This window comes from Urtica dioica, chromosome 5 (assembly GCF_054948205.1).
Source record: "Urtica dioica subsp. dioica isolate 48M chromosome 5, U.dioica_male_clone48M_v1_H2, whole genome shotgun sequence".
Taxonomy (NCBI): domain Eukaryota; kingdom Viridiplantae; phylum Streptophyta; class Magnoliopsida; order Rosales; family Urticaceae; genus Urtica; species Urtica dioica.
Window position 1 is genome coordinate 40949925 of NC_142760.1, and position 125325 is coordinate 41075249.

At 34.4% G+C, this 125325-nt stretch overlaps 10 protein-coding genes, 1 long non-coding RNA gene, 1 other non-coding gene and 3 pseudogenes across 16 annotated transcripts; 9 read left to right on the forward strand and 6 right to left on the reverse strand.

Annotated features, from left to right (window-relative positions):
- Positions 1 to 6586: 6586 nt before the first annotated feature.
- LOC149398549 (putative WRKY transcription factor 31) lies at positions 6587 to 10649 on the forward strand. The gene is made up of 6 exons (XM_089615205.1): positions 6587 to 7078; positions 7190 to 7291; positions 7407 to 7583; positions 7687 to 8085; positions 8433 to 8546; positions 9465 to 10649. Exons 1-6 carry the CDS (start codon positions 6842 to 6844, stop codon positions 10089 to 10091), a joined length of 1656 nt encoding a protein of 551 aa, XP_089471331.1. The 5' UTR covers positions 6587 to 6841; the 3' UTR covers positions 10092 to 10649.
- Positions 10650 to 15884: 5235 nt separating this feature from the next.
- LOC149398550 (uncharacterized) lies at positions 15885 to 17217 on the forward strand (annotated as a pseudogene).
- A 2402-nt stretch (positions 17218 to 19619) lies between these two features.
- LOC149398551 (aspartic proteinase A1-like) lies at positions 19620 to 24164 on the forward strand. Its single transcript, XM_089614696.1, has 14 exons — positions 19620 to 19764; positions 20610 to 20991; positions 21324 to 21384; positions 21479 to 21573; positions 21651 to 21763; positions 21884 to 22052; positions 22153 to 22192; positions 22277 to 22341; positions 22461 to 22574; positions 22666 to 22730; positions 23044 to 23200; positions 23365 to 23484; positions 23579 to 23667; positions 23851 to 24164. Exons 2-14 carry the CDS (start codon positions 20617 to 20619, stop codon positions 23933 to 23935), a joined length of 1548 nt encoding a protein of 515 aa, XP_089470822.1. The 5' UTR covers positions 19620 to 19764; positions 20610 to 20616; the 3' UTR covers positions 23936 to 24164.
- An 8567-nt stretch (positions 24165 to 32731) lies between these two features.
- Positions 32732 to 34559, forward strand: LOC149398552 (mitogen-activated protein kinase kinase kinase 18 pseudogene; annotated as a pseudogene).
- A 1708-nt stretch (positions 34560 to 36267) lies between these two features.
- On the forward strand, positions 36268 to 37553 carry LOC149398553 (mitogen-activated protein kinase kinase kinase 18 pseudogene; annotated as a pseudogene).
- A 2031-nt stretch (positions 37554 to 39584) lies between these two features.
- On the reverse strand, positions 39585 to 41406 carry LOC149398554 (B-cell receptor-associated protein 31-like protein). The gene is made up of 2 exons (XM_089615570.1): positions 41080 to 41406; positions 39585 to 39976 (listed from the first exon to the last, which is right to left on the reverse strand). Exons 1-2 carry the CDS (start codon positions 41363 to 41365, stop codon positions 39867 to 39869), a joined length of 396 nt encoding a protein of 131 aa, XP_089471696.1. The 5' UTR covers positions 41366 to 41406; the 3' UTR covers positions 39585 to 39866.
- A 3443-nt stretch (positions 41407 to 44849) lies between these two features.
- On the forward strand, positions 44850 to 49603 carry AT-HF (HIS HF). Its single transcript, XM_089615662.1, has 19 exons — positions 44850 to 45073; positions 45157 to 45239; positions 45481 to 45575; positions 45683 to 45786; positions 46074 to 46243; positions 46338 to 46452; positions 46658 to 46713; positions 46814 to 46852; positions 46978 to 47076; positions 47194 to 47256; positions 47355 to 47417; positions 47496 to 47578; positions 47691 to 47799; positions 47885 to 47938; positions 48119 to 48206; positions 48416 to 48453; positions 48822 to 48927; positions 49014 to 49180; positions 49303 to 49603. The coding sequence occupies exons 1-19, from the start codon at positions 44917 to 44919 to the stop codon at positions 49360 to 49362; spliced, it is 1749 nt and encodes a 582-aa protein (XP_089471788.1). The 5' UTR covers positions 44850 to 44916; the 3' UTR covers positions 49363 to 49603.
- A 2452-nt stretch (positions 49604 to 52055) lies between these two features.
- LOC149398556 (uncharacterized) lies at positions 52056 to 71045 on the reverse strand. The gene is made up of 5 exons (XM_089614619.1): positions 70652 to 71045; positions 61260 to 61505; positions 55298 to 55586; positions 54298 to 54303; positions 52056 to 52523 (listed from the first exon to the last, which is right to left on the reverse strand). The coding sequence occupies exons 1-5, from the start codon at positions 71043 to 71045 to the stop codon at positions 52169 to 52171; spliced, it is 1290 nt and encodes a 429-aa protein (XP_089470745.1). The 3' UTR covers positions 52056 to 52168.
- Positions 71046 to 76456: 5411 nt separating this feature from the next.
- Positions 76457 to 77290, forward strand: LOC149398557 (uncharacterized). Its single transcript, XR_016297096.1, has 2 exons — positions 76457 to 76878; positions 76968 to 77290. It is a non-coding gene; the product is annotated as an uncharacterized LOC149398557 (long non-coding RNA).
- LOC149398558 (Rab3 GTPase-activating protein catalytic subunit) lies at positions 77210 to 82679 on the reverse strand. 3 transcript variants are annotated; one of them, XM_089615303.1, is made up of 14 exons: positions 82439 to 82679; positions 82182 to 82258; positions 81554 to 81706; positions 81177 to 81274; positions 80686 to 80876; positions 80394 to 80581; positions 79904 to 80248; positions 79736 to 79800; positions 79435 to 79483; positions 78866 to 79025; positions 78671 to 78755; positions 78424 to 78493; positions 78167 to 78307; positions 77210 to 77745 (listed from the first exon to the last, which is right to left on the reverse strand). In XM_089615303.1, exons 1-14 carry the CDS (start codon positions 82542 to 82544, stop codon positions 77410 to 77412), a joined length of 2064 nt encoding a protein of 687 aa, XP_089471429.1. In that variant the 5' UTR covers positions 82545 to 82679; the 3' UTR covers positions 77210 to 77409. The 3 variants fall into 3 exon arrangements, with proteins under 3 accessions (XP_089471429.1, XP_089471430.1, XP_089471431.1); XM_089615304.1 differs by having other exon boundaries at positions 77212 to 77745; positions 80394 to 80572; XM_089615305.1 differs by lacking the exons at positions 81177 to 81274; positions 82439 to 82679 and having other exon boundaries at positions 77213 to 77745.
- Positions 82680 to 92839: 10160 nt separating this feature from the next.
- Positions 92840 to 101380, forward strand: MSH5 (MUTS-homolog 5). The gene is made up of 34 exons (XM_089615235.1): positions 92840 to 92875; positions 93584 to 93615; positions 93975 to 94069; positions 94175 to 94255; positions 94325 to 94397; positions 94756 to 94819; positions 95350 to 95504; positions 95646 to 95747; positions 95827 to 95854; positions 95930 to 95961; positions 96038 to 96095; positions 96242 to 96328; positions 96448 to 96504; positions 96610 to 96711; positions 96814 to 96858; positions 97038 to 97115; positions 97311 to 97361; positions 97433 to 97514; positions 97741 to 97814; positions 97889 to 97988; positions 98217 to 98313; positions 98399 to 98488; positions 98558 to 98622; positions 98698 to 98756; positions 98876 to 98952; positions 99049 to 99135; positions 99331 to 99392; positions 99489 to 99550; positions 99921 to 99974; positions 100096 to 100181; positions 100357 to 100388; positions 100494 to 100517; positions 100941 to 101056; positions 101151 to 101380. The coding sequence occupies exons 1-34, from the start codon at positions 92840 to 92842 to the stop codon at positions 101229 to 101231; spliced, it is 2424 nt and encodes an 807-aa protein (XP_089471361.1). The 3' UTR covers positions 101232 to 101380.
- A 416-nt stretch (positions 101381 to 101796) lies between these two features.
- LOC149398560 (GDSL esterase/lipase At5g55050-like) lies at positions 101797 to 106352 on the reverse strand. Its single transcript, XM_089615927.1, has 5 exons — positions 105946 to 106352; positions 105069 to 105205; positions 103836 to 104069; positions 102581 to 102830; positions 101797 to 102084 (listed from the first exon to the last, which is right to left on the reverse strand). Exons 1-5 carry the CDS (start codon positions 106217 to 106219, stop codon positions 101861 to 101863), a joined length of 1119 nt encoding a protein of 372 aa, XP_089472053.1. The 5' UTR covers positions 106220 to 106352; the 3' UTR covers positions 101797 to 101860.
- Positions 104147 to 104219, forward strand: TRNAF-GAA (transfer RNA phenylalanine (anticodon GAA)). Its single transcript has one exon. It is a non-coding gene; the product is annotated as a tRNA-Phe (tRNA).
- A 6760-nt stretch (positions 106353 to 113112) lies between the features above and the next one.
- LOC149398562 (GDSL esterase/lipase At5g55050-like) lies at positions 113113 to 116231 on the reverse strand. 2 transcript variants are annotated; one of them, XM_089615894.1, is made up of 5 exons: positions 115887 to 116231; positions 114883 to 115022; positions 114569 to 114796; positions 113821 to 114070; positions 113113 to 113403 (listed from the first exon to the last, which is right to left on the reverse strand). In XM_089615894.1, exons 1-5 carry the CDS (start codon positions 116122 to 116124, stop codon positions 113183 to 113185), a joined length of 1077 nt encoding a protein of 358 aa, XP_089472020.1. In that variant the 5' UTR covers positions 116125 to 116231; the 3' UTR covers positions 113113 to 113182. The 2 variants fall into 2 exon arrangements, with proteins under 2 accessions (XP_089472020.1, XP_089472019.1); XM_089615893.1 differs by having other exon boundaries at positions 115848 to 116231.
- Positions 116232 to 117059: 828 nt separating this feature from the next.
- LPXK (tetraacyldisaccharide 4'-kinase family protein) lies at positions 117060 to 119991 on the reverse strand. Of its 2 annotated transcripts, none has more exons than XM_089615891.1 (8): positions 119795 to 119991; positions 119121 to 119244; positions 118785 to 119036; positions 118564 to 118713; positions 118251 to 118460; positions 117681 to 117740; positions 117509 to 117589; positions 117060 to 117395 (listed from the first exon to the last, which is right to left on the reverse strand). In XM_089615891.1, exons 1-8 carry the CDS (start codon positions 119965 to 119967, stop codon positions 117237 to 117239), a joined length of 1209 nt encoding a protein of 402 aa, XP_089472017.1. In that variant the 5' UTR covers positions 119968 to 119991; the 3' UTR covers positions 117060 to 117236. The 2 variants fall into 2 exon arrangements, with proteins under 2 accessions (XP_089472017.1, XP_089472018.1); XM_089615892.1 differs by having other exon boundaries at positions 117064 to 117395; positions 118785 to 119015.
- Between the last annotated feature and the right edge of the window lie 5334 nt (positions 119992 to 125325).

Genomic DNA, 125325 nt, shown 5'->3' on the forward strand with positions numbered 1-125325 from the left:
CGCCTCATCCGGCCACCGGACCTCGCCAGTCACCACTGCCTCTCTCTCTCACTCGGTATTTCTCTCTCTCACTCCCTCTCTGCCTCGCTCCCTCTCTGCCTCGCTCTCTCACAGCTCGGTTTAAACTCACAGCCGTACGTCGTCTCGTGCCTCCGGACCTCGCCGTGCGCTCAGCCCCGGCCCCGCTGCCTCCGAGTCACCACCGACTCTCTCTCTCACTCGGTATTTCTCTCTCTCACTCCCTCTCTGCCTCGCTCCCTCTCTGCCTCGCTCTCTCTAACTCGGTTTACACTCACAGCCGTCGTCTCGTGCCTCCGGACACCGTGCGCTCAGCCCCGACCCCGCTGCCTCCGAGTCCCAGCCACACCGAGCCTCTGTCCCCGAGTCCCAGCCTCCGAGCCGCTGTCCCCGAGTCCCCGGCCGGCCGTCCTAGGTTAGTGTATATATATATTAGTGTATATATTAGTTAGTTAGGTTAGTGTATATATATAATATGTTAGGTTAGTGTATATATATAATATGTTAGGTTAGTTAATTAATTTGAATTATGTAAGTTAATAATAATGTGTAACTTAATTAGTATTAATTTGATAATTAATTTAACATGTTTAGTAATTTGATAATTTATTGTAAATTAGTTAGTATTAATATGATATATGGTTAAAATAAGTTTGATTTTGATAATTAAGTTTAATAATGTGATTAGTTTATATTAGGTTAAAATTAAGTTTTAGTTGTTTTTTGACATGTTTTGAAATATAGTTTGTGACATTTTTAAATTTTTTGCTTTTAATTAATTTAGATTAATTGTAAGTAAATTATTACCTAGAAATTGTAATTAGTTTAATAATTACATTTATGTTGCTTAGTTTATAATTAGTTAATTAATTTGTGATAAGTTTACGTAGTTGATTTAACATGTAATTAAATTGTAATTTAAATAAGAAAAATAGTTTTGTGACATGCTTTGATAGTTTGTGACATGTTTGATAGTTTGTGACTTTTGTCGCACCTGATGCTATCAATTGTACTAGTGGGTTACCGTAGCAATAAAATAAAAAATGAAAATGCGTAGAAGAAGAAAAGGTTGTCGATGATGTTTGAAAAAAAATATATATTAAAAAAAATATTTCGAACAGATTGTCAATTTTTAATCCAAAAATTATTCTTTCATAAACTTTTAGTGTATTGTTTGAATCAATTTAAACTAACTGAATATACTCAACACAATATAAAATAAAAATGACTTTATTTCAAACATTAAAGATTATTTAAACTTATTTTAGTTTCATTTATTATTTAATGAGTGAGAAATCAATTTGCAAACGGTTCTTGGTTACATTGCATCATGTATATAAAAGGCTTGGATTGTGGTTCATATTATAATGTACCTACTTTGCGTTGCGTCAACTCTAATTATTTTCAACTATATATATATATATATATATAAGATTAAATTGATCAATGGAAAAGACTAAGAAAATTGATTATACAAGACAATCATTTTCACATACACAAATTAATATAGAAGAATTTGTTGCAATTAGTAATTTCTTAGCTTTTTGTAAGATTTTAATTTTTCATTTTATTAAAAAAATAGCTTATTAAGTCAAAATAAATTAAATTAACTAAAATAATTAATTTAATTTATTTCGGCTCGATAAATTATTTTTCTAATAAAATAAAACTCTGACTATTTTTTAAAATGAAATTGCAGGACCAGCCTAATTATCCTATTAATATATATCATAACACGTATATACCTCACAAAGTGAAGTCCAACTTTGCTTGCTATATACATATATTTGATTTATATTAATCAGTTCGGACTTCGGAGTTTGCAAAAAAAAAAACCATAACATAACTTCCAATATACTTAGAATTAAGTATACCAGCCCTTAAGAAAAGAAAAAGAAAAAAAAAACTAAAGGCTGAAGTATTTAAGATTTATTTACATGCTTGGATTTTTTTTAAATAAATACAAGAAGAAGAAAATAAAACCAAAAAGATTGGTGCCTTATTAGACAGAAAATCATGCATGTAACCTGAATTATATACTACTGAAAATCCATAATATGAAAATGATAATCACCAATCATATGGTAAGAAAAAAAAAAGACCATGTTATACTGCTTCTAGAATATAAATTATATTAAACTGAAAATCCATAATATGAACATGAATCTATAATATAAATTAATCCAAGCACTGTACAAATTAAACATTACAAAAAAAATTCAGTTGAAATAAAAATGGAATTATGTCCTGTGCCGAAGTTTGTTTTTGTCTTAGATCTAGAGTTCATAGACGAATTAAAATTTTGCTCTCAATTCTAACGTTTAGGAGAAACGCGTCATTATTTTCTCAATCTTGTAAATTGTTACAGTAATTAGCAAGCTCGTTGAGGATCAATATATATATATATATATATATATATATATATATATATATATATATATATAACTTAAAAAGATGCTCTAGCTAACTGATTTTTTTTTTAATTTTAAATTGTGAAATGGCCAACGTTTTAATAATATTTTATATTTAACCAATTCCTAATGTCATAAGATAAAATGGCCATTATTTTTTTTCCCGACATTCCTTACTAAATATAAATTAAATAAATATATATATATATATACATATCTTTTTGTCACATTTTTAGTCATGACGGAAGTTAAAAATAACAACATCGCAATTAATAGTCGGTAATAACTGCTAATAAGTTTCTAGAACCATAAACCTATTAACAGTTATTGCCGACTATAGATTGAAACATAAACATATAGTAACAATTATTATCGATGATTAATTACGGTTTTAATGTTTTTGACTTATGTTTATGGCTAAAAGTGTGACGGAAAAGGAGAGAGAGAGAGAGAGAGAGAAGAGAGAGAGAGAGAGTAATTAATGTGAAAAAGATAAAGATAACTGAGATCTTAAAAGTTGGAGATTTTGAATAATAAATTCAATTTTTTTTATTTTCAAATAAATTAGAATTAACTAATTAATATAAATAATAATAGTATAAATCATGTGGCACGTTAACTTGTTGATTATTAGTTTAATATTTTTTTAATTTTAGCTATAATAAAATTCTCACCTTTTAAATGATATAAAACTCAACTTAAAAACCTCTTATTGACTGCTATGGCCTGTATATATCGATATTATATTAATATCAATATATTAAAAGTTCTGTACCAAGTGACATGATGCATATATTTATGACCGAAATAGGGGTTTAACGAATATGAAACTTACATCTCAGGTTATGCTAATAAGTGGACATTTATTCAGACGGTGGAGTTAGGAAAAATAATCAATTATAAATAGGTGAATATATATAATATATGTATGTATGTATGCATTGCGACTATGTTAGTAGTTTCGTCTATTTTTGTAGGTATTGACCTTGATTGAAATGATGTCACGTTCTTATAATTACGAGAGAGAGAGAGAGAGAGAGAGAGAGAGAGAGAGAGAGAGAGAGAGAGAGAGAGACGGTGATTATTGAATGAATTCAGGCTATGCTATTGAAAATTTTAAAATGACATACTATCAAATAAATATACTTTTTTTTAACATCTATCAAATAAATATACATATTGCATATATGGATACAGTTACAAACAATACATATAGTCATAACATGTAACAAACAAATATTTTCATGTATTTTTACTATGACTCACCCTACACGTGCAATAAAGAGGTATTATTCATGCTTGTCAATTTGATACTATCCTTTAAGAATTTACTATCACTTCTTTTAATTGATCATTGTCTACGTGTTTCTCGATGCCATTTTAGACGAGATAAATATATCGATCGTGTCTAAAAATTTATTTGTCACAATGAAATTTAACCGATAATTTAAATCTAATGATTTCACCAATAGTTAAAACGCATCGATTCAACCCACAAGTCAAAATAAAATTATATATTTAATTGATAGTCGAATGATAATTAAAACGAATCGATTTAATTAGTCAATAATCGGAACACAATGATTTAACTTAAATCGTTAATCAAAGTGTTTGACTAATGGGTAACTGATTTGATTGGTAATCGATGTATCCAATTAATTGTTGATTAACCTTAGAATTAATGGAAACACATTATATGTAAAAAAATTCATACCGTGGACCTGCTAAGTTAAAAAAAAAATATACAGAACGGACCTTATATTTACAAAATATACAAAAATGGACTTTTGATTTAATTAAACACAACTAAAAATGCCCTCATACCATTTAAATTAAATTATTACTTGTTTCTCTCTCTCTCTCTCTCTCTCTCTCTCTCTCTCTCTCCCTATATATATATATATATATATATATATATATATATATATATATATAGATGAATTAAAAAAACTACGACAAATTCCAACGAGCAACAACAATCTTCGATGATCTCCGAAAAACACGTGTGAAATTAATTTTTTAAAATTAATTTTTCTCCATTTTAAATTCTATCATTCAAGAAAATATTGAATTTCATAGGAATTTATCGTAATTAATCGGAATAATAAAAAATTAAGAAAATAACGACTTTTTTTTGCAACAGAGACTACAAAAATGTCGTCGTTGCTATTAATTCAAAATAATTTCGAATTAAGATGACTTACAATGGCCTTTGAATATCATCAGAATTAGTCGAAATTAATTTGAATTAAGAGGAATCTTTTTGTAATTGTCGTCGTAAAAAAGAGTCGTTTCCTTGATTTTCCTTTATTCAGATAAATTACGATAAATTCTGATAAAATTCAATATTATCTTCAATGATAGACTTTAAAATAAAAAAAAAAAAAAAAATCAATTTTACTCGTATTTTTCGGAGATCGTTGGAATTCGACGTAGTTCTTCCGAACTCGTTAACATCGAGTGAGAGAGAGAGAGAGAGAGAGAGAAAGAGGAAATTAGAAAAAAAAAATCATAATTTTAATTTAAATAATATGTGGGTATTTTTGTCCATTTTTAAAACAAAATCTATTCTTGATATTTTGCAAATAAGAAATTCGTTCCTCATATTTCCACTCTCAAATTTCTCTGTATATATGGTTAGAGCTTAGGCTTGGTGATATGAGATCTAATTAGAATTTAGAACAAGACGTGGACAGTCAAAGAGAAACGATAAAAAAATGGGACCCACATTGAGTGGGCGGTCATAAGGAAAAAATAAAGGCTCACACGTCAACATCATTGACTCTCTCTCTCTCCCCTTCACATGTTATACGCCGGGCCAATTGGGGCAATATAGGCATTCCTTTATGAGATAGAGAACTAGTAAAACCCTATTCTTTGACTCTCTCTCTCTCTCTCTCAATTTTCTTAATATTACCATTACGTATGGATTATTCTTGATCTAGGCACTATACAGTTTACAAGTTACACATGTTCATATTATCAGTGACCACATTTTTCTTTACCACTATTTGGTTCTTCATAGATCATATAGTTTGTGGGAAGTTTTTCGTATATACCATGTTATGTATGTAATTAAATAAATTATTTGATTAATTCTCGAAATGCGAAAATGAAGTTGTATCAGCCATTTGTGATTTATATAAATTAGTCAAAACAAAATTTGCGCAATGAAATTTCATACATCTATATGCGTACGTCAACAAAATAAAATAAAATAAAAATCTTAAGTTTTTTTTTTTCTTCACTATCCAGACGGAGAATGTTTTCCACGCATTAAATTTGTTTTAAATAAAAAATTTGTGGAGAAAAGATCAACCACATTGTTCATGATATAATCTTATAATTTTTGTAACTATCCGGAATTTTTTTAATTGGCTATAAAAACACTCAAATTACGCGTAGTCGTATAAATATATAAATATTTGTTTCTGTCATTATATACATATTATATCATATAAAATATGTATCTATGTATGGATGTCTGTCTGTATATGTTCAATTATATCATTTATGTTTTCTCTTGTTGCTTTCCACCGAAAGTATTAATAATTATATTAATAATTATAGAAATATCAGACTAAATTAATGGTAATAGAAATAAGATAAGTATACTTATGGTCAGAGTCAGACTAGCGATTTCTATGGCCCGAGAGTATATATTATATTCTCTTTTCCCATTACATATAAATTCACACTATTTACGTCAGATCTACTACAAACTTGGAAGCCACAAATTACCCAAATCCGGTTTTCAATACTTTATTTTCTCATATCTTATGGCCAAAAATCAATCACATTAGCAAAAAATAATTCACAATATTTATCAATGAAAAAATTAATTAGAAAATTAAGCTAATAAGTAACAGAAACAGTCGACCGATGACTTTCCCTGATCATGATCTATAGTCTCTCTCTCTCTCTCTCTCAAGCCACGTGGCGACTTGACGCACTATCTTACCTCAGTGCTTCAATATCTGCCATATTTATTCTTTGAGATAAGTGGTTTAACATAATATATATATAATAATATTATTTTAATCTTTTTATTTTCTTGGTCGTAGTCTAAACCCTTTTTGTTGCCGAGTCCATTGCACATCTTGATCAAAACTTCTTCACTACTCTCATTTTCGGTCATATATATTCATTATACCATTTTACTTCTATATATTATTACTTGGCTTTGATCTTTATATAATAAGCTCTCTTCAACTTCGTTTCGTTATTTCTTTTTTGTCTCTTTAAATCTCTCCTTTACGACTAAAAGAGAACACATCAAATTCTTTGTAAGTCCTACTACATAAACCTAGCTAGCAGTTAAGAAAATACTAAAAAAAAATCTACCAAATAATTAAGATCCCTCTCTCTCTCTCTATACCCCTCTCTTTCTAGATTGTTGAAATAGTGTGTCTATGATCATGGACCACCCCACTAGAGATGATCAAGAACAGCACGGCTCTCCGGCGATCAGAGGCGGAGATATTATCGGAAGGAAAAGAGTGATCGGAGAAGTAGATTTCTTCAAGGATCATCGCCACCATCGACATCACGTGATCAAGTCATCGAGCCATGATCATCATCATGACAAGGTTGATGAAGCAGATGATCATGATCAAGAGACCGGGCCGCGAGATAGCGAGCTTGTGAACGTAAGCGCGATTAAATTTGGCTAATGATGATTATCATAATATTTATGGGAATTTTTTTTTTTATATAAGTAATTTTTTGATTAGTTTTATTCCTTTGATTATGTTTTGTAGACCGGTTTGTGTCTTCTTACAACAAACACTAGCAGTGACAAATCAACGGTGGACGATGGATCTTCTGACAATAATATGGAAGATAACAAGAAGCCACACGAGGTAACATATTATATATTATGTAATAAACTAATAACGTTAGTATTATAGGTAGTTCTCTTGTGATCATATTTTAAATTAGGATTTTTCTTTTTTCTTTTTGTGTGTTGGTGTGTAGCTTGCGGTTTTGCAAGCCGAATTGGATCGAATGAACTCTGAAAATCAACGATTAAAGGGATTGCTTAGTCAAGTTAACACTAGTTATAATGCCCTAACCCTCCAACTCGGCGCATTTATGCAAAGGCAAAACAATCAAAAACCCGAAACCGCCGACGAAGAACGCAATAATATTATGGTAATACCAATTTAATCTAATTCATTGAACGCAATTATGATAATATTATGATTTGTGGTCGTATCGGTAATTAATTAATCATCATACATGTAATTATAATTAGGCGATTAGCGGGTTATTAGAAGATCATCAAAGAAGATTTGCGGGAGCCGGGGCTAGGCAGTTCATGGACAGCGCAACCCTAGAAAGCCTCGAAAATTCGCGGAATTCCTTGGAAGGAATTATAACAAGATCGCAAATTTGTTCGAGGTCTTCGCCCCAAAACGAGATAATCGAGTCGATGGATTGTAAGAGAGGAAGGAATGTTGTTAATAACAAGGAATTATTAGACCATCAAGGTGGTCAAGATGATCAACAAATGATTGTCGGTGGGTCTAGGTGGGTACCGAACAAAGTCGCTAGGGTTAACAATTCTCGGGAGGAAGAGCAAGCCGCCTCGGACACCATGTCGATGATCCGAAAAGCACGAGTCTCGGTTCGTGCAAGATCCGAAGCTGCCATGGTAAGTATATATATATATATATATATATATATATATATATATATATATATATATATATATATGGTGATGAATAATCCATACATGGCTCCGTAGATTTTGTGAATTAGTTATGAAATTGAAAAGGATGCTCATATATTGTCAAATTATGGATAATTATAAAACCTATTTTGTCAATACCTAGAATTAAATTACGTTGCTTTTGATTCATTGACTTGAGAGAATCATGCCAAAACCTTGATTGATACGCTGAACCATCTCGTCAAGCTTGATTTTCCAAAGAATTCTATTAGTGATGATAAAGATTGTGTGGCTAACTTTGACTTTCTTGTGTTACTTAACTTTTATAGATATCTGATGGGTGTCAATGGAGAAAATATGGGCAGAAAATGGCAAAGGGAAATCCATGCCCTAGAGCTTACTATCGCTGCACTATGGCCACTGGTTGTCCAGTTCGCAAACAAGTAATATTTTTAATTTTTTTTATTTCGTTTGAAAATAAACTATGGAAAATATATCTAAGCAAATAATTCTTTGTATTATTGCGGTTCTTATTTCTGTTGATCTCATTTTTGGCATGACTAAGATTGATTGCCGGGTCTTATCTCTCAACCTCTTCTCATAATGGCGTAATGAATATCTCGTGACCTATTTCATATATACCCCTACTAATCAACTTACATTCATAAATAAACATATATATAATTTGTGTATATATATATATATATCGTCACTGACACGTTCGAGAATATACACATTCACATGTAAAGTCAACATAATATCAAACAAGTTTGACGTAAGTAGGTTTAGTTCAGCACATATAGTATCACTTTTGTTTTTTGTTTTTTTGGTGACTCAAATTTCACGCCTCTAATTGACACTGATCACATAACAATGACTTCGGATATCAATCATTACACGTTCAAAGACTATACACATTCACATGTAAAGTCCACATTATATTATAATATTAATATCGCACAAGTGTATCAGTTGAAAGTGTAGCTTATGTTACTAAATCTAATTTTCTTTCTTTCTTTCAAATAGGTAACATTTTTGCAAGAGTACTTATTTACACTAAACTAAGCATTATAACACCTTAATTTCGTCACTGATCTAGAGGACACTCATCTCATCATATCATTAGAATATCCCAAGTTAATTATATTCACTACATGTTAAAAAAAAACATTACATATATGTGATCGATCAACATTATGATTTACTAAAGTATATTATGAAAAACATAATTAAGCCTTTTCTTCTTTCTTTCAAATAAGTAGTACATACACTAAACCAATTGCATACATATCATTGCATTAACTTCTTAATTAGGGTAATTAACTAACAACAAATATTTATGATCTTGATATGATCTATAGGTACAAAGATGCGCCGATGACCAGACGATCCTAACGACGACATACGAGGGAAGTCACAACCATCCTCTTCCTCCGGCGGCCATGGCAATGGCTCAAACAACCTCATCGGCGGCCTCGATGCTCTTATCGGGCTCAATGCCGAGCTCAGATCTCCTCCACCACCACCACCACCACCTGAACCCTAACAGCTTCTTGGGCCGGGCCGGGCCCACCACAAGCTTCGCGACCCTCTCTGCCTCGGCCCCGTTCCCCACCGTAACCCTAGACCTGACCACCACGAACAACAACAACAACAACAACAACAACAATAGCGCGAACAGCGCTTCTCCGACGGCTGACCAAATCATCGCGCAATTGCGACAGCTGTCGCAAGGCGAGGCGGCGATGAACAATAATGGATCGTCGACGACGCAAGGTTTGTTGTTAGGGCACGGGCAAAACGTTGCGAAGATCGTGGAGAATCCTAGCGAGTTTTTGTCGTCGGCCATGGCGAACCCTAATTTCACGGGGGTTCTCGTGGCAGCGCTCACTTCTATGATGGGAAATAATAACAACGTTATTGGCAACATCAACAACAGCAATAATAATAATAATAATAATAACAGTGGTAGCAGCGAAAAGAACTAATTAATTTGTAAGTGAATAATAACTTGACGTCAGTGAGTTTTAAGTTTGATTAGGGTTTTATAGGAGTAGCTAGTTCTATGCACTCATGGTTTCTTTTTTTTTTTCTTTTTCTTTTTTTCCTTTTCCTTTTCTACTTCTTCATAATGTTGGATATTTTTGCATAATTTTTTTTTCTCTCTAAATAATGACTAGATTATTGACTTATTAATCTTTCATTTCATTTTGTTTTTGCATTTAAAGAAGAGAGCTGAAACCGTAGCTATATGATTTTGAACACCTCTATGTCTCCTTTTGTTTTACAGGAGTAGCTAGTTCTATGCACTCATGGTTTCTTTTTCTTTTTTCTTTTTTTTTTCTTTTCCTTTTCTACTCATAATGTTGGATATTTTTGCATGTTTTTTTTTCTCTCTAAATAATGACTAGATTATTAACTTACTAATCTTTCATTTCATTTTGTTTTGCATTTAAAGAAGAGAGCTGAAACTGTACCTATATGATTTTGTACACCTCTGTGTCTCTTTTTGTTACTAGTTCAGTTGGATTCTTTAGCACCTGTGGATAAAATTACTGGGACGTTCTTATAAAGAAGTTTTGATCATATTATATGATAGACACAGTACTATATACATAATATATATATATATATATATATATATATATATATATATTATGTCTTATAGCACTAAACTTTTGTTAGTAAGAAACACTTATCATGTTCATTATGAATTATTAACAGTATATCATTTTATTGATATATGACCAGATAAATTATTTAAAAAATTAAGGATGACAGTTTTATTACCGTCGTACTCTACTTGTCATGAGCTTAAACAGTTTATGACATGTATATATGAATCCCGTTAGGGATGGCAACGGGTACGGGTAAGACCGGGTACACCTATTCCGTTACCCGTACCCGCTATAATTTTTTACCCGTTACCCGGACCCGTTTACCCGGATTTTGAGACGGGCCGGGTAACGGGGATACCCGCCGGGTAAACGGGTTAAAAATGTTGGACCCGTTACCCGTTTACCCGGTTTAAAAAAAGGGTAGCGGGTCGGGTAGACCCGCTTACCCGTTTATAAAATAAAAATCTATCAACAATATAAAGTTTAAAAATAATATATCATCTTTAGGTAAACATATGATTTATTATATTTTTAAAAACAATGTTTAAAATATATCATCTAATTATGTAAACATATGATTTATTATATTTTTAAATATTTAAAAGTTAACGGGTCGGGTCCCGGGTAACCGGGTACGGGATGACTATTCCGTTACCCGTACTCGGACCCGTTAAAACCTTAACGGGTATTACCCATTTACTAAAAAAGAACGGGTATTACCCGACCCGAATAAATCGGGTAACGGGCCGGAACACGGGTAACGGGTCAAATTGTCATCCCTAAATCCCGTTAAAAAGTATATAAAGGTATTATTAGTAAATTTTTCACATACACTGCCTATTTACCTTATATATACCTTACCCATTAAAAATAATAACGGGTACGCTACTCATACCAAGACATTGAAAATATATGAGTATTAATAAGGTATGATATATATATATATATATATATATATATATATATAGGGTAGGATTTGGCTGTAATGAAAAATATTAATATAATTTAAACATCATAATAAACTTGATAACATTGATTCTTTCTTATATCTAATGATAAATATAGACTCTCTTGATTCTCTTCCCTATCAAGGTTAGAGGACTGCCTAATATGTGCGCACCAAAACTAAGATTAAATACTTATACATCTCCAAAATCTGAAAATTTATTCTAAGTACCAAAACCTAGCTACTAGCTATTTATACATATATATATATATATAGATATATATATATGTGTGTGTGTGTGTGTGTGTAATATAACGGATTTGGAAATTGTCTCATTATCAGAACCACGATAAATGGTAAATAAAAATCAGTGACATAAAGAAACAGATTATACTGGTGTCTTCAAAAAGTAAGCAAGTTTCCTCGAGATCCATATTGGTATATAAAATAATACTAAAGTGGTCCAGGTATTTTATGTCAAGCTACATATTTATATATCAGTTTGACTTCGATCCATTTTATGGACCATAAACACTAACTTTGGTACTTTTTTTTCCAATTTTTTTCTTACATATAACATCTTGAGCTTCTTTATGTGATCTACTTTTGAAATTGCTTGCGAGAGAAAAACTTACTGGATTCACAGATCATAGTGGACTGAGTGTGAAACCAATAAAGAAAGAAACTTTTCAAGCATATTGTTGAGATATTAATCAACACTTCGACCAAGACGGTGTTGAAAAAGAAGCTTATTGGAAGACTTGGTTTTGAACCGTGACTTGGACTTTATAAGTGTTTCTTTTTGTAACATTATATTTCTATCGTCCATAATTGCGGCCGGCAAAGAAATAAAGTTGTAGTCCACACACTTAACAATAATAATATTATAATAATAAATATTATTATTATTATTGATCCTTCTGTTCAATTATTTAGTTCAATCATTTTTTCTTGAGCAAATTGAACTAAAAATATAATATTTCAATTTTTTGATAATTAGAAATATCATTGGATTTAATTTTCCAATCTGCTGATTTGCTAAAGATTCCTTTATTGATTATAACAAAAACTAGCCTTAGATTTTGTTTCTTAATAAACTAAGTTTTAGTGGCGCACGCTCGACTTATTTAATTTAGGCATTTTCTTCACTTTTTTTTTTTATCTAAAATTTTGAAAAAGGGAGTTTTTCTTCACTTTTATTTCTCTTAATTTTATCTTACTCCAATTAATATACATTAATTAGACCTATACATAATAATAAATCTTGACGGCACAAAACAATCGCAAACAAAAAGTAGACACAAAACTAATTTCTAATTTATATTATGAGGCACACATATAGTAAAGATCAAGGAAAAAAATGCCGATTTCGTTGCCGTTTCGAGCCTCCTGATTTACGGAAATTCGTCATGCCGATGGAATTTCCAACGGAAAAATTGTGGAAATGGGCAAGTAAAATGCCGTTTTCAAATGCCGATTTCCATGGAAATTCGACGTGCCGACGGAATACCGAACGGAAATAATGTGGCGAAACAAACACATAAATATATATATTTTTAAATGTAGTTCAAATTTAAAACACTTCAAATCATACATATCAAACTACTTTCATTTCAATATGTCAACAAATTTCTTTCACCATGTCAACAAATTTCTTTAAACATGTCAACAAATTTATTTCAACATATCAACAAATTATATTCAAACTCATTTCAATTCAATTCAAAACGTAACAATTTCAATTCATAATCTAATTTAAACATGTCAACAAATTTATTTCAAGATATCAATAAATTCTATTCAAAGTTCAAACTAATTTAATTTCAATTCAAAACGTAACAATTTCAATTCATAATCTAATTTAAACATGCAACAAATATATTTCAACATGTCAAAAATTTCTATTCAAATTCAAACTAATTTCATTTCAATTCAAAACGTAACAATTTCAATATATCAATAAATTCATACACTTAAGTCTTAAATAATTTCATTTCTAGCATATACAAGATAAAAAGTAAACACAAAACCTTACTTAAAAACAGAAATAAAACTTGAATTTCGGTTTTTTCAGTCGCCGGAAAAACTCAAGGTTCGCCGGAAAAAATGGTGTTTCGCCGGAAAATTTCAAGGTTCGCCGGAATTTAACCAAAAAATCTGGAAAAAATATATATGATAGATCGTCACATTACAAACAACTTTCATGAAGAGGATTACATGAAAAAAAATCATATTACTCAAGAAATTGAAGGTGCAAGTTTCAGAATCTAGGGTTTTGGAAATTCCTTGGAAATTCTTGGAAATTCGTCGACATATTGTTGATTTATACCTTCGCCGTGACGGAAATGATGGAAATTCGCCGATGGACGTGGAATTTCTCCGACAGCCGAGTTGTCTCCTTCACAGCCCCGTCTCGTTTTTTTTTTCTTTTCCTTCGAGTTTCTTCGAAATTCTGGGAAATGGGGATGGTTTTATACACACTTTTGAACGACATTGACCGGCATAAAACGACGGAAACGAAATATCGTTTCGTGGAAATTCCAACGACATATAACGTGGAAACGACATTTTCTTCTTCCGGTGGCCGCTGACCCGTGGAAATGGAATTTCCAGGCGAATTTCCGGGAATTTCTCCGGCATTTTGTTCCTTGGTAAAGATAGAAAAACAAGACAAGAAAGATCATAAAACTTGAAAATTATAAATGAAGATGAGAAAATAAACAAATATTTTTTTTCTTTTAAAAACTGCCCCTGTACCTAATGCCTTGAACTTGAACACTTAGGGCTTCTCCTATCACACGGCATCCCACTATATATGTCGTGTGATATGCCTCAATCACACTGCATTTGTATCACCAAATATAGTGTGTGATACAGTGTCACGCTATATTTGCAGTGGCACTGTATCACACGGCAAAGCTTCTTTTTTTTAAAAAAAAAATCATTTTAATAACACATTAAACATTAATTATATATATATATATATATATGTATATATTAACTCTATAATTATTTATAAAACACCAAAACTCATAAATTGACTATAAAAAATACATTAAAATAAACTTCAAGTAAAACATTAAAAATTTAAACATAGATTACAAAGTTTAAATTAAATACACAAAATAAAATAAAAACTAAAAACAATAACATAATTTTAAAAGACATAATAAAAACTTAAAACACAATTTAATGACGGAAAAAATTATTTCCAGTTCCGTCAAGATAATTATAATACTAAGTGTAATCTTGATTTTGATCTCCTTGAGTTTGATCTCCCTGAGTTTGATCTCCCTGAGCTTGATCTCCCTGGGCTTGATCTCTCTGGGCTTGATCTCCCTGGGCTTGATCTCCCTGGGCTTGATCTTCCTGAGCTTGATTTTGTTGATAATTAGATGCTCGATACTGAGATCCATAATATTCAGTTGCTTCTCCTTGTTCTTCATATTGGTTCGTCTGTGCTCTTTTTTTGCATAATTTTTTCTTTTTCTTTTACTAGAAATTCACGCATATTTGGGTCGGATATAGTATCCAAATTCATGAATAAAATTTTATTCTCTTCTTTCATTTGAGCTAGCTCAATCTTTTTCATTCGAAGTTCATTTTTTTGTCTCTGAACTTCAATTCTATCAATATTAGAATCTTTAATAGTTCGGACAAGACTCTCATTTTTGTCCATCATTTTTTTAAATTCTTCAGCATCTTTTTGTTGTTTCTTTGCTTTTTTTACACCCATTGGTCTTCCAGATAAATTGCAAGTGCCTTCTTGATCGTTTATGTTAAGATCAAATGAATTCATACCGGGGGTTACAGGTGACTCGGTAGAAAATGATGACGATGACGGATGGTTAAGACCAGGGGACTCGGTATTTGAGTTGTTACCAACAAATTTCTCAATTCCCTTAAGAATAGGCCACACATGGTCCGGATCTAAAATTCAATGGTCCGGATCTATTTGTTTGTTTATGATAATGCTCAGAGACAAGATGTGACATAAATTGAACGGCTAGATTTTAGATCTAAAATTCAATGGTCCGGATCTATTTGTTTGTTTCTGATAATGCTCAGAGACAAGATGTGACAGAAATTGAACGGCTAGATTTTAGATCTAAAATTCAATGGTCCGGATTTATTTATTTCTTTCTATAAATGATGAGTTTCATACTTGGAAAAATATCACCTCTTTCTTTACCGTATACTTCTTCTCATAAAAAACGATGAATTTTCAATATGGTAGTTCATCTTACCTACCATCTTCTTCCTCTTCTTCTTCTTCTTCAGATAATGAATATTATGAAGATCTAGAAAACAAAGTCATACCTCAAATTACTGAAAATAACAATTTCATGCTAAATCGTATGCTAAATATCGAAGGCACTCAGCGTGGATCTATTCCTGGTCATATCATTATCAACCGTGATCGGGAACAAGCCGCTCGCAATCTCTTCAACGACTATTTTGCAGAGAATCCTCGATTCCCAGAGACAATGTTCTGACGAAGATTTCGAATGAGCCGAGCATTATTTCTTCAAATTCATGATGTTGTGCAAAGGCATGACAATTACTTTGTCTAACGAAGAGATGGACTCGGTAAACTCGGGTTATCTAGTTTGCAAAAATTAACAGCCGCTTTTCGAATGTTGACATATGGATCACCGGCAGACTCCACCGATGAGTATATCAAAATAGGCGAGTCCACAACTTTGGAATGCTTGAAGAGATTTTGCCGTGCTATTGTCGAGGTGTTTGGAGGCCATTATCTTCGAGCACCTAATGCTAATGACGTTGCAAGACTTCTCCACATTAATGAGCGTCAAGGATTTCCAGGTATATATGTTGGGTAGTTTAGATTGTATGCATTGGAAATGGAAAAACTGCCCAACAACTTGGGGAGGTCAATATGCTGGACGTAGTGGATCTCCTACGATTATTTTAGAAGCTGTAGCTGATTATGATATTTGGATATGGCATGCATACTTCGGTCTACCAGGATCTAATAATGATATTAATGTGCTAGATGCATCTCATCTTTTTGCTAATCTTGCTGAGGGTACTGCTCCACCGGCCAATTATGTCATTAATGGAAAAGAATATAACATGACTTATTATTTAGCCGATGGCATATACCCAAAATGGTCGACCCTTGTTCAAACTATTCGTTATCCACGTGGTCCAAAAAAAAAGTTATTTGCAATGAAGCAAGAAGCACGTAGAAAGGATGTGGAGTGTGCATTTGGAGTGTTGAAGTCAAGATTTGCAATTGTGGCCGGACCATCCCGCTTTTGGAGTAAGAAAGTGTTACATGATATCATGACATCTTGTATTATTTTACATAATATGATAATAGAAGATGAACGCGATGCTAATCCAACCATTGAAGAACGAGCCGAAGTTTCAAATGCTGAAGTTGAGATGGCAGACGATGAAGATGCTCGATTTCAACAATTCTTAGGTCGACACCGACAAATCAAGAACAAAGACGCTCATATTGAACTTCAAAATGCATTAATTGAGCACTTGTGGAATGAATATACTAATTCTGATAATTAGTACGATGTAATCTATCTTTTCAAATGTATGTTTTTATGTTGAATTATTTAAATGTAATATTTTTAGTAATGTTATTTTTATTTATCTTTTTTTATTTATCTTAATTTTTGTTAAATATTGGTAAATACTAAATTATTTTAATCACTTAATTAAGATATATCACCATTAATAAAGAGATTGTTTTATTTTAATAATATAATAATGGTGAATAGTATTGTTAGTGTGAAATTTGATATTGTGGTTGGAGTTGGAAAAAAATTTGGTGCTAAATTAACACAAAAGTTGTGTTGAATTAACACCAAATATAGAAAATGGGTTGGAGTTGCCCTTAAGGAAATGAAAAGTCAAATAGCGATTGTATTTTGTAAAAATTATTTAAAAAAGGGAATTGAAAAAACATTCAGAATAAAGAGGGGTAAGAATGCGTATGGGTTTGGTTTGTGTATTAGCTTCTAGCTTAAATGAGGGATGTATTCATGCAGCTTTCTAATATTATATATACTTTAATTATACAATAAATGTTTCCTCAAAAAAAAAAAAAAATATACAATAAATGTTTTTAAATATGGGCCTTCTTTAACATGAGGCCTAAAAGAAAAGACATTATCTTCTTTAGCACATCTATTGTCCTATATATATTCTTTTTTACTCACTGATTAAATTATCAAACCAGATACAGATTGATGGCGCATTGTTATTGTTATTGATCTTGGGGGTTTTTTGATTTGTTGGATTTGGGTCGCAGTGAATATACACATTATTATATGCATTGTATCTGTAAAACACTTGCTAGGAATCATAGAGCAGCCACCAAATCGACATATGTATCTTTTCGTCGTGCAGTCCGTTTCAGAATTTTGACTTCATCGCGGTGAAAAAAAAGATATTTGAGGAATTTTTTTACCGTAAAAAAATTCGCTATTTTTGTAAGGGATTTGAAATAGCTGCTATTATGGAAATTTTGCACCCTAAAACCGTTACTTATTCCCTTTCTTTTTTGCTTACCTAGCGGACTGGCTTGACTCAGTCATATACTCCTTCTAATAAGGTCCATTATACGGTTCTGCTAAAAAAAAATGGGCCTCTAATGAGCCCACGTAATCTACCACACACAATAAATTCCAACCATTAAAAAAAGAAAAATAATAATATATTCTTCTCTATCCAATGTCAAACACTTCTTTTTATTTTAATATTTTTTGAATTGGGCACCTCTTTTATTATTCGGATTACTTGACCAGGCGTTTGTAATTTTGGACACGTGGCGACTCGGATTGAATTTCGGTACTCTCTGTCCTAATGCAGCGGAGATCTCAATATAAGACAAAACAACTTGCACAACAGCCCTTCAATTATATCATTATTATCAATTGGCTGTTCTAAAAAATAATCGTACGTCTTTATCCATGACCTCTTTGGGTAACCACCATATATTTGTACACGTGTACGATCAGATCGGATCTCAGTACTCTCTGTCCTGTAGCGGCGGGGTTTTCAATACAAGACAAAACGTTTTTCAATTTGACCCCTTGATTTTATACTTCATTATCATTTTGGCTGAATTAGTATACTTGCTATTTTCAACTTCTATTTAAACATTTTAATGAATTAGGCAGATCTAAATTCATAATAAAACAGCGTAAGTAAAGCTTAAGCATATTTTTGTTATTTCAATATGATACTTTATGGGTATTTATTTTATCATCTGAATGACATTATTATTAAATTAGTTCAATGAAATGAACCTATTATTAGTTTAGGAAATATAGTCTAAGTCTAGCAAACAAATTGATCATTTAAGTGTCCAACCTCTTAAATTTTGTCATAATTAAAGGATTGACTATATAAACAGATAAGTGTATAATAATAGATTTAAGAAGTTATCGAAACACTTAAAAAATTATCCAATCACTATCTACAAGAAGTCTCCTTAAAAAATAGTCTGATTGCTTATAGAGAATATTTACTTACTCCTCACAAGTTAAATTCATCAGGCTTTATATTATAGTCCAACATTCCAGTAAACGACTAAAAAGATATAGTAAGGTCTAAATTGGTACAAGTTATAAATTCAGGGACCAAGAATACAATTTAATTAATTTATTCCGTATTATAAGTTATAACACGTTTTTTTACCTAAGAATATTAGATCATAATCTACAAGAACATTCACGCCGATTGATTTATTGAAAAAATACAAAATATTTACTTCTTCTTTTTCTTCACAAAATATAGATCGGTACAAGTTTAAAACATTTACTTTATATAAAATAAAACACGTTTTTCACTTAACAGTACAACATTCCATTAAACTACTACTACAAAGCAAAACAAAACAAAAACTTAGCAGGGTCTAAATTGGTAAAACGTATAAAGTTCGCAGTCCAAAACAAAAAATATGTGTAAAGTCATAAGCTGGTACAAGATATTTAATTAAATTTATATAATGCCACGTCCAGTATTATATAGATACTTATCTTAGCCCCTACGGATTTGCTTCATAGAAATCCTCTCTCTCTCGCTCTCATCTTTCTCGTTAACTGCTATGTAAGTGTGATTTTTTTTTTTTTTTTTTTTTTTTTTGTATCAGTTTTCGATTATCATGATTTCTTGTTCATTTCAAGCTCCGATCGGTTAATTTTTGGTACTTGTGTGGTGTTATTTTGGAGCTTTGACTGATAGCTTACTTATTTGGGGGTTTTTAGGTTTTCGATTGGTTTCCGAGAAAAATATGGATTATATAGTTTTCTCAGACACGGCTTTTTTTTTTTTTTTTTTTTTTTTTTTTTTTCTCTCTCGTTTTCCTTGATTAATTCTTGAAACGAAGCTCGTCAAGTTTTTTTTTTATTATTTATTTTTGTAAATTACAATGTTCTGAAGCTGACCGGTCATCGAAGAAATGAATATATTTGCATGCTTGAGTTTCGCGGTCTTGACATGATTTAATCGATCATAGAAGGGTTTTTTTTTTTTTTTTTCATCTCTGTGAGTTCTATTAAGCATCGAGTTTTAGATTTGAATTTGAATTTTGAATTGTGATTTTTTTCCCCTAGCTATCTGAACTGAGTAGTATCTGATTATTCATAAAAATGCGTTGACTTTTGTTAAGACTAGGTAAGGCTTGTTTGAGAATCAATTTTTCGTATGTGTGATTAGATTACAAAATTAGTGAATGGTCTCTCTCTCTCTCTCTGATCATAGGTGACTAGTCCAAAAATTACGATTTTTTGTATTGAATTGTATCTGGTTCTGTATGACTGAAAAAGAAGCAATAGGGATTTAATTTTGCTTATTACTCTGTTGCATGACATTAATTTTGCACTGTTCTCTTACTAATTTGACTGTAAACAGAAAAATTTTGGTCTGACTTTTTACCGTCTGTCCATTTGCAGTGAAAACATGGGTACCGGATCGAAGTTTTTTGTGGCAACTCTTTTCCTGGGTCTCGTCCTGAGCCCGGTGGTTTTTTCTGCATCGAACGATGGGTTGGTTAGGATCGGACTCAAGAAGAAGCAGCTCGACCAGACCAACCGAATCGCTGCCCAGATCGAGACCAAGGAAGGACAATCGTTCAGATCTTCTGTTCGGAAGTACCATCTTCGCAGGAATGTGAACGGTGATTCCGAGGATGTTGATATCGTTGAGTTGAAGAACTACATGGACGCTCAGTACTTCGGGGAGATTGGAATCGGTTCTCCGCCCCAGAAGTTCACCGTTATCTTCGACACAGGTAGCTCCAACTTGTGGGTCCCGTCTTCAAAGTGCTATTTCTCGGTGAGTCGATTCTTTCCTGAGATTTTTTCAATTCAGTGCTTGGGTTGAATGATTGAACGTGGATTTGTTAGGACTAATTGAATATTAAATAGATAAGTAATGGGGTAGTATATACTACATAGAATACTTAGATGTTTCAGTTATGTAAATAAGACGGAGTAGTAGGGAAGATGATCATGAAAATTGTATGGGAGATTACTGAGAGGAAGAGATTATCTCTCGGAAAGTCAGATATCCATAATTGGAATTCCTTTTTATAATTTTCACTAATACAAATATATACCAATTCATATCGTTATTCATAGAGCAAGTAATGTTGCATTGTGATACAGGTGGCCTGCTTTTTCCACTCGAAGTACAAGTCATCCAAATCGAGTACCTACAAAAAGAATGGTTAGTTAGCTTCTTGACATCGAAATCAGTTTATCATTTATCTGTGAGTTGACATTTTATCGGAAATTTTACGGTTATGTATTTCCTCTTTCAGGTAAGTCTGCAGCCATAAAATATGGTACCGGGGCCATTTCTGGATACTTCAGTGAAGACCATGTTACCGTTGGTGATCTTGTCGTCAAGCATCAGGTAATAATCTAATGGTCACTGGCAATAATGCGAAAATGTCATTTGTTTTCCTTACTGATAAATATTTTTTGTTCTAGGAATTTATTGAGGCTACGAAAGAACCTAGCATCACTTTCGTGATCGCCAAGTTCGATGGAATCTTGGGACTTGGGTTTAAAGAGATTTCGGTTGGGAAGTCCACGCCTGTGTGGTAATATTACATCTCCCTTTTATTACATCTCGTGCTATTGTAATCATTATTCATCGTTACGGCTATGTTCAATAAAGAAAAAGAGTATCGATTTCTCTTACTTAATGAGCCACGGTGTAGGTACAACATGGTTGAACAAGGTCTCGTGAAGGAACCCGTTTTCTCGTTTTGGTTTAACCGCAACGCTGACGAAGAAGAAGGCGGTGAAATCGTTTTTGGCGGAGTTGATCCGAATCATTTCAAGGGCGAACACACTTACGTTCCGGTTACACAGAAAGGATACTGGCAGGTTCGTTAATCCTCGTTTTTCAGCCATACTGATTTGGTGTATAATTTAATGATTTTTCTTAATTCAATGATCTTCATGCTTTTTACTAATTTTTCGACAGTTTGATATGGGCGATGTTTTGATCGGCGGTCAATCAACTGGTGAGCTAATTAGAAATTATAGTTTTAAAGGAACCCGTGTAGTTGGTCATACATGTTGCTATAACTCAAGCATACCCATTTCAGGTTTCTGTGCCAGTGGTTGCTCGGCGATTGCTGATTCTGGAACCTCACTATTGGCTGGGCCAACGGTATGTATATAGTAGTGTTTTTATATCATATATTTAATTGTGTGAAGCCTTTGTTTGTGATAGTATTAACGATGTTTCACTTTAAGGTTAATTATATGTGTGTTTCTAACTCATTGCAGGCAATAGTGACTGAGCTGAATCACGCTATTGGTGCCGCGGGTGTGGTGAGTCAAGAGTGCAAAGCCATAGTTGAACAATACGGAGAAACCATAATCAATAGCATTCTATCTAAGGTATCTATATGAAACTCCATAACCAATCTGCACAGCTAAACAAATCAATCCCTACCTCAACCTCTTATACTTTCATCGTTCTCTCTCTCAGGACCAGCCCCTGAAGATCTGCTCTCAAGTTGGTCTATGCGCTCTCGATGGCACTCGTAGCGTAAGGTTAGACTCGTTTTTTTGCTTCCGTGTCTTTATGTCTATCGTTTATGTCGCTCACAATATAGTAGGAAGAGATGAATTACTAATCTTATTTATCGGAGAAGTTACTTAGAAATTTTTCTATATAATCTCATTTATATTTTTTTCAAATACATAATATCTATAAATATAATATTAAAGTTAACGAGGTACTCAAAATTGTATGCCGATTCGGTGTAATCACCAAATGTTTATCCATAGAAGTCTTATGTCATTTGTTCTACTTTTTATTTAAATTTCTTAAACTTTTTTTAAATTGGATGAAATTTTTGGTCAGTATGGGAATCGAGAGCGTTGTTGATGAGAACGCGGGCAAGGCATCGGGTGCCCTCGGCAACGCGATGTGCTCTGCGTGTGAGCTTGCTGTTGTATGGATGCAAAACCAGGTCAAGCAGAACAAAACCCAGGAGCAGATCTTCGACTACGTCAACCAGGTGAAACAAATTTAAAAAATATAATTCATAGGTTAAACAGATGAATAAGTTTGGGAGAGTCATGGGTCACTTTTGAGTACTCGTTTATCAATGGAATTTGAATGGTTCTTTCTTTTATCATATTTTCTATTCTCATGCCTTGGGACATTTTGACATTTTCTCAGCTGTGCGAACGAATTCCGAGCCCAATGGGAGAGTCAGCGGTCGACTGTGACTCCTTTTCTTCCATGCCTAACGTTGCATTGACCATCGGTGGAACCCAATTCGAGCTCACCCCCGAACAAGTATGATATTTATAACCAACCCTTTTTTTCGTTTTCCCGCGTCTTTCAAAATTAAATACGTATTTAATTTTTTTTTTTTTGGTTCGTCACACAGTACATACTCAAAGTCGGAGAGGGCAGTCAAGCTCAGTGCATTAGCGGTTTCATGGCTATGGATGTGCCACCGCCACGTGGACCCCTCTGGTACCAGTTTTATGCCATATTTTTTTTTTTAATATTTTTTTTCTAATCGTTTTGCTAGGACTAGAGAGGAGACTGTTGACCATATATTATTTTATTATTATTTTTAATGAGGCTAAATTAACCAGGAAAATTGGTTAATATATAAAAAATTTAACAAAAAAAAATGTGTTATTTATTGAACAGGATCCTCGGAGACGTGTTCATGGGTCAATTCCACACAGTGTTCGACTATGGAAACATGAGAGTTGGGTTCGCCGAAGCAGCTTAAACATATTCCCTCTCTAACTAACTAAAAAACTACAAACTTGGTTTGTTGGTTTATGTGGTTCAGTTTGTTTCTGTGTTGCTTTGACTTTCGGATGATGATCGTTTCAAGGGGAGTTTGAACTTTATTTAAGTTATCCATGAAATAAAATTTGTGTAAATAGTAAGTGAGATGTTACGGGATTTTATCGAACGTATCAGAACTCTCTCAAAGCTCTATTTGCCTTTTCTTACTATGTGTGTTCAATTTAATGTGAATGGTTTGACTGTACCGAAATTTAGGTTCGAAATTGAAATTTCCAAGAACTCGCAATGCCCATTTCGGGAATTTTGTGTTGACTGAATTTAAAAATTAAAAAGAATAATAAGGAAAATTTACTAATGGTCGGAAAACACGGATCATCACTGGTAATTTGTTTTAGATTTTGGGAAAAGTTCATATGCATAGATGACTCGTCCTCTAGGCTTCCTTTGGAGTGGAATTTCGTTAGAAACACCGATCAAGCTCTTGGGACGGGCCACGGTGGGATGGTCGAGCTTGCCAGGAAGTACCACCGAGCGCCCGAAACTAAGGGGCTGTTTGGTAACGTTTTTATTTTTTGTTTTTTGTTTTTAAAAATAAAAGTGACCGTTAGGCAAAAAAACGTGTTTGATAAAGTCATTTTTGTTTTTTGTTTTAAAAAATAGGAGAGAGAATAAAACAAAAATTGGAGAATAAAAAAAAAACTTGTTTTCAAAATTTTTAAAAACAAAAACTCTCGATCGTCTCTTTATTTTCTTAAACGAAAACAAAAACAGACCTTCGTCGCCGATCCGCAGAACTTCACCGTCACGTGGACCGGTCCTTCAGTCTGTTCCTACACCGGAGTCTTCTGCGCTCCGTCGCCGGTCTCCGTGCTCGTCCTGACGAACAACGATCTCGGCGGCTGTCTTCTCCGGAGCATCGGGAAAATGATTACCAAACATGTTTTTATTTTTTAAAAATTAAAAAACAAAACAAAACAAAACATAATTTGTATTTTTAAAAACAAAAACAAAATGTTACCAAACAGGCCCTAAATCATTTTGGGTATGAGTTATAATACGGATGGCTTATACAGGCAAATGATAAGAGCCAAGATCTTTTTACCTTTTTCTTTTGGTGTTATTGATAAGATTATAGGGGGTGGGTAACTTCCATAATTAGTATTAATTAGGGGTTCGCTAATACAATGGGTTTGGAAAATTTAGAAAAAGTGTCGAGGGGAAGGGAGAAATTCGTTTTATATGAGTTCCGGCGTATAAGGGTTTGCAAGGTATACGTGATCTTGAATTTTTTTTTTTTGTTATTTTTTTTTTGTATTTGTATTTGGGTTTGGAAAATTTTGAACCATAGAAACAATGTCGCAATAGGGAAATTGATGTGATACTACCAATTTTGGTTCGTTGCGGTCAATATGAACGCGGCTATTGTTTCGGGAGCGGTCGATTTTAGTGTTGGGTGCGTGTCATCTGTGACTATAAAGCCATGGTGATTTCTTCGGGCATTTTGAAGAAAAAAAAAAATCAAGGGTTCTCTCCTATTGTGAAGGCCTCGGCGATTCTTCATGGAGTCACGAATCACGATGGCTCGTGAACTATTTGGATGGAACCAGGTTGTTATTCATTCGGATTGTCTTGAGGTAGTCGTGGCAGCAAAGAGCAGCAACGTTCCTACTTTGGAGCTCGGAACTATTTTAAAATATATCAAGGCGATGACCTCTATTTTTTAATGCGGGGACTCATAAATTAGCTCATTATGCCCTTGGGTTTATGTCAATTTTCTTTATGTAATAGCAAGTAGTCATCAATGACCAATATTTAATTATATGTACCCATTAAATAATTTAAAATGTCTACTAAACCTTCATCGTTCTTTTCCGCTACGCAGATATATATTTTACAAGTATAATCTGTTTTTAGTTTATCAAATAACATATGGGAAATTTAATAACAATATCCGTAGAAATAATTTATAAAAATGTTCAAACCGTCTCTTGAAAATCTGGTACTAGTTTGGATTTGCTTTCTTCAGTATTAATTTTTTTGAGTTTTTCCCGAAAAAAAAAACAAAAAACTATTGTAAAATATTTTCAAGATCCGGTACTTCATTGACTTCAGATCTTAAACTTAAGATCGTCACTTAAACTAACGTACAACTCATCCTTGACAACGATACCGGTACTTAATGAAAATACCATTGCCGCGTCACCATTTGCGCATCACGGAAGTGCTGCTTCCGTGAGCCTCGGAAATGGGCAGGGGGTCAGGCGGAATTGAAATGGCAATAACAGTGGCAGGTGAACGTTGGCTTGGATTCGTTTCTTGGTTTTTTTTTTTTTTTTTTTTCTAAATCTGGACCCTTGAATTACAAACGGTAACTTAATCAAAGGCCCGAAAAAATGGCTGTTTTAGGAACGATTTATGAACGTTGGGGACTAAACTGTAGCAATTTTTTTTTATTAAAATTTATGTTTTAATCCCTCTCACACAATTCTACTATAAATACATCCACATTCTCTTGAATTTTCTTCACAACTCTCATATCTCCCTCTCAATCTCTCTCAAGTTATATAATCTCTCGATAATTCTCATATAGTTATATCTCTCAATTTATATAGTTTAACTTCTGTAAAATTTATATTATAGTTAAGTTTATATAATTTATATTATATAGTCAAGTTTATATAATTTATATTTATATAGGTTTTACGAACATTTTTTTACACAATATTTTCAATATTATTTATTTTCTTTTATATAGTTTTAAGTCATAAAAATATATATTATATTATTAATTATAATTTATATTATATACTTAAATTAATATTACAAAATATATTTTATGAATACATATCATGTCTGGCGAGTCATCATCTCACCGAAGTTCTCGTCAAAGTTCTAATCGCACTCTCACACCGTCACAATCACAACAATAAGAGGAGCAACACGAAGAATTTCTACAACCCTCTTCACCACGACAATTTCCAAAAAATTGGTTAAACCTTTCTCAATTTTCTAATTACAAAAACACTGAATATCAACCCGTCCCATATCCAAATTTTTCATAACGACCTCCAAGTATCCCTCTATAATTATCCCAATTCACCCCGGTATCCCTTTTTCGACCACAATATTTTTCACAACAACATCTACCACTTCCTCCTCCACATCAACAACAATATTTTACACAACAATCTCTAACACCTTCTCACGACCAACCTTCTAGCTCCCAACAATATCCACACGAAGACCCTAACCAGGTATATTAAGAAAAACTTCGTAGATTTCAACATCAGTCATTTTCTCCACCACCTCAACGCAAGTCATCTCCTCCAACATGTCCACCACCTCCACATCAAGATCCACCAAATCCCGAAGATCAAGAAAACCCACAAGCTCAACAACAACAAAAAAATCACGTTCCGAAATGTGAAAATACTTCCTGGAGATCCACGATGACAAAGGAAAAAAGGGTCAATGTTACAAATGTAGGAAGCTCATCAAAGTTAACAATACACAATAATGGATTTGCTCGTTGCGCCACCACTACAAGATATGCGTCAAGGCCAAATCTTTTTCATCTCAAGTACGTACCCATGATCCTGACGACTATATCAAAGAACTTGTTAAATACATAGTTTCTATCAATCAATCATTTTCACCTGTAGAAAGAGTAGGTTTTTGTAGATTTATACATTATTTAGTTCTTGGCATTTAACTGATTTCAAGAAAAACTCTCCGTACAGAAATATTGAAAAAATTTCATGAAGAAAAAGATACACTTAGAGCCTGCTTTATGCATGCTAGATTTAATGTATCCCTGACGTCTGATATTTGGTCGGAAAAATACCAAAATGGACTGCAAGAGTGTTGTAGTTTATAACATAGAGGAGGCTTGAAACTTAAACAAACGGACCATAGCCTTTATAGATGGTAGTCACATCGCATATGCCATATTAGGAATCATTCTAGATGTTATATAAGAGTAGAACCTACATGAGAGCATCATTTCCATAACTCTTGACTTTGGAACAAACAATGACTCCATAGTTAGAGCTTTACGACTTAAGATACCCAATCAAGACTCTCTTTTACACCAAATATGTGCACCCATATCATAATAACAATTAAGGTGAAGCAGGGTCAGGAACAACGAATCTCTTTATGATAAAGAGATTCCTTTTGCAAGTCCGTTATTACGGGTAGTTCCTACAAAGCAAAGGATCAGACTAATGATCATAAACCTTATAGTGAAAGCCATAGCTTGGATAAATAGTTCAACCTAAAGAGTAAACAAACTCAAGAGACGTTCTTTATTTAACGGTCTTGACGAGAGGAACTTTCACACCGATTATAAGATTAGATAGAACTCAACATTTTTAATGTTGAATTCCTTCTTGGCCGACAGATATGTAGAGGTTACCCGTGAATATGTGAACAGATACGGAGACCATGACATAACCGAAGCAAACATTGCAATGGCTAAGTGTTTTACTCATTTTCTTCACGTTTTCGCCGTTTACACAACCACATCTTATTTAGAACTATATACTGTTATAAGAATAAATCTTCACGATTCCAACCACTTTGAAATATTTCAACCGTGTATCGAATCTATGAGAGATTTTTTTAAAAATATTGAAGAACTTCAAAGATTCCTTACTTATATGGTTTTGCATACATTCTAGACCCCTGAATAAAATTGGGGGTTATCTTACATTTTACAATATTTAAAACGTCATACTGGACAAGATTACGTGATATATGATCATACTAGAGTCGTAGAAGAGTTATACTCCTTTTTTCAGGTTTTACTAATGATAAATTCCAACTCGTCCCCAGCCGAGTCCACCCCGACATGACTCAACATGTAAATGAATGTTTCGAGATATAGCTCGTTTTGCCCGAGGCAGAACTTCATCTCCAAAATCATCACCACATCCCCCAACCGCTGAAGAGACATCTGAACATGATGAGATCACGCTATACAACTCTCAACAATTTTCTTCCATGAACCAAGATGACCTCAACTTGCTGGCGTGGTGGAGGCAACACAATTTTTTTTTTTTCAATATTATCCAAGATGACCCGAGATGTACATTCGATCCTGGTTTCAATGGTTTCGTTCGAATCCGCATTTAGTAGCTCGGGTCACATCATTGACGATCGAATGCAGAGTTTGAAATCCGAAATGGTAGAAGCACTGACCATTTACAAAGATTGGTGTCGACACGGAGAACGCTATCAAGAAACATTTGTGAACATTGATGTTGTTGATGATTTTGATGTAAACTTCAAAAACATGACTATTCATGAAGTATATTCTTATTTTACTCATAATCTTGTTGTTATGCTGTTAGTTTTATTTTTATTTTATAAAGTTATTAATAAAGATACAATTCAGTTTATATATTAGTACCTTTTTAAAAAAAACTTTTAACATTTTAGTCCATTTGATTTACCATTTAATTTTTTTTACAAAAAATTGGCTACATAAGCCACCTAAACTATATGAATTGTAAATTAGTCAACCTTTGGTAAATACTTTGTAAATAGCCAACTTGCATATGTGTCCGCCTATTAACTTCCTATAATATATGTTTGACTGTGTTAAATAAGTCTTTTATTAATCTGTTAATAAGTTTACTTGACTATTTACAAGAAATTAACTAAAAGTGAACTATATCTCAATCCACTATATCCGTGTGGCTATATAACTTAATAACCCTTTTTTTTATTATTAAAAACCAAAAATTAGCGAAAATACTAATTTTCATTAAACCTAACGGAAGTACCACTTTCGTGAACTTTCGGAAGTCAAAGAACTGTCTAACGGAATTGCTACTTCCGTTAAGCAATGGAAGACACTTTATCGGTATTTACACCTTCTTCAGATGCCCAAGATGACGTACAAACAAAAAAAAGACATGAGTTTTGAATCTGACTGAACAAAGTCAACCGTACTCTTTCCCAATAGAAAAAAGCTCACATGTTTGACTTTGCTAATATCACAGGAAGACCTTTTTTAGTAGTCCTTCAACCGTATGTATGCAGTATATATGCCCACAGACAGTAATTAACAGCCTCTGGTTTCTCCTCTGACAAATCCCTTTATCATTTCCACTACTTAAATGGGTTGATTCAGAGCCAAGTTAGGTTTAAAAAGTGTGATATAAATATTATGATAAGACAGGTAAAAATGAGATGAGATGAGATGGGGTTTCTTGTGTATGAATTAAGAATAGAATTGATGCTTTGCAAAAGATTCACAGTTCACAGCTGAGCTTGCATTCAAAAATTTGGCAGGCTTGGAAGAAATATTGTCCCCAACTTTTCATATTTGTTTTTGTGGGATTAATTTTTTGGTCCCCTTTTTGGTTAAAAAAATAAAAAAAACAAATAGACATCTATGATAAAGGTGAATAGAAAGAATGTGATGAGTGTGTCCATAGCTGTAAAAAGAATGGGCTGTGATTAAAATTTAATGCTTTGGTCTATCTGGTGAAACATACACAGTCATAATTTTTTTTTTTTTTTTTTTAAAAGAGTGAGAGAGCGCATATGAGCACCGACATAATGAATGATAGAAATTTGAAATTGAAACATAAAACATTTGTTTTTTGGGTTGTTGTTTTGTTTTTGAATCCATTGGTTTCTCATGAGTCATGACACAATAATAAATAGACTTTTTTTTTTTGGCTGGCCGAAATAATCTTTGATTTGTTATGCATATGCCATTTTGATTTATAAGCTAATTTTACTAGCAAAATAGTCTACGGTCTATTGATTTTGTAGCAAGCTAGTATTTTTATTTTGTAAAAGACTATCAAATCTTTCTTAACGAGATCCTATGCGTGAACAACTTGAAACATTTTAAATTGATCAATTTGTTTTTTATAGTTTAAAAAATTCATCAAAGCAAGATTTTAATCCAACGATAGAAAAGTATTTGTTTTTACGATTACAATTAGTTATTATATATTTATATAAAACTAACAAATTATTTAAGTTGAATATTTCATTATTTTTTTTAAATAACTAATAAAATTGATAGTTTTTTAATATTATTTTACTTCAAATTACTTTAATAACAAGAATGTCACTCACATGGTAATATAAGACTCTTTACAGTCAAACACCTAATAAATAAAAGAGATTATGCTAAAATTATGAACATTTAAAACTTTTATGACCAAAATTCATTAATTTCTTCTAATTTCAAAACTATAACTATTGACAAGTTTGTCAATAAATATATGTATTTATTGACAAATTTAACCGTAATTTTAGAATTAGAAGTAATTAATAAATTTGTGCATCATTTTGGAATGATCAATGGTCATAGTTTTGAAATTATCCCTAAATAGAATTCCGCATTGTAATTTATGATTATTTGTGCCAAAACACCTAATAAATAAGCATAAACTATTATCTCAATTTTGATGGAATTTGATACTTGTGAGCTAGCAAGCAAAGTCATGACTCATGAGCCATGGCTTTTCCTATCATGGCCAAGAAAAAGAAAAAAAAAAGTGAAAAAGCGAAAAAGAAACTACTTATCAAGATAAGTAGTTATGAATAGAAAGTGAATGGTTATTGACTAAATTTGATTCCGCGTTACTAGTATTCAAATTATGGTATGGTATAGAGTTAAGCATTACTTTGATCATAATCATTGCAAACGGCCATATTCACATTATGTGACACTCTCTCTTTGGTGTTACTTTAATTGCCCGCACAATACAATAATACATCTTAAAAAGTACTTCATGAATTGGAGGAGATACTAAAAAGAGGATAAAATACGCTTATATTGTGATCATTAGCATTATTGGTGAAAATTAAAAAGGGTTGCCTCAAGCAAAAATATTGAAAAGGGTTGGTAGTACAACAACAGATAACAAATGAGAATCTGAATTGGATTTTCCTTTGTAGACTATGAATCTCAACAACAATACCGCCGTCCATTATGATAAATCATAAAATATACTTTTATTTTTATTTTTATTTTATTTTATTTTATTTTATTTTTTAAATCTTGATTGGAAATACAGTTGGATTTAACCATCCACACTTCTCTCTAGATTCCTTCCATATATAAAAATAAAACATTAAAAAAAAAATGTTCTTTCTATTATAATCATGAAACCCTTTCCACAAGAGTTTGTCACGCTAACGCGTGGTATATGAACATATATAAATATAATCACAAATACACCCACAATAAGAAATAATAAATAAATAAATTTTGACATTTAGGAAAAGAAAAATAATATAAATAAGAAACCACAAGCAAAAAAATTAATTTTCATCAAGAATACAATCAAATGCATTTATTATAACTTATTACAAAGATTTGACTATGCCATGTGTTATTTAAGTTAACATTTGAAATTGTTGCGTGTGAACTTATGGAACACCGTGTTGAAAAATAAAAAAATAAAATCTATAAACTTCTATCCGAGAATTCCCTAATAATAGTAAAATTTTCTTTTTCTCTTTTGTAATTAAAAAGAAAAAACCCATAATAAATTAGCTATTAATTTAATTAAAATGTTCACACCGCAAAATTGGCACGAGTCTTCACGTGTCGCCATGTGGGATCGCTTTATTCCCATGCGAAGTTTAATTTTGCGGCTCCTTTCGGACGTCCAAAACCTCTCAACCTCTCTCCTATCGCCACGTGTCTCAACAGTATTCAACGACCGTCCCATATATTTTTTTAGAAAGCCACTCTTCATGCTTAAATACCCCATAAACCAACAAAATCATTGGCTTTCAAACTCCACTAAATTCTTTATTTATTCATTTCTCTTTTCTCTTTGCTTATCCTAACTCCAAGAAAGATTTATAAAGCTCGTCACAACCCACCAAAAGAAAACAAACATTACACGAAAAAAAAAAAAAAAAAAAAACACTCTGTTTTCTTTCTCTGTTTCTGCTCTGTTTTTATATTTCTTCTTCTCATTCAAAAACTCTGTTTTTTTTTAATCAATGGAATGGATAAGAGGACCGGCCATAGGAAGCGGAGCAACGGCGACGGTCCACATCGCCGCCGAAAAATTCTCCGGCGAGCTCTTCGCCGTGAAGTCCGCCGAGCTCTCGCGCTCGGCTCCGTTGCGAAACGAGCAATATCTCCTCTCGAAACTATCCAATTCCTACTCCCCGAGGATCGTCAAGTACTTGGGATTCTCCGTCGACGATTCGACGTACAATCTCTCCATGGAGTACGTCCCCAACGGAACTCTCTCCCAGGCGATCCGGGCCAAGGGAAAGCTCGGCGAGGCCTCGATAAAGGTCTACGCCAGGCAAATCCTCGAGGGACTCGAACACTTGCACGAGAATTCGATAGCGCATTGCGATATCAAAGCTCAAAACATCCTCATCGGCGAGGATTGGGGAGCCAAGATAGCTGATCTCGGTTGCGCGAGATTGGTGCCCGATGAGAACAGGCCTATCGGGCCTGATGGCCCGATAGGCCTGTTCTCGGGCACCCCAGCTTTCATGGCTCCCGAGGTGGCTCGGGGGGAGAGACAAGAATTCGAGGCCGACGTGTGGGCCATCGGGTGCGTCGTCGTCGAGATGGCCACGGGAAACGGGCCGTGGCCCGATCGCTCCGGGCCCATTTCGGTCATGTACCGGGTCGGGTTCTCGGGATCCGTGCCCGAGTGCCCGGGAGGATTTTCGGCCGAGGGGAAGGATTTTTTGAGCAAGTGCTTCGAGAGGGATTGGAGGGCGAGGTGGACGGCGAAAGAGCTTCTCGGTCACCCATTTCTCCGCGGGTCGGAGGCGGGTTTCGGGCCCGAATCGGTGTCTCCGAGCAGCGTTTTGGACAAGGGCTTGTGGGATTCGGTCGAGAGTCAAAGTCAACGGGGGGGTTTGTTGGGGTTTGAGGAGTGCTCTGTTTCGGGCTCTGTTTTGGGCTCTGTTTTTGGGAGGATTGAGGTTTTGAGTGGGATTCGGTGTTCTTTTGATGATGATGATGGTGAAGATTGGTTGACTGTTAGAGAGGATGAAAGTCAACGGGATGTCAATGAAGATTCTATGGTCTCTGTTGTTGTTGTTGATGATCATGAAGAGAATGTTATTGATAATGATGAATATGTATTTGGTCAAGAATTATCATCTGTAACTGTAATCTCTGATCCTGAGATATTTCCCGGATCTTCTATATGTAACAATGTTGATCTCCAAAATGAAATGAGTAATAAAAGCTTTTGTTTTGATTCAATTTCGTTTCTCTCTCCAATTTTTTTTTTTTTTTAACTTACTTGCATGGAAAAATGCGATCAAAGTGTGAAAGGCACAAACTTTAATTTTTAGTGTTTCTTCGGTTTTCACCCACTTATTCCCATTTCTTTCCTTCTTCTTCTTTTTTATGGGTTTAGTTGAGAACCTACTCATTTGAGAGACTACGTTAACTTTCTTGTGTTTGTCTTCATATGAATTTTCAATTTTCTTTTCCACTAATTTTTTTTTTACCTTTTCACATCCCAACTAGATATTTCTGTGAAACACAAGTCCAAATGATTCCAAGTTGACACAACAAAAAAACATATCTTGATGGTCTTATGTGGTTCAAAATTTTGTGTAGTAGTTGGGAATGAGTCTCATATCATTTCGTGTAATTCTAACCTCTCTTATGAGTAGTGGAGATCTACTTTAGTTTCAACTATCAAACAAAGGATGGTTAGTGAAGAAAAAAAAAAAAAAAAAAAAACAATTATAGTTCATTTTATTTTGAAATTGTTTAGGGGGGTTCGGTTTTAAATTCAATTTAAAAGTCACAGCCTGTCCTTTTTTAACTCTTGTCCTTTGGCTTTATGTTGTATCTTGTATGTATGTGAAGCGTTTTGTTTATGTTTTATGTTCTCTTGAGTTGGGCCACTTTAAATTATTCATTATAGTTGATAATTAATTGGATTTCTCTAATTTGGCGATTCATTGGCTCTGTGTAATGATTCCTTGATACATCTAGGTCTGAGTGCCATGATAGCTTAAATGAACAGTTTGAAGTTTAGTTTTTTTTAATTAGTGATACTTTAAGCTAATCATTTTTTGTATTAAAAATTATATTGGATGTTTGAGAAAATAAAAATATATATAATTATGCAGTAAAAGCTACGTTGTTGTTTGAGATTTTGACACATATTTTCTTAAACTCATTTCATTAGATCGAAAATTAAATTTAAAATCAAGGAAGAGTATTATTTTCTTACAAAATATTCTTTTGGGACTGTTTTCTTATTTTGTGACCAAACTATCACGAACTTACGAATGGTGTTACAATTTTTGTAAAACTTATTTAATTAGTAATAGATCTGTCAAATTTTAAGTTTTGATTTATTTTGATAACATATCATAAGTTTAGTAATATTTGTGTCGAAATTCTTTGTTGTTTGATAATTTGAGCTATTTAAAATATTTAGCTTATAACGACTTTATAATTATTTTTTCGTTTAGGATTAAATATAGTTAATTTAGTTTAAGAAATAACAGATTATATATAATATACAAGTAATTCCTTTTTAATATAGTTATTTTTAAATATATAAGTCATAAATTTTAAGCATAAATAGGTCAAAATCTTTCAAACTACACTTTAATTCGTTTAAGATTTGAATTTGATCCATTTTACCCAATTGTACTATTGATGCAATTCCAAACAAAACCCATTAAATATGACCTTAGTGGTGACGTTGCGTTGAGTAGAAGTAATTAGCTTATTCTTTGTGTGGATGGCATTTAGGATAAATGTGTACCTTAAATCTTAATTTACAATACTTTATCAAAAAGCCGTTTACTTGATGTTTAATTTATGTTAAGCATCTGGTTTTGGACTTCTTTTCATGCACTGCGTATGTTTTGCTTGTAATGATGACGTACATGTGAAGTAATAATATACAACACGCCTTTTTGTGATAAATAACTAATTAAACTCTAAGAATATCCCAAAGGACATTTTTTTCTCCAAACTCTATATATAATCTAGAAAACGTTGAACCTATCCCACTTTTTTTTTTTTTTTTGCCAACTGCTTCAATTAAATAGAAAAAGCATATCCCAGTTGACCTCCACCAAAAGTCATGTCGAACTTTAGTGTGAACGCATGAGACCTTAGTTTTTTTTATTATTTTAATAGCGTGTGGTAGAGATGGTCAACGAACTTGCTTTTTCCCATTTTACCTTCCCAAGGTTGACCTTTGATAAGACTCACCCACTAGACAACAAATTGCACACATATAAATACATGATCACATTATGCCATTTCTATTCAAAACGTCGACTCAAAAAAAAAAAAAAAACACTAAAAAACCCTCAAAATGAAGTGGAAAAAAACCTCAACAATTATCGGCCGCGGCTCCACGGCCACCGTGTACCTCGCCGGAGATTCATCCTCCGGCGAACTCGCCGCCGCGAAGTCAACCAAAATCGCTCTCTCCGGTCCACTCCAAAGAGAAAAGTCAATCCTCTCAAAACTTGACTCTCCGTACATAGTCAAATACAAAGGCTTTGAGATCACCGAAGAACACTACACGCTCTTCACCGAATTCCACCCTCTCGGCACACTACGCGACGAAATCCAATGGAGCGGAGGAGGAAAGATACGGTACGACGAGCCCACGGTGAGGTCGTACACGTGGCAGATCCTCAAAGGAGTCGAGTACCTCCACTCGATCGGGATCGTCCATTGCGACATCAAACCCAGCAACGTCCTGATCGACGGCCAAAAACGCCTCAAGATATCCGATTTCGGATGCTCCAAGTTTCTCCTCGCCGACGGCGACGAGCCCTTGACTTTCTCCGGATCGCCGGCGTTCATGGCGCCGGAGGTGGTCAACGGTCAACGGCAAGGGTTCGAGTCTGACTTGTGGTCTCTCGGATGTACGGTCGTGGAAATGGCCACCGGAAAAAGTCCTTGGCTCGGAGTGGTCGGAGACGACGATCCGATCTCGGCTCTTTACCGGATCGGAATCTCCGGCGACTCGCCGGAAATTCCCGATTGGATGTCTCCGGAGGGAAAGGAGTTTTTGAGCGCGTGCTTCAAGAGAGAGCCCGCAGAGAGGCTCTCGGCGAAAGAGCTTCTAGAACATTCGTTCTTCCATGGCTTGTCGAAAATGACGTCATCGTCGGAGTTCGAGAAATCACTCTCTCCGAGTCCGAGGAGTGTGTTCGATCAAAGCGTTTGGGATTCAGGCTATGATCAGAGTCAAAGTCAAGGTTCTTTCATGGATTATTATTATTCTGATCGTGTGGCTGAGAGGATTCAGAGGTTGACGATCGTTGGATCGAGTACTAGCGATGAACATCAAAACGACGTGTCGTTTGACGATGACGATGAAGATTGGGTCACAGTTAGAAGTAATGTTAATAGTAATGTAATTAGTAGTTGTAACATTAGAGAGAGACGTGTTGCACTTTATTTTGACGAGTGTGTAGAAGAAACTGATATTGTATTTAATAAAAGCTTGAAAAAAGAGAATTTTAGATATCTTCAATATCTCCCTTATTTATTTCCCTTTATTTATTATTTCACAAATTTTTTTCCACTTGTGTATATCTCCTTGGACAATGAAAATGGAAAGCTGTCTTCTAGCTGATAATTTTTTTGGGGCCAAAGCATGGAACTATGAGTTGTAAATAATACATACAAACATACATGAATATGTTTTTTTTATATAATTATAATAAAACAGGAGACCATAACTTAATCAAAGTCAAATTATGGGTCAGAAATGGTAAGGTTGGTGTTAGTTGTATCATCGAACCTCATATACGACTTCCCACTTGTTTGGGTGTAATTTTATATTCTATTTGTCAAAATGTTAATTTGTCTAATTCAAAGAACGAGTAAGAGCATATCTTTTTTTTTTTTTTTTTGCAACTTGCCATTGCTGTCTAGAAGATTTAGAGGCCTATAAGAATCGTAGGAAAAATCCAAGTGGCCTTCTTAGTACTTTTGATAACACCTAAGCTTTTTTGTGATCGTGAAGTTGAGTGAGATTCACAAAAAAAAAATAATAATAATAATATATCACCATCTATGGTCTCAATATCACCGATATTATTTCACAACTAGTAACGGACTCAATTCAATATTCCAAAGCCCCAACATGACTAGCTACCTAGTGGTGGCTAATTAAACCCAAATGTTGCAAAAGAAATCGGTATTTCAATTCTCAAAGTCATTGTCTTTAAGCTTTATGGATCATGACACATCGATCATTTTTGTACGTCAAAAAAGTTTTATGAACTCATTTTATGTAAAATACATTCAGATGGAATCTTAAATGTGTGACTTGTGTGATCTCATTTCTATAAGATAACAAAATCGACTATATTACTAACAAAATTTGTGGGTCTCACACTTGATATTTCGTCAAAAAAATTAATCGATATATAATTTTTTTGCGTACAAACCGAATATTATTTTACTTCAAAAATAAGATTAGAGAGGTTGATATGTGAGATTCCATTAAGGAATTAATTAGATTGAGAAAAATACCATAACCAATGATAGAATGAAATGGTTATGGAGAAGCCTCATTAGTGTTGATTCTGTGATGGAGTCCGAGCTTCTTAGCATTTATCTCGCTTTGTTATTTGCAAAATTCCAAATTCGCATGTGTTTTGTATTATAATTTCTCTTCAAATGTTTTGGAAACTTGTTGAACACGCAAACTCATTTGATGTATCAATGATCCTCGTCTTCTCAAATTTTCAGTTTTTGTAATTTTGAGATCTCATGCCCTTTCACCGGGTAGTTTTTGTTTTGGCTCGAGTTTTGTTACGAAGATCTGAGTTTTAAATTAAATATCAGAACATATGCCTACAAAAAAAAAAAAAAAAAAATTACCACAAGTCATAAAGAGCAAGTGTTGACTCATGTGAAGAAGTAAACGTAACCTAACTCATTAGATGTCCATTTTTCTTTTGCTTATAATTTTGAAAAAGAAGCACCGATTTCAAAACGATTTATTATTTTATATTTTTACAATTTGTTACATTACACCTTCTTGGACCACCAAACAAACACCCATTGGTATACCTAACTAACTATGATTAGTTAACAATTAGTCCCTACGAGACTCCATTAGGCAGCTTAATATTCTCAATGGATAACGTATTTGATGAGGAATTGATGACCTAAGCCATTGAGAGAGTTATCATTGGAGATATTTTTTTAACACATTAAAAATAATTCTCAAGTTGTTTTTTGGAATCACATAATCCACTTGTTAACATGATTTTTTTTTTCTTTCCCTTGTCATTTCCTATTGGTAAGTGGCGACTCGTAGAATCCCAAAAGGAAACTTGACTTATCAACAAAAAGGCCAAGGCAAAGTTAATTAACCGACCAACTAATCTTCTAACACATTTATAATTATTTATAAGGTCAACCAAATACTAGAGAGTTGCCCATCTATAGATAATTTATTTTTATCTCTTAAAAAAAAGATAATTTATTTGTGACAGAACCGTCTCATAAATATAAACAAGACTTTAATAAAACCGCTCATAATAATCTGAAACATATTTATAATTCTTTTAATGTGAATCATTTTTTTAATCGACACTTCAATGCAAATTATTACACAACTAATGGCAATATAACATGCTATTCTACAGCCATGGGGTCAAGTTGGCCTTGTCCCATAAATTCACTGGAATAATTATATAATATTGTTCCTTTGAAATTTGTAATATTAACATTATATAATCTATATAAAATACATAACAGAAACAGAATCAAGTGCACAGTGGATAACTCTTCGAGATACCTACTTGACAATCATTAGGGTCTCATGATAGGAATCAGATTCCTGATCCCTTTGTTAAATATACCTATATATAATTACATATTATTATTTATAAATATATGTATAAATTAGGATTTTTTTTTAGAAGTGCTATTAATCCTTGTTTGATTTCTTCGCTGCTTCCAAGGTGCTTCTGAGGAGTCTCAGTTCTCTGATGTAGTAATGTTGTCTGTCTATCATTAGTGCAAGGAACAACGACACTCCTATAAACATGAAAATGGAAAATATTAATTAGTCAAATTAATTAAGATCAGATTTCTAGTGTATATTCTATATATATAGCCAAGTGACACCATCAGGACAGCCATTTTTTTAATGAACATAAAGATGAAATAATGTAGGCACAATTACATGAATAATTTTTCTAAGGTGTAGCATTTTTAAAACAGAGTGGATGTTTACATCTTTTTGAAATTATTTTTCTTTAATTGAGACTGTAAAAATCAAGAAATGATTTTTTATGATAAAAATATTATTTTCGTAATAAAAACGTTAGACACGTTATTTTTGTGATTAATTAAAAAAAAAAGCAAAATCAATCATTTGCACAATGTGTAATGAATTTTAGTTGGGGCCGACCATAGTTATATTGAGGCCCAACCCAATTAAAGTCTCATTTATACACGATATATATTCAACAATAATTATTAAAAGCAGAGAAAAAAATTACGGTATTTATTGAATTTTGACCCCTTTGAAATTTTAATTTACGCTTAAGAATATAGGCAAGACCTACCTTTACTAGTTAGGTTGAGCTTATATAAATTTGTTTGATTCGGTTTTACTTTTTAAAAACCAAAACCAACTTTATGAGTTTTAAAAATTTGAACCAATAATCAATTCAGTTATGTTAAAATAAATTTTTTATTATCGAATCGAATCGATTCGGTTTGCTATTTAAATCGATTATCATAAAATACAAAAATTCAATATTTATACAAAAATCAATTTTATTTGAGTTTGGCTATAAATTTGATTTTTCCCGAATTCGATCATCTGTTCTATATTGGTTAAAAAATAAAAAATTAAATTGAAATTTTATATGATTACAATGAACCAAATTTCACATTTATGATAAAAATGATAATTAAATTGGTCTACTTAACTTAATCGGATTTACCACAAAATCAATTAAGTTATTAGCTTAATTAATTTTTTTATGCCCCTAATTCTTAGTTATCGTATAACTTTATGATTTCTTGACGTGTAAAAATGCGAATTATTTTTGTCCATTAAAAAACATATAGAAAATTTGTGGATTTTTCTAATGAATAGAAAATATGGATCTTAATTTAATCTTACTTACCAATTAGAGAGGCCTCCAAAAGACGTTGCGTCATGAGAACCTCGTCGGTCGGATTGAGGCTGGCGCCAGAATCAGAGGAACGCTTTCGAATGTTTGCGAGGGAATATGAAGTTGAGACAAACACAACAACCATTGTTCCACCAACACTCTTCACCACCAACGGTCCTCTTCCTTGCTTCAACTTGTCCAAAACCAAAATCACCAATTTCCTTAGAGGCGTTTTGAACATTAGGGCTAATATCAATGCCATTTGGGCCAACACAACTCCGAATAGTAATTGAAACATCTCTACTTAGTGCCCTTTGATTATGTTGCAAAAAATGTGAAGATAATATTTTGCTGAAATGAGAGTATAATAAGTAAGGGACGTAATTCATGATAACTTGAGAAAGAACCTAAGTATATATGTGCATTTGGATCACCTTAAAGTTCGGCTTGTGAGAAGCTATTCTTTGGGTTCTATTTTTAAGTATATTGACCCATCAAAAAAGGCATATTTATTACATTGGATAAAGCACATGCTATGGTGGTGTGCGTATGTGGCGTTGTTGTACATTAAACGACAACGTTGATAAATGACACGATTTTATTACCATGGCAATTGGGAATAATTTTTGGGGGATTTGGATAGGTTGAATTTTTTTTTTTTTTTTTTTTTTTTGGAAAATCACAAGAATAGTATTTTTAATTTTTTTTACAAATTTTAAATAGTTATTTTTCTTATAAATAAAACTGTAAATAATTAAAAAAAAAAATTTAAATAGAGTCGAAAACTACAAAATATAATTTTAAAAATCTATAAACATAAATAAAAAATAATTTCTTACAACTTAAAAAAAAACTACTTTCGTGATAAAAACATTAAACACCGTTATTTTCATAAGTTTAAAACCATATTATGCAATTTCTAAATTTTTTAGTCGTAGATTAGATTTCTGACTTATTCCATTTTTTTTTAGTAAAAGATGAAGTTTTATCATTAAGCCAACACAGAGCTGAGAGCAAAGTCTACTTGTAAGTGTAACAAGCCATAAATACAATATGGGGGTTCCCCTATCCAAGTAGAAGGAAAAGTTGAAAAAAAAAAAACCTACCATATGCTAAATAATCAACAACAACATTATCAGATCTTTTAACAAAATGAAATGAAAACATAGAAATAGAGCTGGAGCAAATCTACTATATGGAGTCAGACTCCATTTCGCAAGGAAGTTAAACGGAGTTTCACCGCAAACTCGATTCCATCCCAAATCGCCGAGAGCAAAGCGCTGACCATTCACTCTTACCAATACCGAAACTCGATCCCGAATTTTGGGTTTGCTTCTTGAGCTCTTATAGTCAAGTGATGCCAATATAAATCCTTTTTTTATGTCATAAAACTACGACGTGCAATCGGGTTTTTTTTTTTTTTTTTTCCTTTTCCTTTTGGGGTAAATTTTGTTCTCAAATCAGACTTTCGTTCCATGTCCCGTCAATACGTAGAAGGTCGCTGAATTTTGTTCCTATCCAGACGTCGTGGTGATTGAATTCGAAAACCCACATTAGACTCGTTACAGAAATGACCAACCCTTGTTTGTTGTGGGCTAAAATATGGTCCCCTTTTTTTAAAATTCTTTCCCTTTAATACCCGAGAGACGCGCAAGTCCGGGGCTCTCTATTTTCCACACCTGTTTTGCCAGTAACGCATGGTTGAAGTTTTTGTTCAAAAACCCATTCCTTCCTTGCTCTTGGCCCGACAAAGATGTTGTCATTTTGCCTAATGGAGCTTATTTTTTACCATTGCTGATCCCCCACCAAAAATCTGCACAAAGGCTCTCAATCTCATCACAAATGCGGGATGGAACTTGGAAAGTGCTCATCGTATCATCCGCTTATCCTTTTAAGTGCTTTAGTACGGAGATAGACGAGATAAACATCAATACCAACACTATAAATGTCTCCAAGTAGGCCACAAACGAGGCAGATATCTTGTTCTCCGGGGTGTTCGGCGAATATGCAATTGCCGATTTTTCAAAATTAACAAGTTGTCTCGAGGCCTTCTGGTAAGTTTGTTTATGAAGTATATGATATGAAATAGAGAAATCATACCTGTTTTTAAGAAAACAACTTATCATAACTGCTCACTATTCTATCCAATATATCATAGGGTCCAACGGTTATATAGCCCAATAGAACTTAAGCTTTTGTAAAATAGTCATAGTTTGCCAACTATAAGCAAACTAGCCCAAGTAAGATTAATCTAGGCTGGATTAAATTTAATCCCAACGAACTATAAAGACATAATGTAAGCTTTATGAAGGTTGGATTAAAATTAATCGATGCATGATTAAATTTAATGAAAACATGTACTCTCAATTGGCTATTTTGCTATACCTATTGACTACTTCATACCATTTTTCTTATATCGTATCGATTATCGTAACTTGCGTACACCTTGTAGGTAACCAGAGATACTCCATGACTCGCATATATACTATGAACAAAGCGAGACACAAATCAAGAGAAGACCTCGTAGGAGTCCTACCAAGTATTACAGTTGAATTAATGACGAGCAAACCTAAGGTAAGTTCGCAATGAATGGCGACACAACCCATTGGAGATTGACATTCTCGTGTATTAGCTCGAAACAAAAAACAAAACTAAGTATTTAACGACAAAAAATAATTGAGACACTCGAGGGCTATTACGGGAAACACTCATTCCGTGGATATTGCCTTTTCGAAAAATAAATAGATAAAGAGACAATTACAGGTGGTCTTGTCTCTTGTGGCTTCAAAGGACTATGAAATCCAATCATTAATTTGCACTGAGAACGACACTATGATGACACATTCCATAACTCGATATATCTATCGAAATCCAAAATCTATCACCTCCATGATTTTTCGTAGGTACGACTTCAATTCGATCGCATACCAAACAGTAACCGTGTATTTTGTCTAGGAAACGACAATTGGATTAAAGTGCGTGACATGTACTAAGCATGAAACTAAGGAATAAAGTATTATGAACCGATGAGTTGTAAGACTTTAATTGGTTTATAGACTTCAAAAGCATCTCCAATCCACTCCATAATGGAGTGAGAAGTGACGAAATAGAGTTGCATTGCATTTGCTCCAATGCAACTCTATTTCTCACTCCATTATGAAGTGGGGGAGTAGTAAAACTCAAAATATGGAGTTTTTCAATTCATTCCACTCTATTTTGGAGTGTGATTTTAATAGTATAACATTAATTTATTTAATAGCAAATTAACAACAATGCTAATTATAATTATATATGTTGTGTGTAATTATATTAATTTATCACAAAATTACATATATAATTATATTAGTTTATTCTGATTTGATATAAATAATTAATTTTGATATGTGATAGAAGAATAATAGTTACATTAATTACAAATATGTTAATTATTAAAATAAATACATGTTATATATAATGTGTGTTTATTTTATTTTTTAATACAATATTATTGGATGTAAAGTGTACGAGTTAAATAAATATGAGTTATAGTGTAATATATAAAAAGATGTTTAAACTATTATAATAATAGAATCATGATGAAGAATATGTTTTTTGATGTTAAAAATGAAATATTGAGTTAAAGATGAAATACTGTTTGATTAGATAGAAATTGTATTTTAGAGTGCTAAAAATTGTTTTTGAGTTTGAAAATGATATGAGTACTACATCACACAACAGATTTCTCACACATAATAGTGTAAAACTTAAAAAAAAAAAAAAAAAAAAAAATTTATCGGTATATATATTTCTTTTGAAACTAAAAAAATTATTAATACAAAACTCTCTCTCTCTCTGTTCTAAGTGTCTCCAATGGCGACGCCGCCGCCGTTTCTCTCATCATCGCCGCCGTGTTCATCCTCACCGTCTCTGCTATTCCTTCGCTCCAGTCTCAGTAGAACCAATCGCATCCGATTCAAATCTTCCGCCACATCCTTCTCCGTCCGCGCCTCCGCCGCAGATTCTTCAGGTGCTCTCTCTGAAATAACAGTCTAGGGTTTCGTTTCGTTCTGGCACTGAATCCACTGTGTGTGTGTTTTTTTGGAAGATTAGTTGTGACTCTTCTCGACTACGGAGCTGGAAATGTGCGTAGCGTTAGGAACGCCATTCGATACCTTGGCTTCGAAATTAAAGATGTAATCTCTCTCTCTCTCTCCATTGTTATTTGTTTCGTATGAGAAATTTCCTATATTGCATTTCACAAGTGTATTGAACTTATCAAAATATGAACTAACTTGAAAATTATGTACTTTAGTTGCAAATGAACCTAGTTTGAAAAGTTTTCTGGTTCTCAAAATTTCTGAGGATATGCATTTCGTTTATTATTCTCTTTGATTATTAATAATTCAATTGTACGTTTGAACTTTGAATATGAAGGTTAAATCTCCTCAAGACATAACCAACGCAGACCGGCTGATATTCCCTGGGGTCGGGGCTTTTGCACCAGCCATGGATGTGCTGAACAACACCGGGCAAGTCTATTTATTTATTTATTTTTATACATAGCTTTTGTTATAAATTTATAACACTTGCTTTTACTTAGTTCGGGAAGAGTATGAAAGGGCTTTATTTTTTGCAGGATGGGCGAGGCACTCCGTGCTTACATTGAGAGTGACCGGCCATTTCTAGGCATTTGCCTTGGCCTTCAGTTGCTTTTCGAGTACAGTGAAGAGAACGGACCGAGTCAGATTTCATCTTTTTTATTTATAAATCTTTTCATGGAATAAATGCAATAATGTGCTAATCTAGTGTCACTCGATTTTCTTTGAATTTTTACCATCGACGCACTTATCACAAACTCACTTGTGTTGCAGCATTAGATAGTCCTTTGCAATGAGGTAGTTTTTTGTTTAGATAAATAAGGCGAAAGAATAAGACAGCCGTATCAATAACTTTGTTGTTCGATAGTGTGTTAGGAAAATTCTCATTATTTTTATTTCTGCGTACTGAAATTTGTTAATGGTTCACAGTTAAAGGTCTTGGCTTGATACCCGGTGCGGTTGGGCGTTTCGATTCATCAAAAGGCTTCAGGGTTCCACATATCGGCTGGAACGCTTTGAAGATAAGAGAAAATTCTGAGATTTTGGATGATATTGGAAACCGCCATGTGTATTTCGTTCACTCTTACAGAGCCATACCAGTATGTTTCCCGTGTCCCTCGATTTTAATATTATTATTTTTTCTTCGAAAAATGTGCATACTATGATATTGATATTACCTTACGTGGCTTTTAGTCAGATGAAAATAAAGATTGGATTTCATCAACCTGCAACTATGGTGATGATTTTATAGCTTCGGTCAGAAAGGGGAATGTTCATGCAGTTCAGTTCCACCCGGAGAAGAGTGGAGGCAAGTGATTTCATAGCTTATTTTCTTTATATTTGTATAATTCATGAACTTTATGCAAGTGACCCATATATTCTAACATCACTTGAACTAATAGATGTTGTTAAGAGTGACCAAAAGTGGGTGAAAAGGGAAACATATTATATTATCTCAGGGAAGCCGTTGATTGAGATAGAACATAACCAAAAACTCTGAATAAATGTTTCAGATGTCGGTCTTTCTGTGCTGAAAAGATTTTTGGAACCCAAATCAATTGGAACAAAGGTAATCTCTATTCATGCTAATATACGCTTTTTTCTTCTTCTTCATATAGTCTAGTCTATGTTCAACCATCTAACACTTTAGGATGTTTATGCGAAGACAGAAGCCTATGGAAGGGAAGGCTACAAAACTAGCAAAAAGGGTAGATTTGTCTAGCCATTCAAATTTCTCTTTATTTGAAATAAATTTTCATTTTTGTTGTTTGTGTGTACTTCCCACAAAGACTATTCACTAATATATGACTTTTTTTATATTTTTTTTATTTAGGTAATTGCCTGTCTAGATGTCAGGTCCAATGACAACGGAGATCTTGTTGTCACTAAAGGAGACCAGTATGATGTAAGAGAGCAGACAAGTGAAAATGAGGTACTTAACTATACAACAATCTAACTAAAATGAGGAAACCCCTTGAATCTCATATAAATGTTAGTGTAATGTTTCCCTTCTCCATAAGATTCCAAAGCTGAAACCCAACTTCTATAGGTGAGAAACTTGGGAAAGCCTGTGGAGCTTGCCGGGCAATATTACAAAGATGGTGCCGATGAGGTATATGCTTTCAACATTTTCAGGCATTCTTCATTGCTGGAATTTTGATATTGAACCATAGAAACATTTTGCTATAAACTGTTGTTCCTTTTGTATAGGTCACTTTCCTCAACATCACCGGCTTCCGCGATTTCCCTTTGGGTGACTTGCCAATGTTGCAGGTAGCTTCTTGCAATTATCTTTTCAGCCCATTGGAAAAAATTTCTGCAACATGACTGGTTTTGTTTTACTATGTATAGGTTTTGAGATACACGTCGGAAAATGTGTTTGTACCGCTAACTGTTGGAGGAGGAATCAGAGATTTTACAGATGCTAATGGAAGGTATTTAAATGACAATATGTTGGTTCGATTTTTAAACTTATTTTGCAAGTCTGTTAACACAACTCAGTATAGATCGATGTAAGAGTGGAAATTTTTTTCCCCTTTCTTATAGGCACTATTCTAGCCTAGAAGTTGCTTCAGAATATTTTCGATCTGGGGCTGATAAGATTTCCATTGGTAGTGATGCCGTATTTGCTGCAGAAGAGTATTTAAAAACCGGAGTACGGGCATATTTTACCTTGATGATTTTGGCTTTGTTTTACAATCCGTGTTTGCTTATGTTTCTGTATCAATGTCGCTTTTCAGGTGAAATCTGGAAAGAGCAGTTTAGAGCAAATATCTAAAGTTTATGGCAATCAGGTAATTTTGCACTCGTTTTTGGAGATGGGGTACTTTTTTTATTTTTAAAATGAAATGGAAAACCTAAGAAATGCATACCTTGTGTAGCTTAGCATTGACATTCAAATAAGATTTTAATCTAAAATTATTTTATAATCATCACAAGCCTTGAAAAATGCAATTTTGACCTTAATATCTCAGGCAGTGGTTGTCAGCGTTGATCCTCGTAGAGTGTACGTCAAAGATCCTACTGATGTAGAATTTAAGACTATAAGAGTAACTAAGCCAGGTAACAGCGGCGTTATTTTCTTCTTTCTTTTGTTTATTTTCTTTAATCTTTTTGTTGTTTGTTTTGTCACACACAGCAATACAGTAAGCGAACTGAACAATTACAAAATCCGTATCTTATTATTAGTCAGCTTTTTTGTATGTTCAATTTCAGATGTGTATATCATAATGTGGGCTCAAATTTTTTTTTCTTCCCAAAATTGTTTTCAGGTCCCAATGGTGAAGAGTTTGCGTGGTATCAATGCACAGTAAGTATTCAGTACTTTCTTGAAGTAAAATAATTTCATTCTCTATAATGGCTTTTCTGTGTAAGATTCGGGTACATGTAGAAAAACCAAGCCAAGATCTGCAAATAGTTGGTATATATGATTTAATTTTACTAAAAAGGCTGTACCGAACAAGCTTAGACTGTGAACATTGTTTCAAACTATCATGAAGAATTTGTGTTGCAAGTCTTGTACTCGATTATTCTTCCGTTATTAGTAGTTTCAAGACATAAGTAAAGAATAAATGCACGATGCATATTATTTCTTGAATTTAGGAACTATAATAATGTCTATAAATGACTATTTAAATTTCGTTTTTGCAAACGTATTTAAATGGGTTATTTCTTTAGGTTAGCGGTGGACGAGAAGGTCGGCCAATTGGAGCTTATGAGCTTTCAAAAGCAGTTGAGGATCTTGGAGCCGGTGAAATCTTGCTAAACTGTATTGATTGCGACGGTGAGTATGACATACAATCCTTCTTTTCGAGACATCGATATAGTAACTACAAATAATCTTCTAAAAAACCAACAAATCTCTCTCAGGCCAAGGGACCGGGTTTGATGTGGAGTTTATAAAGCTGATATCAGATGCGGTGAGTATTCCTGTAATAGCCAGCAGTGGCGCCGGATCCGCAGAACACTTCTCGGAGGTTTTTACTAGCACGAACGCCTCTGCTGCACTCGCTGCTGGTATTTTTCACCGGAAGGAGGTAAATTCATTTACTGTCTTACAACCAAGACAAAATAAAGAGAAAAAGGAGCAAAATAATGAATAAAAAAAGTAAAAGACCTTTGTTTGAAAGTAACTTTTTTTTTTATGTGTAAATTACAGGTGCCGATTCAGGCCGTGAAAGAGCATTTGTCGAAACAAGGAATAGAAGTCAGAATATAACGTTTGCGAGCTTTTTCTTCTTGTTTTTTATCTCGATGCGTCTTCTTTTCCCTGAAAACGGGGGTTTTCAATATTTTGGACTCCAGCGAGCGGTGTTGTAGTGCAGTTTTATTTCTTTTTTTTTTTTTAATTTTTGTTTCATATTTGGTTTAAAAAATGAGACTTTTTTTTAAAACTGTTTTTTAAAAAATTTATTTTATTTTGAATTTGAACAATGATCACTGGAAATGAGATAATAATATACAATATATGGTTTCTTATAATTGGAAAAGCTTATTTGCAGACATTATATGGTTCCAAAATATCATTATTTTTTTTTTCAATACATGACACTTTCGTGATATAAACTCAAATTAGCGTAGTTTTAGTCATTTTTTTCCCTTTTGGATTTCCAATGGTTTTCACTTGAATTTGTTTTCGACGGCACTCGAGTGATATTTGATGAGGAAACGAAAACGCTTAAATTTTATTGTCGGTATGCAGCAAAACCCAGCTTTTTTTTTAAAGGACTCAAATTGCCGGTCATGCGCTCAAATTTGTTGAGAGCTACTCGTTAAATTTAACGCCTCCAACTGCGCTTCCGAGTCAGCCAAAATCTACTCATTCAACTACTCAAGCAACATGAATAATGCGCCCAAGTCAGCGAGAACTTGCTCGTTCAATGACTCGGATGCGCTAACAGCGCCCTCGACGAACCAGCAAGAATTTCAATTCAGATAACACACATTAGTCCGTGAAATTTTTGCCCTTAAATGTTTATCAATTTTTATATTTTAGCCCAAAATTATATGATTATTTAAATTTCTCTCCATGATGTTTTTTTTTCCCTTCTTTCAAATTTGCCTTTCTAACCGCAATTCATGGCTCTCCGCCACTACCTCGTATTCTAAGAGGCACCACCGAAGTCACACTGACTTGATCTTCACATTGATCGCCCGGGATTTGAGTAATCCCGACTCGAGAACGTAGATGTGCTCTATGGGAGACGAGGAAATTTATATTGTGTAGAGTCATTATTCCGTGACGCAAAGACTTTGCGTGACAAAAGTATCTGGACGTAGATTAAAAGAAAAAATTTCTACGTACGCTTCTTTTTTGTTTCAGTTCGAAAGAAGTTCTAAGTCGAAATTCATGTAGTGATTTCGTATGTTTTTTTTATTATTATCTTTTATAATTTGTATATGATACCATGAGAATCGATACCTTATTACGGAATCATATATATATAATAGAACTACAATACAAAAAATAAATAGAAAATACAATACATGGGAAACGTAATAACTTGTTATTAATCCAATATAAAGGAACGAGAGAAAAAAAACTACATTAATACAATACAACAATTCTGCAAATTATGAAATTATCGCCACATTCATCACTTGATCAACACACAACCACATTCATCACTTGATCAACACACAACCACATTCATCACTTGATCAACACACAACCACACGCAAAAAAAAGCAGTACATTACAACAAAGATTAACGACCGGAAATAAAAAAAAAAAAAAAAAAAAAAAAAACAAAACAAAACAAAACAGGTCAAGTTGATCATGTATAATCATGATCTATTATTGATCATGTATAATCATGATCTATTATTGATCATGGGAATCCCCTTAATCCACCACCAGCTCCTCCACCGCCACCTCCGAGCCCTTTCTTAATGCGTTTTTTTTCGATTAATATTTAAGGACACGTGACGTGGGCAGACTTGGTCACATATCTTGCCTTGGTGGGACCAAAGTCAGCTTTCTAGGCCTCGGGAAGCTCAAGGAAAATAGGGGTAAGCTCAAGGAATTGGTCAAAATATGCGGAATAGCCGAGAAAGAGAGAGAGAGCTTTGGGTCCTAAATTCGAAACGTCCCTCTATTAATCTACCATTCTAATGAGAGATTTGAGTGTGATATGGTGGTTGCTCGCTTCATTTCACGCCGGAAGGTTCTTCGTTGTCCATTCCTAAGAACAGAGAAAACGTGAGCTAGAGGATCGCATAGGATTTCCTCCCGGTGAGTGCTCCGACGCTAAAAAATAATCTAGGTGACATTTATGTGAGTAGAGATGGCCTTGATTCTCTTGCTTTTGATCTCAAATGTATATGAGTGAGAGAGAATGAGAGTGAGTATAAATTTTGGCATTAGTTGTAGAGCAAGAAAGGAATTGAGAGTGTGATCAAGAGAGAGTTTCTGAGAGAGAAAAAGAACAAGGGCAATCTTGTTCATCGGGGAAACACTTGAGAGACTTGTAACAAGTATTATTGCTCAATATGTGATCAAGCTTTGGGAAATGTCTTTGAGAATCTCGTTTTATACTCAAAGATAGTGGATCGCAAATAGGGTTCTCTCGTAGCCCAAACTAAGATTAGGATCACATTGATATGAACCTATGATAAAAATTCTCGCATCTTTATCCTTTACTTGATCTTGGCGCTCAATTGCTCTAGATTGCGTATCCAAGAAGTTATCTTATTGTTATGTTTGATTGTCTGATTTCGTGTGTGTCCTCGTTAATATTCCATGTCGTTTACTCTAACATACCTTATTATGGAGTCATATATAGAACTACAATATACTAGGCAAACGTAACTTTTTTATTAATCCATTAAAACGGATCGAGAGCAAAACTACATAGATATAGCACAACAATCCAGAAAATGAAATTACTATCACCATTCATCACTTGACCAACACACATGCATACGCAAAAAGCAAAGTAGTACATAACAACAAAGACTCACGACCGAAAAAAAAAATACAAAAAACATTTTAATAATTTGATCATATATGTATATGATCATCATCATGGAAATCCCCCTAATCCACCGCCAGCTCCTCCGCCAAACCCTCCACCGGCGCCGCCACCGCCACCGAGTCCGCCGCCACCGCCGCCACCAAAGCCTCCTCCTCCGCCGCCTCCGAGCCCTCCTCCGGCACCGCCACCGAACCCGGACCCGCCTCCGAATCCTCCTCCGGAGCCACCGCCGAGTCCTCCTCCGCCGCCGCCACCAAACCCGCCTCCGCCGCCTCCACCGAGTCCACCGCCGCCTCCGAGCCCTCCGCCGGACCCGCCGCCAAATCCGGCTCCCCCTCCGGCGCCGCCGCCGCCACCTAAGCCTCCGCCTCCACCGCCACCTAGACCGCCGCCGCCGCCGAACCTAGGGCGAGGAAAGAAGGTCTTCTCATCATTGAAAGACTCCTTTTTTGTCCCCAATAGCTTCCTTGCATTGGTGTTAGGGCAAATGAAAGCACCAACAACAAGCACAGAAAGAAGAACGAAAACCCTAACCCTAGAGTTAGAACTAGAACACCTCATAGTCATTGTGTTTTTAGTAGTGTATGTGATAATGTTTCTTTAGAGTTGATCTGTGTTTAGTGGAAAGGTATGCATGGGGTTTATATAAGGTTATATGATTGGTTGAGAAGCTATATAGCTCTTAAATATTCGCTCACATCTTCTCATCCATAATAAATGTATAAGATAACACAAAGAAAAATAAAACCGTGTAGACATGGTCCGATATGATTTGCTACTTAATGCAACCCTAGTTTTCCCAACTGTATCTAGATGAAGAAAAAAAAGGGAAGAGACAAAGCAAACAAAGCTACAGATATGTTCACACCTGATTCTTCTGATGGGACTTGTGTTATATTGTCCAATTTGAAAAATGTTCACGTCGCTCTTTTTTTATTTTTTATTTTTATTTTATTTTCATAATACGTATAAAACTACCCACTTGCTTTTAAAGAGAGAAAAAAGCTCTATTCCACGTCGCTGCACTAAAGTTGCATGGACTTTTTTTCCCTCTATTTTTTAGTAGCGCTTTTAAGCTAATCTGTGATTGGCTCCCTCGGGTTGACAATTTTAAGCACAGTACATGGCTATCTGCTTAGAGACATTGCTAATTGTATATATGTTCATGTATGTATTAAATACGGTATTATCTTTTCTTTTTCTCTTGATATGTGTATATGGTTTCAAAATGTTATACATATATATGACATATATATTGTTATCGGGGATACCTTGCTAAGTCAATGTAACAACTATTCCCTTCAAAATCGCGTTTAGAATAGTTAATGAGATACATTATCTTTAAAGCTGACTAGGATTAGTGGCTACGATAAATTGTAGAGTGTTGACCTGTAAAATTAGTACAACAATATCTCACGAAAATACACAGGTTTCGAGTACGAGGACTCCGAGTACCGATATGATTCAGGCAAGACTTTCTCCTAACACTGACGAATCTATTATAAGAGAGCAATGTTTACAAATGGTTTTAAGTAAAAGAAAGCAAAGAAGGCATAAAATTCTCCTCCTTCTCTTTGTCTTCGAATCTCATATTTATATGCATCTGGGGTCCCTCTCGTCACTGTGTGGTCGTGGGTTTGGACGGTTATTCTTGTGAACGTGGGATGATCAGTCCCACGTTTTTGGTAGTTTTTGGTAACTGCCATTTTCCTTTTACAGTGGTGGGCGGTTACTACGCTGACGTGCGCGTTATTAGAAGTTGAAACATGTTTTTTTTTTTTTACTAGTCTTTGACCTACGGTCTTCTCTTCTCTCCGAAGTTCTGATCGGTAGGTTTCGTTCTTATCTTATGAACGGATCGTTCATTTTCAGTGGTTAACTCTTAGATCTATTTTACCTGAGTTCGGTGCTGGATTTTGTATGCTGCTCGGGATTCCGACTATTATGCTCGGTGTTTGACCAAATTATCCCGTAAAATAGAGAATGACCATAAACTTGCTTTCTATCTTTAAGAATGCATCTTGAGACCCGACTTTACTCCAACTTATTTCGAAGGTCTTGAATTCCATGATCTATTAGTTTGGCTCAATCAAATTCTTAGATAATCAATAAATGATGATATCTAGATTGACTTGATTGTTACCTCTAATATCGTCGTGATCGATCTTTGAGAAGACTGGCCACTACTCTCGGGGCCAAGCTCGTGGACATTTTAACCGATTATAAATAATCGGTTGATTAATTTATATTTTAACCGTCTGTTTATTTAGTCAATATTAATCAAGTTGTTAATTCAAACCAGTTATTTCATATTTAAACTGTGGTTAACTAGCTACCGAGAAAACAAATAGTGAAATTAACGGATCGTTCTAAAAAATTACGGTTGAGTGGTTAAACTTTAACTGTTTTGAACGGTTGAAGTCTAAATTGGTTAAAAACATTTTTGCCCACCTTTATTCGCTATAACTAGTACTCTATGGCTAATCTTTTCACATATATGAAGTTATTTTCTCGAGAACAAAGGGCAAAGTCTCGCGTTGAGCTCTATAAACTTTCTCCCATCACCATCATCATCATCTCTCTCTCTCTCTCTCTATATATATATATATATATACACACACACACATTAGCAACGAGTTTTAATTAACCCGTCTTCTCACATACGCCACGGCCACGTCATACGGACTTGAGCGTGACTTGGAATGATCATCCGAGGTTCAGATGATCATAACTTGTTACACAAAAAATATAAAAAGAAAAAAAAAAAGAAGTCAAAATTCTTTTTTTTTTTTTTTTTTGTTGAAAGAAAGAAGTCAAAATTCTAATAGTGATTGATTATAATTTTTTATACGAGCCCATAGAATTGATATATATATACCTAATTCGGAGTAATATATATAGCCACAATTCGAGGCAAACATAACTTTTTTCTTAATTAATAATTTAACATCAAGAAACATAAGCAAGCTTAATACTAATTAATAACACATAAATAATCAAGCAAATGAAATTATCATCATCACTTGAAAATACATGCACATGCAAAGCGTAGAACATAACAAACACTCACGACCGAAAAAAAAAATACAAAAACATATTAATAATTTGATCATATATATTGTATATGATCATCATCATGGGAATCCCCCTAATCCACCGCCAGCTCCTCCACCAAACCCTCCACCGGCGCCGCCACCGCCACCGAGTCCACCGCCACCGCCGCCGCCAAAGCCTCCTCCACCGCCGCCTCCGAGCCCTCCTCCGGCACCGCCACCGAACCCGGACCCGCCTCCAAATCCTCCTCCGGAGCCACCGCCGAGTCCTCCTCCGCCGCCGCCACCAAACCCTCCTCCGCCGCCACCTCCGAGTCCACCGCCGCCTCCGAGCCCTCCGCCGGAGCCGCCGCCAAACCCGGCTCCTCCTCCGGCGCCGCCGCCGCCACCTAAGCCTCCGCCTCCACCGCCACCTAGACCGCCGCCGCCGCCGAACCTAGGGCGAGGAAAGAAAGTCTTCTCATCATTGAAAGACTCCTTTTTAGTCTCCAATAGCTTCCTTGCATTGGTGTTAGGGCAAAAGAATGCACCAACAACAAACACAGAAAGAAGAATGAAAACCCTAACCCTAGAGCTAGAACTAGAACACCTCATAGTCATTGTGTTTTTATTCCCAAGTATGTGATAATTTTTTTTTTCTTTTTCTCTCTTCCTTATTAGTAGTGAACTGTGTTAAGTGGAGAGGCATGCATGGGGTTTATATAAGGTCTTATGATTGGTTGGGAAGCTATCTAGCTCATAAATATTCTATCATATATCTTCTCATCCATAAATAAAAGTATACGATATATGAGACAAAACACAAAACAATAGACATGGTCCAATATGATTTATTACTTAATGCGTTCCTAATTTCCCAACTGTATTTAGAAGAAAAAAAAGGAGGCAAAGCAAAGAAACTATATATATATATATATATATATATATATATATATATATCCCACCTGGCTGTTCTCATGAGGCTCTTGTGTTATAGTCCAACTTGAGTTTTCAATAGAGAAAATTGTTCAGTCCATGTCGCTGCATTAAATTATTTGCATGGACTTTTTGTGTCTTTTCTCTGGCAGGGTTTTCGAGCTAATTTGCAATTGGGTTCTCTCGGGAACGTTGACTACATAATCGTATATAGTCATCTTTCTCACACTACTTTCTGGTCTACAATGTACTAATTGTATTTATGCGGTGTATAATCATTCTTATCCTATTGACATGTAGATAATGGTTTTAAAATATTAAATATATAGGGGGGTTATCTTGCCAAATCAATGTAATAACTTTCCGTCGATGTCGTTTAGAATAATTAACGGGATTCGTTATCTTAAAAGCTGAAAAGGAGTGTGCAAGGGCATGAGTTTAATCTCCAAAAATGACAAAATATTTTAGAAATGACAAAATATCTTCATTATTGAAGTTTAAAGAATATCTTTATAATTTTCAATTTGATCAATTATACACTATGTGTAAATATATGAAGGAAAACTTGTATAAAAAAAGTTCTGATTAGGAGTAATGAAATTAAATGCCACAAATCCTTTAGTCCCCGAACTTTGATAAGCTTGACAAGTTCGATAGACACAAGGGACGAAAGAGATTCTCGCGTGTAGACATAGGATAAAAACAATTCTACTGCGTAAAGTAATTACTAATTATATTATGTGGCATAAAGACTGAGCGGAAGAATTATCCGTAGCGCAAATCGGGGAATATCATAACTTTTCCAATACAGACACAAATTTCCTAAACATCTCGCATTAGAAATATTTAATGGAATATCTCACGAGCTAATAACATCCGGACAAACGTCATTGAGTTACTTAATACCAACTACATAAACTAAACTCTTCATTTTCTCGAATATTATCTTCCCTCTATCGTCTGAAAAGGAATTCGTTATTTTAGGCAAATATGAAGGCGTGAAGTAATGGCGAAATAAGAAATGCACACAAGAAACAAGCTAATATGAGAATGAAAAATAAGGTATTCTAAGATTTGTTTTTTAAAACGAGGTACCTAGGAAATTTCGACTTACACTACATTAATTGTGGGGAAAATAACACATTTATACTCTGTGTTTTAGTGAAATGTCGAGTTTAACCCTCAGTTTTCAAAAATGTCGAGTTCATACCCTCTGTTTAACTAAAATGACGAAATTATACCCTGAAATGAATAACAGCGTCACAAATCTCCCTTTCATTGATATTAACTCTTATATAAGAAAAACCGAATCAAATCTAAATCAGTACCCTAATTTCCAAATTCTCAATTTTGAAATAAAAATAGCCTTAAATTGAAATTAAATAATAAAACTCATACCGCCTAAGAAATGACTTCATTCCGTGTTCGAATTGTAACTCTAAAACTTGGATTATCTGTTCGAATATACGATTTTGATGACTATCAACTATCGATGTTTACCCCTTTGCCTCTTTCTGTGATCTTCACGATTAAGAGACTGTTGTTTATTTTTTAGTTTTTAAATAAATTACATATGTAGCGCGAATGAATAAAGATAATTGGTGTTTATATTATAAATATTATAGTCAACGTCAATGAAAAGTCAATAAAAAGAATATTTGTGACACTGTTGTCTATTTCAGGGTATAATTTCGTCATTTTAGTTAAACAGATGGTATAATTTCGTTATTTTAGTTAAACAGAGGGTATGAACTCGACATTTTTGAAAACCGAGGGTTAAACTCGACATTTCACTAAAACACAGGATATAAATGAGTTATTTTCCCTTAATTGTGACTAAGTGGGCTTTAGGGTCAGAATAATTAAATACAAATTTTAATAAATGAAATAAAGTCCATTTTATTCTCTTAAAATTCGAACGTAGTGTATTTTTTTTTTTTTTTTTTATCAACTACAATTAAATATATAAGAATAGGATGTATCAAAAATAGGTCTTTATATTTGTATCGAAGTAATCATTTCGTATCATATTTATTAAAAGTGGCCGTATTTAAAACATAGTTATATATAGTCAATGTTTCGTAAATCTTAAGTAAATAGCCTTTTTTTTATTTACACACGTAGATTGACGTAAATACTATACCATTTTATTTAAACAAAATGGCAAATCAGAAATGCCATATCATGCTTGCGGTTTACCTAAAATTTGCAAAACGTTGACTAGATAACAATCTCAAACGTTTTAGTTGACTAGTTGCACTACTACATACTGGAGATTCCATAATACAGTACTGTTGTGGAATGATTCCACAACGGTTAGGTACTGTTGTGGAATGCTCCGTTGTGCAATGATTCCACAACGGTACTCGTCCCGTTGTGGAATCTTAGGGATTCCACAACGGTACAGTACTGTTGTGGAAACTTCCATTTTCCAGAACGGGACAGTCATGTTGTGAAAAAATGGATCAATTTTTTGCACATTCGCCACGGCCACGTATGAATTTAGCCGCATCGAACTCTTCCACAACGGTACGGTTGTAGCGTTGTGGAAGAGTTCGCCGCGGCCAATGTCATACGTGACCGCGGAGGAGTTAAAATATTATGTTTCTCGTTTCTCGCCGCGGCAACATTATGTATTCGCCGCGGCTAGATCTTTCACAACGGGACGGTAGTACCGTTGTGGAAGAGTTCGCTGCGGTGAAATATATACGTGGCCGCGGCGAATATGTATTGAGTTTTTAAAAACTCTCGCCGCAGCAAGGTATATACTTTTGGCTGCGGCGAGATGAATTCCCAGGAAAATTTGCCGCGGTCAAATTGTACCTGAGAGCTATTTTTTTGTTTTCCAATTAAAAAACCTGAAAATGAAATTATATATTCAAAACCAAATATCCATTACATCCATAATATCCAAAACATATCCAAAACATTCAAAACCAAATATATATCCAAAACAAATATCTATATCCAAAATCAAACTAATATTCACATTCTATAAAAGTTTGTACGTATAACACCCACTCTTCTCGAACTTTCTCTAAGTTATCCGGTGTATATGACTTCTTCATTTGTAATTTATCTATACCAACTCCAACAATATCACGCATATAACTTAAGACATAATACCCGCATTCCGTGTTTCCGATTTATCTTGGAGCCGAGGCACTTGTGATTAAGGTTGATTGACCGTTACTTCGGGCTTCTTGATTGTGAAGCTTGAAATCCGAAAAAAAATCCTTATACGCCCAAAAAAAAAAATAGAAAACAAATATTTGTGTGAATGAAATACTTCAAATATTATGTAATTAATTTACCTTTTTATCAACTTCCTTAAATCCAATGGGATTTTATTTTTCAACGGATCGAATAACATCGCTTGATCTTTCCAAAGATCGAAGACAACAAGCATCCAATGTTCATTTACATAACGGCATCAAAACTAGTTGTTTTGATTTGCAATTTCGTACTATTTTGCCGATTTGCTTGACGCGTTCAGACAAATGGGCCTCATCGTTGTTGGTTTGGAGGTAGCAACTCAAACCCGCTTCAACAAAACACATTACTTCACTCCACTTATTTTTGTCTAATATGGATTGTAGATAACTACGAAAAACAATTATTGAATTAATTAATAAAATGAAATATTGTATATTGATATAAGAAAAAGAATATAAAAGAAATATTTACCCCATGTAAACCGTTATGCACGACGCGCCTATTTTCTCGTATCTAAGGAATTCTTTAACATCGTCAAACATCACCGGAATATGCATAAAACATAAAATTCGCCGCGGCGAGACCTTTGAATTTACACCTCTCCCACAACGGTACAATGTACCGTTGTGGAATACTTTGGCTGCAGCGAGTTGATGTCTTGGCCGCGGTGTGATCCAACAACGGGTCACTGTCCCGTTGTGGAATATCCGAGATTCTACAACGGAACACAATACCGTTGTGAAATCTATATTCTTCCACAACGGTATAGTTGTACCGTTGTGGAATCCCACAACGGATTGTACCGTTGTGGAAACATATAGATTCCACAACGGTACTGTGTTCCGTTGTGGAATATCCGTTGTGTAATCCAATATTTGTAGTAGTGTTACCTAATTTTTTGTTTTAAATTTTGGCGACATCTAACTATATCTAGCCGATATCTAAGCTTTTGAAGATTCTCGATATGATATGTGTAATATATATATTTTCTAGTTTTAAAATATGGTCCAATTTTATAAGATTCGTGAATCAAATTGTTAAAATTCATTAAATTTTGTTAAATTTGAATGATTATTTTTTTTTAATAAAGTTTTAAATTATAGAAAAAATTGTTTACTAACAAAGAGAGGGAGAAGACACATCACTTTTTAATTTTTTTTTTACATTATTGTTGACATAGAGCATTTATAGAATACATGTCATTAATTATACTTAATATTTTCAAATCAAGTCACATCTTCCTAAAGAAAAAAGATATAGAAATTGTAAGAACCCAAATATATGAACACCATTAATATCATTTGAAAACAAAATAGAATTAATATATATGTTAGGTTTTCTTATTTTGAAATATATGTATATATATAATCCATCGGTATCTTCGTCGATAACCGATATCTCCGTAAATTTTTAATTCGTACGTCGGTAGCGATATTTGAAATATCTATAAATTCTCCATTGATATTTCTATCGGTAACCGATATCTCAGTAAATAGATTATCGGTATTTAATCGATCCGTAACGGTATTTGAATTCTTCGTTTAGATAAGTTAATTTTATAGTTCAATGAAAAAATAGAATCAAAATGTTAGATATGATACCATAGAACTGATGTGCGTTTTTCAGTCATATAACCACAATATGAGGGAAACGTTAACGTACCTTTTATCAATCCAATACCAAGAAAAACGATAGAGAGCAATAATAGTATTAGCAAATAATAAATCAAGCATATGAAATTATCAAGAACTTCAAAATACATGCATATGCACACATGCACATGCAAAAGCAAAGTAGTACGTATTACAAAGAATATTATTGACTGGAAAACTAAAATACAAAAGCATTTTAATAACTTGATTATAGATGTATATATGATCATCATCATGGGAATCCCCCTAATCCACCGCCAGCTCCTCCACCAAACCCTCCACCGGCGCCGCCACCGCCACCGCCGCCGCCAAAGCCTCCTCCACCGCCGCCTCCGAGCCCTCCTCCGGCACCGCCACCGAACCCGGACCCACCTCCAAACCCTCCTCCCGAGCCACCGCCGAGTCCTCCTCCGCCGCCGCCACCAAACCCTCCTCCGCCGCCTCCTCCGAGTCCACCGCCGCCTCCGAGCCCTCCGCCGGAGCCGCCACCAAATCCGGCTCCCCCTCCGGCGCCGCCGCCGCCACCTAAGCCTCCGCCTCCACCGCCACCTAGACCACCGCCGCCGCGGAACCTAGGGCGAGGAAAGAAAGTCTTCTCATCATTGAAAGACTCTTTTTTAGTCCCCAATAGCTTCCTTGCATTGGTGTTAGGGAAAAAGAAAGCACCAACAACAAGCACAGAAAGAAGAATGAAAACCCTAACCCTAGAGATAGAACTAGAAGAGCTCATAGCCATCATATGATATTGTTTTTTTTTTTTTAGTAGTGAACTGTATTAAGTGGAGAGGTATATATATGCATGGGGTTTATATATAAGGTCTTGTGATTGGTTGAAGCTATTTGGCTCTTAAGTATTTCTATCTCACATCTTCTCATCCATAAAAGTCTGCACGCATATATAACACAAAAACAAAACAAAACTATCGCTTATATATGGCTTTCAAATATTATATATGATTTATTATTTAATGCAACCCTGATTTCCCAACCATATTAGAGGAAAAAAAGGAAGATAAAGCAAACGAAAATTGTATATATGTTCCCACCTGACTCTTCCCATGAGACTTGTGTTATATTGTCAAATTTGAAAATTTTCGTATCGCTCTTTATTTGTATATATAAAACTACCAACTTGCATTACAAATCAGAAAAAAATAGTTCTACTTCATGTCGCTACATTAAATTTGCATGGACTTTTTTTTTTCTTTCTTATGAATTGGCTTTCGAGCTAATTTGTGATTGGTTCTCTCGGCTTGACTATATCAAGCAGAGTGATCCTTCGGAATCCGGATTGTTTGATCTTTTTTTGTGTCTCCAGGCAGATACTACATTTAAATACCCAATGTCAAAATTTAAAAATTTAAGGTAAGTAAATATGAAAATAAAATTTTGTAAGATAAAAATTAAATACAAGGTTTTATGAGAAACAAAAATTCGAACTTGAAACGGCTACAAATATTATTTCGCTCTAAAATTTAATATATTTCTTACATTATTAATGTATTTTTGTAGGGATTAGTTTTAAATTTTATTAGATAAATTACAAACTAAAAGTAAAGACTACTAAAATAAATGAGAAGGGCTAAATTTTTTGGGGTGGTCACTGTCATGGTGGGGTTAGGGGTTGGTGGTCGCGGGTCGCATCAATACTACCAAAGCTCAATCTAGTTAATTTTTTTTCCTTCAAGAGTGTTTTTTTTTTTTTAGTATTACAATTTACAAATAAAACGAAGTAAATAGTCATTTAATTATTATTGGCAAATTATCATGAACCACTATAACAGAAGGCTTTTACTCGTTTGGTGCCTTAAAATATACATGGGATTGTTGATGTTAGAATACTCTTTTGTGGGAACTTTACAACATCGTGATTGATGTATAATTGTTTTTTTAAATAAAAAAAAAAAAATCCGACTATCAGCAAGACCCGTGAGTGAGAAGGGAACGAATATTAAAAACATTCGATCGGCTTAAATTCCATGCCGTATTCGAAAATATTATCCCTATATATGTTTAGTCACATGACATCAAAATATAAAGAATATCCTAGTCAAATATTCACATCTCCACATTATTAAATATTGACTGTTGGAAGAATTGTAAATAATAAGCTTTATTTACAAGTAAATGGATGATTTGTGGCTAATATTTGAGTGGGGTCCACTCATCGGAATTTGTTAATTCTTGCGTATTCTTATTCCTCGTTGCGTTGGGTATAAGATTGATTATTTATTTGCCAAAATCATTACTATAATGAATGAGAAATTGATGCTCAAAGTATGCTTAAAGAACACATTAGTCATGTGGAAATAAAGTGAATTGCAAAAGTCCCACATGGGTTGAGTAAGTGTGTTGTGGTAGTGTTTATATACCATCCTCTCTCTTTAGTGGTCAAGCAAGTGCAAGAGAGGAGAGTGTGTGTGGGTTATCTCTTAACCCCTCACGCGCGCGCCGCCGCCGAGCCGAGCCGGGCCGGGCCGGACCCGGGCCCGGGTTTCGGGTTTCGGGTTTCGGGAATGTCTCGGTCTCGAAAGTTCACTAACCTTTGTGTTATGTTGGGAATTAATTTATTCTGCATGGGATTAAAGTTAGTGAGCAGTAATGAGCATTAATGTATTAATTGGAGGTTATGGCTGAACGTTTTAGATGGTTCAAATTCGGAACCTCCTCTGCTTGCTTGGCTATAAAAGGCCTTCGAGTCTCTCATTCTGAACACATCCGAGAACACTCCTCTCTCCCTCTCTTTGAAATTGTTTTGTTTTGTAGTCTGGTGATAGGTTCTGACGCTCTGGTTCTAGTTCGCCGAAGCCGAGTTTTGTGGTGCATTGCTCGTCTTGAAGTCGTTGTATCCTGGGAGGCTTTCGCTCACGAAATCCAGCACCCGTGGGAGGGCGATAAAAGCTTCAAGGAAACCGTCAAACGGGCCTCGACCTTTCCTTGTTTTCTGTTGCTATTCCGGTTTATTTTCTTTTTAATTTCCTTGCATGTGTCTTGTAATTTTCCTATCAATATTTTATTAATATTGCTAACAATCTTGAAGCTTTTATCTTTTTTTTTAAGACAGCCTGCGAGGAAGAAAAGTTTTCCAGAATATTTTTTTTTCCCGGTTTTGGTTTATTCGTTACTAATATTCGTTGGTTTCTCTTGTAGAAAAGATGACTAACGCTAACGACACGACGAATGTGACTGGTGATGGGAGCCTCTCCGAGAATCCCTCCGTGGTGAACACCCCGACGACCATGATGTTTGGTCAAATTCCTGTGACCTTGGGTCAAGACTCGGTGGCGGCTACGGCCGGGAACGGACCTGCGGGTCTTGTCCAACCAATGGCTTCGATGGCCATGAACGGTTCAAGCGGTTCTGTGGCACGCGTGCCCGCCGTGATACCGGCCGAGAAGCCCGAGAAGTTCACGGGGTTGAACTTCAAACGTTGGCAACAAAAGATGTTGTTCTACTTGACAACGCTCGGTCTTGCACGGTTCCTGACCGAAGATCCACCGACTCCTCGTGAGGACGAAACCGATCGTGATGTGCTAATGGCGTTTAGCGCATGGAAGGATTCCGACTACTTGTGTCGGAATTCCGTGATGAATAGTCTCAACGACTCGCTGTACAATGTGTATAGCTCCAAACTCTCCTCCAAAGAGCTTTGGGAATCACTGGATCGGAAATACAAAACCGAAGACGCGGGCTCTAAGAAGTATATCGTGGGCCGCTTCCTCGATTTTCAAATGGTGGATTCAAAGACCGTGGTGAGTCAAGTCCAAGAGCTGCAACTTATCATCCACGAGATTCATGCCGAGGGAATGACCATTAGCGAGTCATTCCAAGTTGCCTCTGCCATCGAGAAACTACCCGCGGGGTGGAAGGACTTCAAAAACTATCTCAAGCACAAGCGAAAGGAGATGAGTTTTGAAGACTTGGTTGTCCGTCTCCGAATTGAAGAAGACAACCGTGGCTCCGACAAGAGGTTCAAGATCCACTCCGAGAATGCCAACGTCATTGAACATGGCGAGAGCTCGAGGGGAAAGAAACCCGCCCACAAGCTTGGGCCAAAAGGAGGGACGTTCAAGAAGAAGAAGCATCAACAAAAATTCGTTGGGAAATGCTTCAACTGTAACAAAGAAGGTCACCGTGCTACCGATTGTAGGAAGCCAAAGAAGAAGAAGGAGGCCAATGTCGTGGAGGGCGATGATGAACTCCTCGTCGCTGTGGTCTCCGAGGTGAACATGGTGGACTCGAACCCCAAGGAATGGTGGCTGGATTCTGGAGCAACCCGCCACATATGCTCTGATAGAAACTCCTTCTCCACCTTTGAGCCGATGGAAGATGGAGAGAAGTTGTTCATGGGCAACTCTGCCACCTCTGACGTCAAGGGAAAAGGCGACGTCCTTCTGAAGATGACATCTGGGAAGGAGTTAAAGCTCACGAACGTGCTCTATGTGCCCGATATAAGGAAGAATCTCATCTCTGGAACTGTGCTGTGTAACCATGGGTTTAGAATGGTTTTAGAGTCTCAAAAAGTTGTACTATCTAAGAATGGGATGTATGTGGGCAAAGGCTATATTAAGAATGGGATGTTCAAGATGAATGTAATTACCATCAAGGCAAATGAGATTAATAAGAAGAATTCTTCCGCTTATATGATTGAGTCATTTAATTTATGGCATGGTAGACTAGGTCATGTGAATTATGACGCGTTGAGAAAATTAATTAACTTGGATTGCATTCCAAAGTTTAATATTGACTCAAAACATAAATGTGAAATTTGTGTTGAAGCAAAATTAACGAGAACATCTTTCCATAATGTTGAAAGAAATAGCGAACCTCTTGACTTAATCCATACCGATTTATGTGATTTAAAGTTCATGCCAACAAGAGGGGGTAATAAATATTTTGTGACTTTTATTGACGATTGTACAAAATATTGTTATGTTTACTTGCTTAAGAGCAAAGATGAGGCAATTGAGAAATTTACCATGTTCAAATTAGAAGTTGAGAATCAACTTAATAAGAAAATTAAAAAGGTCCGAAGTGACCGAGGAGGAGAATATATTGAGCCTTTTGGGGCGTTTTGTGCACAACATGGTATTATTCACGAAGTCACTCCTCCTTATTCTCCTCAATCAAACGGAGTTGCCGAACGAAAGAATCGCACACTCAAAGAGATGATGAATGCGATGTTGTTGAGTTCTGGGTTACCCCAAGAAATGTGGGGGGAAGCAATCTTATCTGCAAATTTCCTTTTGAACAGGATACCCCGAAAGAAGGAGGATAAGTCTCCGTCTGAGTTATTTAAAGGAAAAAGACCTTCCTATAAATATTTGCGAATGTGGGGGTGCTTAGCCAAAGTAATGGCGCCTCCTCCAAAGAAAATGAAGATAGGACCAAAAACTGTAGATTGTGTCTTCATTGGATATGCACAACATAGTAACGCATATAGATTCATTGTGTATGACTCGAAAAACCCCGATATACACAAAGATTCAATTATGGAATCTAAAACTGCTTCGTTCTTTGAACACGTGTTTCCTTATAAGTCTAAGGAAGAAGTACCCAGTTCATCAAACCAATTTCTTGACGATATTGAGGAAATAACTCAAGAAAATAATGACGAGTCTGGGGACGAGACAGAGTCCGAAGGACCTAGACGAAGCAAACGAGCAAGGGTAGAAAAATCATTTGGTTCTGATTTTCTGACCTATATGCTAGAGGCTCCACCTCAAACCTACAAGGAGGCTGTAAACTCTGTTGAGGGTCATTTATGGAAAGATGCCATAAGAAGTGAGATAGATTCTATCTTGCAGAACCATACTTGGGAGTTGGTTGACCTTCCTCCTGGAAGTAAAACACTTGGTTCTAAGTGGATCTTCACGAGGAAGATGAAAGTCGATGGTACTATTGATAAGTACAAAGCAAGACTTGTAATCAAAGGGTATAGACAACAAGAAGGGTTGGACTACTTTGATACATATTCTCCCGTGACGAGAATAACATCCATAAGATTGATAATTGCATTTGCTGCATTACGAAATTTAGAAATTCATCAAATGGATGTAAAAACTGCTTTCCTTAATGGAGATCTCGAAGAAGAGATTTATATGACTCAACCCGAGGGTTGTATTGCTCGTGGACAAGAAAGGAAAGTGTGTAAATTGGTCAAGTCGCTTTATGGCCTTAAACAAGCCCCAAAGCAATGGCATGAGAAATTTGACACTGTGATGATGTCAAATGGATTCAAAATCAACGAGTGTGATAAATGTGTGTATATTAAAGTCACTAATAATGGTTATGTGATTTTATGTTTATATGTTGATGACATGCTAATTGTGGGTAGCAATAATCGCATGGTTCAGTCTACGAAAGATATCTTGAACTCAAGATTCGATATGAAAGATTTAGGACTTGCTGATGTAATTTTAGGGATCAAGATTACTCGTACGACTAATGGAATTGTCCTAGATCAATCACACTATGTTGATAAAATTCTAGACAAGTTTGGAAAGAGCGATTCTGGAGTCTCTAGAACTCCTATAGACATTAGTCAACACTTGTCTAAGAATAAAGGTGAATGCATCTCCCAAATTGAATATGCGAGAGTGATAGGCAGTCTCATGTACTTGATGAGTTGTACGAGACCTGATTTGGCCTACACTGTTAGTAGACTAGCTCGATATACGAGTAATCCAAGTGCTGAACACTGGAAAGCAATCGTGAGAGTGCTGAGGTATCTACGATTCACTCGTGATTACGGTCTACACTATACAAGATATCCTGAGGTCATTGAAGGTTACACTGATGCGAGCTGGATATCTGATATTCAAGATTCTAAAGCCACTAGTGGATATGTATTCACTCTGGGAGGTGCGGCTATATCTTGGAAATCCTCCAAACAAACTGTGATCACTAGATCCACAATGGAATCTGAGTTTGTTGCGTTGGATAAATGTGGCGAAGAAGCTGAATGGCTTAGGAATTTCGTAGAAGATATTCCTGATTGGACTAGACCCGTGCCTGCAATATGTGTATATTGTGATAACCAATCTGCTATTGGTAGAGCACACAGTGTGATGTATAATGGTAAGTCTAGACATATCCGTCGACGACATAATACCGTTAGACAACTTCTCTCATCTGGAGTCATAAGTATTGACTATGTTAGGTCCAAAGAGAACATTGCGGATCCGCTAACCAAAGGGTTAAATAGGGACCAAGTAGAGAAGACATCTAAAGGAATGGGACTGAAGCCCATGGCAAATAAAGCCAAGGCAAAGGAAACCCAACCATGATGACTGGAGATCCCAAGATCTTGGTTCAAAGGGACAACCTAATTGTCAAAGGCTAAGTGAGGTCACTGTGGGGGTAACCCCTGATCCTATTCCTATTAAAATAGTGACTCCCGTACGAGGTTAAGCTTAGAGATTTTAATGATTCTGTGAAATTGGATTGTTGAGATTCCGAATGAGTAATGCGGGATTACTCTTCATAACTGAATCACCTATGTGAGAGAGAAGTGGGGCCGCTTCAAAGGAGAATTAATTGGGCTTAGTTCTTTAGAAACTCTTGCAGAACCAGGCGAATGTTCAGGGCAAAAATGAACATAACCATGAGAACTGAATCTGTGTCAGGAAAATATCAGTGGGGGATATGTTTATCGTTTATACAAAACGACTAACAGTTCAAGGACATCGTGTCTACTGAGTAGTTAGTAAAGATGACATATCTTTCCGAGGGAAGGTTCAAAGGCTCTACCTACCTATCCTATACTGGTATTAACCGTAGAATCTATCACCACTTTGAGTCGTGTCGTGTCTTTATAATTGTCGTCTCACAATTTCATTCATGTGGGGGATTGTTGGAAGAATTGTAAATAATAAGCTTTATTTACAAGTAAATGGATGATTTGTGGCTAATATTTGAGTGGGGTCCACTCATCGGAATTTGTTAATTCTTGCGTATTCTTATTCCTCGTTGCGTTGGGTATAAGATTGATTATTTATTTGCCAAAATCATTACTATAATGAATGAGAAATTGATGCTCAAAGTATGCTTAAAGAACACATTAGTCATGTGGAAATAAAGTGAATTGCAAAAGTCCCACATGGGTTGGGTAAGTGTGTTGTGGTAGTGTTTATATACCATCCTCTCTCTTTAGTGGTCAAGCAAGTGCAAGAGAGGAGAGTGTGTGTGGGTTATCTCTTAACCCCTCACGCGCGCACACACACACACACACGCGCGCCGCCGCCGAGCCGAGCCGGGCCGGGCCGGGCCCGGCCCGGCCCGGCCCGGACCCGGGTTTCGGGAATGTCTCGGTCTCGGGCTTGGGCCTTGGGCTCTTTGGGCTTACCCTTAACTTTTTATTGCAAAGTTCACTAACCTTTGTGTTATGTTGGGAATTAATTTATTCTGCATGGGATTAAATGTCTGCATGGGATAAATGCATTACGTGTGCCTTTATTCTGGAGAATAAAGGAGACTTAATGGAGACGTTTTTGAGCGAGCTTCCAAGGCTGCTCACGTTCAAAACCTGCAGAGTTAGTGAGCAGTAATGAGCATTAATGTATTAATTGGAGGTTATGGCTGAACGTTTTAGATGGTTCAAATTCGGAACCTCCTCTGCTTGCTTGGCTATAAAAGGCCTTCGAGTCTCTCATTCTGAACACATCCGAGAACACTCCTCTCTCCCTCTCTTTGAAATTGTTTTGTTTTGTAGTCTGGTGATAGGTTCTGACGCTCTGGTTCTAGTTCGCCGAAGCCGAGTTTTGTGGTGCATTGCTCGTCTTGAAGTCGTTGTATCCTGGGAGGCTTTCGCTCACGAAATCCAACACCCGTGGGAGGGCGATAAAAGCTTCAAGGAAACCGTCAAACGGGCCTCGACCTTTCCTTGTTTTCTGTTGCTATTCCGGTTTATTTTCTTTTTAATTTCCTTGCATGTGTCTTGTAATTTTCCTATCAATATTTTATTAATATTGCTAACATTGACAAATGCAACAAATGCCAGTACTTTAAAAATACAATAAGAAAGAAAAGAAACCTAGCATGCACTAATTATTGATTTTTTTTATAAGCAATAATAGTAGTTCCGAAAATGCAAGGTTATATATATACACATAAAAATTAAAATGAATATGGCCTGCTCACATGAGTTTAAGATATATACTACTATAAATTGACCGGCTCAAATAAGTAAAATCCAGTTCTCCACATTATTAATCATCGACAATACAACGAATCCAGGTACTTTAAAAAAAAATACAGGCAAAGATTGAAAACCAACATTAACACTTAAAAGTACGCGTGGTAATTAAATAAAATAGTAGTAATCGATCGTCATAAAATGAAAAAGGTTCACACACATTTTAATCATCATCAATATATATATATATAAGAAGTGATGTTCATAGTCTATCAGCGCATCATCCTCAGGCAAAAAAAATTAGTGGATTCTAAGACCGTGGGTCCCACATATTAATTTGCCTATAATTCTCTTACGGTGATGTGCTGAATTCAGACTACGTTTATCATTTTCCTATATTTATATATATATATATATATATATATATATATATATATATATATATATCAAGGAAGTCCACCAAACCCACCAAGTCCACCGCCAGCTCCGCCACCGAACCCTCCACCGGCGCCGCTGAGACCGCCGATTCCACCGCCGCCGCCGCCACCGAATCCTCCGCCGCCGCCTCCTCCGAGCCCAGCTCCGGCGCCGCCACCGAAACCGGAGCCGCCACCGAACCCTCCTCCGGCCCCGCCTCCGCCGCCGCCGCCAAACCCGCCTCCACCGCCGCCCCCGAGCCCTCCGCCGGAGCCGCCGCCAAATCCGGCTCCGGCGCCGCCACCGCCGCCAAGACCCCCGCCGCCACCACCTCCTAGACCTCCTCCGCCGCCGCTGCCGAATCTCGGACGGGGAAAGAAGTTCTTTTGGTCGTTGAAAGAAATGTTATTAGTAGACCCTTTTTTATCATGGTCGTTGGATTTTCCATGCAACGTCCTTGCATGGATGTTATTAGGGCAAATGAAAGCGCCAATGAGGATGAGAATGAGAAGAGTGGAAACTCTAGAGCATGTCATCGTCACCGAACTGTATGTTATTATTGCTTTTTTTTTTTTCTTTCTGTTTGGTGAAGTTGAAGTGAATAGATACGGGGTTTATATAGAGATGTGAGTAAGGTCTTTTTTTAAGTACATATAAGGTGAATTAATTAGCATACGCGAGTTCGGTTGAGAACCTGCTTTTGTTACATAATGTTTATATATTATATATGATCTTTATTGTTACTATTTTCTCATCTTCTCATCCATAAAAAAAAGTTTATGATATGCACACATATGTACTATAATGTACATATTATAACTAATGTATATGTATATTTATCTGTGTGTGGACTAAGTATAATTATAAACCATGATATATATATATATATATATATATTAATATATAATGTGTGTATATATAAATAATAAATAATACGATCATGAATTCCCAACTGTCGTTTAAAAAAAAAAAAAAAAAAAATTCCCAACTGTCGTTTCGAAAAGGAGGTAAAACATGTATGTCCCACCTGATTCTTTTGACATTATTTAGCTCAATTGGGAAAGAAATGCTCAATTGCGTTTATTATTATTATTATTATTATTATTATTATTATTATTATTATTATTATTATTATTATTATTATTATTATTATTATCATTATTATTATTATTATTATTATTATTATTATATTGATCACTTCTCATGATAATAGAATATTTTTTACGGAAATTTATCTAGTTTTTCCCATGTTGATTAAAGGTTAAAGGATATTAATTAGTTGGAACACGATTTGAATTGAAACAAATTCCGGAAAATTTTCCAAACATTATTTTTTGTCATTCTGAAAATTGGCATTATTGTAACCATGCCATGTTGAAAAACATTGTATATTTCTCCCATAATTGAATATATGATAACAACAAATATAAACACACCCTAATAAACTATTGTAGTAATCTATCTGGTAAATCTTTTAAGCTGGCAAAGGTATTTGCTCAGAAAAAAGAAAAAAATAAAACACATCTCATGTGATGTGAGTGAACGGTGCGCATAGCATAATGTACTAGATCTATAGCACAAACCACATTGGAACCTATATCTAAAAATTTGAATATTCTCGTGCCTAATTTATGTATAGCGGTGACCTTTCCAGGTATATTTTAATATTCTGGAAGTATGACGAATGAGATTTAGTATGACATATATATTGGCTATTAATCGAATAAAACTGAATCCATTTAATCGGCTATAACCAGAAATTTGGCTTCCATTTTTATTTTAAAGGTTTGTCGAAAATTCGATTTAATTAAGCCTAAAATTGTATCAAAATTAAATCAAATTCATCCCGTTATATATCACTCTTTTACCTTAATTAAAGAGACGAGTGTCGCTCTGATTTAAGTATTTTTTGTGATCATTTCTTGTTTTTATTTACTTATATATTGGTATAGTGACTAATTAATGAATGGTGTTAAATGAAAAATGGATATTTTGCGAATTCTATGTTTTGATTTTGATAATTAGCTACATTGTAAAAAAAAACTATGCTATGCAAAATTCTAACATAAAATTTAATTTCTTAGTATTAGAAAAAAAGCTAGGTGCGAAAGATTCAAGTATTGTAAATATATGCAATCTTTTTTAACGCTCTAAAATGATTGTATCAAATAATAAAAATATTCTAGAAATTTAGTAAAAATATATGTAATAAAACACAAAATTGACTTTATAATAATGTGAATTTTATAATGTAAATGTATCAAAAATTGAAAAATATTTGTATCTTACATCTTCGGACGGTATACCCTCAAGCAATTCAAGAAGATTTTAATTTTTGCAATATTTTCAATATTTGACATTGTTCTTCGTCGCGGATGTGTGGCATCATGTTTCACCTTTAAGGGTATTTCGTCGAAGAATTAAAGATACACACTTAAATTTAACTTTTTAGGGGCAATTAGGTCAATAATCCAATAATCTATCATCTTTTTAAAAAATAGTCAAAGTTTCATTTTATTAATAAAATAACACATCAAGCCGAAGTAAATTAATTAACTGGTTAGGTGAATTTAATTTACTTCGGAAAATAGCTTACCAGATTGAAGTAAATTAAATTAACATAACGAGTTAATTAATTTATTTCGGTCCGGTGAGTCATTTTTTTTCAATAAAATGAAACTTTAGCTAGAATTTTAAAAGAAATTAAAGAATAGACTAGTTGCAACAATAGAGAGAACACGTCATCAAAGAGCTCCAATTCTCTGCTTTTTTTTTTATCCGAACAACAACATTGGTTTCATGGCCTTCTTAAGCATAGTATTTGGTTTCCTTGATAGCAACTCTCGAGCATCTTCCTTATATGTTTGAATATTTAAAAATGATAGAAGAAAATACATGTTGTCGCGGATGGTGAATCACGTCACTAAAAGGCTGAGTGTCGGACTAAGTGAATCTCTTTAAGATGTTTCGCGGCTCTGTCCGGGGTTGTGGAAGAAATCAATAAGCCCTTTCATATTGCCATGATAAAATAGCCCTAGAATACCTGTTTGGAATCCTTGAACAAAGAAATGGCATCAAAACAATAATAATTAAGTCCTTGACTTGATTGGATTAAGAAGTGTCCTTGTTGAAACTTTTTTTAAAATTCTAATCTTATGTACTAAAACAAAACAAAAAAATATGAGGAGAGAAGCTTAGTATTTCGTTATCCAATGCCACGAAGAACGAGAAACACATCAAAACTCTAGTACCCATCAAATCTAAAACCGAAACCAAAGTCCATACTAAATTTCAAGACTACATAAAATTTTCAAACCCGTTGAACTGTTATGAACCCGGGATCTTGATCTTGCGATTCGTCCTTTCACTACTACAAAATACCCTTTTAGAGTCGCTCAAAAAGCGAGCGACGCTCCATGCCACGTGGCCTGGCGTATTTTTTAAATATTAAAAAAAAAAGATTTCTGGAGTCGCTCAATTTTTGAGCGACTCCAGGCTGGTGTCGCTCAAAAATTGAGCGACTCCAGGTTGGCGTCGCTCAAAAATTGAGCGACTCCAGAAATTTTTTTTTTTTAATATTTAAAAAATACGCCAGGCCACGTGGCATGGGGCGTCGCTTGCTTTTTGAGCGACGGCACGTCACGTGTATCTGGCGTCGCTCAGATACCTGGCGTCGCTCAAAAAGCGAGCGACGCCCCATGCCACGTGGCCTGGCGTCGCTCAAAAAGCGAGCGACGCCAAACGTCGCTTGCTTTTTGAGCGACGCCAGGCCACGTGGCCCAATCAAATTAAAATGCATTAATTTCAATCTTTTCCACGTCAAACGAGCTCCAAAAAATAAGGTTACGCGTCGCTCAAAAATGTACCCGACGCAAATATAGCGACTTCTAATAGGTATTTTGTAGTAGTGTTTGTAGGAAGTACTCGAATTCATTGTCGTGTGTTGAATTTCGTTTTTCAGCCACTCTAATATAGAGAGAGTGCTCTCCAAATTAAAAGTTGACTGAGAAGGTAATTTTAATTAACTAAAAAGACCTATATAAAGGTAGGTCAAATTACAAGCAAAACGGGTCCAATAACCAGAAGTTAGATAGAATTTAAAGACATAATTAAAAAAAGACAAATAATTAAAACAAAATCATCTTAGATCCACTATTTCCGGACTTTCGGTGATATGACTTCCCATCGGAAGTGTAACATATGCAATAAACACAATCTAATTAATGAAAGGTTGGTTTTGTTAATTAGAAGTATTCTAGTAATATTTAGTAGACAATTTGCAATTATGTAAGCTACGACTTGAACGATTCTAGTAATATTATAGTATTCTGTGTAATTTTTCTTGTTCCTTTGCTGCAAATCTTCATCGGTGCGGTGTTGTCGTTTAGACTCAAACTTAGAGTCATAGTTGCATAAACTAGAATGAGATAGCGAAAAAAACATCATTGGTACTCTTTTTATATTACTTAGAGCTGATAACTCCATTCTTTATTTTCAATGTGGTATCTTTTCACTTATAATATTTTGCAAAAGAATCACTGTATAATAGTAACGAATTATTTAGATTGTGTGAAGAGATAGAGATAGATAATGTTGGTGTATTCTTGTAAATTGAATTCTAATTATATACAAATTTAGTAGACCCAATATGTTGAGTCCCTCCAGCTCACAATACACCCGCCCTTCAGCCTTGGCAGTGGGACGGAGCCAGAGAAGCTCACTAGGGGGGCCGCTAATTTGAAAAAAAAAATCAGGGGGACTAATTTGTAAATTTTTTGAGTAAAAACATGTAAATTTTTAAAAAAAAAAACTGACCAAAAGTGCAAGAAAAAACAATTTGAGGTGGGCTTGAGCCCACCCTCGGCCAACTGCAGCTCCGTCCTTGTGGCACGCACGCTCGACAAAGAGTCGCTCAGCACACTTGGCCTTGGACTCCAGGCATCTGCACGCTCGGCTCGAGGCCTACTCGGCGGTGATCCCTTGCGACACGCCCCAACGTATGTGTGTGAATTCGGTCTCGTAGCAATGCTCTCACTAAATCCCTCTTTGCTAAGTACTTTCTCATACCGAATGAAAGACACCAAAGCCCTCCTTGACGCCGAGCCCCCTCACTTGCCGCGGATCCGAAGCCACAGAGAACCTTGGCGTGCCTCATGTACCGTGAACCTGAGAAGCCTCCTTGCCAAAGATATCTTGTGAGCCGAAGACTTGTCGCACAAAGCTCCATGCCGTGTTTGTAGTACGCAGGGACGAAGCCGGGAATTTAGATTAGGGGGGACTAATATGTAAAAATTTTAAAATTTTAGGGTAAAAAAATGAAAAATGGATCAAAAGTGAAACAAAAAAAAATGACCGATCATATATCGGTGGTCCGCCGCACCTCAGCCAAGGACAAAGCAAAGACTCCACGCCATGCATTTAGTCCTCGGCACGTCCTCAAACACCGAGCCTCCTCACTGAGAGCCCCTAGTCGAGCCCCTCGGCCCAAGTTACCTCAAAGGCTCAAAACCTCTCAAGCCTCATAGTTTTCTAAAAGTACCTCAATTCACACAAGTATGAGGTAAGTTCTCAACTTGAGAAAACTATGTCAAAATGGTTTACGAGCTCTAAACTCTCTCTCTTTCTTTCAGACCTTACTTTTTCTCTCTGTAATCTAGGGAAGAGCTTGAAGATTTTTTTTCTTTCTTATTTTGTGTAGTTTTCAATTTTTGACATAAAGCTATTTTTTTTCTTCTAAAAATTAAAAATTAAATCTAATTTTTGATTCGTTTACATTGTACACTCAATTTGTGTTTTTCATTAGTTGAACTCTTATCCGAGTTGTGACTCAAACTCGCAACCTCAAGCTGGTCTAGATGAAAGCTACACCAATTCGATCACCCAATTTTGTGCTTTATCACATCACTTCCTAGCAAGATAACAAAAACATGTTTCCACGTGGCACCATTCTGCATGAAGATAGATTTTCCCTTCCCACTGCTCTCTCATCATCACCTCAACGTTTAAGATATTTGGGCAGCAAAATGTTATCAGCTTATCCACACCCGAAATTCGACATGAGAACATAAATTGAACTCTGATTAAAACAAGAGCCAAAGTCAAGTAACAAATGAAGTCCATTCAGCTCCTTCAACCTCTACTATTTCCTCTACCACACTCACAGCCAAATAACCACACAAAACAGCTTCCACAAATACAATCCTTCTCAAGCAACAATGGAGGAACATTGAGACTCGACAATAGGCTTTTAGAGAGTCGATGTCGCCGGACCAAGGCCGTGCACGGTGGTGGTGATCGCACACTCGTTCTCACTCTCTTCTCCACTACTGAAAAATCCCCCGAGGAAATTACGTCCTTCATCACTGTCAGGTTTCGCATTTTTTTTTCGAACCTCGAAATTTTTAACTTGCTTGAAGATAAAAATAAATAAAAAAATTCCCGGTATGCGTTACTTGCAGCATTTTGCTGTTGGGCATGTACGTCGTGACGAACTTTGTTGTGCCGGGTCTCATGACAAAGTCTTTCGAGACCGATAAAGTGAATGAGAATCAGAACGAAGATTACGATGATGATGATGATGACGACGAAAGCTGAGAAAATAGGAGTGTTCTTCAACAAGGAAACCAGAGTTCTCAGGAGAAATGAGCAACACATTTATATTAGTGTATTAAGTAATATCTAGATTTATTTATACTTGTAAGAGCAAGAACTCCTTTTGAGTCATTGTATAAAATAAAAATGAATAACAAATGAGGCTCTCATTTCTTTTCTTTTTTTTTTAGTTTAATTGCCTAACTAAGCACCCAGTTGACTTTTTTTTCTTTTGCTGAAGAATTTACACTTGCCAGCAGAACCCAATTGAAATATGTACCCAAAAAAAAAAAAAATTGTGGTGAGAGCCTAAACCATAGTCCAATCGTTTTCAAGCAAAGCAGATTTTACAACCGGAGTAGTACTCGCGGGTTTATGCGAGGGAGATATTTTCGAGAACAGCGAAGACTTTCCTTCAAAGAAGCTCGAGAACGGTTGACCGTTACGATTATTCTCGTCCTGGCTCTTCTGAACTTTCGGAGGCGTTTTTCTGAAGTGTCTGTCTTTGGCACCGAAGTTGAGGTTGAGCCGCTTAAACAGCTTCCTCGTTTCCCCGCCTGTGTTGTTGCCCGATTCGTCTGCCTGCTTTACGCATTTCAGAACTTCTTCCGGGTTTCGCAATATTCGCTCCACAGTTTCGTAAACCTATATATCAAATACGATTCAATTTACTCTCTAATTTCTCACAGTTCACACAGAAATAGGTAACAACCCAAATCAAGAAATAAGAGAAGCTGGGTTCGTATTATGATAAGAACGTTTTTGACGTTCTTCAATAAAACGATAGGAAATACAAGATAAGCATGTATTTTCACGGGACTCTCTCAAAAGCCTAAGCTTCCAAATGATTATTTCTAACATCCATTTATAGACTACATATTTCTAGTTATGTACTCCCACCCCTAAAATCTTCATATATTGATGAAAAATAAGAGTCAGTCCTCTCTTGAATTGAGCAAAAGTCTAACTAACGTTCTTTTGCCTAGACGGAGTGAGTGAAACCAAGAAACGGGACAAAAAAATATCAACCGAAAAAAGTATTTTTTTTTTTTTTATGTTGCCATACCTCACAAAGATCATCAATTTTCTCACACCAGAATCCGGACTGACACGTGGTTGAAGCATAGTCTTTGCATTCATAGAATAGCTTAGTCAAATCAGTGTTGGAGGGTAATGATGCCTCCACTATAACAAATCCCAAGCCCAGCTGAAATGTTTATGGATTTAAAAGTTGATTACTACAATACAGAACTTACACATAAGATGTCACGAGACAAATGAATTATATCATTCGTATTAAAATAAGGCTAATGAAGAACTTACTAGAGACGTAAACAACTGCTGAAACAGCTCAGTCGGTGGTATGTCCTCCAGAGTCTCTAAGATACCTTCCCTGCATAATCGATTTATCACCGAGAAACTAAAGTTTAAATAGAATCCAAATAGCGAATTTTTTATTATTATTTAAAAGAAACTAATAGATTAATATGTAAAAAGAAAATGCCCCGTCGAGAAGCCAGAATCCGAATAGTGATGAGCGGACTACATTAGTTACTTGAATGAAACTCACACTGCCAAATCTTCATCAAAGAGCGGTGCTTGTCTTACAGCTGGAACGGGTTTCGATGTTTCCCAAAATTCACGCCACAGATTACCTATTTTTTTGGGAAATTGTGCACATGTCAATGTACTTGTTTGTTAGAAACAAATCCATTTCATATAAATAGAGTAGCTTTAAAGGAATGTCTCCCTAAAACTTGTTTACCTTCTTTCTGCATCCGAGAACTTAGTTGACCTCTTGTAGACAATAGGTCGCCATCATCGAAAGGGTTTTTATTATCGTCATCAATTTCTTCGGCTTCTGTCCAATCTGGAGGAGAGTGCCACCTCACAAAATCCTCCAGAATACAGCCGGGATTTGCAGCCTAACATGCATCAATAATAATAATAATAATAATAAGGGTCCATCAGATATATAGCCTTATTTACATATATGGTTTGCTATTTAGCCAACCTATAGTAAGTTTTTGGTAGATAGCCATAAAGCATTATTTACACGTTCAAAAAGCTTAACCGTAACAACAAAAAGGAAAATAAAAATGTGTAAACACTACGTCAAGTCTGTGCTATTTACATAATATTTACTAAAGGTTGGCTAAACAGCGATTCCGAAAGTCTAAGTGGGTTAATTTCCTAATTTTTTTATAAAAAAAAAAAAACAAAACAAAAAAGAGTCTGAGTATTGGTGAGATATATATATATATATATATATATATATATATATATATATATATATATATATATATATATATATATTTAAGTGCTGAACTGAACCTTGAAAGCCTGCATATCAGAGAGAAGTTGCGAACACCCAGCGCCAACACTGTCCAAAATAGAAGAGACTGCTTAAGAACATATACTAATTTTTATAGTACAAAAGGCTATGGCATACAAACAGAAACTAGTAATATGAATAGCTACCCTTATCCTGCGAAAGTAAAACATATTTACATGAACCGAATTCAACAACAGTACTGAATAGCCACACGATTATGACAATGCAAAATGGTTACTATATCTAAAGGAAAAATGATAAGCATGATAAGTTAACAGAAAGCATAAATAAGACATGGACCTTCCTGTTCGAAGCACAAACTCCTCGTTTTCTTTTATAAGATCTTCAGTGAGCAAAGGTCCTTCCTGTAAACAGACAGAGAGAAAGCACACACATTTTTTTTAATATAAGTAGTCAAACCTGGGTTATGGATAAAATTTATTATGTTAATCAACTAAGTAGTCAAACCTGGGTCACAGGTGAGTACACAGGTTCCCCAGTTTCCAACATTGTTAGATCACTAAACGGACGATCGGCGCCTAATCGAACAATAAGCTCACCCGAATTTGTCTTTGCGTATAATACACTATTAGCCACAATTTCGTCATTTACAGCGGCTGATTCTTCAGCATTTAAACTGCTATCCTTCAATACAATGTCTAGCGACTGAGAGGCGATATCTCGGCGCCTTTTGCGAGATATGCAACAATTAATCACTTGCAGTTGTTGGTAAAGTAGACAAGAATTAAGATCCGGAATACTATCCGGAGGTATCCCAGGAATAAACTCTTCCACCGACCATAGTCTTTTTAGCTGCACCCACAAAATAATGAGGTAAAAAACTAATACATTGTGATCATAAATGAAAGTAATGCCATCTTTCTTATGTAAAAAAGAATAAGAAAAAAACTTAATTTTTTTCTTTTGGTGAATTTTTTTCATCTCAAGGATCACTTACTTCAGCCACAACTCTGCGCCAAAATAATGCCGCTTTTCTTAAGTTCTTGAAGCTCCCTATAACTTCAGCTACTTTGACAACGAGGCTTTCAGGAGGCGAACCATGAATATCTCTTGCAAAGGATGTTATCGTTGTCGCCTCTGAACCAGAGCTAGTCATCCGCTTGGGAAAATGTGTATCTGCAAAATCTTGCAGATATTACACTATATAAATCAAACGTTACAGGACTATACACAATTTAAAAAGAAACAGAAAAAAAAGATCCTTTTTTTTTCAAGTGGATGTACGGTACCTGCGTCAAAGAGAGTCCGAATCAAAGCTATAACCTTTTCGTTGCTACCGAACTCAGAAATAAGTTTGTTATCCTTGTCGCGAAGCACTAATGACTTCATTGCCGAGAGACTGAGACCTTTCTCTCTGCCAGGCGAAGAACCTCCGGATGATGCCAAGAAATCTTTCATTGACTTGTACTTCTTTCCAGCCCTACATCAAGATTCCAAATTTATAGAACACAGCACTAAGAATATTATTCACAATGATAAATATAGAACTCATGCTACATTCTTCTTTTGGGGTTTGGAACACAAACTACTTTACAAAATTACAGTAATGTACTTTCATGAAAAGCAGTCACTAAAGCATATCAAAAAATTAAATTTCTGAAGCAAATTTCAGGTTTAGCAAATTGGAGAATAGTTTGTCAAACAATTTCAAGTTACTTTTCGAAGGAAAACAAAAACAGAATTTGGATAGCATTTTAAAGGAAAATCAGTTCAAACTTACTCAACAGCTATAGCCAGTTGTTTTATCGCAGAATGTGGAGGAATAAGTCCATTGTTTGCAGCACTTAAACCTTCCACTGAGGGAATTGCCTCCACAGCCTAAACATATCAAAGTCTTATTTATCAGATGGGCAAGCATGTGAAGAATCTTACTTCTCACTCCTTTTAGGACATACTTTCATTTTTTTTCCTTCACCTTCGAAGAATGACATCATAGAGCTTTTTCCCTCGTTAAAAAATCACTTCGAAGTTCTAATAATGACAACATTATGTTTCAAGACATGCCATTTGAATTTCCTGGGTTTTCTTCCTAACCTCTCACTGAAACATCCAATACCCGAACTTGATTTCCAACTCGAATGTACCAACGGTTCTCACCTTCGTTTCGATATCATTTTTCGTATTGATCATGTACGGATTTTCTTCATAGGACGGAGCTGACATGGATGAATTATCCTTCCCAATTCCAATGCTTCTCAACCGATCGTGCCAATCTTGTTTTGTGCCTATTGGCGCCGGTCTCCACTTAAACTGCTCAAATTCAAGACAACTCACATCAGATAAATTCGTAGATTTATTACATATCTCTCTGGCGTACATAAGCTTTTCTTTGTTTGTTTTTTTTAATTATTGGTCTTAACGAAATATGTTATAAAATATTGACTTAAATTTTAGATTTGACACATTGTTAAGTAGCACCAATGTTAGATTGGCAGTTTCTATTTACATGTATATGTGACACATTTCAATTTTTCTTTAATCTCGTGAAGAATAGAAGCTGAAAAATAAAACTCCAAAAGACCATGGGATTGAAAAAAAATATTATTTAAAAAGAAAAAGAAAAAGAAAACTCCGAAATCCAACATTTCTAAATTCCACGAAGAAGTAAATTAGCTTAATCAACTACGCAACATATTCATATCCGAATCCAAATCAATCAAAAGAACAAACATAAAAACAAAGATTTTCGTGAAAAATAAAGCAAAGAGCATAAATAAGCACAAACCTTTGACTCTCCTTCGGTACTCGCAGACTCATCCTCTGATAGTTTTTCCAAATCCTTCGGTGATTGCTTATCCGAATCTTCACAAATTCAATTACCACATCAAAAATTAAAAAAAAAATAATGAAAAAAATAATGTCGGATGATCACAAGTCGCGAATAGTAAACCGAAAGTCCCAAAGCAGTGAAAAGCATGGGAAAAAAAATCTATAAAAAAGCGAAAATCGAGCGAACGAGGATTAGAGAGAGAAAGTCAGAACCTCGTAAGTCAGAGAAAACTCGCTCCGCTTTCGCTGCGGCGGAATGAAAGGCTGTCCTTGCTTTGGATACAAACGAAGAAGAAGAAGAAGAAGAAGAAATCTCCATATCCTAACGCCCGAAGAATGGTCTGGTTAAAGGCTAAAAGGCCTTTCTTCTTCACTGACGATTTGCCTATTTTGTGACGATTCGGGACGAAAATGATTGCATTTTTATGTTAGAGAAATGGCCTATTTTGCTTTTGAATATGAGAGAGAGAAAGAGAGAGATGAGCTTATTCAATTATTTTATAGGAATATTGCAAATATATCCTTCTATTTTAATATTATATTACAAGCTGCTTATCTGTTTTAAAACGTATCGTAAATTTCTCAAATTACTTATTCGTCAATAAATATCCTCAGTTTTTGCTTTTTGTTTTATTAGCATTACTTATTTTTATTACATCTACTTATGTGAATTTTATCATAGAATAAATCTTTTTATTTTCTATATATATAATGAGAGGAAATAAAACACGACAGATATGCTACGTTTAAGAAGTAATCACGCGGAGTTATATAACAATTCTATTTTCTGATAAGTGTTTCCTATGAGTTTTCACAAATAAAATATTCTTGTTATATTAAGGAGAATTATGTTTACTAGAACAGTCACGTAGTGCAGATTATATATATGTAACAAAATGTATGTTAATCTGTGATGAATATGATATGTGGCAGTGGTTCATAATCCATAATATATTTACGGTATAAAATTGATTTATGAATTTAAAAAGAACGTGAGCATAAGAATAGAGAAAGAAAAATGTAATGGAGAAAAAATAATATATCAAGGAGAAAAATATTCAAATACATTTATTCAAAAATGTATAAAACAAGGAAATGGTTCAAAGAAAAAAAATTATGTTAATGAACAAGTTATCAAGGATAGTCCCACATCGACTGAGTGTTACGATCTTAGCCTCTTTATAAGGCTTGTGGATTACTCCTCTAATTACCAAGCTTGGTTTTAGATGGAACCCCACACCTTTAAAATGGTATCAGAGCGGGGCCCATTCTCGATTGTGGGCTACCTGATCGGGCCTATACTTCACGCTTCCAGTGCCTGTGCCAATGTGTGCCTGTGCCTGTGCGCGTGAGGGGGTGTATCAAGGATAGTCCCACATCGACTGGGTGTTACGATCCTGGGCTCTTTATAAGGTTTGTGGGTTACTCCTCTAATTACCAAGCTTGGTTTTAGATGGAACCCCACACCTTTAAAATGGTATCAGAGCGGGGCCCATTCTCGATTGTGGGCTACCTGATCGGGCCTATACTTCACGCTTCCAGTGCCTGTGCCAATGTGTGCCTGTGCCTGTGCGCGTGAGGGGGTGTATCAAGGATAGTCCCACATCGACTGGGTGTTACGATCCTGGGCTCTTTATAAGGTTTGTGGGTTACTCCTCTAATTACCAAGCTTGGTTTTAGATGGAACCCCACAAACCTTATAAAGAGCCCAGGATCGTAACACCCAGTCGATGTGGGACTATCCTTGATACACAATCGAGAATGGGCCCCGCTCTGATACCATCTTAAAGGTGTGGGGTTCCATCTAAAACCAAGCTTGGTAATTAGAGGAGTAACCCACAAACCTTATAAAGAGCCCAGGATCGTAACACCCAGTCGATGTGGGACTATCCTTGATAGTCGATGTGGCTACTAATTTAAAAGCTCTCAAAATATTATTATATTTGCTATAACTAGTTCGAAATGTCATTTCTTATGGTTTCCCTAAAAATAAAAATAGATCGATTTCTTGTGAAATGCTCTTAAGTTGGAACAAACTGTTATTAATATGTTACAATTTAATAATACTTCAAAAAAATCAATTCGATTGTCTCTAAATTTTTAATATTTATAAATTAATTAAAAAAAATCAAACGTCTAGTTTTGTGAGAATGCTTATCCCTATAGGCTATAATATAATGAATAGCATAATGGTATGATTGTGTATGATTAATCATACCATTAGTTCTTCAGATCTGTTCGGGGAAAAGAGATTTAACTTGGAGTGAAAGTTGGGATTAGAGTTTATAGAAATCCTAAATGTTAATGATATGGAAACGAAAATAATATAAAAAGTACTCAAAAAAAAATATAATATAAAAATTAACAAAAATTGCATTGGAAATTGCATTAGAATTAAGAAGTGGTTCGAAAACATAAACTAACTAAAAGTTTCTTTTATATAACTAACTAAAAGTTTATTTCCTTAACTATAAACTTTCTAATATCAATGTGCTTTAAAAAATAATCAACGGCGTGGCCAATTCTAAATTGTGGTCCATATTTACTAGGTTAGGTAAGAATAATTAGTGAATGCGAACGAAACATGAAATTGGATATAATAAGCACTTGACACGGCCAATTATTGCCCAGTTGTCCATAACTAGTTCCAATTGAATGATTCTTGTTATTATACGTATGCAATTAATCAAATGACTAATTCATTGAATTCTCGGACTAAAATTACTATAATTATATGGCAAACAAAATAAAATAAAAAATGCATTGTTATAGAGAATTTTTCTTTTAAGATTTTTTATTGTTTCATGATCATTATCAGCTTATCCTACCCTATATAGTACAAGGATAAACCACAAAATTAAAAGTAAAAAATGTAAGACAATGAAGGTGCTTATTATTTTAAACAAATTTGATTCTTTTTTCTGATCCTAACGCGTTAAAAAGGATCAATACTAACATATATTGTCGATCATGGTTTATAATTGTGTGCATGAACATAATGCATAATATGCATCACCAAATGATGGATCACATCATGTATGTAGGCAATTAATTAACACAAGGAAAAAAAATATTATTGGAATTGGTTGCATGCATGATGAACGTGGAGCCCAATTTCCGTGTTACATATTATATTATAGTTTTTTTTTCTTGTAAAGTTGTAAGCCATTTAGATTGTGTTGAAATAGGGTTCCAATGGTCAATTTAATAGCAAGAAAAAGTAAAAGGGAACTAAATTCCTTCGTTGGTCCTTAAATTTATATGAAAGCGTTGTTTTGGTCCTTTTCTGTTTGTAGATGGATTGCATATTAAAATTCTAATTCGAGTTAAAATGGTACTTATTGATGTCGTTTCCGAACCTTAACAATCACGAAGAAAACAATTTTATAAAAAAACAATTTATGTCAGTTTATTTATATGTGGATCTCAGAAAGACTTTGTATAAAAAAATGTTAATTATTTATAAGAATAACAGCGAAAATTATATAGAAATATAAGCGATTTTATTGAATATGTGATCTCAAGTACACTGGTCGAGCTCTATTGGTTATGAACACAACAAGCGAGCTCAAGAATGCAATTGAGAGAGAGAGAAAGAGATATATGCAATAATAGGAAAAATAACGTTAAATCTTCTTTGAAAGAGAGGATTTATACTATGGCAAGATGTGATATCCCCGGAAACACATGCTGGCGACTTCGTCCTTCATTGCCTCTCTTTCTGTCACGTCGCTTCCTCGTTTGAAAGGATTCGGTAGAAATCATCAATTCTCCCAATTTCAAGGCGAGATCGCATCTACTGCACCGACTTCGACTTCGCTACGATCTTTGGTAATAACGCTTTGAGTTCGTAAATGGATTTGGGCCCGGTCCAAATGTTTTCTTAAATACATACAACGATAAACAACAAATAACGGCAATTAAATGTTACTTATTAAATCATTTTGTAGAAGTGGGCTTGGGCCCAATGTGAAATTATTTTTAAGGGACATGACTCTACCTCAACGAGAGTTTCTTTGTTGGTGAATAAGATTTGATATAGTAAGATCTCGGAAAGTTTTTTTTTTTTTTTTTTTTGTAGCGAGAGATTTGAAACCTCATTTATTAGTATTGAGATTGCACGTGTGTGTTTTCCCTATTTTCATCGCGCACTTGACAATTTATTAATCTTTTATAAGAGAATTGCATTTTCTTTGGCATTTGTAATCAATTTCTATGGGTGATTTAAACGAGTAATGTTCATTTTTCTTCGCTTTTTTGCTCTGTTTGTTTGATCTAATTTGAGGCTCTCAATTGTTTGATTTTTTTTTTGTTGGTGTTTGTGTATAATCTTATGAACTCCATTTAGAGGGCTCGTCATAGCTAGGTGCTTAAGCTTGTACTCCTAGAGACGTGAATGCTATATACCGGTGTATCCCTTGATAACATTTAGTAGTTTAGTATGACTAGATAAGTACCAAAACAATCCAATTAAATAAATTATTAGAAAGAAAGTAAGATGGTTCAATATGCTCACAAAAATCTTTATAACAGAATTCTCTGTGTAAAATGAGGGTAATTTGATATGATCATAATAGTCTCCAACTTTTATATTCCATATCTTCGAGCTCATGTGAATAAGTTGTGTAACAGTATATTTGCACACAACACTCCAAATTGTTGGGCTTTTAATTTTATCATCAACTCACTTGTTAATTAATCTTCTATCTATATGCTTCCACAACGATACAGTGTACCGTTGTGAAATCCCGTGTTGGAATATTAGAGAGAAAAAGTGGACAATAAAGAGTATTTATTGTCTAATAAGCTGCTGACTTTAGACAAAGGTTTGAGTGAGTTCCACTCAATGGAATTTGATAATTCTTTCGTATTATTCTTCATTGCGGAATGGGGTATAATATTGATTATAAGTTTGCCAAAATCGGAGCTAGAATGAATGAGAAATTGATGCTCAAAGTATGCTTAAAGAACAAATTTGTTATGTGTAATTGAAGTGGAGATCAAGAGTCTCACATTGGTTGGGAATGAGTGTTGTGATAGTGTTTATATATTCTCCTCTTTATTTAGTGGTCATCCAAGTGCAAGAGAGGAGAGTGTGTGTGGGTTATCTCTTAACCCCTCACGCGCGCGCACACACACGCGCGCGTGCCGTCGCCGAGCCGAGCCAGGCCGGGCCGGGCCGGGCTCGGGCTCGGGTTTCGGGAATGTCTCGAGCCTCGGGTTCCCCTTTTATTTGTATTTCACAGAGGCTCCTTAGCTTTACTGCTTCTTTTGTTTGGGAAAAAACGGACCAAGGCTTCACACCAAGTCGTCTTCACTGACATAATATGCTTAAGTAGAGTCAGGCCGTTCAGATATATGAAGAGCGTTGCCTGATGGGATTCTTAACTTTTTACTGAAAGTTTCACTTCATAAAGTTGATTAATTCCACAAATAACTTGAGTAGTAAGTGTGAGAATTATTTTATAACCGCGTGCAGTAATAATGCGGTTTGGCTGAGCATTAACTTTGACGTTTTGATTCAATAATCGTGCATTAAGTTGGACGTTGTTTTGATTCAATAACCGTGAACACACAAATTCCACTGCTCTCTCTTATCTTTCTCTCTCTCCGAAATTGTTATTTTCTTTGTAGTCGGTGCTCAGTTCTGTTACAGGTTTTGTTCGCCGGAGAAGTCCGTTCAGTGCAAACCTCTTCTCGTTTCCGCCGTTGTATCCTGGGAGGTAAATTGCTCGTCGATTCTGGCACCCACGGGAAGGGCAATATTACTTTAAGGAGACCGTCAAACGGTCATCGGCTTTTGGTTTTCTTTTGTTCTGTTTCTACTTATTTTGTTGTTGTATTTTATTTTCCTTTTTCTTTCTTATACCAAAGTTGTTTCTTTTATTCCCGTAAAATAAATAATTCCTACGAAATATTTCTAACATCGTGGACTTTTCACAATGGGACAGTGACCCGTTGTTGGATATCACCGCGGCCAAAAGTATACCTTGCTGCGGCGATAGTTTTTTAACAACTCAATACATATTCGCCGCGGTCACTATATATTTCGCCGCGGCAAACTCTTCCACAACAGTACTATCGTCCCGTTGTGGAAGATCAGGCCGTGGCGAGAAACCAGAAACAGAATATTTTAAATCCGCCACGGCCACGTATGACATTGGCCGCGGCGAACTCTTCCACAACGGTACAACCGTACTGTTGTGGAAGAGTTCACCGCGGCGAATTTGCAAAAAAATGATCCATTTTTTCACAACGGGACTGTCCCGTTGTGGAAAAATGGAGGTTTCCACGACGGTATTGTACCGTTGTGGATTCCATAAGATTCCACAATGGGACGAGTACCGTTGTGAATCATTACATAGCGGAGGATTCCACAACGGTACAGAACCGTTGTGGAGTCCCCAGTTTGTAGTAGTGAATAAAAATATGAATAATTTTATTAAATATGTGATTTCAAGTAAACTAGTCAAGCTCGATTGGTTAGGAATACAATAAGCGAGCTCAAGAATACAATAGATAAATATATATATATATGCGGTAATAGAAAAAAGAATGTTCAATCTTCTATGGAAAAGAGGATTTATACTATGGCGAGATGCGATATCCCCGGAAACACGTGCTGGCGACTTCGTCCTTCATTGCTCCTTTTTTTGCCATGTCGCTTCCTCGTTTGAATGGTCTCGGTAGAAATCATAAACTCTTCGAGTTTCAAGACGAGATCGCATCTCTTGCGTTGACTTTGATTTCGTCACGATCTTTGGTGATAACGCTCTGAGCTCGTAAATGGATTTGGGCCCGGCCCAAATGATTTCTTAAATACATATGACAATAAACAACAAATAACGACAATTAAATGTTACTTATTAATTTATTAAATCATTTTGTAGAAGTGGGTTAGGGTGTCCATTGGGCTTGGGGCCTAATGTCAAATTATTTTTAAGGGGCATAACTCTAGCTCCACATTACTTTTTTGAATTTCTTGATTGGTGAATAAGATTTGATATAGTACGATCTCGGGATTTTTTTTTTTTTTTTTGGCGAGAGACTTGAAACCTCATTTACTTGTATTGAGATTGCACATGTGTGTTTTCCCTATTTTCATCGCGCACTTGACAATTGATTAATCTTTTATAAGAGAATTGCATCTTCTTTGGCATTTATAGCCGATTCCTATGAGTAATAAATGAGTAATGTTCATTTTTCTTCGCTTTTTTTGCTCGGTTTGTTTTTATCTTCTTATTTGAGCCTCTCACTTCTCCGATTTTTTTTTGTTGGTGTTTGTGTATATTCTTATGAACTTATTTACTTGAATTGAGATTGCACGTTTGTGTTTTCCCTATTTTCATTGTGCGCTTGATGATTTATTAATCTTTTACAATAGACTTGCAGCTTCTTTGGCAATTGTAACTGATTCCTCCGGGTGATTTAAACGAGTAATGTTAATTTTTCTTCTTCTTTTTTTGCTCTGTTTGTTTTATCTAATTTGAGACTCTCGCTTCCTCAATTTTTTTTGTTGGTGTTTGTGTATATTCTTATGAACTCATTTACTTGAATTGAGATTGCACATACGTGTTTTTCCTATTTTCGTCTAGCACTTTACGATTTATTAATCTTTTATAAGAGAATTGCTTCTTCTTTGGCATTTGTAACCGATTCCTATGAGTGATTTAAACGAGTATTTATTTTTCTTCACTTTTTTTTTTTTTGCTCGTTTGTTTTATCTAATTTGAGGCTCTCACTTCCTCAATTTTTGTTGATGTTTGTGTATATTCTTATGAACTCATTTACTTGAATTGAGATTGCACATGCGTGTTTTTCCTATTTTCATTGCGCGTTTGACGATTTATTAATATTTTATAAGAGACTTGCATCTTTTTTTGACCTTGTAACCGATTTCTATGGGTGATTTAAACGAGTAATGTTCATTTTTCTTTGTTTTCTTGTTCGGTTTATCTAATTTGAGGCTCTCATTTCTTCGATTTTTTTTGTTGGTGTTTGTGTATAATCTTATGAACTCCATTTATAGGGCTCGTCATATCTAAGCTTGTTGTACTCCTAGAGACGTGAATCCTATATTCCGGTGTATCCCTCGATAACATTTAGTAGTTCAGTATGACTAGATAAGTACCAAAACAATCCAATTAAATAAATTATTAGAAAGAAAGTAAGATGGTATCAATATGCTCACAAAAATCTTTATAACAGAATTCTCTGTGTAAAATGAGGGCAGGGCCGGCCTAATACATATTGAGGCCTTAGGCGAGAACACAAAATTAGGCCTTCTTAAAAAGAGTATCAAAGAAACGATGATACATTTAAAAAAATTATAATCTTCAGCTATAATTATTATTTTATGTTCTCACGGCTCATAAAGGAAAAAAATAAGACACAAATAAAAAGATATAATTTAACTAACCACAGCTCTCTAAGAAAAAAAACCCAAAAAATTAGACTTTTAAGAAAATAAAATATAAAACATGATTTTTCTTTTGTTTCCCCAAATTTGTGGAAAAATCACAGCTCTCTTTATTTTCCAAGTTTTTGGAAAATTTCAATTCCCTACTTTTTTTTTTTCTTCAGTGGCACACACAAGCAAGGTTACCAAAAAAAAAAATATGACCTTTGAGATATGCTATTCTTTTTACACTTTCACTTCAAAATTGGCTTTGTATTTCTTGTAAACAAAGGTCCATTATTATTTATTAGTAGTATAAGTGATAGTCATCGTACACACTAGTTGAAAGTCAAATATTGGACCATCACAAGTTTTTTTTTTTTTAAGAAGCCTTCAAAAGATTATGACATATGCTATGGCCGATAGTCTTTTAATGTTTTAAAATTGGGCCTTTATTTCTGCCAAAAATTAATGGGGAATTTGCGGTTAATGTCACAACAACAACACATTATTTCATTTGTATCACAAATGAGTCTAAATTGCATTCATGTCTTATTTTTGCATATTTGTCATCTATACAATGTCTTAATTACCCTTCTATTTTATATCCAACAAGAATTCATATCCACACTCAAACCCTAATCTCTCATCAAATTCCCTCTCAAACTCTAATCTCTATAGCTTAAGCTCCGACTACCGCGCCGATCGCCGCTCCGACGAGGCCACCGCCGCCGTAACCCTCGCCGGAGCTCTCGCCAGAATCACAGATTCAGCCTTCTAGTCTATTTTTATTTTGTAAATATTTAACTGTGGTTCTACTTTCTTTTTCTAGTCTACTTTTGTTTTATAAATATTCAAATGTGCTTCTACTTTCTTCTTCTAGTCTATTTTTGTTTTGTAAATATTTAACCATGGTTCTACTTTAAGGGTATTTTGGTCTAATAATAAATAAGAGTGACTTACTTGCAACACGTTTTTTGGTGGTGACATAGATGCAATTTTGTTCATAAGAAGTGACTTTGGTGCAAATCCCCCAAAATTAATGGGGTCTTAGGCATTGGCCTAAGTTGCCTAAGGCATGGGCCGGGCCTGAATGAGGGTAATTTGATATGATCATAATAGTCTCCAACTTTTATATTCCATGTCTCCGAACTCATGTGAATAAGTTGTGTAACAGTATCTTTGCACACAACACCCCAAATTCTTGGGCTTTTAATTTTATCATCAACTCACTTGTTAATTAATCTTCTATCTATCGTTTACTAATTTATTATGTGCTCAAAAACACATCTCACATTCTATTTTCTTCTTCTAAATTAGTCGGCAAATCCGATTGCCCGACGAATTTGGAAGCCGACGACAACGATATGAAAGGCTAACAAAAAGGGAAAATATCATGAGTACCCCTCGTGTTTAATCGAAATGCGAGATTTATCCCCTCTATTTCTAGAAATATCAGACATATCCCTTCAGCTTAATATAAATGACATATTCATCCCCTAAAAAATGTTAAATTACAAATATCATCTTTTTTCGTTTATTTTTTACAAAAAAAATAATTTAAACTCCCCAAAATACCCTTAATGAAATAGTTTTTTATTTTCTATTCTATATGCAAAAAAATTAAATTAAAAAATTTCTTTATAAAAAGTTAATGATTTTTTTTATAAAGAGAGATTTTGATTTAATTTTTTTAATAAAACAGTAAATAAATATTTATTCTATTAAGGGTATTTTTGGGAGTTCAAATTTTTTTTTTGTAAAAAATAAACGAAAAGGGTGATATTTGTAATATAACATTTTTTTAGGGGAGATATATGTCATTTATATTAAACTGAAGGGATATATCTGATATTTCTATAAATAGAGGGGATAAATCTCGCATTTTGATTAAACACGGGGTATACTACAGATATTTTCCCAAAAAAAAATTAAGACAAAATTTGACAAAGAGACTGAAAAAGTCTATAGCAAAAAAAAAAAAAAAAAAAAAAAAAAAAGTGATAAATGCCATTTTTTATAAGTTACTCTTTGATATGCAGTTTTCATATCCGCTTTACTGTCGTTTTTAATATCATTCTTTGTCGTTTGATTCTGATTTTGATTGTTAAATATTGGGATACCGAGACGAGCCTACGTAATTTTTCCCGCGCTGGTTCGACACCTCTCTCTGTCCTCTCTCCTCTATCTTTCTCTCGCTTGCTCTAACAACTACAATGGAGGAAATCGACGAAACCGAAGCCGTACCTCAGGTCGAATCTCATCCATAGAAACTCTAACTTTTCTTTTTGTTTACCGGGAAATTGTAAGAAAATGGACGACGAAGCGAGGTTTTTTTTTTTTTTTTTTTTGCTGAATTCGTGAGTCGCAGAAAATTAGTGAAAACAGTAATTAGATGAAGTGACGATACTGACATGGTTTGATTTAGTTCATTTGGGGTTTTGTTTTTGCTGAATCGTAATTTACTCTTTCTGGATGCTTAAAAGATCGAGATTCTAGGAAATGAACGATATTGTGAATTTATACCTCAATTTCTTTTTTATTTTCTTGCTCGAATATCCTAAAATTACTCTATTTAAAGTGAAATCGTGTTTGGCTAGTAATTCTTCGTAAATGTTCTTTGATGTGGAATTTGGACTTTGAGCTCTTGAATTTCGAGATTCGTATGTGATTTTGCTAATTTTCGGTCGTCATTATATATGCACGTTCTCGTTCATGTAATAATATAGAAATCGATCTTCATATAGTTTTTATCTAATTTATTTCGATCTCTGTTCTTCGTTTCAATCTTTAACTGGCTTTGGAAAATAAGAACAGACGCAGTTGTGATTAATAGAAAAATAGAAGAAGATGAGTATTCATGTATATATTTTAGGAGTGATTAATGTACGCCGATGTGTTGGAATGTAAGTAAATTTATTGCGAAAGAGTGAGTAATTTGGTTGCTTGGTATTTTGCAGGTCTACATGGCATGTATTCAAAATGGCCGTCGGTGAGTTTTTCTTTCAATATAATTTGCTGTGACTGAGAAGCCAACTGAGATTTATAAATGACGCGAAAAAACGTAATGAAATTCTGCATTACCTCGAGTCTTAGAAGATAGTGGTCTGATAATATGCAGATATTATATATTCACAGCTGGAAATGGAAAGTTGCATTGATTCTTCTCCTAGAAATGATATAGCCTTATTGTGTTGTAAGGTGTTTAAAATTATGAAATCAGATGTGTCATTTTTTTTTCTTCAATTAAGAAAGGACTCTTATGTCTTCCGCGGATAAATTTCAGACCATTTTTTTCTTTTAAACCAGTGACTATCGGATCATATATAAGATTTCCCTTCTCGCTTTCAGAGTTGGAGTATCATATTATGATTCAAGTATTCGCCAACTTCATGTGTTGGAAGTTTGGGAAGATGGGAGCGCTGGATTCCCTGTAATAGATTTGAGTACGAGTTTTACGTTATTATTTAACGGTTCATCCTCTCGTCTTTAATTTTACTTTTGATGACCGTGCATTCAAATTTCTCTCTCTATTCCTGTGCATTGGCCAGTAAAGTATCAAGCTAAGCCTATGATAATTTACTCGAGCAGTAAAAGTGAAGAATCACTCTTGTCTGCTTTAGAGAGGAGCGGTATGTTTCCTGTGCCACGTGGCCAGTTTTGAATTTGAGCTTTCCAGATTGTAATCTTAGGTTTTGCAGATGGAACAAATGAAACTCCGACTGTGAAGCTCGTAAAGAGCTCTGTGTTCAGCTATGAGCAAGCTTGGCATCGGTATGTTTCAGTCAGCTGTTTGGAAAACAATTTTGAAATTACGTGAATTTATGGTATGCTGATCATTCTAATGTTCATGACAAATAGTTTCAATTTTATTCAAATGTTGCGTTATGGAAAATTGTTTTTGCACCAACGGAGTCCTTATACATGTCTTTCGTTTTTTAGAAAACTTTAGAATAGATTAATAAACTTTTAGACCCCATTTCAGCCTCCAACTTTGGAAGAGAAAATAATCAGAGTTACTAAAGTGTTCATCTATGCGAGTTTTGGGAATAATAATAAATGCTAGCTCCTATGATAAAAAAAAGTGTTACATTTTTTTAACATAACCTCTCTTATGTCGTCTATCTTTCAGATTGATATACCTCCGTGTAACTGGAATGGATGAAGGATTAAACATCAAGGAGAGGATTTGTTTTGTAAGCTGATATTACCTTCTAACCACTTTTCTCTGAGTAATTGGTCACATCATTTTGACCTTATCAACAATATCACCATTTGCTAACTATTCCTGGAATTTGTGATGAAATAATTCGAGGTCTTATTTTTCTTCAACGGCAGAAGCCTAAAATTCTGTTGTGGATAGTAGATATAAGGAGGGGTTAGTTATTAATAGATAGTTATGGGGTTAATAGGGTATTATCATAAGTTGTAATAGTGTATAAATAGAAAGGAACTACTAGGAGAAGGTATCTTGTCATTTGGTATTGCTTGTGGAAGAGAATATTTGGGAGGTTCTCTCCCGTGACTCTTTGTAATACCGCTCAAGATCAATACAATTCCATTTCCTCTTCGATAATCGTTCTCTTGACTAGCTTGTTGTGGATCAAATATCTCGGTTCATAACAAATTACCATGCTTTAAAGAGAGGCTACTGGTTGGACCACTCATGTTTCTTGTGCTCACTAACCCATGACTTTGTTTCTGTTTGAACTTTGAACTACTGCAGTTAAATTCTATGATGGACATGGGAAGTGACGTTCAAGTTCGAGCAAGTGGGGGTCTTCTCGCCATTCTAGAGAATGAGATGATTGTAGACACGCTTGAGCAAAAGGAAAGCGGGAACTCCTCGATCACAATTGATTCTGTTATCGAAGTTTCATTGTATCTTTCGTCACGGTCTTTGAAGCTTGAGTTCCTTTACTTTTGCCCGCTTAGCTTCCCTGTTCACTTTCTTCTTAGAATAAATAAGTTATTCATGCTATGCAACAGTCGGGGAATGTACTCCTTTACCATGAAAAACAGAAACAATTTTCTCAAACTTGATTCTGCAGCTCATGAGGCGTTGCAGATATTTCAAATTGACAAACATGCAAGCCATATGGGGATTGGAAGAGCAAAAGAAGGGTACCGAGTGGTCATTGGTTTTATATCTTTCTAATTTTGTTTATATAATAACTTATGTGCTGATAATTTGCGACCACAGGTTCTCTGTGTTTGGCATGATGAACAAGGTTCGTAGTGCTAAAATTCATTTTTAACCAAAGCCGTTCTTGTAGTGTGATATAATTTACTGTCTTTGTATACAGTGCGTTACACCAGCAGGGAAACGTCTACTGAGGTAAAGTTTTTCATCGAAGGGTTTTTCTGAGGCTGAAATAGGACTTAAACAAACATATTTCCTTATCTCGTGCTAGAAACTGGTTTCTAAGGCCGATACTGGACTTCAAAAATTTAAACAGCCGTCTTGACGCAGTATCCTTCAATGGTATACAATTACTCGGCTGCTTTTGTATGGGTGTGTTATGAATAAGACCATTATCTGTGTTGATATTATATATGTCTTTGTAAACTGAAGAGAAGAACTTTGTATAAAGCTCGTTGTCGTTAACAAGGTTAAGATATCGTTCTTTCTTGCTTCTGATGAGTTGATGCTTTCACTGCGTGAGGCTCTAAAGTCTGTGAAAGATATACCCCACATTCTCAGGGTACAGTTGTTTGCTTTGCATAATTCCTCGTTGATACTCTTTTTGCTTCTTACATAGTACAAGCTTACGCGTTTTTGTAATTGGCTCAGAACTTTCATTTTTGTTTCTCTTTTTTGAAGAAATTCAATTCTCCTAGCTCCATAAGTGCCATTGGTGACTGGACGGCTTTTTTAAAGGTTGGAATGTGAACAGGGGAATTTCCCATTCACTCAACCTACTGTATTATAGTATCTTATCTTTTCGTGATATACCAAATTATGATGCAATGAAGTTTCTTGTAGAGTGTTTGCTCGCTCTTGCATATTCAGAAGATATTTGAAGTTGGCATTTCTGAGAATCTACGAGAGCATGCAAGACTCTTGAGTTTGGACATTGCTGAAAAGGTGAAACATAAATATTTGAACTGCTGATACTTAATATTTTGAATCACAATATGCACTGACATAATTTTGTCTGTGTGGAATTTCTGTTTGATTTTCCTCCAGGCTAACTCTACCATAACAACCGAGCTTGCATATGTCTACGAGCTAGTTAGTTTACTTTATCCTATTTCTTAACTACTTGAGCTACGACGTTGTATTTTGTTAGGTTGTTAAACTGACACCATAACTGAGAAATCGGAAGCTTTATCTCATGCCTTTTTAATCTGTTTTTTTATTTGATCCATTCCTTAAATTTGTTCCCAAAAGTTTTGGAATCGTACGTGTAGGTGATTGGAGTTCTCGACGTTTCTAGAAGTAAACAGAAGGGGTATGAGACAATAGTAAAAGATGGTTTCTGCAACGAGGTCAGCTTGTAAAAATCCGGAATTTAGTATGAATCTTTATCATTGTAATCAACATACTACTGACTGTCTAAATTTCTTTACTGAATTTTATTTCCGGTTTTAGTGTGTATTTGTCATTGTTTAATTCTCCGATTTACTGCAACTACGCTTAATTCTGTAATTGGAGTTACTTTTAAATCACCTGCTGTGATGTAGTTGGATGAGCTCAGGCAAATATACGAGGAATTGCCTGAATTTTTAGACGAGGTAGCCTTAAAGAAATCATTTGAAATCAAAGTTCAAAGACAGGAATAAGCTTAAGTTTAGATACCTTTCAGGTGGCGTCAATGGAACTTTCGAGATTCCCTCAGTTGTGTAACGGAAAGATTCCACCGCGTATTGTTTACATAAATCAGATAGGTTTGTTCACATTCTTTGCAGCTTCATAACATTCCTGGTGTGAGTGTTGCACGTTTATGCTGTCAAAAGAATTTCTATATTTATCCTTTTGGGTTCAATCTCGTGGCACGTGAATGGACAATCAGTTTACCGGTCACAATCATAATAAACTGATTTGCTTTCATGTTTGCATGCTAATTCAATATTCAATTCCTGAGACCTTTATTTCTTTTGGTTCGTTTTGTAGGGTATTTGATGTGTATTTTTGAAGAAAAAATTGGTGATGTTACCCTGGACAAACTTGAAGATATTATTTTTGCAGTAAGCAAATATTTGTAAATTTGAGATATTTTCTCCTCTGTTTTCACAAATCTGATCATAGCTATCCAAAGCAGTTCTCAGATGTGGATGGGGAAACAACGAGGTTTTTCTATCGGACCCCTAAGACGCAAGAATTGGACAACCTACTTGGAGATATTTATCACAAAATCCTCGGTAATATTATGCTGCAAATTTTCCTTTCTTTTGCTTTCCTCTACAAAAGAATTCAATGAAATTGCTCTCAAGAATCACCGCTCTATAAAGCTTATTTGCCATCAAATGCATGCATTGTTTCATTATGGATTGACTGTAAGGCACAAAGTACCAAGTGTCCATTTTAAACTAATCCAATTTTCTCATAATTTTTCATGTTTCTTTTGTCTAACCACTTCACTGCTCAAGATATGGAGAGGGCAATAATTAGAGACTTGGTAACACATCTACAACTATTTTCAACACATCTGCTTAAGGCAGTGAACTTTACAGCCGAACTTGACTGGTGAGAACACAATTTCCCTTTTTCTCATCCCTATCCTCAATTCTCATGACTAAAAAAAAAAAAGTTTCGTTGTTCATTCCAACAGCTTTTTATCATTGGCACTCGTTGCGCGGCAGAACAATTACGTAAGGCCTACTTTAACCGTGGAAAACTTGCTGGACATACAGAATGGCAGGTCAGATCCTCGTGGCTTCTTTGCTACAATTTCATTAAATAGGATGCAATATACATTTTCTGTTTTCAGACATATTTTGCAGGAAATGACGGTGGACACATTTATTCCAAATGATACGAAGATTCACTATGATGGTGAGTGAGAAATGAAGATTCACACTTGCGTATTAAACCTTTCGAACTTGAATTTATTTAGCAAATATTTTTCAGGAAGGATAAATATCATCACTGGTCCTAACTATTCAGGAAAAAGCATCTATATAAAGCAGGTACAAAAGAGTAACATTTTTCATCACCCTTGGTGATTTCAACTGGTTCACTGATGGAATTCATCGATTACAAGTATCAAACGTTTTTTTTTCTTTTTTTTTTATATAATATATTTCAGGTAGCTTTGATTGTTTTCCTTTCTCACATTGGAAGTTACGTTCCAGCGGACGCAGCTACTGTAGGATTGACTGATAGGTTTTTTCCTTTTGTATACACACAGATCTTAAAAAAATGTACGAGTGGAAATCTATTCACAAATCTTATAATAACTCCGGCCGAAAATTGTGACAGGATATTCTGCGCAATGGGGACCAAATTTATGACTGCAGAACAATCAACATTCATGATTGATTTGCATCAAGTAGGAATGATGCTGAGGTATATGATTTTCTTCGTATAGGAAACTTGATGGTTATTAGATAGTTCTGTCACGTCTCAAATAACTTTCAGACTTGAGAAATTCATTAATATTCTAAATGGTTCTATAAAGAAGACCCTTTCTTTTACCAAACAGCAACGGAATTATTTGATAAAGAAGGCACATTATGAATGGTTGCATGATGAACTTTACAGGCAGGCAAGCTCAAGATCTTTGTGCTTGTTGGATGAGTTTGGGAAAGGCACTCTAACAGAAGGTTAGTTTCTCTCTCCCACTTTGTAAGTTTTTTTTACGGGGATTAGCACTAATAGGGGATGGTATTAGCTTCAGTAATTTCTCATCATGATTTCAGATGGTATTGGTTTGCTTGGTGGAACTATAAGCCATTTTGTCTCACAAGATGAACCGCCAAAGGTTTTGAGGCTCACATCTTTTCTATATTCATTTATATTTTTCTTGTTAAGCTTGTTTCTTATGAGTTTATGCATTACAGTTCTTTTTCCCTGTATTACTGCTGGTTTCATTTTTGCCACCTTGTAGGACTCGTGAGAAGCTCGATTCCTATACGCCTTAATCCTCCTTATAATTACTTTGTTTTAGTAGGCATGTGAGAAAATATTGAAGAAACAATCTCTGTTATTAGAGTTTAGGAAGCTATAATCTTATATTGTGTCATCGAACACCAACATTTACTCACTTTCTGAGTTATCGGCCGATGAAATATTTGGATATAAATTGACTACTTTGTATTATTTTGTAATTAAAAATAGAAGATAATTTGCAGGTTCTGGTGTGCACTCATTTGACCGAGCTATTTGACGAGCATTGTTTGCCAAAAGTATGCATCCTCGTGAATCTCTACAACAGAAGTTTGTTACCTTTTTCTATTGCTTGTTACAACATAATATATATATATATATATATATATATATATATATATATATATATATATATTATAGTCCGAGAACATCAAATTTTACACAATGAGCGTGCTGAGGCCCGACAACAGCTCTAGAGATGCCGATGAGGTCGTATTTCTATATAGGTAGACCTTTTTTTCTATAGAATTTGCTTCAATGCCAATTTTAGTTTTGTGATTTTAAGTGCATATAGTTTTCTCTATATATTTTTTTTATGTCAAGCCAATAATTACGCCGTTTCTGTTCCTCTTTTAAGCATGAAATTATCGCTTAATTCACTATTCCTTCTATTTGTTGCAGGCTAGTTCCAGGCTATGCATTACTCAGCTTCGGTGAGTTCAAACATCAGAGTCTGTACTTTCCTATTAACACTTGATCCAATGATCTTTATTTGAAAATGAATCAATAAATCGTAATATTTCGTTACACTTGTGCAGGTCTTCACTGCGCGCTCCTCGCGGGTACGCAATAACACAATGGAATCGTTTATACTTACAATATTTTTTCGTTGATTCTCTTTTTGATTTCATTGTTTATTCAACGTGGATCATAGTCTTGCCTCAATATTTCCACGATTTTTAACGACTCACAACTCCAACCGTTTTTAATCGTGGTGTAGCGAACTTGAACATTCTAGAATTATGAAGAAATTTGATATGAGAGAGACTTTTAGAACTGCATAGAAATAATGATGGATATTTTTGTGAAGTCTCTAGAGATTGGAAGAAAGACTCAGAGAAATTCCTTGTATCTTTGTATGAGTTTTTTCCTTGCCAAGAAATCACTCTTAATTATTGTGAATGAGTCTTTACTCTTTAGTATAGTAGTGTAATTTATTTTGACATAATAAAGCAATCACGCGCGAATTATATTCCAATGTACAGGTGTCCCAGAGGAAGTCATTAAGAGGGCAGCGGCGGTGTTGGAAGCTAATGGACAAAACAAGCGCATCGAGCGATTGTGCGATGATAATATAGCGGCACGAGATCAGCAATACACGGTGTTGATTCTGAAATGCCAGGCTTTGTATTAATGTGACATAAAAATTTATTTTATTTTATTTTATTCATTTTATATATGCTGAAATGATGCAGAGAGCGGTGGATAAGATGCTGAAGTTTGACGTTGCTCGGGGAGATCTTAGCCTCTTTTTCCAGGAGATATTGTCGATTTAGTCCCGAAAAGGCTTTGCTAATAAGGTGATGTGTAATTTGATGTGTATAGGAGTTTTGAGATTCAAAACCTGGATTAATTTTCTTTAGACTCTTTTGTTTTTTCATTTTTATTTAGCAGGAAAATCGTCACCTAGTTTATGTACATAATTTTTTCGTGTATTGTCTGATGCTTCACTGCATCCAATCCGATTTTTACAAGGATTTAATCATATCTAAATAAGAAGAAGAAAAAAAAAGCCACAATAGATAAAAAATTTGCCTATATGTTTAAGGAGATATATTTTTTCAATTTAGAGAACAGAACTAGGAAAGAAAGCTATAACAAAGATAAGGATAGATAAAAGAGAAAAATCAAATGAAGTAAAGAACTGAAAAACTGTTGCTTCATTATCTATTTATATGTAAAGAGTGTATAGAACATTTTGAACTTAGACAACACACACACTGACACACACCCCTATTTCTTTTTTCTTTTTTGTGACTCCCACCAAATACTTATAACGCTGCAAAAATGTAAGCATATGATGAATATGGTAAAAAAAAATATTCTACTCCTCACGAAACAAAATTATAATCTAATAAGGCAAAGACATCTTTCCTTTTTTTTTTTTCTTTTTTTTTTTTAAAGTTCAAATAGCAATGAGTTGGTTGATATTCATCGGAAATGAATAGGCACTATTTGAATCGCCGAAGATGGTGTTGACTAAGATTCTGGCCGAGGCTTCGGAAGGATGGTATCGGTCCCAAAACACGTGGTTTGCTCTGTTCGAGCAGTATGGCGTTAATGGAAGACAAGGTAAGTCTGCCTTTAATTTACCGATCCCGCAACACGCAGCTTTTACCTCTGTAAATCCTGAAATCACAAATCAGTTTAAGATTAATTTATTTTTCTGTCATACAATTAGACAACAACCTCTAAACTGTATTAATGAGCTGATACAAAAACAAAAAAAAAACATAGATAAATTGGTAAAATGAACTTCTTCCGTAACCTCTACTCTATACTTCTATAGTTTTCACCGTTAATCGTATTTATTTATAGGCTAAGATTTTACCAATTATTCTAAAACCACCCCTTAAAAGTGACGACTAGTTGTAAGGATGTTATACTTATTATGGATTTTTTTTTCTGGGGGTCAAAAGTTAATTTTAGAAACGACAACATTACTTGAAAACGACAAGTTAGTAACAACAAACATGTAACTTGGCGAGTCGTCAACAAAGGATCAGACTTTAAAGTAGAAAATAAAAGGGGACTATTTATATTTTGTAAAAGCATGGAAAGCTGGTTTATTTCAAATAATTAACAAGAAAAGAAAAAAAAAATTAAATAAAGTAGTACTACTCACCATAAGAAGCTGGATTTTGGATGAGGTTGAGCAAGACTTGATAGGTGTCGATTAAGACGAAGTTGAAACCAACGAGCTCCGATTTGAGCTGTTGCAACGTCGTTTTGATGCCAGTGTTGAACTCAACCGTCCAATGGTTCGCTTCTTCAAAGCATTCTCCCGAAGGGCTCTTCTTCCTCTCGTCCGGGCAGCAACCGATCGCTCCCACTCCCACCACCACTAGCTTCCGAGCTCCCAAATTGTACAAATTCTATTTCGTGTTTACCAAAATACTCATGAGAAAGTTAACGAAAAAAAAAGTCGCGTCGTATGTTTTTATTTTTTCACAAAGATATTCAATTTTTATAACTTATAACACATCAAATTTAGAAAATTAACAAGATTGCATGAATAAATTGAATATTTTTCATATGTAAATATACAATTTTGACTTCATGGGTCCTATTTAAAATGAAGAAAAAATGTCTTTTTTTCCAATAAAGAATAAATTGAAAATTTGTCGTATGTTATATATACAATTTTGACTTCATGGGCCCTATTTAAAAAGAAGATTTTTTTTTTTTTCAATAAAGAAACATGCATGCTTGTATCTACGTGCCTAATTTTTTCCTTAAATTTTTTGTTTCTTCTAATTGTGTGTGCGGGGTTTCAGAATCAATTCCATATAGTTACTTTTAATCTTTCTGTACTTCAATACATTTTTTGTAATTTTGTGGTCGGTGTCCTAATAATTTTGATCCTTCTTTACTTCAATATATCTTTTGTAATTTTGTTGCCCGCGTCCTAATATTTTGGAATGTTTGGTTAGTGGTGCGCTTCTTTCATAGTTATCTTATTCTCTTGATTCATTCTGTATTTTTTTTTTCCCTCAAATGAATGGAATTTTAGTTTGGACGGATTATATATCATATATGGAGCTAAGTGTGTATATACATTGCATATACGGATAATTTAATTCATATTAAAATTCGATTACTTTGACTTGTGTGAAAGAATTTGCTAACAAATTAATTTTGTATTTAGCGATAATTTAGATACTTAGTGATTTGCTTAGTGTTTTTTTTTTATATAAAATCAAGTCGTTTTATATTTTGATTTAAATGAATGATACTTTTTGAGATATTTTTTTTTAAAGAATTTTAGACATTTTTATAAGATATTTCATACAATTTATTTATTTTCGGTCGCCCTCGATTTTAATTTCCGATTCCACCCTTGCGTATGTATGTATCAAAGAATTTTTTTTTATTATTACCTTAATTTGTTGTGTAAGATGAGCAACCATTTGGTTGACAAAATCTTGTGGGGAGACTTGAGAACGGCGTTTGGAAGAGCCAAAGTAGCCAAAGAGGTCGTTGCTTCCAATAATAATAGGGAATAGCGACTTCGAGAGGTGATTTGCTGAGCCAATTGGTCCAAGTTGTTGCACAAGCTTCTCGTGCACTCGCGAATAGTACTCAACTTGTTGTGTCAAAGGAATCGATTGACGCTGAAATTATCAAATAAAAACAATAAATAAAATATTTATCATATATTTATTTATTTGTTTTGTGGAATAGCATATCAGCGGGGATAGCTCAGTTGGGAGAGCGTCAGACTGAAGATCTGAAGGTCGCGTGTTCGATCCACGCTCACCGCATCTTTTTTTTTTCTTTTTTTTGCAGTTAGAAATTTAAAAACAATAGTGTATAGAAACTAAATAAAAAAAATATTGGAAAGTATTTTATAGTGTCTAAAATATTTATCACTAAAATAGTGTAAAGTAGGGTTTAAGATAATGTGTCTAAAGTTTTTATCGTTGAAATAGTTTAATAGAACGTCTCTAAAATATTTATCACTGACATAGTCTCTTTTTATTAAATTGTAATTTACATGTTATTCAGTTAAAAAAAATACTATTTTAAAAAAGACTTAAAACAGTCACTAATTTAAAAATGTACGGTTTAAAGATATTAGTCCTGTAAATTTCCCAATTAAATACCTAAATTCTCCCTTAAAAAAAACCTGAATTCCAAACTTGCATTCTTTGTTATTCCTTTTCAAATTCTTAGAAAAGTAGTAATACACAGCCAAGAATTTTATTTTTCCTTATGCTAAAACAGAAAATCACTTGCTTAGAAGCAGTGACGAATCTAGAAAAGCTTACCACGAGGGGCAAATTTGAAGAAAAAAAATCAGAGTGGACTAATTTGAAAAAAAAATTCAAGTGGAGCTAATTTGTAAACTTTTATGGTAATTTTTTTTAAAATTAAAAAAAAATGGCTAAAAATGTAAAAAAAAAAAATAAAAAAAAAAATTGAGGGGGTCACGTGAACCCCTGGACCCCATGTGATCCGTCACTGCTTAGAAGAATGTGTAAATGATATTTTCTAAATATCATATATTATATATATATATATATATATATATAAGCTATTAAATACCTAATTTCTGAAAACTTTTAATCAATTATAGGAAAAAAAAAAGAGGGGGTTAAGTTTGGACTTACGTAAATTTCATCCGTGCCGTTGAAAATCCCAGCTCCGGCAGAGGCGAAGCTAACTCCGGCGAGAAAGGAAGAAGCGGTGTTCCTTGATTTGACAAGTGATAGATATGGTGGTGATGTTGGTAACCCTACTTTCTCAGCTGTCCATATACATCCCATTTTTTTTAATCAGTACATTATAGCATATATACTAATTTGATGATGACATGTTAACAAATTATAAAACGCACAATATCAATTAATGCATATGCAATAAAAAAAATATTCATTATATAATTTAGATATGGGTAGACCGGACGTACGCTTATATTACAGAAGCTTTGGAAAAGATTAAAAGTGAAAAGAAAAAAGTTTCTTGTTACACGTATGTATATGTATGCGAGTGACTGTTTTGTCTTTTTATAAACTTTTTTTTTTTTTTTTTGAGATGATATTTGCAGAAACAGAAGCAAACAAGAAAAGCCAGCTACAATGTATTATTAGCATGAATGAGTTGTTTTTGGATTGAGAATTTGTGGTCATCATTATTATTATTATTATCATGACTAATATTTCTATTTCCTAGCACCACTTAATTAAGGTACTTTAGTTTAATTAATTCTGCTACATATAAGGTAAAATAGAGAAAGTTTCATTGATTGATTATTTACGAGAGTGGTATCTATATATCAGTTTTATTAGTTTTAAGCTTTAACTATCAATAACTTATAATACTCTCTACAGTTTATTTGTAAATCTATTACAGAACTTTAATAAGATATAGATACCACTCTCAAAGAATTAATAAGATATATAAATTTAAAAACACAAATATATATGTGTATATATATATCACATAAATTATATATGAAATAACAATATATAGAAGATTAGTTCTCACCAAGAAAATCTGCAGCATTTTTTCCGTTACTGAACCTTCCGGTAGCTTTTCTCCCCGGAAAATCGACTCCGTTGGGATGATAATTAGCTTTCACTAGAGATAGTTTGAGAAAATTATTGTTACCAACATCCACTAGTGAGTCTCCAAATACATACACACCTGGGACAGTTTGAGCTTCTGAGAAAAAAACTACACAATTTAAGAAAAGAAAACATATCATGAAACTCATTCCCTTATTTGGCATAAAAACATTAATAATGTTACTGTAGCCCATAGGTTTTTTTCTTCTTGTTTTTCTTAATATCTCCCCAGTGAATATATATTTATGTATCTCTTGATCTCTCAGTCTAGTATATTTCGCCGAGAGACAGAGAGAGAGAGAGAGAAATAGAGTTATATGTATTTTGTGCAATGGTTCAATATATATAGACGTTGGATATATAATAAATATATAGCATGTAAATATTTAATACCGTGTGGGGTCATTATATGTATGTGGTATATATTGTATATATTAGTAGCTAGATACGGGAACTATAATGAAAGGAAAAAGAAAAGTCAAATGATCAACGTGTCGTGATTTGTTATATACATCAAGGAATGTAGCAATATATATTCGTTATTGTTTGACTGGTTTTTTTGTGGTGTATAATCTAATGTAGTCAGCTTTTTTGCCCCAACTATACCTTTAATTCGTGGTATCTAACTATTATTCTTATTTTTGGCGTGAATTGTAATACATTTGATAGATTAATCTTCTTCATAATTAGATCAATTAGTACGTGAAAAGCACTTTAGCGCGCTAGTCTGTATAAACACTTTTAAGCTATATATTAGTTTTTTTGTTTTTTTACATGATATGTTAAGTAGTTTTTTAGAGATGCTTTCAATGTTTTAACTATTAAATAATACTTTATCAAAACTAACTATAGTAGGTTTCTTTTCAATTCTCTTAATAGACTTCGAATAATCTTCAAGAAGCTCATGCATAAATTGGAAGACCTTACTTATGTTGAAGAAAGCTCAGGCCTTGTCATCGTGACATATTGCAGAGCACCTAACTACTACACTCCTGTATAAGCTAGGATCATCAAACACAAGACTCTCGAAGTTGAGAAATTTATGCCGGAGATCGAAAACATGTGTAACCAATGTTATGAATGCTAATATCTCTACCATCTCCCATGTGCACTTGGTCGGTTCCCTGAAACTCTGACTTTGTGGTCAAATTTCCAATATAAGTTGTGATGGGTTGGTAGCTCCTGAGTCCGGGCACCACTCGTTATCTTCTGACATACACCAACTTGGGTCTTGAAAGCTTTGATCACTCGCAGCCATTGCATAGCCTCCATATTGAAAGAACTCATCACCCTGATACCCTATATCAGGATAATGAGATGACATTGTTGCACCTTCTTGACCTTGGCATAGGTATTCCACGTTGCCTTGCACTAGAGCTCCGCCTTGTAGTTGACTAGGACCATCCCATGAGTGATCAAATCTATAGTAGCACTGAGTTGCTATAGATCTTGCCACATAATTGGCATTGCAACATGTTATTTTTCCAGAACGCTTTGTCATTTGTTGACTGGTTTGTACGTTCTCTTCCTCGTTCCTGGGAATTGCCTATGTTGGTGTAGCCTCCTCGACCTGAATTATTGTTGTAGACCTAGTTCGATTGGCTTTGGCGCTGATTCTTATTGAAGTTCCCCTAGGAATTATTATAGTTGTTGTTGTACAGCCTTCTAGACTGTTGATTAGACCTCGCAAGACTGGCCATTGAAAAGAGGCCAAGATTCTCGTTGTCGTTATGCTTTCTCTCCAGCATTGCTTCATGATTGAGAAAAAGCGACTTGATATCTGAGACTGTGTAGGGCTTAGTGTGGAGATTGATTGATGTAACGAACATCTCATATTCTTCAAGAAGACCATTGAGTACTACGTAGGTGTGCTCTTTCTTCATTGTCTCGTGGTACTTTGCGTCATGTAACACCAACTTGTCTCGTGATACTCTGCTTCTTTCCGTTTTGTAATGCCAACTTGTATTGTGATACTTTCGCTTGAACCTAATATCCAAAGAATAGCTCTAATGTTGACAACAATTGAGTTGTTGTTTTACAGTTCAAAAACCTAGAAACGAGACTATCAGTCATTAAGGTAAACAGCCAAGAAAAAATCAATTGATCTTGCTGCTCCTAATCCAAGAACTCAGGATTGACGTTGTCGGCGAGCTCATCTTCACGTGTTGCGTACTTTATTGGCGGGTGAAACGTTGCGGAAACGTAATTATGGAGTTGATGTCATTTGATTGGCAAGAGGACTTGCTTTCTCCATGAGAGAAAGTTATCCTGATCGAGCTTCGTCGCAATCCAATGCAAGAATGAGATTGGTATTGCAGATCGAAACATCGTCAAAGTTTCGACTGAAGTTGCACCTAAAAATGATCGAGAAAAGGTTGGGGGATAAACCTACTCTGATATCATGTTATGATTTGAGTATGAACCAAACATAGAAAATAGAATAGGGAGAATGAAGACTATAATATTCAATCAACAAAATCTTCATTAAACTTAACAATATTAACTAACTTTTATTTATACTATAAGAGTTCTAACAAACTCTTAAAACTATATTACAAAGAATGTCATTGCGGCTTAAAGGCAAACACCTTCCGTGGGTGCTGAGTTGGCATTAACACATGCCACCTCAGCTTCTCAACTAACAATAGTAAAGAAAAATTAGTCGAACTAAGCCACCTAAAACGTTGAAATTGTAATCTAGCCAACGTTTCGTCCAAATTTTCAGTCTAGCAAAAAATGATGACGTGTCTTAATTATGTAAGATGTTAATTTTTATAATATCATCTACTAGAATTTGCTTACAAAACTTGTAGTTCACGTTTGATCAACCAAAATTTTCGAAGTTAATACACGTGTATATATTTAGAATTTTAAAAAAAAATTCTATATTTGGCAAAGTTTGTTATTGAGCGTTTATTTCTTTCTAATTTTTTTGTTAATCTCCGCTGCTTTGTTAATTTCTGTTAACTATGGTAAATTTACATATGTGCAGGTAGAGCCGATCAATGCCCACCGGTTTGAAGTTGTCGATGGTGTTATCAATTGATATTTCTTTCCTTTCCTTTAACACGCATTTAATACGGTGTTATTCACAAGCTGATCAAATTTTCAATGCGAATTTTCGAAGTTAATACACGTGTATATATTTAGAATTTTTAAAAAAATTCTATATTTGGCAAAGTTGGTTATTGAGCGTTTATTTCTTTCTAATTTTTTGTTAATCTCCGCTGCTTTGTTAATTTCAGTTAATTTTCGTTTATTTTACGCACGATAAACTACGGCTGGCTGAAACGTTGGCTAGTATTTGGTTTCTATGATGTATGTTACATAAGGGTATTTTCGATATTTTCTAACCGTTTATTTATATAAATGGCTAGATTATAAAATTTACCAAACATTGGCTACATTCTTAAAACCATGTTTGAAATTGGTTACGTTGCTAGATTACCCAATAGTAAATGTGTAGTCATATTAAAATTAATTTATGGAGTAACAACCTTCCATTTGGTTTTAAAAATAGATTTCTATTGATTGAAGATGAGTTACTTTAATTTGGCATTTACTATTAAATAAAATAAAAATGAATACTTCAGTTAGAGATCTCGTCTTAAAAGTTAAAACATAAACTCTCCGTAATAAAATAGGATCTCCCACTTTGTATATTAATAAGTTCTTTTATTATTCTTTTTAATATGCATGCATGTTTTTCCGATCCAGCTATTCGTTCCCTGAAAAATCAACCGTCCCATACTCTATCCACTATCAAGTGTTTCTGTTTATTTTCCCTTCTTTTTAACACCTATAAGTTAACGAAAAGCAAAAGGTAAATTGATTATTACAGGTTGTTGCATTTATTTAATATCTTTTTAACAGCTTACCCTATATTCTATTTATGCAATATGCACATGGCTGGCTGGCTAGCATTTTATTTTACATATTTTATTACTTTAATCATGGAAGCAACTTATCACATCCATATATTCAAGAAGAGATTAAAAAAAAAAACAAAAAAAAAAAACAAAAGTCACATCTTACCAAACTCTATATACATATTGGACTATATTGTGTATGAAGTTCAAAATAAATCAACATATCTTGAAACTAGCCTATACCCTCTTAAGTGAGAATACATAGGGAATGCCACGCAAAAATCCAATCTAGTTATGGTTCTACATAATTGGTCGGCTCTATTGGCTTATCCATGCTTACCAAAATAACATATTTTTACAAAAATAGTAAAATAAAAATATATTGCCTTTAAATTAGGGAATTCGTTTCAAACAAATTTATATTGAAACCTATGGCTCTGCCGAATTTTCAATTATTTCTTATAAAATTCATTATCGAACATGGGGAATGAATTAGCAGGGCCGGCCCAAACTCACCGGGGGCTCTAGGCGATTCAATATTTTGGGACCCTATAATACTAATAAAAATTTAAATTTTTAGGGTAAAATATGTAAATTTTTAGAAAACGGGTCAAAAGTGTAAATTTTTAGGGTAAAAAATGTAAATTTTCTTAAAAATAGGCAAAAAGTATAAATTTTTTGGGGTCCATCCACATGTGGGGCCCTAGGCCTGGGTCTAGCCCGCCTTAGCCCAAGGCCGGCAGTGTGAATTAGTAAGCATAGGAATAAATGTATTGTTTGTTAAGAATCTCACACGAGAATTAACAAATATTTACAAGGTAATAGGTTAATGTTATGATTATTAATTAAATTTGAGGTGTATATATATATATATATGATACCATCGGAGTTTAATAAGTTCAAACGGACATTCGATCCGATCTTTGAAATTCGATTCAAGATAAATAAATGCAAAGAGAGTGATCGTCTTGATGATACATATTCGAAATTTTACAATGAAAAAAATAAAAATTAACAATTGATTATAAAAATTATGAGTAACTCATCTAATCTAATGTCAATTAGTTTGAGATGGAATATCGTGATAGTTTACATGGTATTAGAGCTAACAAGTCCATACGAATATCCAATCTATTCTTTGGCATATTCGGTCCAAGATTAAATGAATGCAAAGTATTTATAAAATTATAAGATCTCATTACTAATTAAGTTTAAGTTGGAGTTGCCTCATGTTATTTACCTGCTTGATCTGGAGTTGGTTGTCTAAATAAACACGACAACTGCAATGTGAAAAGGAAAAGGAAAAATAAATAAATAAATAAAATCTAGTGTACGTGTATATGTGTATCGAAGAGTGTGGGTCTGAATTAGTGTGAATAGATAAAGATATTAGTCACCGCCAAAAAAAAAAAAAAAAAAAAAAAAAAAAAAAAAAAAACACTCTTTTTGTCGTTTTTAATCAAAATTCAAGTGTGGTGTAGCATTGTGATTATCATGAATTTTCGGTACGTTAATATAACTTGGAGCCAATTTCTTTGGAAGAAATAATTTTAAAATTTTGTTTATATATGATTAAGTCAAAATGACAAGGACATACAGAAGCAAAACGAAAAAAATTAATTGCTGACAATTTGAGTACAGACCACGTCGTGAAGTTAAAATCACACTGAGATACCGACAGTTTGAGTAATGTGTGAACATTATATTATGTTTTCTTTGAATTTAAAAAAAAAAAAAAAAAAACTTATCTCCAATCAGAGACATATGGAAGTCAAGTCTTTTCCGGCCGGAATACATTTAGTTTTTATTATTATTATTATTATCCCAAGCACTAACTCTAGTTCTTTCTACTTCTATTGAAATTTATTTACATCACTTCAGAATTTCCTAGGAAATTTCAGCACAATATTATTGATACGTATAATATAACTTACGTAGTTTACATACTTTAATTACTAAAACGTTATTTGTACAATATACATAATTTTTTAGATAACCATGAGATTGAAACTGGATCGATTCGGTTTGGTATTGATCATTTTCATATTTGAATCCGAATTTTCAAAAATTGGGTCGTTTTCATATTCGATTGCCAAAGAGGACTTGCTTTCTCTATTTTCATATTTGGCCATTTTCAGATTGGATTCAAAGATTGGTTTTGGCCATTTTGGTTTCAGTCCAAAAACGAAATCCGATTATCCGAATATTTAGTTAGCCGATTTCAAAATTCGATTATGTAGTTCTTTAAAATCCGAATCCATTTTCAAAAACATGTATAGAAATGGATTATCCAATTCTTAAAATCCATAATCCTTTTGAAACTAGTATTTAAATCCATACCCGATTCTAAAACTATTACAATGATCAAAATCCGAGTAAAAATGAGTCATACGATCCTAGTGTGATTATTTAATTTTTTTAAAAATAAAAAATAATCGGTTAAATATCTGATAATCAATTTTTTTGCAAAATTAAAAACCGATATTTGGTCCATTCATACGAATCCAAATTTCAATTATATGATGTGGCACCGAATTTTTATTTTGGATCGTTTCGGTTATCTGTTTTATCTGATTTTTGCTCTTTTTTTTTACGGCCTAGATAATCGTACGCTCTAAGACAAACGTGATACTGAGATTACAACTAAACCGACCAATTCCCCACCATCCAAAGCCCGGACCTAAGCCAAAACAAGCACACAAAGCCCAAAAAAACTAAGGCAGTGATGGTTGCCAAAAAAAAAAAACAGTTACCAAAAAGACATTCAAAAACCTAGCTATTTATAAAAGAAACCATCTTAATACCTAAGAAGGCCTCATAATACACCGAAGAAACGGAACACCACAGGCTGCGATAGGTACGATTGGCTGAGCACCTTGGCTCCGACCCGTTACAATGAAAAAAAAATTGATAAATTTAATGGCCTAATAAACTATTTTCTTTCTAATTCCTTGGAAAATGACAAAATTAAAAATAGTCAATAACTATAAATAAATAAAATTAAAAAAATATTAGTACTAAATAGTTAGTAGATGGCTAATTTAGTTGGTAAATATACTCCTAGTTTTTAAATAATAAGTAGATGAGATCGAGTCACCATAAAAGCAAAAATGATATATAAATTAATAAACATATTAGTATCTTGTACTTATAGTTATACATTATAGTTTGTTGCATAATAAGTAGGCAGTCTCAAAAGAAAGAACAACAAACAAAGGTAGGCAGCTAATTAAGGCTAAATTAGGGTCGGCAAAGTACATAGAATGATAGAAACGACATCTTTTAATATTAAACGACAATGAGTTTCTTGACGTTTATAGGAAATGAGTATTGTGAAGGACCATCAAACATGTAATTCACAAAGACCTTATGAGTTGCTTCTGTGGGATGGCTTTGATCCCAGAAAAGATGGTCGTTTCTGTTCGAGCAATACGTCGAAAAAGGAAGGCAAGGTCCGCCGGCTTTTAGCTTTCCTAAGCCGCAACACGCAGCTTTTACCTCTAAAAATCCTGAAAATTTAATCAATCAAATTACTATGAATAAATTTAGTCTATTGTAATCGTCTCCATCACCATTATGGAAATGCTATAGAAATTTAAAAATAAAAAATAAAAACAAAAATAAAAAGTCTTTATAATCATAACCAATAAAGAAAAAAAAAATATAATAATTTTTTTCAAGTCTTCTTTTCAAGTTTCTTCTTCTTCTTTTTTTCCTTTTGTTTCTAGAAGTGCTAGTTTGTCAAATAGTAAGAGGTAAAAATTAGTCAAGTAGTAGAAATGCTAGAAGTGCTAGTTAGGCTCCTTTTTTTTTAGCCGTATCTATTGGTTAAAGTTAAACCAATAGATACGGCTAAAAAAAAATTGACTTTATGGTCATAAATATATTATTACTAATTTTGTATCCTATTTGATTTGAGAAAATACCATAAGCATCCGGGTTTTGAATGACATTTAGCATGGCACCATAGCCATCAAAGTAGGAATAATTTATGCCATTTAGCTCGGATTTTAAATTTCTCAACATGGACTTGAGGGCTTCATTGTACATGATCGCGCATCGATTCACGTTTTCATCGCATCGTTCTCCTTCGAGCTTACTTCTAATCGCTGGAATACATCCAATTACTCCGACTCCGACGATCACAAACTTACGAGCACCAAAATTATACAAACGCTGCAATATTACATAATGTCGTCGAAATTACTCAAGCGAGGTCGTTTTATAAACATTTCTGATAATATCTCAATTCTATCATTCTTATTTAGAATATACATGTTTTTATAGTTTTTCATGTTGTCTATAGTTTTATTTGACTTTTTTTAACTATTTAGTTTCATTTAATTTTTTTTATTAGTTGTTTACAAATTCATTGGAAACAGCGTCAAAAATCTAAAAAATTAAAAAATAGATATTCAATAAATTAACATCTTGAAATAAATAATTTGTGGAATCTCCCCTAAATTTATTAAATTTCCAAACTTTTCACGACAAATATTTCTATCTCGCAGAATCTAATTATACGACGTGAAAAATGAATAAAACAAAAACAAAAAAACATAGACTTTGTCCAGTAAAACTTATTTATTGAAGTGTTACTACAATGACGTGACAAAATAAAATATAAATAGGTATAATTATGTTGATACATATAAAATAGTGTAAATTTGTTACCTTAAATTGTCCCTCAAGTGTTTTAGCCATCAAATCCATGTATTGCGTCGGAGAGCTTTTATTGCGCAAATCATCAGACCTAAAGTACCCAAAGATGTCATTACTTCCGGTCACGATTAGGAAGAGAGATTTCGAGAAATGGTTATACGCCCCGGACGATCCTAACTTCTCGGTCACGGCGTTATTCACGGCTATAAAGTTGTCCACTTGTTTTGTAAAAGATATCACCTAAGGTTTAGAGAAAAAAAAATCAATGTAAATTTTTGAATTACAAAAATGACATTCTTTTTTATTTTTTAATTAAAATTACTTACAAATCTTTTATTTGTCTCATCCATAATTCCAGAGCCTCCAGAAGCAAAATTTACACCTTTTAGTAGTATTTCATTGCTTTTACTCAAATTGGATTGCATTGATAGATATGGTAGTGAATAAGGTAGACCAACTTTCTCAGCTGCCCAAAAAAATATCATGGCCATAAATGTTATTTTTTCTTGATTAGGAACACAATTCATAAAGCAAGATTATTTCGGAATATTGGCGATTAAATTTATAAATATATTCCGGGAAAAGTAATTAAGAAATATGGTTGTCCCATTATGATATTTTTGTTTTGAGTATGTAGTACATAATAGCAAAACTCATTAATTATATGAATCTACCAACTGACACTGCGTTTAAGTTACAGTTAGATATGGCTACTTAATTATTCATCGTCCATCTAAACTTTGAATGTCATACATATTTAGTACTATTTTTTTTTTGGACAAAGTAGGAAACTTAAAATAAAACAATTAACAATATAATAGAGGTTTGTAAGTAAACATTGATACGGATTACGGAATCTTAAACTACAAAAAGTATTCATTTTTCTTATCTTCCGGCTAACTTAGTACTGTAGATCATATACAATGTATGTGTAATGTGTTAAATGTATACACTATTGGTTTGATCTATTCTCTTTCAGATTTCAGCTATATGATTAAAAACAACTTTTATTTTTAACTTTTTAAATTGGTTAAATGAAATAGTAGATTAATTTTAATTAAAAATAATAAAAATTAACGGTATATATATATAATTGATAAAAAAACAGCTAATCTAGGTTAACATTGCTAAATGCAAATGTAGTGAAAAGTTAACAATTTTACATAAATCACAAGTACGGATAGATTAACATTTTTTTTTCATACACAATGAACTCAACTGAATATTCCTAAAAAAATCAACAGAAAAAAACAATGGTACTATTGAAACAAAGGGGGTAAGAAAAACTTACAGAGAAGATCAACAGCATTCTTGCCATTACAAAACCTACCAGTTGACTTCTTGGCGGGAAAGTCAATTCCATTGTGAGGGAAATTAGCTTTGATAATGGAAAATGTGAGGTGATTATTGTTTCCCACATCAGCTAGAGAATCTCCAAACACATACATGCCCGGAACTAGTTGGCCGTTATTCGGCAGCGATGAAGAAGATCCAATCAAATTAAGAGAGAAGAAGAGAGATAATATAAAACTCACCACTAGAACAATATCTTTGTTCTTTTCAGCCATTTTTGAAAGAAGAAGAAAAAAAACACTCAAAACTTTAGATACTTGTTGTCAAGTATTGCATATAAATTCAGAGGTGGTGAATATTGGAGTGATGAGAATTGAATGTGTGAGGTTATACGGTTGAGAACAAGTGTACAAATTAATTATTTGTGGGTCCAACGAATTAATTAAAGAGAGATACATGTAGTAAATGATGGTGTCTTATCAGGGGGATTAAACCCAAATCAGTTTAATCTCTTAATATAAGTTGATGCACAAATGTCATATGCTAGATATTTTAATAATATGTTTTACATCAGTTTATCTTTTGTTTTTTACTATCAATTCTTCCATTATGTAGAATCATATGGTTTGCGTACATGTCAAGGCATACCTTGTAATCACTTGGAAACGCCAAGTCTTATCATTTGCTGTATATTTGTGAGATTGAAGAAAAAAATCTGGGAGAAAAAAACGGAGAAAAACTAGCTCGGGGCTTGGTGTTTAGTAAACAGTTTTTTCAGTTATTACTCGTTGGTTGTACAGGTTTGGGGTCTAGCGGCTATCTAGCCATATGAAACATTAGAAATTTTGAAATATCCAACGTTTCGTTAATTTTTTGCAAATAGCCACGTAAATCTATTTACGCTATCAAAATAATAAAAAACGCAGAGTAAATTTCTAGTAAATATGACTATTTACGAAATATTTACAATAGTTTTTGGCTATTTACGAAAAATTTACAAAACTTTGACTAAAGCACAAACGCTTATGTTTATTTGACTTATATCGCTAAATTTTTGTTTCTTTTTTTTGTTACTATTTGGAAACCAAAATTTCCCTCCAAAGATCAGATTTTTAATTCTTGTTTCTTTTGTGTGTGCGTGAGCGTAGTCCACATAAAAGTATTGCTACGAGACTTCTTTTGATAATAAAATTTACACTAAAAAAAAATCTTAAAATCCATGTCCAAAAATTTCAGAATTGCATGTAAACATGTACAGTATAGTTATAATACAGTGAGAAAAAAAATTCTAATTTACTTGCGGTTTTACTAAAGCACATCGCATCAATTCAGTGTGGAAAGCGAAAAAGGTTAGAGATAATGTAGCAATGCAGTTCTATCAAATGTGTCAGTTAGCTCGCAATTTACGGTTAAGTATCTCCTTCAACAATTTCTTGAACCGATCTTTGGTGAAACCACCGTGAGGTAGTATTCGAAACTCACTACAGAGAGCAAACACTCGGAAAGGATCTAGGCTCTTGAGAATCTCCGGATCTCTATCATAATCCTATGATTAAGAATTAAATCATGTTCTTTTTAATATGTGTAGCACTACAAACAGATTTATCAAAGTCACAGCACTTTCGATATTAAATCTTTCAATAGTGTTAAGAGAGTCACCTTTTCTGTTACGACAACAATGGGCTTCGAACCGAATTTTTTCTCCAGATGTACAAGTCGCTCTTTGACCATTTTCATATCCTGGATTGGAAAGAGAAACTGTCAGAAAAATGTGAAGAACGTCATAACATCAAGCTCAATGTCACACGTGACAGGAAGAAGATTTGTGTACCGTGGATTGAAACATGTGGTGATCGCTGAACTCGAGTTTATCTACAAAAACCGATCTCAGCTGCAACAAGTTATGTATAGGTCATATGAGAGAGAGAGAGAGAGCAAATATCAGAGACATCCCTTGTGATTTAGCAAATGCTACGTCCACCACTTCTGTCATAACGTCGATCTCAATTTTTCATTGCGTTTCCATATAATGTTTTTACAATCTCATCCTTAAGTTCCAAATATTGTTTCGACTATAGTTTTTTAAAGACTAAATCACTCTCTATTTTAACATTTTAAGGTTCATATAAATATATAAAAGATCTCCCCGGAATCACACAGACTTATTAAGTATATATACATATATAATTTGGTGCATATTTCTATATGATGGTAATTTAGTCTTTTTATCGTTAATCAAGTGAAACGTCAACAAAATTTGAGCCGAGTGGGTAATAATGATATTTTATGAAAATTCAGACGATGTTTGTGATGACTTGATAACAGAACACAAGGGATGTTTATGATATTTTCCCAAGATAAAATAAAGGAAGCAAAAGACAACGAAAACAAACCCATTTACCTTTTTCATTCCCAGCACAAACGCCTTAGCAGAACCAATCGCAGAGACACATAACACGACAGAGTTACACAATGCTTCCAAGGGCTCCTTGGAGACGGGATTTCTCACGTCGAAGAAATACGACGGAGCCATTCTAGTGAGGAAAATCGGTATAGATTCTTTGATTCCGCGGATCACTGATTCAATGTATTCGAGACTTTGCTCCGAGATCTGTGATTTTGCAGGGTATATGTGAAAAAAAAACCCCGGAACGTGAAGACAAATATAAGGAAGAAAAAAAAAAGATTCGATCTTTCTCAAGTTTGAATAATACCAAATCGGCGTGATGAATTGCGACAATATCCGCTCGCCTAAGCACGCTCAAAGGCTCTCTTAATGGCCCACGAGGGACTAAACGACCATTTCCCCACAGCGTTAACCCATTTACCATAACAATCTCGATTTCTCTTTCCAAGCTCCAGTGCTATCGTATTAAACATAATCATACAATGATCATTAAAAAAAGATACAATATCACTCTATGATCGTTCGTACCTGCATTCCATCATCTAAGATAGCAGCGCCGACTTTTTCCGAGCAAAGACAGCGCGGATGCATCGAACCATCGACAGAGATTCTTTCCATGAACGAACTTCGATCGAGATGACCGTATTTTTCAATGAAAGACAAAGCAGTACTTTCCCTATTTATGCCGACTCCGATCTTCACGGGTCTTCCTACGAGTCTTCTTTGAAGCATTCTAGCTTCGTCCCCGCCCGCATAACCCTGTGGAAAAACCGGGAAGTTCTTCTTCGATAAAAGATTTTAATTATGACGATGATGAAACATTTTTTCAAATTAAAGACCGAAACAATAAAGAAAAATAAATACCCTACTGAGAATGAGAGGTGAAATTCCCAGATCAGCTAGCCAGAGAGCTATGAATTCAACCATGGGAGTCTTCCCATTGCCTCCCCAAGTCAAATTCCCAACACTAATCACCGGCACCGGTAACCTATAAATTCAATTAGGTTGATCAAACTACAGCTATGTTTTAACGGATTACTTGACGATTAAGTAACAACCCCAAAACCCTAGAAATCAGGAAAAAGTTTCGATTTCGAATTAGAACTACATTTGGCTTCATTACTATGCGATTTGAGCAAACTGATTGACAAATATGAGGTTTTTAAGGGAAAAGCCACTTGAAAAAAGACAATGAAGATCTGGGATTTTATCCAAACAGAACTATCATAAGTCAAATTCGCAACACTGATCACTGGCACCGGTAAGCTTAAAATTCAATTAAGTTGATTAATACATGAAGTTGATCACTAATCATCTGCAATGATATCTTTATATTGATTGCTCCACGTTTGAGTAACAGCTTATAAACCCTAGAAATTGGGAAATGTGTCGATTTCGAGTTCGAATTACGTCAAGCTTCACTACTATGCAAATTGAGCAAGGTGGTTCACGAATTGAGGTTTTTGTGAAAAGACAATGTAGCTCTGGCCTTAATCAGAACAGAAAGTTTGGTATCGGAGGTAAGAAAAAGGTCGGACCTGTGGCGGGAAAGGAGGCCGGAGCAGTAGAGAGCGCGGCGGAGAGAAATAGCGACGCCGTAGAGACCGGAGGCGAGAGAGAGGATCGGGACCAGTGAGCGGCGAGGGAGAGAGAGCTTAGCGTAGTCGCGAGCGTAGGCGATTTCGATCACCGCTTTTCTTAGTCTCTCCATTGAAAGGGAAACGAATTAGAGTTCGGAGAAGACAATGGTTAAAGAGAGAAGTTGAGCTTCTAGTGTAGCGGTGCATGTTAACATGTGTAGTTTCTTCATTTACGACATGTCGTTTTGTAAATATAAATTTAATTTTAATTAAAACTAACTTTTACTTAGAAGTTAGCTAAATCAGCTGATAAAAAGTTCAAGTTTGCTAGTTGACACGAAAGATGATGCAAATGATCGCGGGAGTAAGCTAAAAATGTTTATATTATTTGAGCTCAACTTCGCATAACAATTACTACAGCTAAACCATGCAGCCAAAAACATAAGGAGATAATTCAATGAAAGACCTATTCGAAGGAAAAAAATTATTAAGAGATTGAAGAGGCGATGTGTAGTTTAAAACTCTTGTTGGTATGCAATTTATCAAATATGAGGCAGTCACAATTGCATTACCCCAAAAACGGTGAGGAACATTTGTGGAAGTCATTAAAGCTCGTGCAACCTCCAAGAGATGCCTATTTTTTCGTTGGCAATCTCGTTTTGTTATGGAGTATCAACACAAAAACTATGGTGTAAGATGCCATGTTGAACCAAAAATTTTCGAAGATTGAGTTGAAATACTCACACCCATTATCAAAAATTGAGTGCTGATCCTTTTATGAAAATTTTCAAAAATAGTGGCAGCCTTTAATTTTTTTTTTTAAAGGTAAATAAGTTGTTCGAGTGTGGTCATCAATGAAAGTGATAAACCACTTTGCACCGGTGATTGTTGTAACTCGTGATGGACCCCAAATATCACTATGCACAAGAGAAAACGGTTTAGATGAAACATATATTAAAGCCGGATAAACAACTCTATGATGCTTTACAAATTGACGAATCTCACATTGAAACAAGTTCAGATCTTCATTTTTTAAATGAATAAGAAATATATGTTTTAAATAAGCAAAACTAGGATGGTCAAGCCTATAGTGTCACAACATGATTTCATTCTCGGGAATAGTACTTGTGTCGAAGTGATAGAGTCCTCCAAGTTTCTTAACATTGCCAGAGCGCAGATCCTGTAATTAACAATCAAAATGAGAAATGATTAAACGCAGTTGAGAATCACGAGTAAGGCGGCGAACAAATATAAGATTACATGACATTTTTGGGACATAGAGGACATTTTGTAGGGTGATGAGATGGTGTAATACTACAGTGCCCTTTCCGGCAATGGAAGATAAGGTTCCATAAGTTGTTTTGACCTTTTCGTTATCGGATAAAGGAAAATATGAACTAAACAGATGAGCATTATCAGCCATGTGATCAGTGGCCCCGGAATCGAGGAACCGAGGTTCTGTTTTACTTAGACTAGCGGAGAAGACACAAGGATATATACCTTTTTGGGCAAAAATATGAGGATGGGTTAGGAGAAGAGGCAAATTGAGCTGATTTCACAAAATATACAATTGCTCTAGTTGCCCTTTGCTAAAAGGCGACGATTTGGAGAGAGAGAGAGGCTTATTCGTTGGAGACTTGAAAGCTTTTGTTGTTGCTATGAGACTTTGGAGTTAAGTCAGTGGACTTGTCGTAGATCTTCCAGCACTTTGCTTTAACATGGTCAACCCTGCCGTAATGTTCACAAGTCGTCACTCAGATTGACGGGCATTGGGAGCGCAATTTTCCGGATATGGCTTTTCGAGTCAACAGTGCCGAGTTTTTTTATGTATAGGCTGGGATGTGACCAAGCATGACGGTATGGCGACTCTCCTCTCTACGGACTTCAGTGAAAACTTCTCTGGTTAACGGTCGAGTAGACGTCCTCATATGACGTATAGGTCTTTACTTAGACCTACAAGAAATTCGAAGCCCGCTCTTTTTTCACAGTCTTCTGGTAAAGGATTCGATCCTTCGTGCAACTTCATGCGTGATCGTTGAAGAGATCAATCTCCTGCAATAGGGTTTTCATGTTGGTTTAATACTGTGTGACTGTCCTTTCTCCTTGTTTGGAATTCCACAACTGAGTTTTAAGCTCAAACCATTGTCCAGTGTTATCGAGTAGGTCTCGCTAACAGCATATGACATGAGTGGTGGGAAGAAAGAGATAGGTTCGGCCGATACTAGCCTCCATGGAATTAGTTAACCATGACATAATCATGGAGTTTTTAGCCTCCCATCGGTCTAACTCGGGACTGTCAACGACTGATTTTTTGGTGGTGTCAGAGACATAGCCAAATTTGCCTCGATCACGAATGAAGAACTTCATCAATTGGGACCACTGCATGAAACTACTCTCATTCAGTTTGTTGGAAGCGACTCGAAGGTGAAGTGGAGCGTTGTGTTTTCTATTGATGTGTCGGATGAGTTTTTCAGCAGACTACCATATTGGCGACAAGGTTTAAAATCTAAGCTCTGATACTATAAAGTAAAATATGGTGGAGTCGAATAATTATTTTATTCATCCTCTTGTGAGTTTAAATAGTATACATAATAACCTAAAATAGAATAATTAAATATGAGATATCTCTAATTACAGAATAGTTTATAGCTAAATATATAACTACTAAATATAATACATTATATTTTGCAGTTCTCAATAGTAAGCATACCATCTCTCGTGTTGAACCTAACAAAGCTTATAAGCACTCTCAAGTGAGCAAAATATGCTAATAATCGAGCTACCATAACTACTCATCTGGGCCATTCGCTTCAAATTGAATTTCCAAATTGAGGCTCTATCCATCTTCACAAGCATGTCATCAACAACAACATATAACTAACTAATTGACTTAATTATTTTAAGAGGTTAAAAAAACATTATTTTGGGTCAACCGTTTCTTTTTATCGAAAAACTTTATATCAAAAGAATTTAATCTATAGTAGTAAACAATACAGACAATTTAAAACACTAGAGTATAAATAACATAGAAAAATAAGTATACTAATAAATAAATATATTATATTATATTATATTATAATTATAAGGGAAAATATCAAGAGTATCCCTTGTGTTTAATCTAAATGCGAGATATATTCCCTCTATTTTTAGAAATATCAGACATATCCCTAAAGTTTAATATAAATGATATATACATCCCCTAAAAAAATTTATATTACAAGTATCACCTTTTTCGTTTATTTTTTTACAAAAAAAATAATTTGAAATACCCTTAATGAAATAATTTTTTATCTTATATTCTATATACAAAAAAATTAAATTAAAAATTTATTTATAAAAAGTTAAGGTTTTTTTTTTTTTTTTATAAAGAGAGATTTTGATTTTTTTTTATAAAATAGTAAATAAATATTTATTCTATTAAGGGTATTTTGAGGAGTTCAAATTATTTTTTTGTAAAAAATAAACGAAAATGGTGATATTTGTAATATAACATGTTTTTAGGGGAGGTATATATCATTTATATTAAACTGAATGGATATGTCTGATATTTCTAAAAATAGAGGGGATAAATCTCGCATTTCGATTAAACTTGAGGGATACTATAGATATTTTCCCTAATTATAAAGTTTAATAATTCAAGATAACAAAGATGTATGAATTCCTCAATTGATTTTGTAGTTTTTTTTAAGGCAATTTTAGTGTTAGTGGAGATTGAACCCGCCACGATCTCCACTTTGAAATAATGTGAAATTACCACCTGCGGTACTGAAACCACGTTGATGCTGTAGCTTTAAAACTCTTATATTTGTACATATTTGATATTTCTGCCAAACATTTTTGGAAATACTTGAGCAAGAATTTTGCAAGACAAATTTGGTTTTTTGTTTTTTCCCTCCAAACAATATGGGCCGAGTTCAAGTTTCAAATATGGCTATTTTGGCCATTAATTAAATCCAACGGCTGAGAATATGGATCAATAAATGTTGTCATCAACAATTGTCTATATTATAGCGTTATATTATAGTATGACCCACACAGTTGGAAAATGGGTCCACAAATCAGTGGGACCCACCTTCTGAATGGGGACGAAGTAGCTGAATTTCAGGACTCTACAAACCTACACAACATTCAATGCAATTCCTAAAAACAAATTGAAAAAAAAAAGAAAAAAAAAAGTGAATTTGACGCTTGCACACCCGTCCGATCAATGAAATAGGATCACAGCCGTGGGATCAAATTCTGAGGGAAAGTCAAATTACAATCACACAGTCCGCGATGACGTTTGTTTCTTGTACGGCTTATATTAATTATGTACCCATGGAAGAGTTTCCTGAAATTAGATTTTTATACGGCAAATCTATTTTTACAAATGTCATTAGCTCAAGATGGCTATTGGAAGGAAACCGAAATACCAATACCATTTCCGTTAGGCATAATGGAAATAGAAATTTCCAATAATGATAAAGCAAAACATTTTGAGCCTTTGATTAAGTACGGTTGCTTGATCAAGGGTTCATATTTTTTTAATTTTTTTTTTAAATCAAAGAATCGAAAGGTATCATAAGTCACTTGATCCACTCTCACTTTCGCCAGGTGTCGGAAATCGTCTTGTCAATTTTCGTGGCTCACGAAAGACGGTACTTCTGTCAGGCACACCAAGCCATTCAGCACGCTTCCTTCTGTGCCAAATGCCAGGATGAGCCATTACCTGTAGTTGTTTTTTTTGTGGGTTTAGTTTAAGATATTATAATCATATTCTCAATTAAATTATTAAATACTATTTAAGTAATCACAAAGGTTACTCGAGATTAACCTATATTCTTTAAAAAAAATTATACTCTACAAAATCACTACCACAAAACAATAACTATTCGTCAATCACTCGAAGTATCACCATTGTTTTCTACGAGTTTTTTCTAGGGCAGTGTAGCAAAATAGCCAGTTTGAAACTATAGAATTTGTTTTTAGCCTATGTTTCATAACTTTTATGGAAATAGCCTACATGCTTAGGTGTCAATAATTAATAGACTAATTTGTCATTTTACTTAATCAAATGGAAATAATGAATATAATTATATTAAATAATAGGCAATAACGATATAAAATAACAGACAATTTCAAAATTGTTACACGTAGCCTTAAACCTCTAACAAATCTCAACAAAATATTTTGTCAAATATATCATTAATCACGCGGCGCGCTAATCTAGAACGGCTTCACCAATTTTCAACGCCAACAAATCTCCTGGTGTGGACGCGATATTATGGGGAATCTCATAAACGCTAAATAGTCAGAAGCTAAAAAAACAATCTTCAACGCCATAACCAAACCCATCGAAGCTCTGAAAGCAGTTGAAAGTCCACCGAAATCAAGCAGGTAATACATGCAGATGAAGAAGAAAACGATTAAAAGAGAAAAAAGCTCATAGGAAGCTCAGGTAATACATACAGAAGCCCCCATTGCCAGGAAAAAATATTGGAAATTTCTCT

What these genes read in the sequence shown, in the direction of transcription:
- LOC149398549 (XM_089615205.1), top strand. Translation starts at nt 6,842, where the DNA reads ATGATCATGGACCACCCCACTAGAGATGATCAAGAACAGCACGGCTCT. An exon ending in GAGATAGCGAGCTTGTGAAC is followed by an intron (nt 7,079 to 7,189) that starts GTAAGCGCGATT and finishes TATGTTTTGTAG; the next exon opens with ACCGGTTTGTGTCTTCTTAC. An exon ending in ATAACAAGAAGCCACACGAG is followed by an intron (nt 7,292 to 7,406) that starts GTAACATATTAT and finishes GTTGGTGTGTAG; the next exon opens with CTTGCGGTTTTGCAAGCCGA.
- LOC149398551 (XM_089614696.1), top strand. Translation starts at nt 20,617, where the DNA reads ATGGGTACCGGATCGAAGTTTTTTGTGGCAACTCTTTTCCTGGGTCTC. An exon ending in GATCGGCGGTCAATCAACTG is followed by an intron (nt 22,193 to 22,276) that starts GTGAGCTAATTA and finishes TACCCATTTCAG; the next exon opens with GTTTCTGTGCCAGTGGTTGC. An exon ending in CACTATTGGCTGGGCCAACG is followed by an intron (nt 22,342 to 22,460) that starts GTATGTATATAG and finishes AACTCATTGCAG; the next exon opens with GCAATAGTGACTGAGCTGAA.
- LOC149398554 (XM_089615570.1), bottom strand. Translation starts at nt 41,365, where the DNA reads ATGTTTCAATTACTATTCGGAGTTGTGTTGGCCCAAATGGCATTGATA. An exon ending in TTTGGAGGCCTCTCTAATTG is followed by an intron (nt 39,977 to 41,079) that starts GTAAGTAAGATT and finishes TCATGTTTATAG; the next exon opens with GAGTGTCGTTGTTCCTTGCA.
- AT-HF (XM_089615662.1), top strand. Translation starts at nt 44,917, where the DNA reads ATGGCGACGCCGCCGCCGTTTCTCTCATCATCGCCGCCGTGTTCATCC. An exon ending in CCAAATCAATTGGAACAAAG is followed by an intron (nt 46,714 to 46,813) that starts GTAATCTCTATT and finishes ATGCGAAGACAG; the next exon opens with AAGCCTATGGAAGGGAAGGC. An exon ending in TTTACAGATGCTAATGGAAG is followed by an intron (nt 47,579 to 47,690) that starts GTATTTAAATGA and finishes CCTTTCTTATAG; the next exon opens with GCACTATTCTAGCCTAGAAG.
- LOC149398556 (XM_089614619.1), bottom strand. Translation starts at nt 71,045, where the DNA reads ATGACATGCTCTAGAGTTTCCACTCTTCTCATTCTCATCCTCATTGGC. An exon ending in TGGGCTCGGAGGAGGCGGCG is followed by an intron (nt 61,506 to 70,651) that starts GCGGAGGATTCG and finishes GCGGTGGTCTAG; the next exon opens with GTGGCGGTGGAGGCGGAGGC. An exon ending in TGGAGGAGGCTTTGGCGGCG is followed by an intron (nt 55,587 to 61,259) that starts GCGGTGGCGGTG and finishes GCGGCGGTCTAG; the next exon opens with GTGGCGGTGGAGGCGGAGGC.
- LOC149398558 (XM_089615303.1), bottom strand. Translation starts at nt 82,544, where the DNA reads ATGGAGATTTCTTCTTCTTCTTCTTCTTCTTCGTTTGTATCCAAAGCA. An exon ending in GTACCGAAGGAGAGTCAAAG is followed by an intron (nt 81,707 to 82,181) that starts GTTTGTGCTTAT and finishes GAATTTGAGCAG; the next exon opens with TTTAAGTGGAGACCGGCGCC. An exon ending in TTCTCGGATGCAGAAAGAAG is followed by an intron (nt 78,756 to 78,865) that starts GTAAACAAGTTT and finishes CCAAAAAAATAG; the next exon opens with GTAATCTGTGGCGTGAATTT.
- MSH5 (XM_089615235.1), top strand. Translation starts at nt 92,840, where the DNA reads ATGGAGGAAATCGACGAAACCGAAGCCGTACCTCAG. An exon ending in GTTTGGACATTGCTGAAAAG is followed by an intron (nt 96,712 to 96,813) that starts GTGAAACATAAA and finishes ATTTTCCTCCAG; the next exon opens with GCTAACTCTACCATAACAAC. An exon ending in ACGAGCATTGTTTGCCAAAA is followed by an intron (nt 99,975 to 100,095) that starts GTATGCATCCTC and finishes TATATATTATAG; the next exon opens with TCCGAGAACATCAAATTTTA.
- LOC149398560 (XM_089615927.1), bottom strand. Translation starts at nt 106,219, where the DNA reads ATGGGCTACAGTAACATTATTAATGTTTTTATGCCAAATAAGGGAATG. An exon ending in ACGGCACGGATGAAATTTAC is followed by an intron (nt 104,070 to 105,068) that starts GTAAGTCCAAAC and finishes TGATAATTTCAG; the next exon opens with CGTCAATCGATTCCTTTGAC. An exon ending in CCAAAATCCAGCTTCTTATG is followed by an intron (nt 102,085 to 102,580) that starts GTGAGTAGTACT and finishes TTGTGATTTCAG; the next exon opens with GATTTACAGAGGTAAAAGCT.
- LOC149398562 (XM_089615893.1), bottom strand. Translation starts at nt 116,124, where the DNA reads ATGGCTGAAAAGAACAAAGATATTGTTCTAGTGGTGAGTTTTATATTA. An exon ending in CACTTGAGGGACAATTTAAG is followed by an intron (nt 114,071 to 114,568) that starts GTAACAAATTTA and finishes GTAATATTGCAG; the next exon opens with CGTTTGTATAATTTTGGTGC. An exon ending in TCAAAACCCGGATGCTTATG is followed by an intron (nt 113,404 to 113,820) that starts GTATTTTCTCAA and finishes TTAAATTTTCAG; the next exon opens with GATTTTTAGAGGTAAAAGCT.
- LPXK (XM_089615891.1), bottom strand. Translation starts at nt 119,967, where the DNA reads ATGGAGAGACTAAGAAAAGCGGTGATCGAAATCGCCTACGCTCGCGAC. An exon ending in GGCCTCCTTTCCCGCCACAG is followed by an intron (nt 119,245 to 119,794) that starts GTCCGACCTTTT and finishes TTGAATTTATAG; the next exon opens with GTTACCGGTGCCGGTGATTA. An exon ending in TTGTTGTCGTAACAGAAAAG is followed by an intron (nt 117,396 to 117,508) that starts GTGACTCTCTTA and finishes TCTTAATCATAG; the next exon opens with GATTATGATAGAGATCCGGA.